This window comes from Enhydra lutris, unplaced genomic scaffold (genome assembly GCF_002288905.1).
Source record: "Enhydra lutris kenyoni isolate GAN:26980312 unplaced genomic scaffold, ASM228890v2 scaffoldscaffold17, whole genome shotgun sequence".
Lineage (NCBI taxonomy): Eukaryota > Metazoa > Chordata > Mammalia > Carnivora > Mustelidae > Enhydra > Enhydra lutris.
Window position 1 is genome coordinate 26,886,341 of NW_019154101.1, and position 144,179 is coordinate 27,030,519.

The window sequence follows — 144,179 nt, forward strand, 5'->3', positions numbered from 1 at the left end:
AAATCTGGGGAGATTTATAAACTGTATAAGAAGCCACCAAAATAAATTGCCAATAATCATACTTGAAAAACAAACAAAATTACATAAAGAAAAGTGAAATAAAACAAGCTGTTTTGTTGTCACTGTTTCAAACTGCTGAATAAAAAATATATCTGAATCTAGGAAGGAGACACTTAACTTAAAAGTTATTGCCATGAGGGAAAGAGACTCTTGTAATGGTGAGAACCCTCTGACAATAAGATCTGTAAATATCTCAGGAGTTAGGCTGTAGGATTTTTCTTTTATAGACAGAAGTCAGCAAGACTAGAAAGAATTGGGTGTGGCTATTTGGTCTGGACAGGAATGACAAGAGCAGAAAATGTTTTACCCTGAAGCCAGTCTCTTCTCCAGAGAGACTATTAAGGAGGGGCTGGTTCTGTGCTGCCCCAGGCTGAGTTTGGACCAAAGTTCAGACACCTGAAGAAGGAGAGAGTCCTTTTTTTTTTTTTTCAAAGATTTTATTTATTTGACACACAGAGAGAGAAATCACAAACAGGCAGAGAGGCGGGCAGAGAGAGACAGAGGAGGAAACAGGCTCCCTGCTCAGCAAAGAGCCCGATGTGGGGCTCGATCCCACGACCCTGAGATCATGACCTGAGCCGAAGGCAGAGGCTTTAACCCACTGAGCCACCCAGGCGCCCCCCCCCTTTTTTTTTTCAAAGATTTTATTTAGAAGGAGAAAGTCTTAAGCAAAGTTTGGTTAAAAAGCATTTTGTTCCAACTGATCTGTAGAGACCAGTAGTTCAGCAATCATTTATGAGGCAAAGAATGGGAATTTGACCTTTTATTCCTAGCCTTGTCTTATGTAAACAGGGGGAAATCTCGGAGCCTTATCTGTGTCATATGAGGATGGGTGGTTATTGCAATAAGTCATTTCCCAGAACACAAAAGCTGTGAGGGCGTTAGCCATCACTGTTTTTCAAGATCACAGAACTCAGGTCAAGTGCAAGCATTGTTAGACCAAATAGGCTGGCAATTTGAGAGAGAATGATAGTACACAGTGCTGACAGGTGTAGGTTATGGGGGGATGGACACTTTTACTAAGTGGTGGCTGTACAAAAGGACACGGCCATCCTGCAAACATTTAATTTCAGTGTACTAATTCTTCAGCCCATCAACCCCACCTCTAGAGATTACACAGAGGAAATGCTTGGATAACTATAATGAAATGAGATATATTACAATATCATTTAAGTTATCAAACATTTAGGAACGACATAAGTAACCTGTCAATGGGACTTGTGAAGGATATTCGCACACACGTAATGCATTAACAAAGAGAATGAAGAGGCAGAATGTAGTGTGGTGGTTAAAAGTCTCGTCTCTGGATTTAGGCTGCCTAGGCTCAAACCTCAGCGCCAACACTTACAGATGTGTAATCTTGGGCAATCACTCTGTGTCCCTCAGTTTTCTTAACTGGGAAATATGGGTGTATCTACCTTGTAGACTTATTGGAAAAACTAAATGACTTAATACATGATAGCATATTGTAATACAAATATATCTGTATAGTTAGTAGTACCAGATTGATGGTACTGACATCCAAGACGTTTGCCATGTATGAAAATCTAGTTAAAAATGAAATACGTGTTGGGGCCCCTGGGTGGCTCAGTGGGTTAAAGCCTCTGCCTTCGGCTCAGGTCATGATCCCAGCGTCCTGGGATTGAGCCCCGCATCGGGCTTTCTGCTCTACAGAGAACCTGCTTCCTCCTTTCTCTGCCTGCCCCCCTGCCTGCTTGTGATCTCTCTGCCTGCCCCCGTGCCTGCTTGTGATCTCTCTCTCTTTATTTATTTAATGATCTCTCTTTATTTATTCGTGATCTCTCTCTCTTTATTTATTTAAATAAAATCTTTTAAAAAAATGAAATATGTGTTATGAAGCCAGCTTTGAAATATATAGAGAAAGAAGAAGAGAGAGAGAGAAACAATAATATCTGGAAAAATACACATAGGCAGAGCTTAAGTTTTAATTTTTTACTTAGATATTTCTAAACCATTCAATTTTTTCTTTTAACAAAATCTATGGGAAAAAATAAAACCATATCCTCTTTGAAAATATATAAGAGTATGTGGATAGTCAGGGAATAGGGTAGGGTAGAGTGGGGATTCCATGGGTTAGGGTTATATTTGATCCTGGGGTAATAACTCTTTGGTCTTTGCAGTTGAAGAGAGAATGATTTCCATACATTCACGTTTGTGGTGAGATTACGCTAGAATATAGTCTTTGAAAGTTTAAACATCTAAGTATATTGCAGAACTCTCATAACCAGAACAGTATGGTATGGTCATAAAAACAGACATCTAGATCAATGGAACAGAATACAGAGCCCAGAAATAAACCCATGCATATATAATCAATAAATTGATGGCAAAGGATCCAAGAATATATAATAGGAAAAAATCGGTTCTTCGATAAATTGTGTTGGGTAAGCTGAGCAACCACATGTGGAAAGATTGAACATAAGACCCCAAACCATAAGGCTTCTAGAAGAAAACTTAAGGAGTAAGCTCTTTGGCATCAGTCTTGGCAAATGACTTTTTGAATTGGATACCAAAACAACAAAAGTAAAAATAAATGAGTGGGACCACATCAAACTAAAAAGCTTCTGGATAACGAATGATCCCATCAATAAAATGAAAGCCACCTGTGGAATGGAAGAAAGTATTTGCAAATCATATATTTGACAAGGGGTTGTTATCAAAATATGCAAAGAACTCATACGACAATAGTAAAAAGACAATCCAATTTCAAAATGTGCAGAGGATCTGAATATACATTTTCCCAAAGAAGGCCAAGAGGCAGGTACAGGAAGTGATGAATATTGCTAATCATCAGGGAACTGCAAATCAAAACCACAGTAACTGATCACCTCGCTCCCGTTACAATGGCCATTATCAAAATCAAGAAATAACAACTGTTGGTGAGGATGTGGAAAAAGGTAACCTTCATGCACTGGTGGTGAGAATGTAAGTTGGTGCAGCTACTATGAAAAATGGTATGGAGGTTCCTCAAAAAATTAAACAAAATCACTCTGTGATCCAGTGATTCTACTCGTGGGTATTTATCTGATGGAAACAAAATCGTTAGCCTGAAAAGATATCTGCACCCCCATGTTCACTGAAGCATTATTTACACTGGACAAGACATGGAAAGGACCTAATTGTTTGCTCATAGATGAATGCATAAAAAATTGTGGTATACATACAACGGAATATTATTTAACCATAAAAAGAAGGAAATTCTGCCATTTGCAACACTGATGGAACTTGAGGGCAATATGCTAAATGAAATAAATCATACGGAGAAAGATAAAAACTGTACGATGTCACTTATATGTAGAATTCAAAATGAACTCGTAGACACAGAGAACAGATTGGTGGTTGCCAGAGGCAGGGGGTAGGAGGTGGGCAAAATGGGTGAATGTAGTCAAAGTTACAAACTTCTAGTTTAAAAAAGGTAAGTCCAGGGAATCATGGTGACTATAGGTAGTAGTGCTGTATTGTATATTTATTTATAAATATTTATTTAGCTGAGAGTGCATGTTAAAAGTTTTCATCACCGTTATATTGTATACCTAAAGTCAATACTGTTATGTCCCCCCAAAAATGGGTCCGTGATTAAAGGAGCGAGACTGATATAAAGCGAAGGTCAAGCAAAGCTTTATTTTGCACCAAGCATCAAGAATCAAACTGACCAGCCAGGGCCGCGCCTCTTACAGAGAGGGCGACCTTTCTGTTTCCCAGACTAGCTTTTAAGGGGGAAGGCCAAGCGGTTGGGCCTGGCCACGCACAGGTGGCCAATGAAACTGTAACACACAGAGAAATGAATGAAACTGTGTAACACACAGAGAAAGCTGCACAGTCATGCTAGGTGACCAATTGAATTACAATTTACCCTAGTAGACATTTGAACCAGCCTATCACCTTGGTCAGAATTGGCGCCCAAAAGGTGCCCAAAGGGCGGCGCCCATACTCCTTGGTAACTGGGGAAACAGTATGCATCCCCCCACTGATCGGATGTCTCCACCTGGCCTGACCCACCCTTGTATTTGAGCTTTTTTACCTGGGGCTGGTTTCCCGGACTTGTTTTTAAGTAAGTCCCCTGGGGGAAGGGGAGCAGGGACAGTTTAATGGTTAAACAACAAGGTTATTGTTTAACCTTAATGGAAGCCTCTTGCTAAATAGGTCCTTACAAATACCATCTTAATGTCAATTATATCTCAATTTAAAAAAATATGGTGTTAAGGATCAGAATGAAAGATTATTGAAGATTATTTTAAAAAAAAGTGTACATGTAAAAAATAGTGAAGAACTTCCTGCAATAGTTAGTCGGCTTAGGTACGGTTTAGGAGTTAATCAGCTGAGCCTTGGCTTTGGATATTTCCAGTTACCAGCTCCAAAGACTCTTGTCCTCAAAACTTGCTAAACCACTTCCCCTCCAACTTCCTTTTTATTCTTCTTGAAGTCACCAATATAATTTTCATGCCTCAGTTTTCACAAGCCACTGAATTGAGGAAGATAGAGATAAAAGGGTTCTGAAAATCTTTGACTTCATGAGTTTACAGAAAGAGTAGAAATCAGGGGCTCCTGAGTGGCTCAGTCATTAAGTGTCTGCCCTCCGCTCAGGTCATGATCCCAGGATCCTGGGATCGAGCCCCGCATCAAGCCCCTCATCGAGCCCTGCATCCAGCCTGGAGCCCCACCTCAGACTGCCTGTTCAGTGGGAAGCCTGCTTCTCCCTCCCCAGCTCCCCTTGCTTGTGTTCCCTCTCTCTCTATGTCTTTCTGTCAAATAAATAAATAAAATCTTAAAAAAAAAATAAGAGTAGAAATCAAAGACAGAAGTTCATTCCAACCCTACTTCTGCCACTTACTCTCTCTGGATTCGGGGAAGTTACTCAAAGCCTGTTCCTCAGTTTTCCTATGTCAGGTAGAAATGATATTACCTCCTAGAGTTGTGCTGATGAAATGAGTGAACTACGTTACGCTGCCTTGGTGAGAGTGTCTCGCATAGTGTTAGTGCTCAGCAAGTGTTAGTTCTCATTATTGCCTGAGTTGTGGGCAAGTAAAAACACCGTGCATCGATGGTGACCTTGCTTGAGGAGGGACCTCAAGAGGAGATGGTGGCGGTGCTGGGCTGTGAAGGAGGAAGAATGACCATCCTTTCCTTTGTCTTCTTCTCCTTACCCCTTCACTCTATCTCTCATCCCATTTCATATCATCTCATACTGTCTCATCCTATTTTCCACTGGAACATTTCTTGGGTTTAATTGAAGTCCCATGATCAATGACAAGACTCAACAAAAATGCATTACAGCTTTCTGTTTCGTAGATTATTGTGAAGTTATTAAGCTAAGTCAGTGAATGGGGAGGGGTTTACCGATTTAAGTTGGAAGAACAACAAGCTGCTCTTCACAACGTGTCAGGATCCTATGTATAAATGGGACCATAAGAGACTGGGGGATCTTTGTGGAGTCAGTGAACGGCATCTTGGGTCCCTTTACCTTACCCATCACAAACACTGCCAACACTCTAAACTGTTAAGCATGCTGTCAAGAAAAAGTGAAAAATCACCAGAAACAGCCACGCAGTTACAAATACACAGGCATAAAACCTATATAACCTGTCCTTTTCTTATGCTAATGATGAACTGAAGCTCAGAGCATCTGTGAAGGGCCACAGAAGTGGGAAACTGAAGTGCCACTTGTCCTTATTAATTCAATTCAGACTCTCCACCTGGAGAGCTTTCTAGGGTAAATGCCATCAAGCAGGCTCTCCTCCCAGGTGCTCCGACCACCCCTCTCCCCCTCTCTTGGAGCACTCATCTTCCCTCTTTCCAGAGTTCTTATCTCAGAGCACTGTGTTTACTGGGCCTCTCCCAAACTAGACTCTGAACTTACTCCCGCTAGGGATTGTGGTTTTTATCTGCATTCTTAGCACTTAGCGTGGATAACTGGTACTAGAAGGTACTCAGCAAGTATGAGTGGAATGAAGAGACCTGAATTTTCTTTCCTTCTTTTTTTTTTTAATTTTAATATTATGTATTTATTTGTCAGAAAGCGAGCGAGAGAGCGAGAGCACAAACAGGGGGAGCAGCAGGCAGGAGAAGCAGGCTCCTCGCTGAACAAGGAGCCCAATGCAGAACTCAATCCCAGGACCTTGGGGTCATGACCTAAGCCAAAGGTAGACACTTAACCAACTGAGCCACCCAGGCCTCTCTGACCTGAATTTTCTGACCTAAGTTTAGAGATCTGTCCTTGATAACTGCGCTAAGTCCCTGGAGCAGTTTTTCCCAAAAAGAGCCTATAGAAGAATTGCAGAATCAAATGGGATGCTTGGCTAAAAAAGCATATTTCACGTTTTACTTCAGCGCTAGAGATGAGAAATTCTGGGTGGAGAGCCTGGAGTTCTTAAGAACCTCAGGTGAGGGCGCCTGGGTGGCTCAGTGGGTTAAGCTGCTGCCTTCGGCTCAGGTCATGATCTCAGGGTCCTGGGATCAAGTCCCGCATCGGGCTCTCTGCTCAGCAAGAAGCCTGCTTCCCTCTCTCTCTCTCTCTCTCTCTGCCTGCCTCTCTGTCTACTTGTGATCTCTCTCTGTCAAATAAATAAATAAAATCTTTAAAAAAAAAAAAAAAGAACCTCAGGTGATTCTAATGAAGACCAAAGTTCGAAAAAACTATCTGTTTCAGTGGAGGGGTGGCTTGGAAGGGAGAGCGTAGATAGCCACCTAACTGACATACTTCCAAAGTGTCTGGGGTTCATTTATGGGGGGATGGGGCTAATTTTGTGGGGAGAAGGAGCTCATTTTTAAATAGACACTTCCCTTCTGGACATTTACCTACTTAGCTTGTTTGGTCAGCCCCGTATGGTTCAGAGTGACCACTAAGGGGCAGCAGAGTTTGGGTAAAAATGAAAAGGTCATAGAACAGAATGGAAACCTTACCTTTGAAATAGTTCAGCAAGAAAGACAGGACTGGAGGGGATTAGGCTGAGTGAAACAATCAAGCAGAGAAAGACAATTATCATATGGTTTCACTTATATGTGGAACATAAGGAATAGCATGGAGGACATTAGGAGAAGGAAAGGAAGAATGAAGGGGGGGATATCAGAGGGGGAGAGAAACCATGAGAGAGACTATGGACTCCGAGAAACAAACTTTGAGGGTTTCAGGGGGAGGAGGATGGGCGGATGGGTGAGCTGGATGGTGGGTATTAAGGAGGGCATGTACTGCCACGAGCACTGGGTGTTAGTCACAAACAATGAATCATGGAACACTACATCAAAAACTAATGAAGTACTGTATGGAGACTAACATAGCATAACTTAAAAAAATAATAAAGTTATTCTTAAGTCATAACAAAAAAAAGAAATACATGCCAAGAGATAATGAGTTAATATGCCCCTTCCCTTTCATACTTTTACCTATTAATTTGGGGGATCTTATTTTCAAGCATTATTATATTATATTATATTCATTATATTATTGCTAAGTATATGATTTCTAGATTATAAGTTAAGTTCTCTCAGAACCAAGAAAATAGTGTTTAGAAACAGTTTTTTCTTAAAATCAAAGAAACTATCCCAACCGTAGGTATGTTCGACACTGATAAGTCAAGAAAGGGAAATTTCTTAAGTTGTTGAAAAAAACCTATAATATTATTTGAACAATGTGATGGGAAATATTGTATCAGTAAGATTCTGGTAAGAAAGAATCTGATTAATGGAAATTTCAGAACCATTGTTATACCTAATTTGTTTGATGCTCTATAAAATAAATCCAGCACCTTAAAAATTTTTCTTCAGGCCGTATGTGGAATTATAAAGTCATTCACAGACTTGCAGTTTTATTGTGTTATAGTGACAATTAGTAGATGCCTGACACACAGTCAATTCGTAATAAATAATCACTCCTTTATTTTTTTAAGATACTTTTCTTTTTTTTAAAGATTTTATTTATTTATTTGACAGAGAGAGATCACAAGTAGACAGAGAGGCAGGCAGAGAGAGAGACGGAAGCAGGCTCCCTGCCGAGCAGAGAGCCCAATGTGGGGCTCGATTCCAGGACCCTGAGATCATGACCTGAGCTGAAGGCAGCAGCTTAACCCACTGAGCCACCCAGGCACCCAGTAATCATTCCTTTAGTCCTGTTAGTTCCCTCAGTGACTGATTATGACATATGACAGTCCCCCAAAACACTTTCTAGTCTTTTGCTTCTACACAGATCTGTCCATCTGTCCACTGGCCAGTTCCAAGTTTGACTGTCCAGAGGCATCTCAGCTTCAACACATCCCACCTGAAAATGCTCTCCCTGCCCCACCCCCTACGCAACTGAGTCCTCTGCTGGGTAATGCAGGCTCAAAGCAAGTAAACATCCTGGAATTCTCATTCTTTTTCACTCATTACATTGAATCCATTTTTAAATGGTTTCATGCAGAAATTCAGCTCATTAGAATAGTTTAGGGTAGCAGCCCACCTCTCCAGGACAGCAGGAGAACCAGGTTCAGAGAGGAACCAAAGGAAGATTCCACCGCAAGAACTTTCATTCTCAGCTGACCTCTGCTGCCTCGAACCCAGGACAACATTCCCACCGCTCTTCTGACACCACTGCTGCTGCTGTGAAGACTGTCACCCAAGTTCTGAATGCAAACGTGTGTTCACACTTCAGCCGGTGCTGTAGGGAGAGGGTCTTAACACAGGTATTGATTTCTCCTTGCTTGGTATCTTCACAATAGGAAGAATATTTGAATACTGAGTATTCAAATTAATACATGGCCTCTACAGCCAACATTCTCCTTTCCCCATACTTAACATTTCAAAGTGCTCTTTTTTCTCTTCACATAATATTCCTTATATAACCCAACACACATTCACCTCTTACCCAAGTGGCAGCTCAGTCCTCCTAATTATTGCTTCCAGCTCCAAGTTCATGATTTCTGGATAACATACAATACTCTCTCAACAGTCAATAACTTACAGATTAAATTAGAAAGTTAAACACCACTAATATACCCTATATAAAGTAGTGAAATTAGATGGAGATAAAATAAATGAAAAAAGTAATCATAGGGGCCCCTGGGTGGCTCAGTCAGTTACATATCTGCCTCTGGCTCAGGCCATGATCCCAGCGTCTTGGGATTGAGCCCCATATCCCTTTTCCTACTCCTCAGGGAGCTTGCTTCTCCCTCTCCCTCTGCCTGCTACTCCGCCTGCTCGTGCGTGTATACTCTCAAGTGGGAATTCTCTCACTCTCTCTGTCAAAGAGATAAAGAAAATCTAAAAAAAAAAAAAAAGTAATTATACAATACACATTTTACAATTAAGAAGCTGGGAAAATCAGGTTAAGTGCAACAATCCCCTTTTCTATAATTGGTCATGGGGATGTTTGTATTCTCTTTCTTTCCTACCACAAATTCCATTTTCCTTTGCCTTCAGCCAGGACCTTAGCTGGTTAGGTTTCTCTACTCTGGTGGTGGTGCTCCATTTCTGAGAAAATGGAGCCTTTAGAAATCCTACCTTTATCGGACTAAGATAGTCCAATAACATTTGGTTTAACATTTGCCACTGGCTCAAGGTTTCTAGCTATAACCTCTACTGTGCTCACTGCCCAGCCAGCTTAGGGTGATTGCTGCAGCAGCAAATATCCCACCCTCTTTTTATGCCTGGTAGCATTAGGAGCCCAATACGAGGGGCATCTTGTGGGGGCTCAGTTGGTTAACTGTCTGCCTTCAACTCAGGTTATGATTCCAAGGCCCTGGGGTCAAGACCCACATTGGGGGGGCCCCTGCTCAGTGGGGAGTCTGCTTCTCTCTCTCCCTCTACCCCTCCTCCTGTGCTCTCTCTGTCTCTCAAATAAATAAATAAAATCCTTAAAAAAGTAAAAAATAAATAAAAAAGAGGATACCGAAGGTCCAAATTTTCAAAATTGCCTTTTGCCAAAGAAAGTTTTTATTTGGGAATCATTTTAAACCCACAGAAAAGCTGCATAAAGTTGTACGAACCACACTGGGTACTCTTTACCTGGGTTCACTGATTAAACGCTTGCTCTATTTGCTTTGACGTTTGTTCTTTTTCTCCAGCTCTATCAATGCGTGTGTGTAATTTTTTTTCCCGAACCATCTGAGAATAAGTTGTATACATTACAGCCCTTTAGCCCTTAATAGTTCAGTAATTTAATACCGATGCAATACTTTTACTATCTACCATTCATATTCCAGTTTTGTCAGCTGGCCCAGTAATACATTCCATTCTAAGTTCGCATATTTCTTTTGATTGTCTTGCCCTTCTGTCTCCTTTATTCTGGAAAGGTTCTGCAGTCTTCTGTTACATAAATATTTCTGAAGAATATAGCCTTCCCCCTTTCCACCTTTTAAAAAGAGAATGTTTCTCAGCTTGGGTTTGTCTGAAATTTCTTCATTATATTCTGCTAATGTATTCTTGGCTGGAATACTATTATACATTTTATTGCATGTTACTCGGGGCATCCCTCCAGAGTTATATGTGGCCCTGTCCTTTTCAAGATGATGTTAATTTGATACCCAGTCAAGGTCTGATTTCTCCACTGTATAGCTACTATGTATTTCTTTTGCAGCTAATAAGCAGTCTCTAGGAGATGACATTTTATACCATATAAATACCCGACTCTCATCAAAATTCCCCTCTCCTGTTACAATATTTAGCATCAACTGATGATTCTTGTTTTAATCAATACTAATGATTTCAAAATTATAATGTTCCAGCTGTAACACTTCTCTCCCTATAAAGTATCAGTTGTGCTTGGTATTCTTTTGTAAGGAAGAGCCCTCTTTTATCTATCTATCTATCTATCATCTATCTCTCCTCTACCTATCTATCTAGCTAGCTGTCTAGCTATTTGTCATCTATCATTAGTATGGCCTCATGGATTTCCCCCCACCCTGCTATATATAACCTTTTACTCTCTCACACTATTTTGTGCTCTCAGATTATCCCAGTTTGGCCAGTGGGAGTCTATTCAAGTTAGCAACAGTGTCCTTGTAAAATGTCAACATTTACAAAAAAACTCCTAGTTTCTGGTACAAAAATATATTCCAATTTCTTCCTGTACTTTTCTTGTCCCATTGCTTGGATGACACATTTCTTTAAGAAGCTCTAGTGCATTTTACTGGTGAAAAGTATTGAACACTAAGATGTGGGTCTTAGGAGTGTTCATTACTTTTCTTTTTTTTTAGATTTTTATTTATTTATTTAACAGAGAGAGAGAGATCACAAGTAGGCAGAGAGGCAGGCAGAGAGAGAGGAGGAAGCAAGCTCCCTGCTGAGCAGAGAGCCCCATGCGGGGCTCGATCCCAGGACCCTGAGATCATGACCTGAGCTGAAGGCAGAGGCCTAACCCACTGAGCCACCCAGGCACCCCTGTTCATTACTTTTCAAGTGTCTTTGCTTCTAGGGAAGGACACATTTTAAGATCTTTTGTAAGACTGAAGTGTGCTATGCTGAAGCCTGAGTATGAAGACCAGAGGAAGGGCTCAGGGTTTTTTGTACAATAGCAACATTACTTGGACACCAATGAAGTGAGGAGTTCTAAAGTTTGGGGAGAGAGTATCCTTTACATAGACACTCAGACTTTCAGGCTGGATGCTTTCTGTGGTGGCAGAGTGATGACATTCCTTAAGTCAGACTGAGAATAAAATAAGAAATTGGGAGACTTTACCAGGAGAGCTAAGGCCAAAGAAGAAAATATGGGGCTTATGGGGTGCCTGCGTGGCTCAGTCAGCTAAGCATCTCCCTTCAGCTCAGGTCATGATCCCTGGGTCCTGGGATCGAGTCCCACATTGCCCTCCCTGCTCAGCATAGAGCCTGCTTCTCCCTCTCCCTCTGTCTGCCACTGTGCCAAATAAATAAATAAAATCCTTTTTTAAAAAAAGGGGGGGGGGAAAGAAAATACAGGGCTTATCAAAGGGTCATTCTATTGGGTAGATGGACCTGTGAGCACAAGGATGCACCCATGTGGGGAATCCCAGGAGTAAACATGAGACATAGATTTATGCCATCAAACCTGTGAGGGCCTAAGTAAAGCATGAAACTGGGAAATCAAAGAAAAAATGAATCGATTTAAAACTCATGGAATAACAAAGCTAGAAAAGACCATGGGTGTGTATGCATTCACCATTTGCCCTCACACAAACATTTAAAACGTGCAGACTAGTGAAATCTACTAAGTTGGGAGTATCCACATCTATGTGTATGTATACAGCCCTCTCTAGGATTCTGCACTTTCAACAAAGGTCAGACCTATGGGATGGGATAAATGGCAATATAAGTACTCCAGTCTCTAGTTCAGAGATTATGATTAAGATTAGATGTAAGATTACAGGTTTTCATGGTTAAAGTAAAAATTAATTATTCAACTATTGTTTGGTGAGATCTGCAAACTGTTTTAAGATTGCGTGTCTCAGCACATGCCCCCCAATGTTTATAGCAGGAATGTGCACAATAGCCAAAGGATGGAAAGAGCCCAGATGTCCATCAACAGATAAATGGATAGAGAAGATGTGGTATCTATATACAATGGAATATTACGCAGGCATTAAAAAAAAGAAATCTTGCCATTTATAATGATATGGGTGGAACTAGAGGGTATTATGCTAAGCAAAATAAGTACATCAGAGAAAGCCAGTTATATGATCTCACTTATATGTCGAATTTAAGAAACAAAACACAGGATCATAGGGGAAAAGAGGAAAAAAATAAAAGAAGACAAAATCAGAGACGGACACAAACCATAAGAGACTCTTAATCATAGGAAACACACTGAGGGTTGCTGGAGGGAAGGGAAGTGGGGGGATGGGGTAACCGGGGGATGGACATTAATGAGGGCACGTGATATAATGAGCACTGGGTATTAAATAAGACTGATGAGTCACTGACCTCTACCTCTGAAATCAATAATACATTATATGTTAATTAATTGAATTTATTTTTTAAAAAATGGAAGAAAAAAAGATTGTGTGCTCCAGGTGAAAAAGAATAACCCTCAAATACTAGAGAAACAAACTTAAACTTATTTGAAATTTGGGTGATTTAGAATGAATCCATTTCTTTCATGACCAGTATAGAAATACCTCTCCAGTGTACCCAGAGGGTACCTACTACTCTGTGCTAAGTTTAAAACTATAGTATTTTTTAAGAACGGGAAGGTGAAGGCCTAGGGGTGTTATTGCTTATTTTAATCAATCTTATTAATTTTAGACATCTGAAAATGGCCATTATCCTGGAAAATACATGCGAATTATATTGTTATCACTTTGTAAGAGTAGTTCTCCAAGTCATCTCAAACTGTCCAAACCATAAGTAAATAAAAAAGATGAAAAAACCCCAAAACTCTAAAGATATAAGGAATAGAAGAACTGTATTACCCAAATAAGTTTAGCAAGCTACTAATGAGTAAATCTTTCCTTGGTCTTTCACATGCTATCCTATAGGGATTTCGAGGTCATATATTGAAGGGGATGTAATTTATTTTTTTCCTTCTTGAAAAAAAAAAGGAAGTATATTTACTACTGCTGAAGTAGCCACTCAGGGGAGATAACTTCATAAATAAAACTCAACCCTTGGTAGCCCAATTATTTTTCAACTCAGGTGATTACAGGTGAGATTTCCAAAGGTAAAGTAATACAAAAAAGGATTCTCTAGTGATGAGCCAATTACATTCTAATATATATTAATCTAATATTATCTAATATTAATCTAATATCTTATATGTACATATATCATTGGATGAAATGCATTGCCAGTTATTTATTTTGTACAAAATTTGACTATAATTTTAATGGCTTTCTGCAACAAGTTCTCATCTAAATATATTAAAAACTTGGGGATACTTTTTAGAAAGATCAAGAGGTTATAGTTAATATGCCAAAAAAAAAAATTGGTGGAAAAGTTATTAGTTTTCCTTTTAACTGGACTTTTTACCCTCCTCCCAGAGGCTCTTGAAACTAACGTCTCCTTGTTTTAAATTGCTGACATAGGGAATCTGACCATTTAAAAATACCACCACCAAGAGGGCAATGGTGAACAGTCTCTCCCCACCCGCCCCGGTGGAGCTCTGCTATGAGAACGTGAACGGATCCTGTGTTAAAACTGCGTACTCGCCGGGTCCCCGAGCCCTTCTGTACACAGTCCTCGGTTTGGGGGCTGTGCTGGCCATGTTTGGAAACTTACTGGTCATTATCGCTATCCTTCACTTCAAACAGCTGCACACCCCTACGAACTTTCTGATCGCGTCCCTGGCCTGCGCTGACTTCCTGGTGGGGGTGACCGTCATGCCCTTCAGCACCGTGAGGTCTGTGGAGAGCTGCTGGTACTTCGGGGACAGTTACTGTAAATTTCACACATGTTTCGATACTTCCTTCTGTTTCGCTTCTTTATTTCACTTATGCTGTATCTCTGTGGATAGATATATTGCGGTTACTGATCCTCTGACCTATCCCACCAAGTTTACTGTCTCGGTGTCAGTCCTATGCATTGCTCTCTCTTGGTTCTTTTCGGTCACATACAGTTTTTCCATCTTTTACACGGGGGCCAATGAGGAAGGAATCGAGGACTTAGTCGTTGCTCTCACCTGTGTGGGAGGCTGTCAGGCACCCCTGAATCAAAACTGGGTTCTACTTTGTTTCCTTCTATTCTTTGTACCCACTGTCGCCATGGTGTTTATATATGGTAAGATCTTTTTCGTGGCCAGACGCCAGGCTAGGAAGATAGAAAGTTCGGCTAGCCAAGCTCAGTCGTCTTCAGAGAGTTACAGGGAACGAGTAGCAAAGAGAGAGAGAAAGGCTGCGAAAACATTGGGCACTGCGGTGGCAGCGTTTCTGGTCTCCTGGCTACCGTACATTATTGATGCTGTGATTGACGCTTACATGAATTTTATAACTCCTCCTTATGTTTACGAGATTTTAGTGTGGTGTGTTTATTATAATTCAGCTATGAATCCCTTGATATATGCTTTCTTTTACCCATGGTTTCGGAAGGCAATAAAACTTATCCTAAGTGGTAAAGTCTTGGGGAGGGATTCATCAACAACTAATTTGTTTTCTGAGGAAGCAGATGTAGATTGATCAGGTGACTGCAGGGATTTCAAAACTAACATGGGAGTAAGGTCAAATGCGAAATGAAATGCTTGGATCTGGAGAGGCAAGTGCAATCATCTGCAAGTAGCAGGATATCATATTCTGAGTTGTTCTAAAGCCTTTGTTCTTTATGTATTTCAGCATTTTTTTAGAGTTTAGTGATAGACAAAAAAAATAAAAAATGCTGATTGCTTCCTAGTTACTATTCTTAAGTATTCTGTGGTTTTCTAATTTCTCTGGTAATTTCTAATAAGTTCTATGAATTTCCAAATTGTTTCTTCAAACAATTTGAAACTTTGTAGTTTCTCCCACATTCATTACCAGTGTTCGGTTGTCCAAAGTACAGGAGGGGAAAAAAAGGGTTTCTGCTTAATTTGTAAGTTATATTTTGGGGGGACAAAAGTATTTTTAAAAATATATTTTGTTTGGGAAGTAAATATAAGATAAAAATTCCTTACAGAGAATTGAAATGTGAAACTTCCTAGTAATTGAATATCATGCAAAAAACTGTGGAACTCTTGTGTTTTTTGAACCCTGACCACACTTCTCCATTTTACAGAAGCTGTGTTCACACACACGCACACAAAAACCATGTGTAACTATGATGTGATTACATACTACATTTTGCTTTTGGAGAGCATAATTTATTATAGTCAAAATAAGCATGTGAACAAAAAGATGGTTTATGTGCTTTTTTAGTAATCTCAAGTAAAATAATTTTTTTAAAAAACCACTTCAAATTAACATTTTGTTACTTTTGACTTCTTTCTTTGTACCAAACACTGTATTTGACATTGGAAATATAAAGCTGAAATATAGTCAAGGATTATTTTGAAAGAGCAAATACCTCAAATTGGCATTATGCATTTTAGGAATAACTTCAGTTTTTTCAACTGATATTATGTCTTAGCCACATGAATTTTAATTCATTTTAACTAAAAATGTATGTTGACTATTTTAAGATAAAGTAAGAATTTGAAAGAAACTAATAATAGGGTGATTTGCTTTCTCAAGTCTTTGACTCACTTAAGAGTTTCTGCTTAGGTAGTCAATTTTCATAGACCATTCTGTACAAATCTGTTTTATGAAATGAAAAGGAGAGATGCTAATTAAATAGAGGTTCATAAACATTACATGTTATATATTTTATAAATAAACCAGTTTGAAAATGCTTTATACAAAATTAAGCTATTTCACATTTGTGCCTTAATATTTTTCAGATAGAGCTCGGAGAATTTGGTTGGGGGTGGGGGTAGTTAAAGGTAAAAGAGTCTGACAGGAATATGAAGGTCTTTGATGAAGAATGCTTGTTTGTGATTGAGATGATAATGCCAAGGGACAGGTCGATTGACCCCTTTCAAAGGCTCATGGTTAAGGACCCACCCCCACAGTCACTCCTTAAGAAGAGCGCAAAGCTTGTGTCCCTTTAATGGTAAGTCATTAATGTTGCCTTCATAGAAACATGTGCCCTCTCAATTGCAAGCGTAAAATTACCCTGACACTCATAAATAATAAGGACAATCATTTGGGGAGACTTAAGAATATATACTAGACTTCTGTTTTTTTCAGACAAAATTGCAGAAATACTATCCAGTGATGTTTTGAAACTCTTGTACATATTGGTAGATGGAGAATACACTTCAAATTTATTCTTTCTTGTTTACCTACTCTCCTTATCACCCTTTATAAAGGAAGTCTTTTGATTAAAAAAAAAAAAAACTGGCTTATTTCCCCCCAAACTAACTAGACTATTACTATAGCATGGCTCCCCTCATCTATCTCTCAATTATTTACACAAGTAAGCTCCTAACTTCTTGGCTGGCTGCCTACCAAACTGTCACAGGGGCCTTAGAAACATTTGGAACAGGACAAACTGGTGATGGAAAGACGCTTTACTGCAAGACTGCAAAGCAAAACCTGCCCTTGAAACATGTTGCTGAGCCTTGTCTCTTAATTCTGGTGACCTTTGGTTCCCAAGTTGTCTGCTTCGGTCAAGGAGTGGCAGCAGAACTTTTGCAAGGAATTAAAGCACTTACCCCCCAGATCGTAGACAACATAAATACAGTGTCTCTCATGTATATGTATCCTTACTTAAAATACATGTTACATGTAAATACATGTAAAAACATCATTGAATTCATAATAGCTTTTGTCCACATGTATTTTTTTCTTTTTCTTTTCTTTTTTTTCTTTCTTTCTTTTTTTTTTTTTTTAGATTTTATTTATTTATTTGACAGACAGAGATCACCAGTAGGCAGAGAGGCAGGCAGAGAGAGCCGGGGAAACAGGCTCCCCACTGAGCAGAGAGCCCATGTGGGGCTCGATCCCAGGACCCCAGGATCATGACCTGAGCTGAAGGCAGAGGCTTTAACCCACTGAGTCACCCAGGCGCCCCTCACATGTATTTTCTTAATTTTAGTAGACATTGAATGTATAACTGCTACATTGTGTAGGGTTTTGTATAATTTTTTAAAAAGTTAAAATGGAGAGTTCAGCACAGAAAGTACCGAACAGGTGCTGTAGTTCAGGTAAGCATCAATTACGACATCAGTCATAGATGAAGAATTGCTGTTAGAGGGATACCCAATTATACTGGTAGCTCTCTGAAAGGATCTAGTTCGTGATGACAGTCTACTCTATCGTGCCACTAATTGATAAAGTTGCTCTAAACCCAATCGACATATTATTTTATGATTAGAAATCAGAGTTCAGAAGAGTGGCAGGGTTCTGTGGAAAGAGCCACTTAGTTGGTTCGGAAAATGACATAAGGTCAAAAGTAAATCCTTCATGGAGAATAATTCTAAGTCTGTTCGCAAGAATAAAGGAGGCTTTACTACTATTGGGAACAAGTCAGAAAAACCATTATTTCTCAGACATGAAAAGGCATAAACTACCTTCCCAGGCATTACATAGTAGCTGACATATTTTATTTTGTTCAAACACACACGCGCACACACACGACAAATATAAAGATAAGTCCTCAACTGTGTCTCATAACAAAGATCAAATTTCATCAGCCTCTAAGGTCAGTACTAAGGTAAACAGCATAGACCATTTCAAAGGTGAGAAAGGATAAGGTCCCTGTTATGACTCATCCTAGTTACATTTAAGAGGAAATAAAAATCTGCTTGAGTTCCCAACCTGCCTCTATTTTCTACCCTCTCCCCGGAGCTCCCTTGTATCGCTGGCTCCAATCAACTGATTTGTGCTGTGTCCTTTCCCACCAGTAATATGAGCTGCTAAACAATAACCATTGGCTAAATTAATAAAATTGTTCGTATTGCAGCAGTCACAATAAAACATACTATTCTCAGAGTTTCCCTTTTGAGTGGGTAGTGTACGAAGGCCCAAGAGATCACTTAGGGGACACTCAGGGAGAAGTACTTTAGAAGTATTTAGAAAAATCTAAATAATGATTTAGAAGTACTTTACTTTAGAAAAAGAATAAAATGCTAAGACTGAAGTTCCAGAAGGGATTTATTCAGGTGGAATAACTTTCTGGTGTCCCTCAATTGATACTATTAGTCAAACAAAAGTCTTCCTATTGAGAAGATTTTCCCTCTCCACTGTCATTCAAGGCCAGTGCAAGTCTGTAATTCAACTGCTGTCCCTTTTTGGTTTGCACCCCCATACAGAGACAATTTATCTGTAAACCAAGCTAGATCTTTTCCTCCTCTTCAGTTTGCTGAGACGTGAGATGGAGGGGTCCTGACACAACTGTGGTGGGGAACATGGGCTCTGGGCTCATGTTGTCTGGCCTTGCTCAGGCTTGGTTCCAGGTATATCATTTCCATTTCCCAAAGAATTTTCTGGACCCACCTGACTTTATGACTGAAGATTCAAGAGGACCTATGTCATAATGGGCAGTTAGAGACACATGATTACTTGGTATCACCTTGTCAAGAGTTCAATCACTATTTGGGCTCAGAGAGCCATCTTTCAAAAGGTGTTTTATCCAAAGCATGATCTTGCTTCAGAAGTCCAGAGGACTGCATTATATTTCTTCCATGGGAGCCTTCCATAAAATCTAAACTGCATTTTCCCTGCATTACCAACATCTCTAGCACCACCATGTCACAAAATTGCCTGGCAATGACACTGCAAGCCCCATACAAAGCTGACAGACTTCTTTGTTACTCAGTGTATGGACCAGAGCAGTATTCCTAAGTGTGGAGTCCATTGTTTTTGGATCCCGAAGAGGTCTGTCAACTATTGTGCTTCATTCTTTAGCTGAGAAGATTCAAGATGTAGTTAGTTGTCTTCTACTTGGGATGAGACATTCCTGACTGCTTTAATATAGAAGGCCCCTGACTCTTCATAGGGCTCATCTCCAAACTTCGAGGAGTACCTTACCAAGGCTAGGTACTAGGTATGTAGAGTGCTAGGTACTACCTGCTCCTCCTGCCAGATCAGTGTAATGCCACCAAGGTAATGAATCAGTGTCATCTTTTGTAAGATCCTCAGATTGTCCAGATTCTTTTTTTGAAGATATATCTGAGCAGGATCTCTCTGGGTTTACACAAAGACACAGTAAATAATAAGGATATTATTTTGAAAGTGTTAATAAATCATATCAAGGTAAACAACAGATTTTGGCTGGAAACACAGAAGACTTGTTATAAATGTTGTTCCAAACCTGATGGGCCATCAGACTGCTATATAAAGCAGAGCTTCCCAACCGGTTTCCTGTAACAGAGTGTTGCCAAGGGGTCATAAGCGTACCTAGAGATACTGATCCACTCAGCCTTCAAGGCGGTCAGATGGGCTCACAGTGGCCAGTAGGCTCAGGACACGAGCAGCTTCCCTCATTCTATTCTGGTGGTTGTCTCAACTTTCTGACAGGATGCTTGCCTTTCTATAGGTAGCAAGTACAATGAGCAACATCCAACACATGTTAAGTTTCCACATCTCACTGAGAAAGGCTTACTCCTTAATATTTTGTGTGGTTGATAGAATGTTTGAAACCCCTCCCTCATGCCCCTTGCTGTGTAACTTTGAAGTTCTTCCCTCAAGAGGCAAAGTGAGAGCAGAGGTGACAGGATGTCAGTTCTAAGCACGGGCCTTAAGAAGGCCTTCTTGGTTCTGCTTTCTCTCCTGAACTTCTGCCATCATCACAAGAACCTGCTCTGGTGGCCCACTTCTCCGAGGAAGGTGACAAGTGAACTTCCTCATATTTTCATGACAGGCTGTAGTTTTACACATTGGTGGCCTTTAGAATTAGGTTCCCACTCTTCCACAGAAACTGAGAGATAGGTGTGTCATTTTCCTCGATGACTGCATTTCAAAGGAATGGCTCTCAGCTACTTGGAGAAGACAAGTCCTGGGTTATAAAACTGACAAGAAGCCTTTAAAAAGATTTATATCTCAAGGAGGCAGAAAAAGAACTTACAATGGCAAGTTTTCTGAATCAAATCCTCTAAGAAAAGGGAGGGCAGAGGCTTAGAGTCATTAAGAAGCATGCCTACAGTTTATTAAGCCGAGGGGAACATTAAGGCCCTCTTGCTCAGTTATAATAATTACCTTTCATTGAGGTGCTCTACAGACATCCCAAATCATCTCAGTTTACCCTTTTGTGAAGTACATATGTGTCTTGGTCAGCTCAGGCTGCTATTAAAATGACCAGTCACTGGGTGTTCTATAAACTACAGGAATTTATTTCTCACAGTTCTGCAGGTTGGGAAGTCCAAGATCAAGATGCGTGCAGATTCAAGTCTGGTGGGGACATACTTCCTGGTTCACAAGGGACTTTTTCCTGCTGTGTGTTCACATGAAGGCAGGGACAAGGGACCTCAGGGACCTTTTCTTTTTTCTTTCTTTTTTTTTTTTTTTAAAGATTATTTATTTATTTGACAGAGAGAGATCACAAGTAGGCAGAGAAGCAGGCAGAGAGAGAGGAAGGGAAGCAGGCTCCCCGCCGAGCAGAGAGCCCGATGCAGGGCCCGATCCCAGGACCCTGGGATCACGACCTGAGCCGAAGGCAGAGGCTTAACCCACTGAGCCACCCAGGCGCCCCAGGGACCTTTTCTATAAGGGTGCCAGCCTTACTCATGAGGGCTCCACCCTCATGACAGAACCACCTCCTAAAAGCCCAACCTCTAAAGAGCACTACATTGGAGATGACATTTCAACCCATGAATTGTGAAGGGACACATATAGTCAGTCTATAACAATGCGTTACCATGTATGATCAAGTGAGAAAGATTAGGGAGTATAGACTCAAAGCCTAGACTTATTCCCATAGGTGGGAATAAATTCCCAGAAGGAAGCAGCAGGCTCGGGTTACAGCAGTGTCCACACATTCCACAGTGATTCAAGGCTTGCTCTCTTCATCATTTGAGGAGGTTGGCGGTAGACTTTATGCATCTCGTAGCAATCAGCACCATGGATTGAACTTTTCATAGGAGCAAACTGTCACTTACCTATTCACCAATCTCTGGCCATAATTTGCTGCAGGAACTGGAGTTAGGAAGTGATTTAGAAAGAAGATGGTACACAATAAGAGAAAAGGCAAATAAAGCAGAAGATCATCTACCAGATCCTACCTCGCTAAATGTTTATTAATAACCTATTATGCATTTTGCTTAGAATAGAATATTCTTTTTTTTTTAAAGATTTTATTTATTTATTTGACAGACAGAGATTAAAAGTAGGCAGAAAGGCAGGCAGGGGTGGAGGGGAAAGGAAGCAGGCTCCCTGCGGAGCGGAGAGCACCATGCAGGACTCGATGCGGGGCTCGATGCAGGGCTCCATCCCAGGACCCTGAGATCATGACCTGAGCTGAAGACAGAGGTTTAACCCACTGAGCCACCCAGGCATCCCTAGAATTGAATATTCTAATAGGAGACACAAAAGAGGGAAAGTGACTCTTCGCGTAGTGTCATCTGCTGTTACTAGCACCTGTGTCTCTTGCAGGCACTTGTTGGAAACGAGTTCCAAGCTTTCTTCCAAGAGCTCCCAATCACTGACTGTCAAGACACACGTATTTGAGCAAAAGATTTGAATAGAAACATCACTAAAGTTGTACTTGTCTTTCTTAAACAGCTCTATGAAATTAACTTCATCTGGAATATTTCATGTTTCAGTTGTTGATTTCTTTGGCTGTATTTTAGAATCATATCTTGTCACAGGCTTTGGATTTTTGTTGTGCTTTCTTATCTCAGATGAGTGGGTTGGTTTGGTTTCGTATTTCTTTCTCTTTTATTCTCCCCTAACCTAAACACACTTGAAGTGCTTGGTAATTGTGAAGGTGTCTCTATCTAGCCCTAAAGATCCTCAAACACAATCATGGTCTAGTGCTTTGGGTTCCTGCTTTTCTGTCATATTGGAAATGTGACTGACCCAGGGCAATCAGCTGCTGGGCGGCTCAGCTCAGTTTCTGGTTGTGAATCTATGTTTGTGCCCTTACTTCTCCCTACATTAGCAGCTTTCTAAAAATCAAGGTCCTAGGTGGAATTGGAGCAAAGTCACTTGTTTCAACATCCTTGCTCATGTATCCTGAAGTGAGAAGGCTCTTCCCAGCTCCAGGCTTCAAGGGGTGAGCTGTGCATTATCTCCTGCATGACGTGTGACACTTTTAGACCCTTTCACAGGAATCAAAATTCTGAATTCCCCAGCTGCTTCAGGACATGGGAACCACCAGGTTCTCATTGTCAGCCTTGCTCACATTTGGTCTTCGTGTTTCTTGAGCGCAGAGATGATGATTTCATTTATGGACATTCCTACAACTTCTCCCTGCCTTTTTATATGCCTGCCCTCTCCATGTTGATGGAGAAACAGAAGAGTTGATGAAGAAACTAATTCAGCCTTTTTGTCTGAACACACTCATGAAATCTTTATCTCATTGGGGAAGGAAAGGTGAAAGAGGAAAAACCTGTTTTATCTCACTCCTGTATTTTCTGATCTTTCTTTTTTCACTCGAACAAGGTTTTTGGCCTTAAGGGGTAAGAATTTAGAGGTTTTGTTTTCCAGCTTCTTTCTGAACAATGGCTGCTCTTCCTTCTAAAGTTTACAGATCCAACTGGGAGCGACAACCTAGAGATGGGCACCTTAGAGAGCGGGCAGGAGGAGCGGGTGCTGTCATCTAGGGCTCACACTTGACCTCAGCAGCAGAAATAGTTTGATGCTTGTGGTGGGCAGAATAGTGACCCCTTCCTTCACCTCCATGATGTCCATGTGCTAATCACCAGATCTGTAACTATGTTACCTTCCATGGCAAAGAGAGACTTTGCAGATGTGGTCAAATTAAGGATTGGCAATTTGAGATGAAGAGATTATTCTGGATTATCCAGGGGGCCCAATGTAATCACAGGGGTCATTAAAAGTGAAAGAGGAAAATGAGAGAGTCAATATCAGAGTCAGAGAAAGATTTCAAGATCCTGTGCTGTTTGTTGGTTATATGGATGGAGGAAAGGACTGCAAGCCAGAAATGCAAATGGTCGCTAGAAGTGGGAAAAGGCAGGAAGCTGATTCTCCTCTAGAGCCTCCAGAAGGAAAACAGCACCATTAACATTTTGATTGTAGTCCCTGAGAACTATTTCAAATGTCTAATCTCTAGAACCATAAAATAACAGATACGTATTGCTTTAAACCCCTAAACTTGTGCTAATTTCTTACAGTAGCAATAGGGAACTAATAGAATGGCATAATCCTGAGGCAGGCACCCCATGTATGTCTGTGGACACCCCCAGTCAGCCCATTGATTACCTGGAGAATGAATATAGATATCATCATCCAATCAGCAGCACTTGGAGACTTTGCTCTCCAGATATAAAGCAGCTCATGGCCCCCTGGCTATAGGAAACATTCCCTATTTCTACTCCCTTGAACTGACTCTCCCACAGCCCAGATGTGTGCTTTCTTGCTTTCCTGCTTGACAGTGAAACTTGTCCAAACAGAGCTCAGTCTCTGGTCTCACATCCCATTAGTCTTTCTTTATAAATAACAAAATCAAAACAAAACAAGAATAGCAACATGAACGTTCTCCACGTCCATATCTCTATACTGCTACTATCTGAACTCTCTGGCGCTTAGCTTCTACACCTTCCCATCTGACAGTTTTGCACTTGTTTTCATTGAGTTTTCTTTTCTTCATCATTTAATTGCTGTTGCAAAGAGATAATTTAATCTCTGAAATGAAATAAGGTGGAGCCCTTCTGTGGGCTCATGACCAGCCCAGCGGCACAGAGCCCTGCTCTTGGGCTTGATACCAGTTGTTGTGGTCTTGAAATTCTTAAAAATTGTATCTTTGAATTTGTGTTTTATATGTGAAGTCCTGAAGGACAATGGAGCATGTGTGGGGGGATGTGGAGCCTCAAGTTGCATTACATGTGATTGTCCTGCATTACAACACTTTGTCTTCTCCCTTAGACTAGTTCTCCGCCACTTCCACAACCGTGGCCACCCTACCCACCCCCTCTGAGCCCTCCTTTCTGCACCTTCAGCTCAGTCCCAGCTCCCACTCCTCACTCTGACCTACTAAGACTGCCATATTGGGGGACTGGATGCAGGGAAAGGAGGGTTGAGGCAAGGTAGACCTCTGTGGTCTCAGGGAAATCATGGCAGTTGTTACCCTATCCAGGCTGGTAGGGCCATAGCACATCCGAAGGGCAGCTTAGCGGGGCCAACCGTATTACCCACTCTCAATCCACACATTGAATGGGTCCTAATGTGGAGGTTGCAATCCTTAGGGTGTCAGCTATCTGCCTTTGGCTGAGGTGACATCCTAAGAGTAGGGCAGATGCCTTGCTCAGCTTCCTAGACCCCCAAAGTGGGCACGCATATGGCTTCAGCATCTGGGGGGAGGGGAAAACTGGCAGTGGGTGGGCCAGGCATGCTGAGTCTCCAGGCACCTGTGAGGATCTGCACTTGCCCACTTGCCCACAAACACTTCCATGCCCAATGAAATGGGACATTATAACTAAAGTCAAACACGATGGCCGGTCAGGAGAGACTGCAGCAAAAAAGGAAAAACTTTATACTCAAGGGTACTTTTTTACCTATTTTTGAAAAAAAGATCTCCATGTTTTTATTTTGCCCTGGGCTCTACAAATTATATAGCCAGTCTTGTACACAGGTAACATTACTGCCAAATACGGGATGAGACTATTCCAGGGCAGTCGAACTTAAAGACATCTCTTGGTTGGGAAAATCACAAGTCTTCCTGCAATGGAATAGAGCACTGAGCAATACATTTTGTAGAAAAACTTACTAATCATAATTATCCAAAGTTTCCTTTCCAGATTCGCACCTTACACTATAGGGATTCCTTGTGAGGAATTCATAATGGGTGAAATTAATTGGCCAGCTTCCTAAAACATTCCAGGGTGCTAACCTCTCAGACAATGTGGAGGTGGAAGTCTATTAAAAGGTGACTTTTCAAATATGTGATTATATTATATCTGACTCTTCTTTGCAATGAAGAACTTCAGGGGCATAAAGAACCAGGTGTTTAAATTACATTTCTTCAATTATTCAGATAATACGAATTCTGGCTTGATGACAATTCATAATAGGTTAGCTTGGAATTAACTATCTGAGAGGCTGAGACATAATTACAGAAATAATTGCATGCATTAAAGTCAGAAAGGATACATTTCTAACTTTCTGAAATTCTCTTAACTTCTTTTTGTGATTAAAATGGGAAAAAGGACAGAATCTAAGGCAATACTTAAAAGCAGTTGCTCAATTATGAAGTTTGATTTTTTTTTTTTTAATTCTCAGAATTGAAAAACTTCATTGTCCACCACAAGGAAGGGCAGAAAGACAGGAAGCACCAAACTCCAGAGCCATGAGCATCAATCTTTCCCACCCTGCTGTCCTGCAGCTTTGCTATGAGAGTGTGAATAGATCTTGCGTTAAAACTCCCTACTCACTCGGATCCAGGGTGATTTTGTACTCAGCGTTTGGCTTAGCCTCTTTGCTGGCTGTGTTTGGAAACCTCCTGGTGATGACTTCAGTTTTGCATTTCAAGGAGCTGCACTCTCCTGCCAATTTCTTGATCGCTTCTCTGGCTTGTGCTGACTTCCTGGTGGGGGTGACCGTCATGCCCTTCAGCATGGTCAGGTCCGTGGAGAGCTGCTGGTACTTTGGAGCCAGATTTTGTACCCTGCACAGTTGCTTTGATGTGGCATTTTGTTACTCTTCTCTTTTCCACTTGTGCTTCATCTCCATCGACAGGTACATTGCTGTTACTGAGCCTCTGGTCTATCCCAGCAAGTTCACGGTGTCTGTGTCGGGGATGTGCGTCAGCGTCTCTTGGATCCTGCCCATTGTATACAGCGGGGCCGTGTTCTACACAGGTGTCAATGACGATGGGATGGAGGAATTAGTAAGTGCTCTCAAGTGTGTAGGTGGTTGTCAAATTGTTGTAAATCAAGACTGGGTTTTGATAGATTTTCTGTTATTCTTCATACCCACCCTCGTAATGATAATTCTTTACTATAAGATTTTTCTAATAGCTAAACAACAAGCTATAAAAATTGAAAATACTGGTAGCAAAGCAGAGTCATCCTCAGACAGTTACAAATCCAGAGTGGCCAAGAGAGAGAGAAAAGCCGCTAAGACCCTGGGTATCACGGTGATAGCATTTATGATTTCATGGTTACCGTATACAATTGATACGCTAGTTGATGCCTATATGGGCTTCATAACGCCTGCCTATATTTATGAGATCTGCTGTTGGGGTGCTTATTATAACTCAGCCATGAACCCTTTGATTTATGCTTTATTTTATCCTTGGTTTAGAAAAGCCATAAAAATTATTTTAAGTGGAGAATTTTTAAAGGATAGTTCATCAACCATTAGATTATTTGCAGAATAAACATAAACACTAAGTTGAGAAATTTAAAAATATTTTACAAATTATAAATTCATGACAAAATTAGATATAAGAAATTAACAAAGCATTTCAAGAATGGAGAAATATGGGCGCCTGGGTGGCTCAGTTGGTTAAGCGACTGCCTTCAGCTCAGGTCATGATCCTGGAGTCCCGGGATCAAGTCCCGCATCAGGCTCCCAGCTCCACGGGGAGTCTGCTTCTCTCTCTGACCTTCTCCTCGCTCATGCTCTCTCTCACTGTCTCTCTCTTCTCTCAAATAAAAATAAATAAAATGTTAAAAAAAAAAAAAAAGAATGGAGAAATATGTTGTGTTTTTCAAATTAACCAGAAACCAAATCACAAGAAGTTGCCTCCATTAAATCAGTGCAAAAGATATTTACTGAACTAAATGGTAAATAATTAAGTGGTTTACACTGTAATCTGTCTGAGTGGTCTGTACACGTCCTTGCCATATGCACTTGTTTCTTCCACTTTCATGGAATCTGCAATCTCATTTTTGGTGTGATATCTCTAATCATTTTCTCGTTTATGGTCAACTCTCATTTATCTTCAAATGGTCTTTTTTTCCTTGTCTTTTGCAACATTCTACTAGTTTACTAAGGCTATCATAACAGAGTACCACAGACTAGGTAGCTTAAGCAACAAAAATTTATTTGGTTTCTTGTGATTTTGGAGGCTAAAATTCCAAAATCAAGGTGTCAGCAGGGTGGGTTTCTTCTGAAGACCCCCTTCTTCAGCTTACAGGCAGCCAGCTTCTCTCTGCGTCGTCACATGGCTTATGCCATGGGTATGTGTGTCTGTGTCCTAATCTCCTCTTCTTATAAGACCACCAAACATATCGGGTTGGGGATCACCCTTAAAAACTCACTTTAACTTAATTACCTTTCAAAAGGTTTTATCTCAATATATGGTTACATTCTAAAGTACTAGGAGTTAGGACTTCAAGGGAAGAATTTGGGGGACACCATTCAGCCCATAACAGGCACAAGACAAGGATTGGTGACACTCCCCAAGGGTCTGTTTGTTTGATGTGCATTTCTGATACTGCTGTACCTTCCAGCAGCTTTTGGGACAGCAGGTAAGAATTTCCTCTTTAATGGCTGGACAGAATCTTGGAATGTCCACCTGTCATATTGTGGAATCAGTCATTGAGCCTTGGAATCATGTATTCACTACAGACATTGCCCAGAAGTGGAAAATTGCAAGTGGAAAAAACGTGCCACAAAAAAGTTGGCACAATGATCATTTGTAAATGGGTATCTGCAAATGAAAGAATGATCAATTATCGGGGTGCCTGTGTGGCTCAGTCAGTTAAGTATCTGACTGCTGGTTTCGGCTCAAGTCATGATCCTATGGTCGTGAGATTGATCCTTGCATAGGGCTCTGTGTTCAGCACAGAGTCTGCTTCAGATCCTTGCCCCCACCTTATGCTCTCTTGCTCCAAATCAATCAATCAATCAATCAATAAAATCTCTAAAAAAATAGAATAGTCAATTATTACTAGCTGTGATACCAACTTTCCTCACCTGAATATACTGCGTGTTTCACTTCCCTGGAATGTTGTGGGGTCAAAAAGTGTATGCAGATACTGCAAAACTTGTATTAAAAAGAATATAAAAAAATGATGCTGTAGTTTTACATTTTGCTGTCTGGAATATTTGACATTGTTGATACAATAAAAGTTTTTTGGAATGTATATCCAGAGTATTTTGTACAATGAATCTAAATTGTAATAGGTTACGGATCTATAAACCTTATTTATTTTCTTTTTGGTTTGTCTATAGAGTCACTTGATTAAAATGATTGAAATGTTTTTTTCTCATTGGTTTTCACTGAGATTTTTTATTGTTTTCAAGCAAATATTGGACATAAATTATATGTAAGTACCTGTGTTAGGAAGAGCTGACAATAAAAAATGTGTTCTATATAGTATTCTCCTCAAGGAATGTAATTTTATAGATAATATAGGCAACACATTTTAAATTATATTATTGAGAACCAGAAAAGTGTCAGAGATGCTAAATCCTATGAGCAGAGGACCAATTGTCACTGATTGTCACAAGGCTGTTACTTGGCATTGGGCATTTCTAAAACATTGTCTTCTTACTGACATGTGGTCTCATGCCTGAAGGGTTAAAAAATTGTTAAAGACTTTATTTTTTTAGAAGGGGTTTTTGAGGAGTCTTCAAGCATTAGACGTGCATAGGCAGACAGGGGTACGAACTTTTTTTTGACAGGAGGGTTAATTTCCATAAGTGGAGGATTGGCTTGGCAAATTCACAGATAATGAGTAGACTGTAGCCTGATAACAACCAATTCATCCTATCAATGACTCTACTCAGCAGATCAGATTAACTATCAGATTTAAAAAAGGATATCACACTCCTTATTTTTAGAGTATAGAAGACAAACAGAAGAAAGTAAGTGAGAAAGTATAATAGTCCTATTTAATAAATGTCTCATAGAATGGCATTGTTGCCAAATTATAGATAATGAATAGGACAGAAATTCAAAAGTAAACTAAAGATTCTTAAAATTTATCCTACGGGCAAGAAAAATATATTGTTATAAATGCTACCAAAACCTCCAATGCAATTCTAAATATGGATGATATTTAGATGGAACTAAATCTAGTTGTGATGGAACTTCACAAAGGAGAGAAGAAAGAAATTAAATTGTTCCATATATTCCCTGATAGTCTTTCCTAAGAATGACTACCCAAGATACAGGTTTAAAAATTCAGCTATAAATTTCTTTCTTTTCTTTTTTTTAAATTTTATTTATTTATTTGACAGAGAGAGACACAGTTTGAGAGGGAACACAAGCAGGGGGAGTGGGAGGGAAAAGCAGGCTTCTGATGAGAAGGGAGCCAAATGTGGGGCTCCATATGGGGCTCAATCCCAGGACCCTGGGATCATGACCTGAGCTGAAGGCAGAGACTTAATGACTGAGTCACCCAGGCACCCCTCAGCTGTCAGTCTCTTGCTTTATTTTACCCTGGGTTTAGGAGTGATTAAAAAAATATAACTGGTCAAGAACTAAAGGACAATTTATCAACATAAATGTGTTTTCAGGATAAGACTAAATTAAAATCAAGGAAATTGTGAAATATTGTGAATTTTCCATGTATTATCACATCAAATATGATATAGAAATAGGATATCAAATTTGAAATAAGGTGTTCCTCAGATTTAATTAAACATTGTTTCAAGTGAGCTTCTCCAAGCATCTGCTACAGACAGATGTACTGCCCTGATGAAGCGAGGTTCGATTTCCTACTGCTGATTCTGCCCACTCCTCTGCTTTGTGACTTTTCCACTGCCCTGTCTCCCGGGGGGAATTTCTTGTTATTTTCACCTTTCATGCTCACAACCCTGTTACCTTTAGACTTTTAAAAGATTTATTTATTTGAGAAAGGGAGAGAGTACGAGCAGGGGAAGGGGCAGAGGAAGAGGGAAAAAACCAGATGCCCCCAATCCCCCTCTGTCCCATGTGGAGCAGTGAGCCTGCCAATGGCGCTCAATCCCAGGACCTGAGGTCATGACCTGAGCTGATATCAAGAGTTGGTTGCTTAACGGACTGAGCCACACTGGTGTCCCTGCCCTGTCACTTTCTTTTTTTTTTTTTTTTTTTAAGATTTTTATTTATTTATTTGACAGACAGAGATCACAAGTAGGCAGAGTAGCAGGCAGAGAAAGAGGAAGGGAAGCGGGCTCTCCACTGAGCAGAGGACCCTGGGATCATGACCTGAGCCAAAGGCAGAGGCTTTAACCCACTGAGCCACCCAGGTGCCCCTGCCCTGTTACTTTCAATGCTCATTTTCTTCTTCCTATTCTCTAACTATGCCATTTGTTCTTGGTCTTTCCCTAGGCTCTGGTTCTCTTGGCTGTCATTCTAATACCTGCTTTTGCTGGAATTATTTTCTTCAATCTTCTCAGATTCTCTGCTTCATGCTCTCGCAAGGAGTTTAGTTCCTCTTGTTCACCAGTGTTCTTCCAAAAGCAAAGGAATCAGAAGTCAAATTCAGATCTGGCATAAGATTAAGATTTAATGTTTAGAGGAAATTCTCTCTCTCTCTTTTTAAATTAACATATAATGTATTATTAGCCCCAGGGGTTCAGGTCTGTGAGTCATCAGGCTTACACACTTCACAGCACTCACCACAGCACATACCCTCCCCAATGTCCATAACCCAACCACCCTCTCCCTATCCCCCTTCCCCTGGCAACCCTCAGTTTGTTTTGTGAGATTAAGAGTCTCTTATGGAAAAAAAAAGGGGGGGGGCACCTGGGTGGCTCAATGGGTTAAAGCCTCTGCCTTCAGCTCAGGTCATGATCCCAGGAACCTGGGATCGAGCCCTGCATCAGGCTCTCTGCTCAGCAGGAAGTCTGCTTCTCTTCCTCTCTCTCTCTGCCTGCCTCTCTACCTACTTGTGATCTCTGTCTGTCAAATAAATAAATAAAATCTTAAAAAAAAAGAGTCTCATGGTTTGTCTCCCTCCCAAGCCCATCTTGTTTCATTTTTTCCTTCCCTACCCCTCAGACCCCCCACTTCACCTCTCAACTTCCTCTTATCAGGGAGATCATATAATTGTCTTTCTCTGATTGACTTATTTCGCTCAGCGTAATACCCTCTAGTTCCATCCATGTTGGTGCAAATAGCAAGATTTCATTTCTTTTGATGGCTGCATAATATTCCATTGTGTATATATACCACTTCTTCTTTATCCATTCATCTGCTGATGGACATCTAGGTTCTTTCCATAGTTTAGCTATTGTGGACGTTGATTCTATAAACATTTGGGTGCACATGCCCCTTCAGATCACTACATTTGTATCTTTAGGGTAAATACCCAGTAGTGTGATTGCTGGATCTTAGGGTAGCTCTATTTTCAACTTTTTGAGGAACCTCCATGCTGTTTTCCAGAGTGGCTGCACCAGGTTGCATTCCCACCAACAGTGTAGGAGGGTTCCCCTTCCTCTGCATCCCCCCAGCATCTGTTGTTTCCTGACTTGTTAATTTTAGCCATTCTGACTGGTGTGAGGTGGTATCTCATTGTGGTTTTGATTTGTATTTCCCTAATGCCGAGTGACATGGATCACTTTTCATGTGTCTGTTGGCCATCTGGATGTCTTCTTTGCAGAAATGTCTGTTCATGTTCTCTGCCCATTTCTTGATTGGATTATTTGTTCTTTGGGTGTTGAGTTTGATAAGTTCTTTATAGATCTTGGATACTAGCCCTTTATCTGGTATGTCATTTGCAAATATCTTCTCCCATTCTGTCAGTTGTCTTTTGGTTTTGTTGACTGTTTCCTTTGCTGTGCAAAAGCTTTTGATCTTGATGAAGTCCCAATAGTTCATTTTTGCCCTTGTTTCCCTTGCCTTTGGCGATGTTTCTAGGAAGACGTTGATGCGGCTGAGGTCGAAGAGGTTGCTGCCTGTGTTTTCCTCAAGGATTTTGATGGATTCCTTTCTCACATTGAGGTCTTTCATCCATTTGGAGTGTATTTTTGTGTTTGGTGTAAGAAAATGGTCCAGTTTCATTTTTCTGCATGCAGCTGTCCAATTTTCCTAACACCATTTGTTGAAGAGACTGTCTTTTTTCCATTGGACATTCTTTCCTGCTTTGTCAAAGATTAGTTGACCATAGAGTTGAGGGTCTATTTCTGGGCTCTCTATTCTGTTCCACTGATCTATGTCTCTGTTTTTGTGCCAGTACCATACTGTCTTGATGATGATAGCTTTGTAATAGAGCTTGGTCTATTACAGTCTGGAATTGTGATTCTACCAACTTTGGCTTTCTTTTTCAATATTTAGAGGACATTCTCTTATAGTGGGATTGACCACAACAAAGTGATACATCCACCACAATAATTATCTCTTCAACATAATTACTTTCATGTAGTATGTCCCTTCACTTCTTCAGCATGACGTGAGAATAATCAGTTGCCTGTCATGGCATGTTATAAATATCATCTAATACTGTCACTGTTGATTATAATGCAAAATTGGGATGTCACATATTCATGGGGGAAGATGATATATTCAACATATCATCTTTAAACATCTAGGTATCTATTTGGGGAAAAAATGTTCTGATTCTCACTCTTCCCCTACACACACATGTGCACTTACATACATATTGTTCAGGAGAGATCTTTTTTTTTTTTTCAGGCGAGATCTTAGTGTAAAATATAAAGCCATGAAGTTTTAGAAGAAAATATTGGAGAACATTTTCATAGTTTCTCATGGAAAATGTTGGCAAATTAACTATAAATTTAAATTTCTACATGATAAAAAATTAAAATCTAAAAAAGATAAACTTGAAAAAACTCTTTAGAATATTTATTCTCTTCTAATTGGTTTAGTTGAAAATGGAGAAGAAAAAGACATTTTTTTTTTAATTTTTGTTTTCTGCAGTACTTGAGTCTCAAAAGTCTTGGCCCTGTTAGAAAGGAAAAAGAACTTATAGTGAACAGATTTGAAGTGAGTGCAATAGAAAATCTTTCCTGCATCCCAGAACAAGAGTAAAAAAGATAACTTGAGTACAAAAATAAGTGAGAAAGCTGTGAAGGTCTATGAGGGAGGAGAACCCCATTTCTCCCCGGATACTGTCTGGTTTGAGGGAAGGACTAATAACTGATATGCCAATGCAGTTGGTTGAATAAAAGTCCCACAAACAGACCCATATCTAAACCTTAGAACCTATAAATATTAAAAATTATTTGGAGCACAATGGTCTTTGAAGATGATTAAGTTAAGACTCTTAAAAAGGTGGGATTATCTGGGATCATCCGGGTGGGCCCCAAATGCCATCCCGAGCGTTCTTACAGGAAAGAGGCACAGAGAGATGACACACACAGAGGAGAAGGCAATGTGATCACATAGGCAGAGATTGGAGGGATGGGGCCAGAAGCCAAAGCGTGCTGGCAGCCAGCAGAAGCAGGGGGAGGCTAGGATGAATTCTCTGAGACCCTTCTGAGGGAGTGAAGCCCTGCTAACACTTTGATTTTGGATTTCATACTTTTGGCCTCCAGAACTCTGCAGGAATCAATTTCTGTCATTTTAAGCCACCAAGTGAGTGCTGATTTGTTAACACAGCAACAGAAATTAATAAGAAGATCCAAGTGCAGGTGAAGCTCTTTCTCCTTTCCCTGGATAGAGCTCAGTGGGCATGAAGACCACAGGGCAGAGATGGCAGCATAGGTTTTCTGAGCCCATAGCCTAAGACAGCCTCACAGAGCAGCTCACTGCTCTGCATGGGACAAAGACAGTAAAAGATTCTTGAGCCCCTGAGGGTGCCATGGAGTCATGACGGTCCTAGAAACTCCGCCAAATATTCCATGGCCCCTGATGCCAGAGTATAGCTGAACTCTTAAAAGAAGCATGTTGGAATTGGCTGATAAGAGCTAAAAGAACCTTACCTGCAGGTACAAGAGATGACTGCTCTGTGACAGGACTGGACCAAAGTCCAGAGAACAGGCAGGACATCTCACTGAGGGTGAATGGTCACCCAGATCAGATCTCTAATCCACAGAGCCCAGTTAACTCAGAGGGGAAGGTAGAGAAAATCCAGATGGATGGAGAGGAATTTCCCATTATCTGTAGGTCAGGGGCATGACCCAGACATCAAGTTCATTAATAGCTGTAGAGCATAGAAGAACAGCACACAAAATCTGTAGCTAAATTTCTGGGATGCCAATTCCCAGTTCACCATTCACTACACCTTAACCCTGGGCAAGTGACTAACTTTCAGTGTTTCAGTAAAATAGGGATAATGATCATATGGGCTTCATGGGATTTTCTGTGTGTGACTATTTAAGAACTTCCTACATCTGAAACACCTAGATAATGCAGGTGTTCAAAAGCTGTTTGCTACCATTAAAATAGCAGTTGCCTTAACAATAAAGTAACATGTTTTGCACACCGGAATCTGTGCCTCGTGACTCATTGAAGATACCTGTGGGTCTTCCTAGAATTTCTACCACGTTTTAGGAAGCATTTCTGTATCATAGACTATTAAAAGCCATACGATAAGAGCTATGACCCAAATTCTGAGAAAGATGTAAAATAGTTATTGGGATGTACAAAGCTGTGTACAATTTCTGAAAGTTTTCCCTGTTCTTGACCTTAGTACCTTCCTTCATCCTTCTAAACCTGGCCCTAAATTTATATTCTCAGTGAATTCTATTTATTCATCTTACTTATATTATTTGTTGATATCATTTCTCACTTTACACTTTTTAATTGTGTTAATTTTAGCTTTAAGCACTGTGAATTATTATGTTGTTTTATGTCTGTCTCTCATATTAACATGGAAACTCCCCCTAAGGGAGGAAGATATTTTGTGTTTATTCTTGTATGTTGAAGACCTTGCACAAATAGGTGCTTAATAAACAAAAATATAAATAATGCATACACGAATGATTGGACTGCAGGCAGATCTATAGGCATCTTATGGCCCCTGAATCTTTTACTAAAGCATTTATGGCTTTTTACTTATTTTGAAGAGAATACTCTCAAATATCATTATTGAGTATAGCCTATCCATATATCCTTGTCTACATATACTGTGTAATAGGCCCTTTTGGTCTAGACCTCTCTAGGTACAAGAGATCTTATTTTTTTAGTTGGCTAAGAATTTTTCTTTTTAGTAATGAATAAATTTTGAAATTTATCAAATGCCTTTCTTCATTTCATCAGATTGTAAAATTTTAATCTTTTACAAAGGTGAGTTACAATAATTGATTTTCTAACTTTAAAGCAAACTTTCATTCTTGGTATAGACTCTAATCATGGTATATCATCCTTTTATATTTGGGTTTAGTTTGTAAAAGTTTGTTTACGGTTTTTGCATCTTTGTTTATGAATGAGGGTATTTTTACCTTTCTCCTTTTTGAAATCATCTATGTGGGTTTTGGTATAGAAGCTACATCAAAATACAAATCTCAAGTGGAGATAATTAAATATGTTTCTTGTCCTGTTCATACTGTACACTACAGAGATTCCATTTTAGATGATTTGGGGTATGGCATTTGCCGTGCTTCCTAGGGATTTTATCATTAGTCCTCAGACTGTCTAGGGGAGGTGTAATAAAAGGTAACTGATAAAGAACAAATCACACACATCTCACTCACTTCTACAAAGAGGAATAACCCTGTATCAAGACCAGGTGACGAAAGATTATTGATAATTTGTAAGGCAAGAAGACATCTTTGGCACTAGCGAATTTTCAAAAGATTTACTTGAAATTAAATGATTGGATTTAGAAAATTGTTTCCAGTGTATTCTAAAGTATAAGAAAAATAATGGTAATAATTAATTAGAGCTAAGATTTGTTAAGCATTTAAGTTTTTTTTTTTGTTTTTTTTTTTTTTAAATATTTTATTTATTTATTTGACAGAGATTACAGGTAGGCAGAGAGGCAGGCAGAGAGAGAGGAGGAAGCAGGCTCCCCGCTGAGCAGAGAGCCCGATGCGGGGCTCGATCCCAGGACCCTGGGATCATGACCTGAGCCGAAGGCAGAGGCCTAACCCACTGAGCCACCCAGGCGCCCCATGTTAAGCATTTAAATGGAATATATTACCTCCTATGTTCAGAGATTAAAATTAATATATGTAACAGGCCATGGAGATATAACTATAACAAAGGTAGGCAGTTGTAAATGACCTTTCCTCTGCCTTCAGGAAATAGGAAACTGCTCTATTTGGTGTGATAGAGTGAGGGCACAACTTCTCTATGTTTACCTGCTGTTTGGGGCAGCACAGTGAGCACCGACTTGCACTCCCCGCCCCCCCCAGCTGAACAGCTCTGCTACCAGAATGTGACCCCATCCTGCCTGAAAGCTTCCTGCTCTCCTGGATCCCGGCTGGTGCTCTACACACTGTTAGGCTCTGGGCTGTGCTGGCTGTGTTTGGAAACCTCCTGGTGCTGATTTCCATCCTGCATTTCAAACCAAGGTTCTCCTCACCTCTCTGGCTGGTGCTGACTTCCAGATGGGGGTGACCATCACGCCCTTAAGCACGGTCGGGTCCGTGCAGAGCTGCTGGTACTTCGGGCCAAGTTTCTGTCCCTTCCACACGTGCTGTGATGTGGCATTTGGTTACTCTGTGAGGAAACTAATAAGAAGATCCAAGTGCAGGTAAAGCTCTTTCTCCTTTTCCTGGATAGTACTCAGTGGGCATGAAGACCACAGGGCAGAGATGGCAGTATAGGTTTTCTGAGCCCATAGCCTGAGACAGCCTCACAGAGCATATTTGGTTATTCTTCTCTCTTCCACTTGTGCTTCCTCTCCATCGACAGGTACATTGCTATTACTGACCCTCTGGTCTATCCTAGCAAGTTCACGGTGTCTGGGTCAGAGATGTGCGTCAGCGTCTTCTGGACCCTGCCCCTCGTCTACAGCGGGGCTGTGTTCTACACAGGTGTCTATGATAATGGGCTAGAGGGACTCTCTAGTGCCCTCAACTGTGTAGGGAGTTGTTGGCTGTTATAAATCAATTTTGGATTCTGATAAATTTGCTATTGTTTTCCACACTTACGTTTGTTATGATGATTCTGTATAATAATATTTTTCTTGTGGCTAGAAATAGCTTATAAAGATTGAAAACATTAGTAGCCAAGTGGAAGCCTTAGGGACATACAAAACCAGGGTGAGTAAGAGAGAAAAGTTGCTAAAACCCTGGGTATCACAGCGTTTTTGATCTCATAGTTGCTGTGTATCATTGACTCATTCATTGGTTCCTTTGGGGGTTTTGTAACACCTTCATCCATGTAACACTTCTCATCCAGATGAGATATTTTGCTGGTTTGGTTATTATAACTTTGCTGTAAATACTTTGATTTATGCTTTATTTTACTCTCGATCTGGGAGAGCAATAAAATTCATTATGAGTGATAAGTACTAAAAGCTAGTTAATCAACTATACATTTATTTTCTAAAAAAACCTAAATTTCAAGTTGAAGAATTTGGAGATATATTGGGCATTTCTCAATGCGTGTGACATGAATCACAGTACATGGTAATGATCCATAAAACTGAGGAGGAAAAATGGTTCCTCAATTTCAGAGGCATGATTTTTATTCTCTTATTTTCTCAATGTGGTAAACATCTTTAAGCATTTGATAGAAATGTACTTACTACACAATGGTTGACACAAAGTTTACATTTTCTAGTTTCCCCAAATCTGCACACTTTCCTGCTGTGTCAGTTAATTATTTCTTGTCTCCAAGTATCCCTTTCAAGCTTATCTTTGTGTCACCTTCAAAGGCTTCCTGGTTCTGTATTCCCTGGGAAGTCTCATAGTCCCTGTCCTCTTGGGATGGGTGTACCTGGCTTCCATTTTAAGCAGCTGTTTCTCGGGGTCTGGTCTTCCTGGAGCTCCTAAGAGGTCTCTGAACTGTACGCAACAGCCACTTCAGGCTCAGAACCAGACCTCTATTTTATATCTTTGGAGATATTTCTGGAGTAATTATGAGGCAATGGTGTAATTTCCACACTAGTGCTTGTATTTTTATGCAATGATTTTGTCCTCCTATGAGGTGTGTTGTGTTACTTTCCAGCCTTTGTGGAGGGATATCTTCCGTCATTTTTTTTTTCTTTATTAACACTATCCAAAGTAGTGTATTGTTGGTGACTTTAAAAAGTGCATTATGGGTTTGTTTAAAGGATGGATTATTCAAGAAATAGTGATAGGTTATATAGCTCTTTGGAAGATGTTGTTAAACATCTTGTCTCATCTCATTCACAGAATCAAAACTTATTTCTTTCAGATGTTAGAAAACTCGAAGAAAATATTTTATAATTTTTCAGTGAAGAAATCATGAAGGAAAACCCCTGTAGATTTATGCACATAATTTAAATTTTAAAACTTCAAAAGTAAACAAAATCAAATGTAGGGAGGCGGGAAAGCCAATTTGGGAAAACTGTTGGCAGCACACATGGTGAAGGGAAGGTTAAGGATTTAAAAAATCAAGGCCTTGGGACGCCTGGGTGGCTCAGTTGGTTAAGCAGCTGCCTTTGGCTCAGGTCATGATCCCAGTGTCCTGGGATCGAGTCCCACATCGGGCTCCTTGCTCAGCAGGGAGCCTGCTTCTCCCTCTGCCTCTGCCTGCCATTCTGTCTGCCTGTGCTTGCTCTCTCTCCCTCTCTCTCTCTCTGACAAATAAATAAATAAAATCTTAAAAAAAAAAAAATCAAGGCCTTTTACAGAAGGTAAGGCATAGCCTAACACTTCCTTACACAAATAAACAGGCAATTTTATGGGGGAAAAAAGTGTGACTAACAAATACACTAAAATGCCAAATGTACAAAAAAACTCAAAAATGCTAATAAAAGTGTGGCAGTGTTTCATATAGCAAGTGGGCAAATATTAGAAGGATAAAAAATACCCAATAACAATTAGAGTATGAGAATGTTTTGAAGCCCTTAAAAAGCACTATTGAGTTCTGTTTAAATAGATATATGTCTTCATACATGGATATACTTCTATATGCTTTCACAAAATGTAACTTTATATATAATGGACAGCGTGTATGTGGTGTGGGGTGTGAGGAATTTGCTTTGTAATTTATTTTTATTGTTTTAATGTTTGAAAGGAAATAAATATGTTAAAGTAGATATTATAACAATAGATAAAAACATTTGGAAGTCAAGCCAACTGAAGCAATTCCGGCGAGGGTGTATGGGTAGGCACTGGTAGCTTATGTTACCCAAGGCAAGGGGACTAAGTAATCTAATGGACCATATTGAGATTCTGTCAACAAAAGGGGATGCAGAGCATGACAGTGCAGGGCACCAGAAGACAGAAAGGCAGAATTTCATGATGGCCCCCGGGGATGAGTATTGGAATTAGGGGCCTTGCAAATTCCTATCCTGTGGATCCATCAGGCTTCACTAGGTTTTCTACAAGCTAGCCTTCTAGAACCAATCTTTTCCCTTGTCTGGTTCTATTTTTAACAAGGAAGCTTCTTGTTAGTTTGCTTACCAGTTATTCTTTTTGTGGTCAGGAATATTTGAGGAAATATAAAGCAGAACTGTTGTGTTTGTCTATTTTCTCTTGTGGAAGGAGATGGGAGAGAAGGGCAAAGGGACATCTCTGTCTCACTATTAGTCCTCAGACACTGAGGCTGGAAAAAGAAGACAGTGACTCTCGGCTCAGAGTGAAGAGTGAAGTGTGGAAGAGATATGATCTGAACAGAACCATGACCTGATCTGTGTAGGACAGAGCGAAAAGAAAAGTTTGAAAGTGCTAGGCCCAATGCAGTAAACACACATTAAGGACTAGATTTAAACGGAAGGGATTAAGAGTAGGAAACCGTTTCAGTTTTAGGATCTCTGAAGGAACAGTATTATTAGGGCTATGGTATCTGGAAAACTTCCATATTTTAAGCCTTATTAAATGGAAATTATGGACAATGATCTGAAGACTTCAAAAAAACTATAGGTAAATGATACCACAATAAAATTAGGAATTAGGATGCTTCCTGGATTTTTTATTTCTTTAGTCAACTGATAGGATTGTTCTCAAATACAAAATGATGACTTTGACACCTAGAAGTTACCTTTACCTGGCCAATATTCATCAATGTTAGCTCTGAATTTAACATTTATTAGGAAATTGCACGCTTTTGGAAAAATGACAAGGAAGTGCACATCTTTTTTTTTTTTTTTTAAAGATTTTATTTATTTATTTGACACAGACAGAGATCACAAGTAGGCAGAGAGGCAGGCAGAGAGAGACGGGGAAGCAGGCACCTTGCTGAGCAGAGAGCCTGATAAGGGGCTTGATCCCAGGATCTTGAAATCATGACCTGAGCTGAAGGCAGAGGCTTAACCCACTGAGCCATCCAGGCGCCCCGGAAGCGCACATCTTAACATGACTGGAAACACGATGATCTACCCTTTTAAATTTGAAGAGTGATTTGTTTTCTCCTCATGAATAGTCCTATTTGATTTTTAAAATTCATTTCATTTGGAAATTGTAAAGATTTCTTTAACTTCTTCAGTCCAACTGCTTACATTTGTTCGGACAACACATTTATGGTGGCTGAACTGTCCTTGAAAACCCAACCACTCACAATAACTTTGGTGGCTTTCCTGAACCTGGGTAAAATAAAGCATAAATCAAAGGGTTCGTGGCTGAATGATAATAAGCACACCAACAGCAAATCTCATAAATACAGGCAGGGGTCATGAAGTCCATATAGGCATCAATTAATGAGTCAATACTATATGGTACCCATGAAATCATAAATGCTATCACCATGATACCCAGGGTTTTAGTGACTTACTCTCTCTTGTCCACTTGGGATTTGTAACCGTCTGTGGATGATTCTGTCTTGCCTCCAGTATGTTCAATCTTTTTAAGCCTGTCGTCTAGCCACAAGAAAAAGATAGCTAGAGAGAATTACCATAATAAGGGTAGGTATAAAGAAGGCTAGAAAGTCTATCAACACCCAGTTTTGGCATACAACTCTCTGACACCCTCCTACACAGTTGAGGGCACTAGAGAGTCCCTCCAGCCCATCATCACAGACACCCGTGTAGAATAGGGCCCCGCTGTAGACAAGGGGCAGGGTCCAGGAGACGGGGCGCACATCCCTGACCCAGACACCATGAACGTGCTAGGATAGACCAGAGGGTCAGTAACAACAATGCATCTGTCCATGGAGAGGAAGCCCAAGTGGAAGAGAGAAGAGTAACCAAATGCCACAACGCAGCACGTGTGGAAGGGACAGAAACTTGGCCCAAAGCACCAGCAGCTCTGCACGGACCTGACGGTGCTAAAGGGTGTGACGGTCACCCCCACCCGGAAGTCAGCACAGCCCAGAGAGGCGAGGAGAACCTTGGTTTGAAATGCAGGATGGAAATCAGCACCAGGAGGTTTCCAAACACAACCAGCACAGCCCAGAGCCTAACAGCGTGTAGAGCACCAGCTGGGATCCAGGCGAGCAGGAAGCTTTCAGGCAGGATGGGGTCACGTTCTGGTTGCGGAGCTGCTGGACGGCAGGGGGAGATGAGTTGGCGTTCACGGTGCATGTAGAGATTTCTGTCCTTCTTGATTTTCACAAAAGATGTAGGTTTCTACTTTTTAATACTCCTGAGGAGAAAAACATAAACACACTAGGATGCCTAAAGAAATGATCAAATATATTACTAATGTTTTTCAGTTTTCCATTTATTATTACAAATCTCAGATGTGTTCTATAACAAAATAAACTTGAACAAAAATTATATCGTATAAGATTACTGGGGGTTAATTTAAAATAACCAATGCATGGTTCCTTTAAAATTTGACAAAATTCCGTTTTAGTCATAAATAAGTGTTTTTATTTTTTACCTCTTGTGTTCCTCTTCACAACAGCCTCGGATATGGGATATAACTGTGGGGTTTAGGGATCACCTCTCCTTTATCTCTATGTTGTCTGACCTGTATTACTGACTAAGACATAAATAATGCCACTAATGGGAGAATCCCTGCACGGAATCCTGTAGTGCAAGGTGTGAACTTGGAATATTATTTTCAACAGTGATTATTAGGAAAAAGTATTTTACAAAACAACCCTTTACATTAAATTCGCTTAGCCATTATGTTTCTTGGGTCAAAGATTTCTTTTTTCTTAGACTTGAGTGTTTCCCCTGTTCTCAGTCCTGGTGAAAGCACCTCACTGGATTTTTGTACAGAAGTTCAATAGGGTGTAAACAGTGAAAGTTAATACTTGGCTTTCCCCTCTCTTGTTAGGTGTCATTTTTGCATCTGCACTGGCTACCAGCAAACAGAAACGGGAACATGCATTAAGGATGGTTTGAGATTGGTGAAATACATTGAGATTGGTGAAATACACAGGCACTAAAAGACAACATGCTATTTTGGACACTAGCATTTCTGAAGTGGTATGACTGTCAGTGCTGGTAGGAAGGAGATCAGTTCTCCTCTCAGCCATTATCTGGAAGGAGATCAGGGATGCCTCTCTGTCCACATAAGAAATGGGTTATGAACCCCCTGACTACACACGCTTGTGGGTCTAGCTGATAGAATTTCTGTTTGCAGTGCTAAAAGAATTCAGATAAGGAATAATGAACAGAAAGCTGGAAAACGGGAACACGATTCCTGAGTCATTTCCCAGCCCTGGAATGTTGAACGTTGCAGAGCAAGGAACAGCAAGGTTCAAACTTCTCGAAGGTTCAAGACTCTTGCCACTGCAGGGCTGTGACCTTGGAGGTATGGGTGAATTTGTGCTTCAAGTTTTAAAGTGCCATTAATCCATCCTGCCATCTGATTTCTCATAAAAAAATTAGATTCTTTTTAATATTATTTCTAATATTTTGTGAGAATCTGGTTTTGTTAAATAATAATAACTTCTTATATAGACAAAAGTCTAGGCCAGACATTCTCAGCTTCAGCACTGCTGACATTTGAGATCAGATAACCCCGATGTGGGGATCTGTTGTCTGCCTTGAAGGGTGTTTAACAGCTTCCCTACTACTAGATGCTGGTAGACGTCAGTAAAATTTCCCCAACTGTGTAAACCAAAAATGTCTCCAGACATTGACAAATGTCTTCTGGAGGAGAAACGCTCAATGACTTACCCATTGAGAACCAATTTTCTAGAGGGGGGAAAAGGTATCACATGATACTCGCCACCTAGGATAAAGAAATAACTTTATATCTCCCTCTATTACTCTGAGGTTAATTAATTAATTAATCCATTCATGTATTTATTGAGTGCCAGGAGCTGGGTACAAAGAAATGAACAAAAAACCTGGGTACACAAGATCCCTATCATCAGGAAATTTGCAGTCTTGAGAGGGAAACAAACCTTAAGCAAGTAAACAAGTAGGTACATGAATACAAATGAAAAGTATTAAAAAAAAAAAAAGACAGTAACTTATGATGCAGAGAGCACCTAGGCAGGCAGGTGTAGACAAAGGTGTTCCTTCAAACAGGGTAAGACAAAAACGCTTCAAATATTTGTAGAATTTTAATATGATATATACGAGGAAAAAGAAAGTGAGAATGGGGTGGAACAATAGCTGGGGTTTTTAGACTTAAATAGTCTGAGGGCAACTTAATGAGAGAGAAATATTATGCCCAAAAAACAAAGGCAGAGAGGAGAAAGAGAGAGAGAGAGAAAGAGCGATGAAAACCTGCTGTGGTCTGGAAAGAGGAATGGGTGGGAGACCTGGAGTTTGTTCTACAAAGAACTTGGACACAATCCACTTCTTTATAAATTAGCTTTTATTTTTTTTTAATTTTTTTTTTATTTTTATTTTTTATTATTTTTTTTTTTTAAAGATTTTATTTATTTATTTGACAGAGAGATCACAAGCAGGCAGAGAGGCAGGCAGAGAGAGAGGAGGAAGCAGGCTCCCCTAGAGAGCAGAGAGCCCGATGCGGGGCTCGATCCCAGAACTCTGAGATCATGACCCGAGCCGAAGGCAGCGGCTTAACCCACTGAGCCACCCAGGCGCCCCTATAAATTAGCTTTTAAAACAAAGATCTAGACATCTTCCATTTTTCTACCAGCTCTAATTTCTAATTATTCTATCTTAGCTAATTCTTAGGATATTCAGTTAGGATTTATATTCTTCCCCCTTTTCATGTGTCCCCTACAACTTTCAGGGCCCAATATATAAAGATAAGTTTAGAAAATGCTTCCAAAACCCACAGGATCAAAACAAATTGAGAGTGATACGTTTTTTGAGCCAAGGAATAACAGAGGAAGATCTTAAACTAGGTGCCCAACCCCACCCTCCAGTTCTATTAGGTGGACCCAACAATCTCTAAAATATACTCAAGGGACCAAAGAACATCCCAAATTGATTCAAGTAATTAGAATTTATCTTTGGGAAAAAATAAGCCTTCTAAACAATTGCATTACAAACTATCAGACTGAGGATTTCATATATTAATTGCAAAGAGTTTAATTAATTAGAGGTAGAGAAAAGAGGACAACAAAGCAGAATTTGCACAGCTAGGGATTCCACTGCTCAGGCTCAACCAAAAAATGAACACAATGTAGCAAAATATTCCATAGAAAAGAGGCAGGTAGAAAGGAATAGAAAGGAAATTGAAAATAGTACCTTGTTTCAAAGGCTAATCCCAATGGAGGAATGAGAAGGAACAATGAATATCATGGTCTAAGAATCCTAAATCTTGGATATGACACCCAGGATCTGTGACCTTGGGCAAGTTGTTTATATTCTCTGGATTTACTGTCAATGAGTAATATACAAATATGCCTAGAGTAGATTATCAGCAAATGGTCAACTATAGTTGACGCTTGAACAACATAAGTTTGAACTATACAGGTCTATTTATATGCAAATTTTTACAGTACAGTAATATAAATGTATTTTCCTTTTTCTTAGTGTTTTCTTAATAACATTTTCTTTTTTCTAACTTACGTTATTATAAGAATATAGTATATAATACATATACAAAACATGTTTTAGTTGACTTTATGTTATTGGTGGGGCTTCCAGTCAACAGTAGGCTATAAGTACTTAAGTTTTGGAGATCAAAAGTTATACATGAGTTTTCAACTGTGCAAATGGTTGGCATCCCAAACCCCCGTGTTGTTCAAAGGTCAACTGTCTTTGAGTAGAAAAATCAACAGATATCTGTTGGTTTTCATGGAATTCAAAGTGTCCCCTTTATCAAAATTTCTGGGACAAGATCCCCTGCAATCTTAGTTTGGAAACCTAAACTAACAATGGGTTTGTGCTTTCTTTATTGAGACTGTAATCAGTGAATTTTTTAAAAAGATTTTATTTATTTATTTATTTGACAATAAATAAATACAAGCAGGTAGAGAGACAGGCAGAGAGAGAGAGGGGGAAGCAGGCTCCCTGCTCTGCAGATAGCCCAATGTGGGGCTTGATCCCAGGACCCTGAGATCATGACCTGAGCCGAAGGCAGAGGCTTCATCCACTGAGCCACCCAGGTGCCACTGTAATCAGTGAATTTAAAGACACTATTCTTTTTGTGTTGGCTGTTAAAAATGAGTGGCCAAATTTCTTGCTCCCATTAGCAAGCGTGTGTGTGTGTGTGTGTATGTGTGTGTGTGTGTGTGTGTGTGTGTGTGTGTATTTGTGATTGACGTATATATTTTAGGTCCATTTATGCCTCCATTGGTCACCACCCACCCCCCCGATTTCTGTGCTTCTTTCTTCTATTGCTTACAGTTTTAGTGTACACTGTTTGCTTGAATTTTACATTTCTCTGTAAGTTGCTTTAAATTTATTCTGGATCAAGGCATATAAATTCATAAACTAGAAACAACTATATTTCAAAACAAAATAATTTTTTTTCTTTCTTTCTTTCTTCCTTTATAAGAGAGTGAGCACACAAGCAGGGAGAGCAGAAGGAAGAGGGCAGATGCTTGAATGACTGTGCCACCCAGGCATCCCATAAATTATTTTTAACAATACTCATTTGGTGTTAAAGAAAGCTACTTCCATTTATTCTATATCCACTTAAACTGAAAGTTTTTCTATATTTTGGTCTTTTGTGTAGAAGATACTCTTTAATCAAATTACTGAATTAGATTATATAAAATTGCAGGATATCCTAATGCTATAAATTATTGAATAAACGTGACAGTTAACAAATAAGGTTTTTATGACATCAGTTAGTGTTAATCAGTCATTCAGGATGTAGATAAAATTTCTCTGCCTGAAAACTGATCATCCAGGCCCTCAACCATCACCACCCAGCTGCTTATCTTTGAGAACCTCACAACAAAAGAGCTCTCATTCCCTTCTGTAATATGTTGAATTGTAACCCTCCAGCCCCACACACATACACACAAAAAGCTATGTCCTCATTCTAGCCTCCAGAACCAGACCTTATTTGGAAAGAGTCCTTACAGACTTAGCTAAGACGAGTTCATCCTGTGATGTTCTCATTACCTGAATGAGCCCTAAATCCAAGACCAGGGTCTTTTTTTTTTTTTTTTAAGATTTTTTAAAAAATTTATTTGACAGACAGATCACAAGTAGGCAGAGAGGCAGGCAGAGAGAGACAGGAGGAGGAGGCAGGCTCCCTGCTGAGCAGAGAGCCAGATGCGGGACTGGATCCCAGGACCCTGAGATCATGACCTGAGCTGAAGTTGAAGGCAGAGGATTTAACCAATGAGCCACCCAGGCGCCCCCAAGACCAGGGTCTTATATGAGACACCAGAGGAGAGGGGTGCCTGGGTGGCTCAGTTGGTTAAGCATCTGCCTTCAACTCAGGTCATGATCCTGGAGTACCAGAATCGAGTCCCGCATCGGGCTCTCTGCTCAGCTGGGAGTCTGCTTCTCCCTCTGACATTTCCACTCTCACCCTCTCTCTCTCTTTCTCAAATAAATAAAATAAAATAGACACCAGAGGAGAAACAGAGAAAGAAGAAAAGATCATGTGAAGATTGAGGCAGAGATTTGAGTATGCTGTCACAAGCCAGGAACACCCAGAGTCACCAGAGGCTGAAAAAGGCAGAGAAAGACTCTATCTTGGAGTTTTGGGAGGGAGCATAGTCATGTCAACACTTTCATTTCAGATTTCTGGCATCCAGGATTGTGAGAGAATACATTTCTGTCAGAAAATAAAACCGACAGTTTTGTGGGAATTTGTGATGGCAGTCCAAGGAAATTAAAACACTCTTCCATTCAGTGACAAAATGGTTGACAAAGAAGAAATTGGGGCAAAGGGCTGAAGAAAGAAAAATCAACATAACTTTTCAAAAAACCTGATTTTCTTTGAAAGAAAATTGCAAGGAACGAGAACTATTATTCTCAGACATCTAATAGGCACTAACCTTATACATTAGGTGTGATTAAACCCATTTAAGAAAAGTAGACTTTATTTCTTAGAGAAGTTTTGGGTATACAGAAACATTGACAGAGAGGTACAGAGATTTCCTATGGACTCCCTGTTCCTACAGCCTCTCCCACATCCAGCTTATTTTGAGGCTAGACAAAAGACAGGGAGTTTCAGTCATAGAGATGAGAGAGAAGTTCAGGCCTGATTCCATACCTAACGCTCTTTTCACTCTCCTCATTGTACTGCTGAGTGCCCAGGTACACCCACCAAAAAGCCCACTGAGGCCAGACAGGTGATGAGAAAATTAGTTGGGGAGTACAGCTGCTTGAAATGAGACCAGTAGGGAGGCCAGCACTGTGGAGAGCTTGAATTATCAATTTCACTATTACTTTGATGAGATCTTTTGTTATTCTTCTAAGGGCCATTTGGGTTTTATTTCTGTTCTTCATGTCATTTCTTGAAAAGAGATAGCAACGACAGTGAATGTGTTGGGCATAAGCCAAAGAGAGCCTATTTTCTATGACAGGAAAGCAGAGTCCTAGAGAATCATTGCACAGGGCTGTGAAACAGAAATCTCAGAGAACAAATCCTGGCCATTGATCTTGGAAAACTTACCTAACCTCTTCCAGCTTCAGATCACTCCTCTCTAAATATGGAAGCAATATTACCCACCATATGGAGCTGTAAGTAAAGATAAGGAAGGAAAAGAACTAATTTATGGTTAGAACTCAGTAGCATATAATAACCAATAATAAAAAATGACAGATAGATGGGTAGAGTAACCATTAACAAAAATAATAAGAACAAGTGCATGATTTTTCTTCCAACTTCAACTTCATGTCTAAGAAGTGATTAGAATCATCGGTGCCGGCATTTAAGCTGGGTGAGGAGGACTGTGAAGAATCCCAGCGTGGGAGAAGTGAGAAACTACTTGCAGTTGGTTTTCTAGAACAAGTGACCCTGAAAGGCAGGAGTCAGTGATCAGATATATCCAAGATTTTAGTACAAGTCCAGATTCTGACGTTCCAAAAACTAGAACCCTGGAGGTTTGTGTCTAATTAATCTCGTGACAAACACTGACATGAGGTCATCATTTCATGTCTATTTCTTACCACTCTGTCTGAATATTCATGCTTTGGTGCAGAGAAGGATTGTGTTGATCACAAGTGCTTCACATGTCTATTCCAAATTTATAATGGATCTGCCTTTTCAAATTAAAAAAATCTGATTCCCAAGGGTTTCAGATAAGAGACTGGCCCGATAGATGACAAGTCCTAGGCTAAAACCCCGTGAGTGAGAGACTGAGTTGGGGTGGAGAGGATTCCCAGGACCCGGGAGTTAGCTCGGCTCATGGTCCAGGGCATGGACTCTGGGTCCAGTCTGTCTCAGCTAGAATCCAACTCTCCTGAACTTCTCAGCCTCCTGAAGCCTCAGTATTCTCTGCTGTGAAATGGGGACACTAATATTACCTTCTTCATGGAGTTACTCTGATGATGGTAGGAATGAATATTTCTAAAGCATTTAATAGAGCAAGTGTTTATGTTTTATGTACTGTGTATCTGGAGAGTAGTCCTGGCGAGTGTGACGGAGTGCTGGGGAGTAAAATTCACATGAAAGAAGGGAGGAGACCCCTGGAGTCTGTGTTTAGCAGTACTGAGGAGGGCAGGGCTTATGCAATCCGACAGCCTTAGGGTTTTAAGGAGGGTGGAGGGAGAATGCTATCATATCACGAGGGAGAATAAGGAAGATGCCTACCTCATTCTCTGCCCAGTCACCAGGTAAAGGCCAGGTTTTAAAAGGTACAGGGAATCCACACAGAAGGAAACATGTGTCTAATGTTATTTCTCAATATTTATGCATTTTGGTATTATCTTGTTTGGAGACAGTCTGACTGTCTGGCACTAGATTGTGGCAAACCTCTCACTGGTCAGAAAAAAATGAGAAAAATAAGAAAAGTGGGACACATGTCTCATGATGGAAAGTTTATTCAATTTACAGGACTGTCCTTTTATTGTTAGATTATATTCTTCTTCAACTTTTGATATTAAAACACACTCATATGAAATTATGGCAAAGTACCTAAAGGTTGCCCCTGGTGCTGTTGCTGCTTTTTTAATCATGTCCTTGGTTGGCGGAGTTAAAATTTATCCATTAAATTGTTTAGTTCTGGGGCACCTGGGTAACTCAGTGAGTTAAGCATCTGCCTTCAGCTCAGGTCATGATCTCAGGGTCCTGGGATTGAGCCCTACAACAGGGTCTCTACTCAGCGGGGAGTCTGCCCCCACCCAGCCCTGCCTGCCTCTCTGCCTACTTCAGATCTCTGTCTGTCAAATAAATAAATAAAATCTTAAAGGAAAAAAATTGTTTAGTTCCCCCAATTTTTAAGCTAATTTTATGATTTCTGATCCAAATTTCTAGAAACCATTATCTTGATCCATTAGTATTTTTAATAGCAAGGGTGGTATTTTCAGCAAGTAAGACTTTTATTATACCCTCAAAAACAAACCTGGGCAGCATCTGGTCAACTCTAAGCTTATTAGAGAAGTGAAGTAATAATGACTGATAATAAACCTAACATGAGCCAATGGAAACACATGCCCAAGGAATCAACCTTCTAGAGAAAGCAATATGAAATGTCTACTAAGAAAAAGAATTATTTTGTTATTTTGCAATTTTTCTTTTCTTTCTTTCTTTTTTTTTTTTTGCTGGATCTTTGAATGCTATTAGCAGAATCTAGGTTATTTTATACATTCATATTTGGGGTTAGTCTAGAAAAAAACAACTAGCCCGGAGCTGAGATGCCATGTAAACGTGACACTCTTCCTAAAGCCTCCAGAATTCTTGCACATGTATAAGTCTTCCTATCTTGCTCACAAGGATATCTTGAGTAAAGGTATTTGCATCAGATAAAGATCATGGTTAAGCAGCAATCATGTTTTTCAGGAGTTATGTTTTCTAACACCAAGGGCAGGACTTGGAGGCAAACTTTTGATTGTCTTACATCATCCAAAAGTTTTCAGTCTCTTATCTGCACTTGACAATCAGTTTGCAAGTTTTGAACTTCTCAGACATTCCTAAAAATAAAAGTTCATTAAGTAAACCATCTCTCCAGTGACTCAAAGTGTGAGATATTTCTCATTATCAGGGAAAAAGATGTGTTAATGATCCCTGTGTCCTTCCAGTGCCCAAACTCAGACATTTGTTAATGAGAGGAAAGGGAGAAAAATGTTTTGTTCTCTTGTCTCTGCAATTAGAGGCTAAAGCTAATCAAACACAAATCAGAGTATTAAACTGTAAATGAACAGCAGTTGGCATTGATAATACAATCAATATATGTAACTGACAGTCCAAGCAATGCATGAAGTTACTTATAACTGAATCAGTTCTCATTTTGATTCACTGCCTAATTAATTTGTATTTAACAAGTATCTCTTAGAAATGTGCATTAACTGCTTATGGAAAACTTTGGGGTGAGAAACAACATGAAATTAATTTTTCCCCAATCACAGCCTCTAAATGTGCTCCAGCAAATCTTCCTTCTTCATTCTTCCATTAGATCTGAGACATACCTATACAATCACTCTTGAGTGTTAAAAGTTCAATTTTATTGAATTCAGTCTTAAAAATTAAATAATTCTGTTTTTAAACTCATGTTTAAAACTACAAGCTACATCTAACTGAGTATCCCTGACCTCATTATTTCTAGTGCTAACCAAGTCTGGACTTAAAAAGCTTGTATTTAGAGATGGGGCATATCTGATTTTTCATTCTTTATCCCATCTTCCTTTTCTGCTCTATGCCATAGGGAGCAGTAGAGAACAGAAGAAAGGAGCGCAATAGTTTTCTACTGAATTTAGTCTCCTCATAACCTTTGCTTAACCCTTTGATGACCCCTGTGTTGCCATCAAATACTGTCTCTCTCCTGCAGTGCGTATGTGGGTCCTTTGGGCATCCCTGCAGGAGACATTCCCATCCCCAGTTCCCTGGTCTTGTGGTCAGTGCCCAGTGGACTTTTCCCAACATCCTCCTCCTGTGGATGTGTCCCCAACTCTCAGTGTGCCTTGAAATGGGAGACCCACAGGAGAGGTCATACCTGACTGGCTTCCACAAGTCCTCTAGGCCACACAGAACTAATGCGTTGGTGTCTCCTGAATAGGTGATAGGACAGGCTTCTCTTCACTCTGGTCTGTTTCTCCTCCCAGCCATCTTACTCCAACTCTGCTTTCTTTTGCTCATGATGGAGACAGGGAAGGTCAGCAGGACTCCTGAATAAACAGATCTAAACAGGGAATCAGTTTGAAGCATCTTGCCAGCACCTTCTTCAATGGAGAGGTTCCCCAGATGAAGGAACCCCAGAACAAAGGTCTATAAGGTTTCCCTTCATGGACAGACTCTAAGGAAGAGTTGGAAGGTCAACTAGAATGGCTCACCTCTATCAGGGGACCAGACAGTGGGGAGGCTCCCCCACAAAAGGAGTCATGCATGTACCTCATCACAGAGCCTCCACTAGGGTACTTGGTGCCTTCAGGGCATTGTCCATCAAGACTCTGACACTACCAAATCTGAGGACAATTTTGTCTCATTAGTAATATTCTCTTTATTCCTTTGCTGCTCCACTCTGGAGGCCGGCTGGACCCCGTAGGCAGGAAAGGAGAATGGAAGAAATAGTGAAGAGCATATTTCTACTCCTCCCCGCTCTAGGGCCCGGGGGCTTGGGCCTGGACACCACAGAAAGACAAGAGTGCTGAACTGGGTGTGATTGCAAAGCTTTAATATGAATTAGGAAGAATTCATTATGGGCTTAAACAATCATTCAGCAATTCTGAATACATTCTTCAATTTCCCCTATTTAAGCTTTTATGAATGAAATAAATTTATCATTGGTAAAATTTGCTTCAGAATGTGACCACTTGATTTCTAGCTCAATACTCAGGGTTGATATTTTAAAACACTAAAAATAGCAGGATGGAGGCCATGATGGGTCAGAATGCATGCTATTCTGAGAGGCAGAGCCAGCCCTGGAGATGTCCTCCTTTGCCTTGTATTGATCTTTTATCTGCTGCATCATGAGGAGACTTTGGAGTCTGGGGAGGAGTTTCTAGGGAAAGTAAACAGGGGATTGTGGGGCTTCAGGGAAATAGATATTTACCAACCAGTATAAAACATTTCAGTGTTTTCACAATTGGGGTGGTTGAGCTGGCACGTGCCATCAGAAGATCAGCCCTACCAAGATAGTTGAGCACTGTACCTTAATCCTAAAGTCCCAGTGAAATATCCCAAAAAACATTTTTGAAAGATGAAAATCAGATGGGATTAAATTGATTGAAAAACAACCCCAAAATACACAGAGTAAAACGCTGCCTGAGGAGTAAGGGCTGTTCTTTCCAACAGAGCCTGGGAGAAATTCTAAGTCCCAGGAAGAGCAATCTTGAAGAGTGAATGGAAGGAAATCTTAAAAGCCATTGTAGGAGAAGCTTCTTCTGGGTGGAAGAAAAGTCTGAGGCTTCAAACTGGAAGTACGAAGAGGACAACTGAACAACAACAACAACAAAAAACAGGCAACAAATTCAGACAAGTAGAAAAATAAAATCTTAATAACTCCTAAACAGGGACCACAAGGAATTAGTAGCTTCAATTAAGGAATGGCCATATACTGGCCAAACACTGCTCCTCAGTGTACTTGTCCTAGAAGGCAATGGAGAAATTCATTTAAAGTGCTCATGGATTTTTGTTCTTGAACCAGAATTCTAATTCTAGTTCATATTATGATTGTAATTGGAGTCCTATAGAGTTCTTCAAAGATAATAGAGAAACTTGAATGTGTATGTGTGTGTATATATAGGAGCAGACCATGGTCCAAGGCGGGGGAGAGTTGAGGCAACCTTCAAAAAGGAGGGGTTGTGCTGGGACCACGGGTTGGAGGAGAGGAGAAGCATCAGTTCGGGCCCTGGGCAGAGCTGGCTGGTGCTGGAGTGCGGCCAGCCCTCTACAGGGATTCACGAGATGCCAGCTGTCTGACCTTGAGCAGGTTACCTAAGTCGCAGCCTGCATGTAATAAAGGATGGCTTAATTTAGATTATTTTAAAGGTAACTTTCAGTTCTTCACAGTCTAAGTTCTAGGTGGTAAGGGGAATATGGAAAAATACATTTCTGGTTTGGGAATTTTTCTTTCCCTTGAATTCCACGACCAATGCCCTAGAGTTAGAGAATGAGATCCTTTTCAGGGGACAGTTCAAATAAAATTATTTTTCATGACAGGTCACACTCTGTGCCAAATTAACACATGTGCATCCTCAGCATTGATAATGATAACCACTATGAGATCCATATGGAATCTGGAATAAAAATTAGATACGATCAAATTGACTGAAAAAATCAGAGTCGAGAAAAACACAACCCAAAATGCACTTAATATAAGATTGCTAAAGAGACAAGAGCCATTCTTACCAACAGAGCTTAAGAGAAACTCTAAGACTATTTTTTTCTTAATAGGACCATGCACATTCCATATAAACTCATTAAAATATTTCTATATTTAAAGGAATACATATTATTTTTTCAATAAAGATTTATTGATGATCCATTCTTCCCAAGTATAGTGTAAGGCCCAGTTGGAGACATAAAGATGAATGAGAGGGACATTCTCCTTAGTAACATAGGCTTTTTTTTTTTTTTTGAATGAACAAATATGCACAACAGATCATTAGAAAGCAGAAAGTAATGTCATAGACAGATTGAACATAGTGCTTCCTAAGAAAGCAGGACATATAGAAATGTTTGTATGATCTCTATTTTTTTAATCTTTGCACATGGAAAAACAAAGAGAAACTTTACAAGGTACTGTTAAATACATGAGCTATTAAAGGTGCATAAAATTGGCAAACATAATCATATTGTTATTCATAATAATGAACGAATGACAACTGTAGAAAAAAGAAGATGAAATTTCCAACCTCAATGATGTTTACGTGAGATGGAGTGATTTGTGTGGCGAAAAGATGCAAAGGGATCAAATGAAGTCATAGTATAAAACAAGATTGTGATTGTGCATGGTATGTAGGTCAATCCTGCCTTAGTAGTTAAGATAGGGTATATCTGAATAACCCTCCGTTCAGCCTCAGGGGGAAAAAACCTTGTACAGCAAAATACTATTTCCACAATGAAGAAGTATAGAGGGTTCCTGGGTGGCTCAGTGGGTTAAGTGTCTGCCTTCGGCTCAGGTCATGATCCCAGGGTCCTGGGATCGATTCCCGCATCAGGTGCTCTGCTCAGCTGGGAGCCTGCTTCTCCCATTTCTACTCTCCCTACTTGTGTCTCCTCTCTCTCTCTCTGTCAAATAAATACATAAAATCTTAAAAAAAAAAAAAAAAAGAAGAAGAAGTGTCTGCCTTCAGCTCAGGTCATGATCTCAGGGTGCAGGAATCAAGTCCCGTGCCAGTCTCCCTGCTCAGTGGGGAATCTGCTTCTCCCTTTCCTGCTGCTGCTCCTCTCTCCACACATGTTCTCTCTCTCTCAAATAAATAAATAAAATCTTAAAATGTTACATCATAGCAGATCAATTACTTCCTCCAATGTCCCCATCTCCCCAAAGAACTTGACCCTTTTCTTTATGATGCTCCTATTTTCCTTTGGTAGAAATTGGTATAAAAAACTTGTGTTCCGGGGCGCCTGGGTGGCTCAGTGGGTTAAGCCGCTGCCTTCGGCTCAGGTCATGATCTCAGAGTCCTGGGATCGAGTCCCGCATCGGGCTCTCTGCTCTCTAGGGGAGCCTGCTTCCTCCTCTCTCTCTCTGCCTGCCTCTCTGCCTGCTTGTGATCTCTCTGTCAAATAAATAAATAAAATCTTTAAAAAAAAAAAACAAAAACTTGTGTTCCAAATTGCTCCCAAGGACTTGGATGCAGAGAGGCTGGGCCACATTCTCCTCTGTGAGGGAGGAATAGTTGGGGGACAGCTGTGCTTACCCTCTGACTGCCTGGCTATGGGTCATGTTCTACTGTTTAACAAATATGCCACCTTGGCATGTGACTCACCTTCTTATGCTTCAGGCTCCTCAGTTACGAAACAGGAGTCATAATATTCTTCGTTGCAGAGATGAAGGGAGGTAGGGCAGGGAAGGGGTCTCATGCACAGAATGAGGGTGCCCTGACCTAGATGAATCATTATTAGGTTGAAATGGGCTTTCTCATTACATCCTCCCAGTTCCAGAGCTCACGTATTGCATACCAGAAGCACTCAGTATGTGTTCATGGAAACAAGGGCCGATAGCAGAGGCCCCACACAACCAGAATAAGGTCACAGAAAAGAATAATGGGGGAAGGAACTAGTTTCTTTAAGGTGGAAGTTTCACACACATATAAAAGTACAATAGTTTGTTGGTCTAGGGAGTTAATGGTAAACATTAAATGGTTTGTCTACTTTTGAAAGGCTACTTAAAAAAGAAAAGACAGGGTGCCTGGGTGGCTCAGTTGGTTAAGCGACTGCCTTCGGCTCAGGTCATGATCCTGGAGTCCCAGGATTGAGTCCTGCATTGAGCTCCCTGCTCAGTGGGGTATCTGCTTCTCCCTCTCCTACTGTCTCCCCGCCCTGCCCACCCCCCACTTATGCTCTGTCTCTCTCAAATAAATAAAATCTTTTAAAAAATTAATTAATTAAATGAAGCAGTGTAATGATTCTATGGCTTGCAGAACAGGATCAGAGCCAGTTGCTATATTGAAACCATTGGAATCAAAAGAAATTGATGGTATATAGTGTTGGTACTAAAGAGTTGTAGGTAAAACAATACTGAACATTCTAGGATGCCTTTAATCATCCATAAAATCCAATAAAGACAAGAGAGTGTCTCGCAAGCACAGTATAATCAGAAATAATACACTATTTCAAGAAAGGTTTACCACATCATACCATTTGTGTATTAATAGAAACGATGTGCTAGAGGACAACGTTGATTGACATCGAGCTAGAAATTTGAAAAAATAGTGCAAGATTATTGTGATAGACATTCACTCCTGATCCAAAGATTTGACACCTGATTTTAAAATCTCGGTGTGTGATTGCAATAAAACTGGGGCTAGAGCAGAATCAGTGATTATTCACATCGTGCATGAGACATTCAGCCCTCCTTCAGTGTTAGAAGCAAGAAAAGACTGAACTGGCTGGGGTTGCTTGATCCACTGTGAATTGCATAACTAGCTCAGTTTCCCTTTTTCACCTTTGAACCAAGTTTGTGGGTCATATGAAGTGCATTTTGCAGGTTCTGTCTTAGCTTTTTATGCCTTACATTTCAGTTTTCTTTCTTCTTTTGAACACGTTTTTAACTTACATTTTCACATATATCCTTGAAAGCCCCTATAAGTAATTTGTGGAACAAAGCTCAATTATGTGACTAAAAAAAGAAATGAATTTTAAAATAAAGTAGCATGATAAATGACAATCTTAAAATCCTTTCTTAAAACATATGGTAACTGGTAAAATTTCTGAACCCTAATGTAATTCTATAAGCAGACTTAACAGGGAGAAGCTTACTGAATAAATGTTTTTCTATGGTGCCAACTATCATTCCCATTGCAAATAATGATATTGAGTTAGGAGATATGTCTCTTGATTGATTTTTTCTGACTCTGAAGTCACATTTTTGGACTCACAGATCTGAACGCCAGACAGTGCAGACTCGTTCCTTTACCCTGTCAGAGCAAAGAGTTACCACCTCTGAAAGTATTTCTTAGCTGTATTTGCACTTTATTAAAAAAATATTGCAGAAGGACAAAGAGAATATATAGTCAGGAATTGATCATATAAAGTAACAAAAGGCAGGATTTAGAATAACAAAACTATATAGGCTCTTTATATATATTGTCCTAATCTTTCTGAAAAATACCACAGGGAGTGATTATTAAGCAGAGAAATACAGTAGAGCTCATTGTAAACTAAGCTGCTTTAAATGGCAAAGTTGGTACTGTAGTCTGGGTATTTCTGGCTCCAAGGCCATGCCATTTCCTTCACAAATGGGTTTTAATGTTGCATTTATCAAAGAACTATGAACCTGAATTTAAGTGTCTGGATCAAAAGCATAATTCAATTATTCTACATTAGAAGATCTTGCACAAGGGGCTGCTGAGTGGCTCAGTGGGTTAAGGGTCGGCCTTTGCCTCAGGTCATGATCTCAGTGTTTTGGGATTGAGTCCTGCATCGGGCTCCCTGCTCAGCGTTGAGTCTGCTTCTTTCTCTTCCCTCTATCATCTCACTTTCACTCTCTCTCAAATAAATACAAATCTTAAAAAAAAGTCTTGCACAATTATGATTAATTTTTTTCTTCCCAATGCCATGCTCATTGTGAGTCTATTTTCAATCTAAAACCTACGCTTACTCAAAAAATAAATTGATCGTTGAGGAATTCTCTCTCAAGACCTTGCCAGTGACAATTAGTCTGATGGCTTTTCAAAACCAAGGATAAAAGAAAGCATAAATCAAGGGGTTCATTGCTTAGTTATAGTAAGCAATCCAAACCAATATTTCATAGATATATGTGGGTGTGATGAAACCCAGGAAGGCATCAATGATTGAATCAAGGAAGTAGGGCAACCATGAAATCAGGAAGGCTAGCACTGCGATTCCCAGGGTTTTTGCTGCTTTCCTCTCACTCTTGGCCACTCTGTCTCTGTAGCTATCTGCCGATCTCACGGTCTTACTGCTCATACTCTCAATTCTTCTAGCCTGTTTTTGAGCGATGAGGAAAATCTTGGAGTAGACAATTATCATCACAAGCATGGGTATGAAAAATAATAGAAAATTCACCAATACCCACCTTTGATTCACTGCAATTTGGCAACCTCCCACACAAGTGAGAGCACTTACCAGATCTTCCAGCCCAGCTTCACTGGCACCCGTGCCAATAAGGGAAAGTCTATAAATAATAGAAAGGAGCCAGGAGAAGGCAATACATAGGCCAGACAGAGACGCTGTGAACCTGGTTGGATAGACCAGAGGGTCAGTGACAGCAATGTATCTATCGAGGGAAATAAAACCCAAGTGGTAGATAGAAGCATAGCAGAAGGACCCTTCGAAACAAGAGTGAAATTTACAGTAACTGTCCCCGAAGTACCAGCAGCTCTCCACAGACCTCACGGTGCTGAAGGGCATGACGGTCACCCACACCAGGAAGTCAGTGCAGGCCAGGGACGCGATCAGAAAGTTCATAGGGGTGTGCAGCTGTTGGAAATGAAGGATTGAAATCATCACCAAGAGGTTTCCAAATACAGTCAGCACAACTCCGAAGCCAAACACTGCATAGAGAATCACGCGGGGGCCTGGTGAGTAGGGAGTTTTGACGCAGGATCCATTCAGGTTCTCAAAGCACATTTGTGCAGTCACAGGAGGGAGAAAATCACTGCTCATGATAATCGGTTTTGAGACCCAGAAAAATGGTCGTCTTCCCTGGCTAAGACGTCATTCCAGTCTTCAAAGATTCTTTAAAAAAAAAAAAAAAGGATATGTAAAAAGGATATGTACAATATGTAATTGTCAGTACATTCTTCCCCTATTTCTTTGTAAATACAAATCCTTATTTTCATGTTTAAAAAGTGATTCATATCCCCATCTCATAAGATATTTCACTTCGTAATGAATAAGCAGTTAATTTTCATCATCACATAAGATGCTATTTGAATTAAAAACATAGTTTCTCTGTATCACCTACTAGTTCATATCTGAGATACGTTGGTGAACAAAGAGCTGTTCCATGATGCACACATGAATACAGCTTTCCCCCCAGCTTACCAGAGCTATATTAATGTTCAAATGACTCTGTCCCCTCAGGAAAGTAGCCAAATAATTCCAAATACCTAGAGCCCTTAAGATTGAATCCCCATAGTGCAAAGTGTGGAAAGAAAAAAATCTAAATAATGATCCTCTTTATGCTAAATATAAATTTATATCCTCCTAATTTCCAGGTGACATCTGACTTTTTCATGAAAAAGGAATGGAAATAGTGCCTGTCCTTAAAAAGCCTTGTTTAGAATTTGAAACCATATCGTTCATTCTCACTGATTATTGGAGATTACATTTTCATTTTTGTAAGAACCATTTATTTATAATTCTTGTTTGTCCCTAAAGCTTTCATATAAGCTCTTTATTCTTTCCATTACTGGTTTGTGTTACAGAAATTAAATGCAGAATCATTTATTAAAGTCTAGGATGTCTCAGGTTGAGTTTTAATAATTCTAATTTGAGAAAATAGGGGTGTGGAAATACAGTGTTTTCCTTGTGAAAATACACAAAGGAAGTGTATGGACACCTAAAAAGCATGTTCCTGCTAAGGTTTTTTTGGTTTTGTTTGTTCGGTAGTTTGTTTGTTTCTAAATGGAACTGTTGGGAAGATATTAAAGAAATACTATGAAAAAAATTTTTGGAACATGGCTATTCCTATCTTATACTTTAGATTTTACCATTGACAAATTTCTTTTTCCTCTTAGCTCTCTAGAACAGATCTCAGCTTAGGCTTTGAAAGAGATTTTTCTAATAAATGAATTCTGGTCACTTTTTAAAATCAGTCTTTATATTGAGGTATAATTGATGAATCTGTTCATGTTATTATTGGTTATTAATGTATCCACTTTGGTGAATTCTTCATTAACATTTTTGCCCATTTTTAACTGAGTTTTAAGTTTTCTAATTACTTAGTTGACTGGGTACAAGTTCTTTCTAAAGATATATTATGAACATTGGACTTTTCAATTTCTTGAGAGTTTTTTTTTATGAAAAAAAGATTTTAATTTTTATGAAATTCAACTTTTTTTATTGTTGGCAACTTTGTTTCTTGTCTAAGAAGCTGTTGCCTACCTCAGTGTCACAAGTATTTTCTTCTATGTTCCTTCCAAAATTCTTACAATTTTACTCCTAATGTTTACTTTTTTAATATGTTGTGAGGAATTTTATTATTATTATCATTTGAGGTTCAGTAGCGATGGTAGGAGTATATGGATATTTAGCAATTCCAACTGCATTTCTTGAAGTGACTATTCTTTTCCCAGTGAATGATGTTTGTTCTTTTGTCAAAAACCAATTAACCAGGGTGCCTGGGTGGGCCCATCGGTTAAGTGACTGCCTTTGGCTCAGGTCATGATCCCAGTGTCCTGGGATCGAGTTCCTCATCTCCCTCTGCCTACCCCTCCCTCTCTCCTGGCCTGTGCTTGAGCTCTCTCTCTCTGTCAAATAAATAAATAAAATCTTTTAAAAAACCAAACAAACCAATTAACCTTGTACACGTGGACCTATTTCTGGACTCTATTATAGTTTTTCGATCTGTATTTCCTGTATTGTTCTAAGTTGAGGTCAATACTTTATTGTCTTAACTGAAACATGATAGTAAGTATTTTTTTTTTAAGATTTTATTTATTTGAGAGAGAGAGAAAGCAGGAGCAGGGGGGAGAGGCCAAGAGAGGGACAGAAGCAGGCTCCCAGCTTGGTGGGGTTTGATCCCAGGACCCTGAGATCATGAACTGAGCCAAAGACAGCTGGGTATATGACTGAGGCAACCCAGGCACTGTATAGTGAGTATTAAAGTCAGGTTATGTTGTGTGTTCCACTCTGCTGTTCTTTCCAAAGTTGCTTTGGTTATTCTGTTTGTCTAAATTTGAGATTCACCTTGTCAGTTTCTAGGGAAAAAAACAAAAACAAAACCCTGTGGGTTTTTACTGGTGTAAAGTTGAATCTATAAAAGTTAGAGAGAGAGGTACTGAAATGCCTGATCAGGACAGTAAAGTAGCTTATTTCCCCTTTTAGTTTTGTCATTTGTGGTTTATGGGTGTAGATGCTTTCTCATTAACTCTATACATATTTAGGATTGCTATATTTTCCTAGTAACGTTTAAGAATTGGACATCCTAATAGTATTGAATATTATATCTCTCTATAAAAGCCAATATAAGAAAATAATGGTAACTAAATGTGTCATTTTAGCAAAAACTAAAGCAATAAAGGAGTAACAGAGAAACAAAATATAAAAGGAACAAATGAGAAACAAATATCAAGATAATAGAATTAAGTATGTAAAATTTACACGGCATGTCAGTGGATTTAACTCTCCAATTAATAGACAGAAATTGTCAGTCTGCATGGAAAAAAGCAAATCTCAACTATTTCTGCCTACAGGAGACACACTGTAAGTATAAAGACACAGTCTGAAGGAAAAAGGGATAGAAAAATAGATACTATTCAAATAATAAGCATAAGAATGCTGTTGTGGCTATATGAATATCAGACAACGTAAAACTGACAACAAATAGTACTTTCAGAAATAAAGACAGATTCCATATAATGATAAAAGAACTATGTTCCAGAGGCATTGAGTCTTAAGATGAGTTCTCTGAATAGGTTGTGGGTTTCCTGGAATTGCTTCTTAGATATAACTCTGTGTGGTGCATTCATGACCCCATTTCCTGTGGTAAAGGGGGAGTTGATAGCCCACAGCCTGCAGTGGCGATACATTTACTCCGATTATTATCTGTAGATACTGTATTCAAATTCTGACAGAAGACAAGGCTCTAGTGATGAAGGATTTGCTGCCATACTGTATTTTAGTTAAAATACAAAAATGATGAGCTTGAGAGCCTTTAAATTCCTGCTCAAGGGGCACCTGGGTGGCTCAGTTGGTGAGGCGACTGCCTTTGGCTCAGGTCATGATCCCGGAGTCCTGGGATCGAGTCCCACATCAGGCTTCCAGCTCCATGGGGAGTCTGCTTCTACCTCTGACCTTCCCTCTCATGCTCTCTCACTCTGTCTCTCTCTCTCTCTCTAAAAAATAAATAAAATCTTTAAAAAAAAATTCCTGCTCAAGACCCATATGAAGGACCTGAAAGCTTCCATGAATGCCTTGAAAGAATCCCCTATCTGCCACAGCCACAGGGTTGAGTTTCTGAGAACCAAACCCAAACCAAATTAGAATGTTGACCTATAGCAGGTCCTGATGAAACTGATTACCTCTAATCTCTAATTCTCTCAAACTTACTCCTAGAGGAGGTACCAGGTCTACTCCTGCCTGAGGTCAGTTTCCCTTTTTTTAAAGAAGTCTACAATGGCCTTCCCTGGAGTTGTTGCCTTACAAAACACCTCCCCTAACACCTTTTCTTGCCTCCAGACCTGTAATTACACTCAAATCCAGGAGGGCCCAAGGAACAAGGTACAAAGGGTGACCTATGAGGTTGTACAACTCAAAACCTTATGTAAAATATTTTAATGACATTAATATGTAATTCTTAAGATACTTTAACTACTTTTAAGAGGTAGTTCCTAAAACAAACCAATGCAGCTACAATTTAGTTTCCTTAGGTAAGGCAAAATATACTAGGGATATATACTTAAAGAATATCCTCATTAAATTAAAACAACCAAACAGACAAACCTAACTCTGTACCCAAGTAAAACAGAGATTGTGAAATACTAATGTCAATTATGGTACACTAATTTCATCACAACACTAAAATGATAAAGATGAATGACAAAATAAACCCCCATATATACACACATTGTCCATTATATAAAAAGCTAGACTTTGTAAAAGCATGTAGAAATATACACAGATGGGGGCCAGATTTCATATACTGTTGTATAATTTCAGTCTGGGTTTTGGGGTTTTGTTTCAATTTTAATAAAAAAATAGTATTGTGATTGTCTTTCCATGTCAATTTATATAGAACTCATTTGCGCTTTTTAATGACTTCATAACCCTGCACTACATAGGTGGGACATAATTTATTTAATATATCCTGTATGGATCTAGGCTTTTTCCAGTTGATAATTAAAAATTAATTATACAGTGGGGCACCTGGGTGGCTCAGTGGGTTAAGCCTCTGCCTTCGGCTCGGGTCACAATCTCAGGGTCCTGGGATCGAGCCTCGCATCGGACTCTTTGCTCAGCGAGGAGCCTGCTTCCCCCTCTCTCTCTGCCTGCCTCTCTGCCTACTTGTGATCTCTCTCTCTCTCTCTGTAAAATAAATAAATAAAATCTTAAAAAAAAATTAATTATACAGTGAATGTTATTGTCATCTTTGCTTCCTTGGCTGACTCTAATCCCGGGATTACTTACTAGAAATAAGAGCTGCAGAGCCAAGTGACAAGTGTGTTTTAAATTTTCAGTTCCTCTCGAAAAAGAGATAATAAATTCTGTTCTCCCAAGTTGTAATGTGAGCATGTTCTATTTGTACAGGTGTCCAATTTCCTACGCTCTAATGCTGGATATTATTGAAACTTCTAATATTTGCCAATTTGATATATGATACTCTATCACATTCTCATTAGCATTTAAAAATTATATTTAAATTTACATTTTCATGTATTTATTAGGCATTGTGTATTTTTCTCTGTGAAATCCTATTCATATGTCTAGTCAGGTGTTAATCTTTGTTTTACTATTTTGTAAGAGGCCTTTCTATTTTTAAATCTACTAACCCTCCTTTCACCATGTATGTTGCCAATACTTTTCCAAATTAACATTTTTGTTTTTCCTTAACTAGGCTTTGTTTCCTTTGAATTTAGAAAAAAAATTAAATTGAGTGCATGAATTTATAATAGATTTTTGGTCATAATTCTTCCACTGAAAAATTCTGAAGTTATTGGTTTTTTAACATGTAGATATATGAGTTTTGTTTTCGCTTATGATATGAGGAATGCTTAACAATACTTTTCCAGAAAGCTGTATGCCACACCAACACTTTTTGAGTGAGCCATCCTTTCTCCATAACTTGCAATGCATTGTTATTTTTGTCATCAGCAATGTACACACTTTGAATAGTGTTTATAGAAAAGAAAATAACAGAAAATTGCCCTCCATAATGGCTGGAAGGTGAAACCACACACTTGGGAGGATGAAAAAACAATCACATAGAAGGATAATCACTGGCGTGGAAATTGTACCATCTGCTCATAGTTATTCAACAAAATATCCCCCAAAATATAAAATATGAATCCAGTTCTGAGCCTGAAATCAGCCTTAGAGAACTTCAAGAGCTGCAGAAAGATTGGACTCCAAGGAACAAGCTGCTTAAAATGGAAGTCAAGTACACAGAGTCCAGAAAGACAGGAGCCATGAAACTTCACAGATCCACACAACCTTTGAAGGTGACCCAGAGAAAAGCCTAAAGGGAGGCCTGAAAAAGGAAAATAATTAACAAAGTCAGGAAGCACACGGATTTGAGGAAACTAGAAAATATGACTTATGTCAGCCATTTCTTAATAAACATATTCCCTTCAAGTGCTTAGAGATGTTCACTTCACCTAAAAACATAAAGGTTGTACTACTGAAGTTGAGGTCCCATTTCTCATCCCCAAGTGAATGGATCATTTTCATGCCTGTGGTTCATGCCACAGTTATTAGGAAATTCTTAATATAGCAATAAATTCCTCAACTTGAAATTTTGCTTCATTAAGAAAACAAACTTATGGTTGATGAACTGTCTATTAATACTTGGCCACTTATAATGAGTTTTATTGCTCTCCTAAACCAAGGGTAAGGTGAAGCTTAAATCAAAAGATTTACAGCAGAGTGATAATAACCGAAGCAGCAAAGTATCTCATAAACGTATGAAGGTGTTATGACTCCCCCAAGAGAATCAATAAATGAGTCAATGATACACGGTAACTACGAGATCAAAAAGGCTATCACTGTGATACCCAGGGTTTTAGTGGCTTTTTTCTCTCTCTCTCTTACTCACTCAAGCTTTGTATGTCCCTGAGGCTTCCGCTTTGCTACTAATGTTTTCAATCTTTATAGCCTGTTTTCTGGCCCCAAGAAAAATACTACTGTACAGAATCATCATAACAAACGTAGGTGTGAAAAAAAAAAAGCAAATATATCAGAATCCAAAATTGACTTACAACTGTCTGACACCCTCCTACACAGTTGAGGGCACTAGAGAGTCCGTCCAGCTCATCATCGCAGACACCTGTGTAGAACACGGCCCCACTGTAGACAAGGGGCAGGGTCCAGGACGCTGACGCACATCCCTGACCCAGACACCGTGAACTTGCTAGGATTGACCAGACAGCTATGCACCTGTTGATGGAGAGGAGACACAAGTGGAAGAGAGAAGAGTAACCAAATGCCACAACGCAGCACGTGTGGAAGGGACAGAAACTTGGCCCGAAGTAACAGCAGCTCTTGCACGGACCTGACCGTGCTGAAGGTGTGACGGTCACCCCCACCCGGAAGTCAGCACCAGCCAGAGAGGTGAGGAGAACCTTGGTTTGAAATGCAGGATGGAAATCAGCACCAGGAGGTTTCCAAACACAACCAGCACAGCCCAGAGCCAAACAGTGTGTAGAGCACCAGCCGGGATCCAGGCGAGCAGGAAGCTTTCAGGCAGGATGGGGTCACGTTCTGGTAGCGGAGCTGCTCGGCTGCAGCGGGGACGAGTCTGTGCCCACACTGCCGCCGCGAACAGCAGGTAAACATAGAGAGGTTGTGCCCTCGGTCAATCACATCAAATAGAGCAGTTTCCTATTTCTGAAGGCAGAGGAAAGGTCGTTTACAACTGCCTACCTTTGTTACAGTTACCAGATAATATCTCCATGGCCTGTCACATATTCATATTATCTCTGAACATATGAAGTAATATATTTGATTTAAATGCTCAAGAAATCCTAGCTGTTATTAATCATTATCATTTTTATTTTTACTCTTTAGCGTGTAATTGAACCAATTTTTCTAAATCCAGTAAGAATCTTACTTCAAGTAAGTCTGTAGCAGATTTGCTTTTGCCACAGAAGACTTTCTGGCTTGCAACTTATCAAACATCTTTTATTACCTGGTCTTGATACACGGGATATGCCTCTTTGCCAGTTAGTCCTAAGTGCCAAGACTGTTTGTGATGTTAATGGTGAAACTCCCAAGAAGCAGAGCCAGATCCCTTCTCTCAAGTCATCCTAAATCAAGTGTGGTCCCTGTAGTGCCAGGTGTGAACAGAGAGAAGAAATTTATATTTCATAATCTCCACTTAAAATTCATATTTTGACTTAGAGTAGCCACGATTCTAAAACCTAACAGTGACCATGTGGAAAACATGAAGGAAAGGACACCTCACTTATATTAAAAAAATGCAAAAATTCTAAACAAAAGGTCAACAAACCAAACCTAGAAATATATAAAAAGATAATATATCATGATTGGAGTCTATGCAAAAAATGTACTTTTGCTTTAACATAAGAAAGTAAAATAACATAACTCACCATTTTAACGTATCTGAGGAATGCAAAAAAAATTACATAAAATTCAGCAACTATACACTACTAAAAAATTTTTAACAAAATAAAAATCAAGAAATGTTCTGTATGTATAAAGGTCTCTGCAGAAACAGTCGTATTCACATATGCCTTATTTATGTTTATTTATTAAGCATTAATTTGTATCAGGGTCTTGAAGATACAAAAATAAACAAGAAATATCTCCTGCCTTTAAGGGCGTATCCATGTTAATATGACAGACAGACATAAAACGGTAATAATTCATTGTGCTCCAAGTTAAAATTAACACAGGTAAAAAGTGCTAAGTGAAAAATGACATCAATCCTAATATAACTGGGATGAATAAATAGAATTCACTGAGGATATAAATTTAGGGCCAGGTTTAGAAGGATGAATGTAAGGTATTAAGGTCAAGAACAGGGAGAATTTCAAAAATTGTACACAGTTTCGGACAGCCCAATAATTATTGTAGATTTTATGCTATGACTCGTGCATGGAGATAGAGGAAACATACTTATTAGCAGGTAAAGATCTCAACTACCACAGAAGGCAGTTTTCTTGCTCTTTCTGTAACTGACCATTAAATCTCCCATGAGCCCCCTGTCATGGGGTACAATAGACATAAGTTCAGTCAGTGTGGGGTTCCCACTCTTCTCTCCCAGGGTTGCATCTAAATTCCAAGGGACTATGTAGTCTGCCTCACTTCCACAAGAATAGATTGGGATTGTCTTCGTGAGTGTCTTCTAGAATGAAATGGCCATCTATCTCATCAGAGAAAAAAAGGCTTTTCACAGGACCCTAAACTCTGAATGACATGTTTACCAATCCCCCATCTAATCCACGCACCTGGCAGTCACTCACAGGTGCTCCAACTCATTCCCATGGGGCTCAGTAGGGGGCATGCTGCTCTGCCCTCTTCAGATTCACAGCCAGTGCACCCTTGTCAGTCTCTCCTATACCTCCAAGAAAATGTTCCATTTTTATTGAAATTAGGAGAGTGTCTGGGGGTCTTAGTTCTATGTATCAATCCCCTTCTTCTCCAGTGTCTTCAGCTAAGACACAGAGATTTGAGTCCTGTCAGAGTAGGCTCTCATGTTCTCCTAGTTTTCTTTTCCTCCCTCCATTCCTTCCTTCCCTTTAGCCTCAGCTGATTACCCTGTGTCTGCCCAGGAAACTGGAAGCATTCTGAAGTGTCCTCTCACACTCTGTCTCATCAGAGTCACCAGTTAATTCTCAACTAGTGAACCTCGGAACCCCTACCGGATATTTTTAATGCAAATTTTCTTAGAATTTGGGTCATAGCTTTATGTTATGGGTTTTTTTTTTTTTTAATGCTATGGCTTTTAATAGTTTGTTTTGTAGAAATGCTTCCTAAAACATTAGAGAAATTTCAGAAAACCCCACTATCTTCTGTGAGTTACGGGGCATGGATTCAGTTGCCTTATCGTTAAGGCAACTATCATTTTAACAGTAGCAAACAACTTTTGAGCACCTGCTCTATCTAGGTGTTTTATATATATTAAATCATTAAATCATCACAGGCAAGAAAAACCCACAAAGTCAGCATGATTATTATCCCTATTTTACTAACACATTAGAAGTTAATCACTTGGCTAGGATTATTTAACATCTAGTAAAGGATGAACTGGGGGTTTGCATCCCAGCAATTTAGCTCCAGATCTTGTGTGCTATTCCTCTATGTTCTCCAGATATAAATGAACTTGATGTCTGGGTCATGCCCTTTACCTCCAGTGATAGAAACTTCCTCTCCGTTTATCTGGGTTTTCTCGACCTTCCCCCTCTGAGTTAACCAGGCATCAACAGTGACTCTATGGAGTGGTGGTCTGGTCTGGGTGACCAGCCTCCCTCACTGATGTCCAGTGAGATGGCCTGCTGGGTCTCTGGACCCTGGAAGAACGACTGAACAGTCATCTCTCGTACCTGCCAGTAAGGCTCCTTTGGCTCTTACTTTTTTTTTTTTTTTTTTTTTTTAAAGATTTTATTCGTAAGTAAACTCTACACAGGGCTCAAACTCACAACCCCAGGATCAAGAGTTACATGCTCCCCCAACTGTAGCTCTTACTTTTATCAGTCAGTTCCAGTGGGCTTCTCAGAAGAATCTAGCTATACTGTGGCATCACAGGCCGTGGAACATTTGGTGGGGTTCAGCAACCTATGGCGCCTCTCTGCCCTGTGAGTTCTGCACAGGGGAAGGAGAATGTATTTCCCTTACAGGTCCCTTGAAGGTCCCCTTCAACCTATCTGACTATATTAGAATCTTATGGCCACAGTAACAAATTACCACAGACTTGATGGGTTAACACAACACAGATTTATTCCCTTAGAATTCTGGAGGCCAGAAATACAGAATCCATTCTCCTGAACCAAAATCAAGGTGCCTACATGGTCTCACTCCCTCTGGAGGTCTAGGGGAGAATGCATCTTAGCCTCTTCTAGTTTCTGGTCCCATTGTTCCAACCTCTGCCTGTGTGATCCCACTGCCTTCTCCTTTGCATGTGTGTGTCATCTCCCTGTGCCTCTTTCTTTTTTTTTTTTTTTTTTTTTTTTCCCTGTGCCTCTTTCTTATAAGGATACTTGGCCCAGCATTTAGAGCCCATCCAGATAATCCTGGATAATTCCTTAATCTCAAGAGTCTTAATTTAATCACATCTGCAAAGACGTATTTTTCCAAAGAGGATTAACAGTGATAGGTTCCGAGTATTAGGATGTGGATCTCTTTCAAGCGGCCATTATTCAACCAACCACACTGGCGTATCAGTTACTTTTCTTCCTTCAACCCAGAGCAGAGAGAGGAAGAGAAGGTGTGCTCCTGCCTCAGAGATCCTCACTATTTTCTCAATTATTTTGGTCTTTTCTACCTTTATTCTGGAAAAAGGGAAGTTTTGATACTGCCCATAACTTTCTCAAATCTAGTGACTATTGGCTCTTTCTTTTCTGAATAAGGCCTGGGCTTTGGAGGCTCAAGCACTTGGGGAAAAAGAAAAAAAGAAAATCCTTTTCGTCCTCATTTCACCTAAATCAATAACACACTAGATGTTTTAAAGAGTTTTTTTTTTTCAAGTTTACCTTTTCTGAACTTTTTTATTATAGGGAAATTAAAAATTTATAGTTAGTCTACCAATATTTTCTATGAGAAACAATGAAAATATTGAATGGTTTCTTTTAAATTTTTATGGTTTTATTTTACACTCAGATCTGTCCCAGAGGAATATGTATATCCAGTCACATGTGTTTGCAGAAGAAGAATACAACACTTTTTTTTCCCTAAATAGATAGCTAAGGGTCCAAACACAACTTTTTGAATATATCATCTTCCCCCATAAATATGTGACATTGTAAGTTTGCATTATAATCGACAGTGATAATATTTATATGTCATGGCAGGCAACTGTTCTCACTTCTTCACTTGAAGAAGTGAAGTGACATAGCACATGAAAGGAATCACGTTGAAAAGATAGTTACTGTTATAAATATATCATTTTGTCATGATCAGTCCCACAGTGGAGAAATGCCCAAAGGAGACTATCCCCTAAACATCAGACTCGAGGCTTGGGCCAGATCTGAATTTAACATCTGATTCCCTTGCTGTTGGAAGAGCCAGGGTGAACAAGAGGAAATGATCTCCTTGCGAGAGCATGAAGCAGAGGGCATGAGGAGCCTGAAGAAAGTAACTCCAGCAAAAGGAGATGTTGGAATGAAAGTGAAGAAAACAGGGATCTAGGGGAAGATCAATAGCACGTGACATTATGAGAGAATAGGAAGAAGAAAATGAGCAATGAAAGTAACAGAGAGGTGAGCATGAAAGGTGAAAACACCAAGAAATTCCTCTCAGAAGATGGAACAATAGAAAAGTAACAAAGCAGAGAAGTGGGCAGAATCAGCAGTAGAAATGGGATCTCGCTTTACCATGTCAGTAAGTGTTTGTAGCAGAAGCTTGGAGAAGCTCCCTCTAAGCAATGTTTAATTGAATCTGAGCAATGCCTTTTTTCAAATTTGATGTATTCACACACCCCATTCCACATCTTAATACATGGAAAACTCCCAGTGTCTCACAAATACCTTAATTTTAAGTTGAGGCTTATCCTGAAAATACATTTATGTTAATAAACTGTCCTTTAGTTCTTGACCAGTTGTATTGTTTGAAGTCTCTCCAAAAGAGAGAGGGTAAAATTAAGCAAGGATTTTATAGCTGAATTTTAAAATCCAGTCCAATAAGTTTATTACCAACTTGAATGAGTATTCTTACATATTTGATACAATTGTTGATGCATTTGGGTTTAAATCAACTATCTTAGTATTTTTTTCATTTTTTTATATTAACATGTAATGTTTTATTTTCCCCAGGGGTACAGGTGTGTGAATCATCAGGCTTATACACTTTCTAGCACTCACCATAGCACATACCCTCCCCAGTGTCCATAACCCCACCACCTTCTCCCTACCTGCCCCCACCCCTCGCAACCCTCAGTTTGTTTTGTGAGATTAAGAGTCTCTTATGGTTTGTCTCTCTCCTGATCCCATCTTTTTTTTTTATTCTTTACATTTGCTCTTTTACCTCTTTGGACTAATTTTAGATTTTTTTTTTATTATTCACTTTTTCTCCCATGAAATTATAAATTGGACTTAATTACATTATTCTGTTGGAATCCTAGAGTTTTAATATGTATCCCTCATTCATTAAATTCTCCAATAAATTAAGAATTTTACCAATTCAAGGCAATGAAAAAGTTTACATGGAATTTTATACTCCATCTACCTTTGCCAACTTTTTTGATACCGCTATCACTTATTTTAATTCTGCATACAATTTAAGTAAAAAAGATGTTCATTTTTACATTTAGCCTTCCTTTTATTTTTCCGATATTGACACTGTGGCACACCACATTACTTCCCACACTGCCGTGTTTCCTCTGGGATTAGATTTTTCTGCCTTGAGAACTCCCCGAAGTTTTTCTTTTGGTGTGGCTATGCTGGCAATGAAGATTCTAAGTTTTTGTTTATCTAAAGATATTTTCGTTTCACTTTTCAATTTTGAAAGGCATTTTTGTTGACTTCAGAATTCAAGGTTGTCAGTTATTTGTTTTAAAGGTGTTAATGATAATGATATTGAGTTTTATCCAAGTGTGTTTGGGGTATATTCACCAAGGAGATGGACTTAAAATGCATCAAGTAGGTTAAGGAGAGAAACTTACTATAAAAACAGAATATCCAGGCAGAGAGTGCTAAGGTGTGGAGACGGGGAGGGCAGGGAGCCGGTAGGGATCTGGAGCGTGGTTGTGGGACAGGTGCTGTGTGGGGAGCAGCATGAGATATGGGAGAAATGGACACAAGGTTAAGATGATTTTGCCACGTGGTATGGATTTGTGCAGAGGTCAGTGTGTGGGAGGGGAGAGGACATAATATATATATATATATATATATACGGTGACGAGCAAAAATTTTAGCTACCGCTTACTCAGGCATGCTACAATGCAATTTATTTTCCTGCAGTATTCTTAAATCTTGCTTAGAGGCTCATATCCCACCAGGAATAAGACATAGATCTCAGTAAATTTAGGGATTCTGCTCCTTTTCCTCCAGGGTGGCATCCAAACTCCAGCAACTTCCACAACAGCATCTGTGGGTGTTCTTGGAAGTCTATGTTTCCCTTCCTCTAAGGTGCAGACTTCACACCATCCCCCTCCAGGAAGGAAAGTGCTCCTTCCATCCCTGCTGGGAAGTTCAGTCTTTCAAAACAGGTGCCCCAGCCAGAGGTCTCTGTGTGCCCTGGTTGGTGCTTAGGTGCCCAACTCAGCCTTCTTTTTCTTGCTAAGGAAACATTAAATTTAAAAAAAAAAAAAAAATCCAACCCGAGATTGGGGATGTTTAAAATCACCTTCCTTGCTTCTCCTCTTTCTAAGTCATCTCCTGGCCGTCAACACAATCTAAAAGCCCATTTTGGTTTTTGTTTGTTTGTTTCTTTTGTTTTCCTGCTGATCACTCTGCATTGCCCATTTATTTATTTAAAGATTTTATTTATTTATTTGATAGAGAGTGGCACAAACAGGGGGAGTGGCATTCAGAGGGAGAGGGAGAAGCAGGCTTCCCGCTGAGTAGCACCCTGGGATCATGACCTGACCTGAAGGCAGATGCTTAACTGACTGGGCCACCCAGGCATTCCTTTAGCTGCCTACTTAATGAAAAATATTATGTAGAACTTTTCTGAACACATTTCATCACAGTCTTTTGGTATTTCTGAAATCAACAGTGACTTCTGAGACTCCGTTTCAACTCTTTAATCAACACTCTTACAGGGTCATGGTCATGACTCTAAATACCATGTTGTTTTTTAATACTTTCTTGTAATATATTTCATCAATCTCAAAATGTCCTCAAGGTATGTGACATTTTCTACCTGTTGGTAGCCAGGGCAGATGCAAAAATAATTCTTGACGGGACAAAAAAAAAAGCTGCACTCTTTTGTGTCTCTGTAACAGAAACCTAATAAGGTTTCTCAACCCAAATCAGGATTGAGAATAGGGGAAGATTTAAGTCTATACACCGAGAAATCTTTGGCCCCAAAACCATAATGGCTAAGGTAATTTAATATAAAGAATTGTTTTGTAGAATGACTTTCCTAAAAACCACTGCTAAAAATAATCTTACAAGTTCACACCTTACTATAGAGATTCCAAAGGAATTTTCCCATTGATGGCATTTATTTTTCTGGAAGGACTGCATGTCTTAGTGAGCAATGTAGGTCAGACAATATAGAGATAAAGATGAGAAAAAGTGATCCTTGAACCCCACAGTTATATCCCATATTGGAGTCTTTGTGAAGAGAAATGTTAAAGACAAAAAATAAAGGTATTTATGATTAAAGGGAAATTTTTTTATTAAAAGGAAATTTTATCAAATTAAGGGAGCCAACTCTTTGTTAACTGAAATCAACCCCTCAGTAATCTTGCATTATATAATTTTAATTTTGCTATAGAAATCATTGAAGATTTATAATAAAAATGGAAAATTGAAAAATATAATAGAGATTTTCTCTGATAATTTTCTTAGACATCCTTATAGATCTTTTTCTCAGATGTATTGAAAAGTAGAATCCTACATCTTTGTGAAAATCAAGGACAGAATTTTCTATGTGCACCGTGAGCACCAACTCATCCCTCTCTGCAGCCGAGCAGCTCGAGACCAGAACGTGACCCCATCCTGCCTGAAAGCTTCCTGCTCGCCTGGATCCCGGCTGGTGCTCTACACACTGTTAGGCTCTGGGGCTGTGCTGGCTGTGTTTGGAAACCTCCTGGTGCTGATTTCCATCCTGCATATAAAACCAAGGTTCTCCTTGCCTCTCTGGCCTGTGCCAACTTCCGGGTGGGGGTGACCATCACACCCTTCAGCGTGGTCAGGTCCTTGCAGAGCTGCTGGTGCTTTGGGCCAAGTTTCTGTCCCTTCCACACGTGCTGCCTTGTGGCATTTGGTTACTCTTCTCTCTTCCACTTGGGCTTCCTCTCCATGGACAGATGCATTGTTGTTACTGACCCTCTGGTCTATCCTAGCACATTCATGGTGTCTGGGTCAGGGATGTGCGTCCCCGTCTCCTGGACCCTGCCCCTTGTCTACAGCGGGGCCGTGTTCTACACGGGTGTCTGTGATGATGGGCTGGAGGGACTCTCTAGTGCCCTCAAGTGTGTAGGAGGGTGTCAGACAGTTATAAATAAAAACTGGGTGTTGATTTTCTAGCCTTCTTCATACCTACCCTTATTATGGCAATTCTTTCTAGCAATCTTTTTCTTGGGGCTAGATGACAGGCTAAAAAGATTGAACATACTTGGAGGCAAGACAACAGTTATAAATCCAGAGTGGCTAAGAGAGAGAGAAAAGCTGCTATAACCCTCCGTATCATGGTGATAGTATTTATGATTTCATGGTTACCATATAGTATTGACTCATTAATTGATGCCTATATGGGCTTCATGACCCCTGCCTGTATTTATGAGATTTGCTGTTGGTGTGCTTATTATCATTCAGCCACGAACCCTTTGATTTATGCTTTATTTTACCCATGGTTCAGGAAAGCCATCAAAGTTATTGTGAGTGGTTGGGTTTTCAAGGACAGTTCAGCCACCATAAATGTGTTGTCCGAACAAATGTAAGCAGTTGGACTGAAGAAGTTAAAGAAATCTTTACAATTTCCAAATGAAATGAATTTTAAAAATCAAATAGGACTATTCATGAGGAGAAAACAAATTACTCTTCAAATTTAAAAGGGTAGATCAATGTATTTCCAGTCATGTTAAGATGTGCACTTCCTTGTCATTTTTCCAAAAGTGTGCAATTTCCTAATAAATGTTAAATTTTTATTTGCTAATTATTTCAGAGCTCAGCATATCCCACTTCCTAAAAATACTTTCCTCCCTCATTTCTTTTAATTCATGGACTCTTGCCTTTGTTATGGAATGTTACCTGAAAACATCTTTGTTCTTTGGTTCTCTTTCCTCTTGTCTTACAAAGTTTTTCATGCTCTCAAAACCTTGCCTTCAGAAGGTTCTTGCTTTCTTTTGCTTTGGTTAATTTCCTAAGGGAGACTTTTGGAGAACAAAAGGCTTTTTTGGGGGGGGAGCAGTTAAATGTATTGTGTTTAATGTTGGAGGAGAGAGATCTGAAGTATTTATCTATAAATTACGTGTAGAGTAACACAGACACCTTGTCTGATTCAGAATCAGGAGAGATCTCTTGGGGGTTGGAGGGCATCCACAAACATAGACTCCATCCTGACGGGGCTGCTGTGATTGCCAAATGAATTACTCTTATTCTGTGTAATTATTTCCTCCCGCAGTGCAGGAAGCAGAAGCCATTGTACTTCCCCAAATGATGCTAGGGTGATTATTTGTCTGCTCTTTTTGCTGCTGCTATTACCACGCAAACTGTGTAAATGGTTGGTATGCAGGGCACTCTGTGCTATGCTATTCTGTTCAAACATATTAAATACAACTTTTCATGGGGGGAGACTCTCTTCTGAAAGCAATCTCTTGTTCTTTTTTCTGTAGCAAAACTTAATTTCAACAAAAAGTTTGCTAGTTTTAGGAGATAAGTGAAATATACATCAATAAAAACATTCACATACTCATCTTTTTTTTTTCATGTATGAATTATGCAATGCCCACATTGCACCAAATCAGTGCTGGATTACACAGAAACAGGCAATGGGATCCTACCTTTATCTTTAAGAATCTGGAACTCTGGCAAGAAGCAATGTTGTTAACTGCAGAAAATTTTAGGACAAACACTAGCTCAGCTAGTTTAAGGTCAGCATCAACACTGACAAGTCATGTTGATAGCAGAGTGTCCTTGTCATGATGTGATGAGAATGGCATGTTATTTCTATGGTCTTTTTCCCAAAGAAAACCCCTATAACCCCTATGTAATTAGGAGAAAGATATCACACAAATCCTCACTGAGGACTGTCCTACAAAATATCTGACCAGGTCTCCTCAAAACCATCAAGGTCATCAAAGAGAGGGGGAGTAAAAGAAACTGTCAGGGTCTAGAGGAGCCCAAAGAGACATAACAACTAAATGTAGAGTCATAAATGGGAAGCTGGAACAGAGGAAGGACAGCAGGGAAACCTGAAGAAATCTGAATTATGTATGGAATTTTTATTGATACATTAAAAATAACACAACAATGTTGGTTCATTAATTGTAAGACATGTATGATACTAATTTAAAATGTTAATAATGAGAAATGGGGTACAGGATATAGGAACTATCTGTACTATCTCTGCAACTTTCTTATGAATTTAAAACTATTCTAAAATAATAAAAAGTTTATTTTTAAAATATAGGGTAAACAGTTATGTGAGGACAATGGGCATTAATCCTTATACTGACTCATTCACTGATCCATTTCACTAATATCTTTGAAGACCTAGTGTTCTGGGTTCAGTTTTTCAGGAATACTGAACAAAAACCTTAGAAAATCTTGTAAAGAAAAAACTGATCTACTGACAATTATGACTTGGAATTCATAAAGGTTTAAATGATAAAAGATGTGTTTGAGGGGTGCCTGGGTGGCTCAGATGGTTAAGTGTCTGCCTTCATCTCAGGGTCCTGGGATCAAGCCCCACATTGGCCTCCCTGGTCAGCCAGGAGTCTGCTTCTCTCTCCCAACTCCTGCTCTCTCTTTCTCAATCTCACTCTCTCTCTTTCAAATAAATAAATAAAAATCTAAAAAAAAAAAATAAAAGATGTATTCGAGGAACGTAGAAGAAAGGAGAGTTGACATCTCGCTGGAAGAACAGGGAGACGTATTAAAAAAGTAGCATTTAAGCTGGGCCTTAAGAGATTAAGAAGAGTTTTTGCAGGGGCACCTGGGTGTCTCAGTGGATTAAGCCGCTGCCTTCAGCTCAGGTCATGATCTCAGGGTCCTGGGATCAAGTCCCACATCGGGCTCTCTGCTCAGCAGGGTGCCTGCTTCCCTTTCTCTCTCTCTCTGCCTACCTCTCCATCTACTTGTGATCTCTCTCTGTCAAATAAATAAATAAAATCTTAAAAAAAAAAAAAGAAGAGTTTTTGCAGGAGGCAAATAATGGAAAAGGATTTTCAGGCTGAAGGAATAGCATGACCAAAGAAACTGAGAAGGTACAGAGTGTTCAGGAAATATGGAGATAAAACAACTAAACAACTACCAAGGGAATAGTCACCCTTTTGACCTTCCTGAGGTTGGCATTCAAGATCTTCCACCTTTCCCTCTGCTGTCATCCCCACAGACACCTTTCATTTAAATGTGGAGACATTCTTACCCCTCTGCTCAGGGTTTGACTCTAATTCTCACTGTCTTCTGAGCCAACATTTCCCAAATGAGGCTTTATCAGACAGTCATCTTATAAAGTTCTCCAGGGAAAAAAATTTTCTGCATCAAGAATGTTTTGGAGTTACTGCATACTGTATCCTGCTCTTGGAGAATAACATAAGGCATGACATATTAAAGACTCTGAGAGGTCCTGTTTCAACAAAAACCTGTCTACCATTGTTTAAATCTGCATTTAAAAAATTTATGTGCAGGGCTCCTGGATGGCTCAGTGAGTTAAGCCTCTGCCTTTGGCTCAGGTCATGATCTCAGGGTCCTGGGGTCGAGCCCTGCATCAGGATCTCTACTCAGCAGAAAGCCTGCTTCTCTTCCTCTCTCTCTCTACTTGCCTCTCTGCCAACTTATGATCTCTGTCAAATAAATAAATAAAACCTTAAAAAAATTTATGTGGAGTTGCACCCTACGATATAGCTGAGTGTTCTTCTAGGACATACAGTGCCATGTTCAGTGGATTGGGAAGAAGTGTGGATTTATTTCTAGGCAGAGGAAACTATGTTTTTAAAAGTAATGACTGATTTATCCTTTTCAATTATATTTATTCCTATATCTAAGACACTGTGTTCCTTAATGTCTCAAAATTATGTATATTACGATGAGTTTTAATTTAGATTTCTGTTTTCATTTAGCTATGTGATAATACTTTAGTTAATTGGAAAGGAAAGAATAATTACTTCCAAAGAAAAATTAGGCTTTAAAAATATGTTTACAATAAATAATTTTTGATTATAAAGACAATAAAGCCAATAGAAGTTATCTTTTTTTCCAGAAAGAAAGAAATGAAGTAAAATAAACTCATTTCAGCTAACTTCAAGGACAAACTAAAACATTACTTCTTTATTTATGGAGATTGATTGGCTTATGTTTATATCTATGTTACATCTATCCATATTATTTGTACTTCAGAGACCTCAAATTAATTTACAAATAAGTTTTCCAAACAAGCAATTATTAATTTGAAAAACATTCAGTAAGAAGTGTGGGAATTACTAGAGACCTGTTGGAAAAGATTTAGGAAGAAGACAGAAGCAAAATGTACATAAAAGATGTCAGTGCCTTTACTAGTAACAGCTTGTAAGAAACACTTGGTTCAATGCTGAACAAGCATGTGGGATAGGTACTTCTTTTTCCAAAGAAAATCATATACTGGTGTCCCTGGAAAGATAGTAGGTCTAACTTACATGATTTTTAAAAAGGAAGAAATATTACAATGGCGAGATGTGGATAATTATCACTTTACAAAATAGTCCACTATTTCCAAGTTTCAATTATTAAAGGAAAAGGAGGAGATTTCCATTTAAGAATATAATACATTTACTCAGTAATCATTGAAATGGACGAATCCGGCTTACAATCCTGTTTAGTGGTGGGGTTCCACAAAGACAGGGATTCTAAGGGAACATTATGAAAAAGAAACAGTCCAAACACTTAACTATGACTATGAAAAGTGATGTGAAATTAGGATGCAAATAACATTGCTGAAAATTAAATTACACAATATTTGAGCTTCAGGAGACATTAGAGCACAAACAGTATGAAACCCTAATTTTCTATCTGAAACTCTGTGAGATACAAAGGAATTCAAAGATTGCCAAAATAGTCTCACCCGGCACTGGCAGATGGCAGGACCAGGAGAGGATTCAGAAATCCCAGCTTCTGTGCTCTTTTCCTTCACCTCTGTATCTCCTCTGTCTCAATGAAGTAACAAACAAGGAGCCTAATATTTTCACAGAATTTTAACTTATCCAAGGAATATTTGGTTGACTTCATTCTCTCCTTTCCTACACTCTCCTATAGAAACACTGAATAAAGAAGGACTTTATTTCTTTTTGAATTAAGAAGGATTTTGTTTTCCCCACCCTCAAACTGTGGTGCCCTAAAAAGCATGTCCACAATCTCATGACACCACACAGCCCACTGTCACAGCACCATTCATCCTTCCTACCCCTTGCCTGCATTCAGCTAAAGAAGTCATTCTTGGTACAAATCAATAGTGTGTGTCCGAGATGAGAAGATCTCCCGACTCAGGCAGAGTTTCAGTGCCTTTCTGAACCATCGGTAGGAAAAAACATAGATGATAGGGTTGCAGGCTGAGTTGAAGTAAGCAAACCAGATAAAGATGTCAAAGATCAGTGGTGGTGTGATGAAGTTAAGAAGGCTGTCAACCAGTGTGTCAATGGTGAAGGGAAGCCAACACAAGAGGAATATCCCCACAGCGATGCCCAGAGTCTTGGCAGCTTTTCTTTCACGTTTGGAAGCCCCAGCCAGGTTTTTGTTCAAGGTGTCGATCTGTTGGGCCTGCCTTGTGGCAACCACAAAAATCTTCACATACAAGCTGATCATGATGAGGCAGGGGAAAAAGAACATAGGAAAGTTTAGCCAGCCCCAAAACTTATTGAATAGCAGTTGGCAACTGCCAACACAAGGCATCTCTTCCAGCCACTGACTGAGTGCATTCTCTACCACATCTGTGTAGAGGAAGAAGGCAGTGTAAACTGCTGGGATCCCCCACCCTGCCAGGATGTACCTGATGGCCACCCTGACCGTGAACTTGGAGGGATAGATCAGGGGCTCGCAGATGGCACAGTGGCGGTCAATGGAAATGAAACAGAGATGGAAGATGGAGGTGAGGCAGAAGAGGGTGTCCAAGTAGGTATGCAGGTGGCAGAGGAAGTCTCCAAAGTACCAGCAGCTCTCTACTGAGCGAACGATGCTGAGGGGCATCACTAGTAGACCCAGAAACATGTCAGCCAGGGCCAGGGAAAGCAGCAAGAAGTTGGTGGGAGAGTGAAGCACTTTGAAGTAGGACACAGCAAACACCACAAACAAATTTCCTAGGACCGTAATCACCATGCCTAATGCACAAGCCAGGTAGATGGCCAGCTGAATGTCCAGAGGATGGATTGTCCTGGGGCAAGACCCGTTCACCTGGTAGCAGAATGTTGTGGAATGTTCTTCAGCACCTTGGATGAGGACAGAGCTCATTTATGATTTCTTCTTTTCCTCTCTCTCTGGGAACTGGCCACCTGTCCCACCCCCCAAAAAAAGACATAGAGGAGAAACTGAAGAGTGGTTTGGAACCTAGTACAATTTCCTCAGGTACTGAATAAAATGTGCTCCAAAAATCAAAGCAACATGGGATTTAAGATCTCTCAAGAGTCACTTCTCTGCTAACTCTGTTTTGTCTGACTGGGCACTTTTGAAATTAGTGTAGACTATATCTTTAAGGAAAAAGAAGAAGAATGTAAGTTAAATGTTCCCACAAAGACAAAACAGGCAATTTCACAGTAGGCATTATACAATTATTGAGAGGGTGCCTCTGCCATTTTGATAATTTCACCCATTGTCAAGTGTAAAGTGAGACTTCAAGTTATAAGTCTGAACCAAAGGAAGAATTCATTCTTTGTAACAAATCATCACTTGGGGAAGGAGTAACTTCTGGCTCCTCCCTTCAAGACTTAAATAAAATGAGAGTAATCAGCAGCTTAAGATTTTTAATTACATGTCACCTTTCCCAAGAAAATAATTCAAAATGCAAATAATTAAAAGAATAGAGAATGACCTGATTTCAGTTCTGCTGCTGCACAATTCTTAAAGAGAACACACATTGTTTATACATCTCTAAAGAGCTATGTGGTTTGAAAAAGTATTTCTTCTATCTTAACACTAACCTGTGAAATTTTAAACAAGTTTTAATAAAATGAATTCAACATTTCTAAGCTGCTTACATAGGTAAGAATCAGAATCACTTCATCAGAAGAAGCCCTTCTTATAGCAGGTGAACATAGGTATGTAGATTTCTCTCCCAGCAGCAAAGATGACAGATGTGCAATCAGGATATGATTTTATACTCCAAATAGAAACTAGTCCTCAGTGTGTATGTCACACAAATGAGGGCTAGAGGAGCACCAAGGGACCTAGTTTGCACTATTCACAAGTCTCAGTAGTTTGAGGCTCCTACTTGGGACAGGATCACTTATCCTGCCAATTAATTAGAGATCATTGAAGACACTGGTTTTATATGTTCTTTAGTTTTATTTTTGGTAAGTTTCATATATCCCTTCTGCTTTAGGATTATTCATGTACACTTTTTTCAACAAAATAGTTGAGAATAATTGATCATAATCCCTTTGGTTTTTGACCTCCACATTGGATTCATCATGATTTTTTTTTTTTTACTCTTATGTTTTATCTTCGTTAAAGAAATCACAGTAGATGAAAAAGTGCCCTGAACACAGCAGTTAGATTCTGGTTCTGTTACTGCCTAAGTCATGATTTATACCCTTCATCCCTCTGTCTCCTAATTGGTAAGAATACCTATAATTAGACTTACATGTCCCTACTTCACATCGATATGGAAAATAATATATTCAACCATATTCTGCACTCTCTGATTCTTGGTACCAAACCTCCAGAGGATGAAATGCCTCTTTATGGCCTTAGAGAGATCATTACACAATATAAGTCAAAATGACGTTGCAAAAATGACATAATGCTAAAGGTGACAAGAGATTACATCTGCCAGCAGAGCCTTTCATAGAAGGTGTAGAGGTCAAAAAGAATGAAGGAAAGAAAATGGAGAAAAAAAAAGAAGGAAGTTGGCAGGCATCTCTACCTTCTCTACAAAGCCTGGGATAACCTCAGTAGTGATTGCTGGAAATTTGCCTCGTACCAAGTCCCTGTGCACGGAAACAGATTTCTGACTCCAGAACTTGATAATCAGACAAGGAAGGATCCTGTGTTACCACAAACCATGACACCCTTCAGTTTATAAGACATAGTCCATCTGCGATCAGCCAGGAAGTCCTACAGTTCTAAGTTTAATGTGACCAAGAGTGTGTGAAAAATAGGAACAAATCCCTTACAAATAAAATAAGGCCTGAAGGAGGAAATTCTCTCTTTACAAAAATGTTTTGTGTTTTTTTTATTTGGGGGGATATATTACATCAAACCTGAAATGCAATATGGAATCACAAGTCTATTTGGAGATACAGAATTTAAAAAGACTATTTCTAGTTTTGTGATCCCTAGATCAGAGATTACCTAATTCTCTGCACCCAGTATTCTCATCCATTGATTGAGTATAATACACTACCTATACCACAATTTTATCATGACGATGAATAAATGTTAAGAACAGTTCCTGTCACAGAGTAAGCAGAATTGGACAGACAATAGTGTGAGTGACAATATTATTTCAGACCCTGTGTCAACCCTCCCAAGTTAGGGCTCTCGTCCCCTCTTCCACTCACTTTCAGAAATACATTCCAGTTACATAACAGCTAGGAGCAAAAGTCATTGGCGTCTAGAGCCTCTAGGTTTTCTTGCTTATCTCAGGACTCAGTGATGTTCCTTTCCACCAGCTTTCCCCAAAGGGCTATTTATTTTAAGAAATAGGAAATAAGGGTAAGTGAAATGTTTATGAGATAGTCAAAGTGTTGTTTAGATTTAGGATTTTAACAATTAGTCTTGCTATTTTAATATCGCTAAAGCCACTATTCTAGGCCACAAGACAGGAATATTAGTGTTTTCCCGCCTAAGCAATGTCAGACTCCCTTGAAATAAACTATGAATTTTGGTCCAGTAGAGAGAAAGGTGACTAGGCAATATTCTTAAAAAAAAAAAAAAAAAAAAAAAAAATCTAACCAATGATCTCCAAGGAACGTGTAAATCTTCAGCAATGTTAGGGACAAGCAGTTAGTAAGTGTTTAAGAATTGCCTCTGCTCGTTTTTGTAGTCTAAAACAGCAATCACTGTTGATGACTAAGGTCTGAGGAAGTGAGGGCTTTCTTTTCTTTTATTTCCTTTTCCTTTCCTTTCTTTTCTTTTTTTTTAACAGAAAGAATTGTAAAAAAAAAATTCCCTTGAAGATAAATAAATATATAAGCAATTATTTTAAGGAGTATAAATTTTCCAGTTTTTAGTAGCCCCTCTGTAATCCATAGACCAATTAAATGCATATGAAAGGAAAAACTTAGGTAGCAGTAGATGAGGTAAAAACCATGAGATTTATCAAGAGATAGACCTGGCTTTGAATCTTATAATATTGGAGAAGTTGCATAATCTCTTAAAGGAACTGGGGTTTGAGCTAGAGGTTATAGGGAATGCTAAGATTAGATATTTCAGTGGTTGGAAATGGCTCCCTTGTTCAATCTGATGACACATTGCTTTGACAGTTTTCCCTATACCCCAAGCTGGGCAAAAATTTCCTCCTCCATATTTCCTTAGCTTATTGTGCCTGGCTCTATCACAGAACATATTACCATGTTGTGTAATTAAGTGGCTATGTCTCTCCTATTAGACCGTAACTCCCTTGAAGCCAGGATTTCAGTTTTATTCATCTCTGAACCACAAACACTCAAAGTAGCCCCTGGCACATAGTAGATGCTCAGTACATGTTTATTGAACTGAGTGGTTTTCAATACAGAGAGCACGGTGTCCATGGCAGCCATCGTCCTCCTGAGATAATGGCTGCTCTAGTCAACCTAGAGCAGAAGAAGAACATTGGATTTAGAATAATAGAAGAACACTGGATTTGGAATAATAATGGAATGATTCACTTTTCCTAGGACTAGACACCTCCCACTTGGGAAGAGCTTGTGGTAGTGTTTTGAGTAATAATTGAGCTGATGTTCACGGGCATCATTTTACATGACAAAAGTTCTTTATGAAGGTAAAGAGTGATTATGATTGCAACAGAAGCTTCCACTTGCTCTTTCATTTCTCCTCTGTTTAGCTATGCTTTTAGTGGGCAAAAGAAAATGCTGGCCTGCAAAAAGGACCTGTGGCCTCATTTCCGAGTTCCTTGATATTGTCACATGTTTTATGCTGTTCTGAGATCAAACGACAAAATGAGTTATGTACTGAGTGAAGGGCTGCCCTTCCTGTTCAGTCCCTAGGTTCTAGCAGTTCAACCACCTTGTTGAATCTCTAAAGAGGAAGGAAGACTCATCATGGAAAGCCGATGGTAAAACATTCCTGCCATCCTGCAGTGCTCTATTACCCCATCAGATGCAGGAAGGAGGTCTCGCTCAGCCTAAAGCCTGAGGAACTCCTCCTGCTGCTTTGATTCTTCAAACAGAAGGAGTACCCTAGCCTCTGGCATGTTGCCTTCAGGATTAGGGGCAGAGGATATAGTCTCCTGCAGGACTGTATTCCTGCAACCATTAAAGAATAAACCAATACTCCACTAAGCATCTCAAAACCCAATTTTGATTTCAAATCCTGTCCTTTGATAATAATAATAATTTGCTGAAACATCTCAAGACCTAAATATGCTATATTCAAATGACCAAATAATAAATACAGTCCTCAGGAGACATTTTTAAAAAATATATCTATTTATTTGAGAGAGAGTGAGAAAGAGAGCACACAAGCAGGGAGAAGGGCAGAGATAGGGGGAAGCAGACTTCCCGCTGAGCAGGGAACCTGATGTGGGGCTCCATCCCAGGATCCAGGGACCATGACCCAAGCCCAAGGCAGATGCCCAGTCAACTGAACCACCCAGGTGCCCCACTGGAGCTTCTTAATATTCAACAGAACATGTAGATCCAGAGAGTATTGGAAATTCTCAACCTGATAGAGATATTATTAAATGTGTTTTGGAGTAATGAGTCACTCCCAATAAATAGTTTACAGTGAGGATAGAGTCAAAAAAGCAAAAACGTTCACAATAGCATTTAAGATTTACATATTTGTGTGTATATATATGTATATATATTACATATATTCATTATGTATTATATGATTATATTAATATATTTATATAATTTATGCATAATTATACAAAATTATATAAACAATTTTATACATAATTATATAAAGTATATAAATTATATAATTACATATAATTATATGATTATATGTATTATATGATAATATTATGTATAATTATATTAAAATTTATATAAATATATATATAAACATTAGAAACCTCTAGGGTTAAGATGTCCTGCCTGGATGTGTGACGTCATTTGGCCAGATCATAGAATGGAAGGGTTTGCTTAACCAAATATTCTGATATTACTATAAGAATTATTGTAATAAAATGCACTTAACATTAAAACCTCTGCTAATGGTAACAAGTTTTCTCTTTTCAACTTATCAGTGTCTGAAGGTTATCATTCTGAAAAGCAACCTTCCTTCCTGCAAAAGTAGGCCAAGTTATAAATAAAATGCATCAGCTACATATAAACAGTTCTAAGTTTGCAGATATATTCTACTTGGCTGGAAGAGTCCTTCTATTGAATATCTGCATTTGAGAAATTTCCCAATCTGCCATTACAAGATAGTGAGCAATATTTCTATATGACCAAATCGTTCTATGAAGCACTTCCACTAGTGAGTCACTAGGAAAGGGAAGGGAAGATCTTATTTCTTTTTTTTTTTTTTTTTAAAGATTTTATTTATTTATTTGACAGAGATCACAAGCAGGCAGAGAGGCAGGCAGAGAGAGAGGAGGAAGCAGGCTCCCTGCTGAGCAGAAAGCCCGATGTGGGGCTCGAACCCAGGACCCGGGATCATGACCTGAGCCGAAGGCAGCGGCTTAAACCACTGAGCCACCCAGGCGCCCCGAAGATCTTATTTCTATTCTCAGGAAGCTCACTCTATGAGCATGAAAGCTTCATTTTAAAGGTTGCAAATGTTTCTGAGTCAGTAAGTCATTTTCCTCTAAGCACCTCTGTTGGCCCTGTCCCCACGTTCCCTAATAGAATATTGTACACATATGACCAAAGAGAACAGGAATTAAATTCAGATCCATTTCTTCTTTATAAATAGGCTCTTTTTTCCATCTTCTCTCCCAAGAGAAGGAGCCCCCACTTGTCTAACCTTATAATTATTTATTTCTGTGAATTTGAGTAATTCTCATTTTCTTCAGAGTTTCTATGTTTCTGTTATCCAGTGAACATGTTCAAAGATTTTTATGGAAATGGAACCATACCAGACACTGTGGGATACAAAAATAGAAAATAGAAAGGTACAGCATCATACAAAAGAAGCTTCTAGTCCAGTGAGGAACCAACACACCTGTGTACTTTCAACTCTGTTACAAAGCTGGAATCAGAGAAACAGGTTTGGGGTGTGGTAGGGTGCCCATAGAGAGAGGATGCTGGATACGTTTAGTTTGAGATCTTGATGGAGCATTTGGAAAGATACTTCATTGGTAATAAGAAATGAGGGACTCAAGTTTGGAAGAAATGATATAGCTGGAAATAAATATATTTGAAAGAAGTCTACATAGATGTGAATATTGAGGCTGTGCGCTTAGCTAAGGTTAAAGCGGGACTTCTCAACCATGGAACTGTTGAAGTTTGGGGCCAGATAACCTTTTTTTGTGGGGGCTGCTCTGTGCATTGTAGACAGCTGAGCCGTATTCCTCAGCTCTACCTTCTAGATGTCAGTAACACTTCCTCCCTGACTGTGAAAACCAAAAATGTCTCCTGACATTGCCAAAGGTCCACAAGGGGCAAATCTGTCCCTGGTGGAGAAGAACCACCAAATTAGAGAGACAGGGTGATGGTGTGAAGGGTGAAAAGAAGATCGTAAAGGACAAAATAAGTTTATGGGGTAGAAAGAAGAGAAAGACAGAAAGAGACGTGAAGAGACATTTGAGGCAGTAAGTATTATCCTAGAACTCTGGGGTAGGGCAGGAACTTTAGTTTGTGAATGAAAATCAAGCTTGGTGAAGAATTAGTATGTACACACAGACACTCAAAGAGGTGGAAATACCACCTGTATGTTTATACCCATGTTTTCTCTCCACATATATGAGTATATATTTACATTATATATTGGGAGAATGAAAAAAAATATATTCCTAAACTCTTTCTTTATTCATTCTTCTTATTCAAAAAGACTTTAATCAAAATATCACAAAACTCACATCAATCCTTTTTGAAAGAGGTTTAAGTCAGAACCACCACCAACAACCACCAAAAAAAAAAAAAAAAAAAAAAAAAAAAAAAGTAGCTGCGCCTGTCTGCTTCCTTCTCCCCTTCACATTCACATCACGCACATGCTCAATAATCTAGGTTCCCAGTGTACTCAAGCTCACTCTCCCACTCCTCTAAGATATAACAATAATCTTAAGAAAGACTTAGATTAACCCAGCGTGGCTGCCAGTGAGTGTGAAGATCAAATAACTGTGTCTCCTCCTCTGATGTTTAAAAGAAAAAAAGAGGATTTAAAACAAAGGGATGATATTCCAAATCCTTTGTAAATTCAGGAATCAGCAAACCATGGGACAGAGTTTCTTTTTATTGGAGATGCCTTCCCCAGAACCCCAGAAATGGACCAATTTGGTAGCTCTAGTACAGAAAGCTAGATCTATTCCTCCTGTTTAGGTGTCCAACACCAACACGAAGACTATCTTTATCCAGCAAGTCCATGGCCCTACATTTGGGGGAAAGAGCATCCAAGATTCCCTGACCAAAAAATAATCCTGGAGAATGGAGAACATTGACTAAGCATCTGCAGGAAATAGGTTTAGGGTGGAAGAGTCAGGCTGGAAGATGGTTCCCGTGACAATCATCCTCAAAGCCTTGCGAAACCAGGGATAAAACATACCGTATATAATGGGATTGAAAGTGGAATTGAAATAACCCAGCCAGAGGAAGGCATTGTATAAATCTTCAGGAGTTGTAAAATTAATGAAAGGGTCTGTGATCGTCAAGACAAAAAAGGGCAGCCAGCACAGCACAAACACTCCCATGACTATGCTTAAAGTCTTGGTGGCCTTGCTTTCTTTCTTGGATGATACTTTCATTTTGCTTTCTGACCCTTCCTGTTTCCTGGTAGGACCCATGCCAATTTGCCTAGCATGCTTCCTAGCTACTGTGAAAATGTGTACGTAAATCCCCACCATTACAGTCCCAGGAAGAAAAAAGGCTATAAAGGAGGCCAGCACCCCCCAGAGCTTGTTAAATATCAATACACACAAACCTGTACAGTCAATGGCTGCAACAAAGTCTTCTGCACCAATTATGTTGAACTCTGAGAATACCAGGCCAAAGGCAAAAAAGATGGGAATGGACCAACTGATGAACAGAAAGACCTCTATTACAGGGATGGTAATTTTGGTGACATAATGCAAAGGGTCACAGACAGCATAGTAGCGGTCCACAGAGATGAAGCAGAGGTGAAAAATAGACGTGGTACAGAGCATGATGTCACAGCAGCTGTGGACTTTGCAAAAGAGGTCTCCAAAATACCAGCAGGACTCGATGGACCTGACCATACTGAAAGGCATGACCACACAGCTCAACAAAAAGTCCGTGGTGGCCATGGAGAGGATCAGGAAGTTGGTTGGGGACTGGAGCTGCTTGAAGTGGGCGATGGAAATGATCACAGCCAGGTTGCCCATCATGGTCATCACTATAGCACCAATCATGACAATGTACATGGTACACACACTCAACACAGACCTCACATTTCTAGGGCATGAGTTGTTGACCAAAGCAAAGCAAAATTGCACTTCTGGAGGCTTCCAAAGATCAGGTGAATTCATCGTCTTTGTCCTGTGGATACTATTAGTCTTTTCCAAAAATACTATGTTTCTCTCCAGTCTATAAAAGAAAGAGGAAAAATAATGAAAATTGTTGGTGGACAAATTTTCTGAAAGGCCCAGCTAGCTGCAATTCTAATCCCCAGTTGAACTCCCTATCTACCAGGAGCATTGCTTCCTAAATTTTAATGTACACAGGAATCCCCTAGGGATCGTTTTAAAACATAGATTCTGATTCTGGGATGGAGGTTGAGAGTCTGCATTTCTCACTGGCTCTCTGGAGATGCCTCTACTATTAGTCTAAAAACTGTCCCTTAACTCGGAAGGAACTAAAGACAACGAAATGAATATTGTCACCCAACGTCTAAGTAACCCAGTTATAACCACCTAAGCAACCTAGGTAAATGCCCATGTTCTGGTTGCACTACTATGCAGCCCTTACTCGGGATTCTAAATCTAGAGACAGATCAAGAATCCCCTCAGGAGTAACCAGGACCTATGGAACTATTATTCAGTGTTTAGCTCAAACAATAATTACAGTCTAAAGATTGTGCTTTTTTTCATTCCTTAATTTCTCTTGTGGGTACTTGCATATGCTTTGGATCCTGTTGCTTGTTATGTCCTATTCAATTTAAGAAACATTTCTCTTTCCAATGTGAACAATATGGTTTTTTGCATTTAGGGCAATTAATGATAAACTGAAAATGTGCTAAAACCTACAAAATTATATGCATGAGTAATCTCAGAAAAAAGGAGGAGGAAATACTGAAATGAAAGATTCTGTGAATCTCATGGGTTATCTCCTTTCATATAGCAACTGCATCCATGAATTCAAATTTAAGTTGAGGTCTCCCGTCCACAGATTGCAAGGCTTCTATTGGTAACAAATTTGACACACAAGGGTGCTCATGGTTTAAACTGACACTTTACATAATTTATGCTGTTGCCCTGAAAATGGAGAATAATGAGACTGACTTACTCAGAGTAGGACTGAGGTTTGATTTGTTTTTCCAGGGACAAGACTGGATGTATGACTCTGATGACCAACGACAAGCATTACTGAGATCTAAAGCCAGGTTGGAGAAATGGACTTTGGCCTGAGAAGAATACATTAAATGAGAATATAAGTACCTTTGAAAATAATTTACCATATTTGCAACTATAGCTCAGCAATTTTTTCTATTGTGTATTATTTGACATTTTAACATTATGGCACATTTTATTTGGATATAATAATTTAACTTCTCAGATTAGCATTTTTCTTCACATGGGTTTTAATTGTGCCAATCAAATATTATGCAATGGAGTTGAACTTGAGAAACCAAAACACAGAGAAGTAAGAGGTAAAAAGGATGAAGACTTATTCCAGTCTTTTTTAGACTAGATTATCAACTTTGGAACAAACAGTACAAATTATCTGATCACTTATCACTTAAGCCATAAAATACTAAATATTTTGAAGTCTTTTTTTTTTATTAAGATGGCGTCTTTTTTTTTTAACAAATTTATTTACTTATTTGACAGAGATCACAAGTAGGCAGAGAGTCAGGCGGGGGGGTGGTGCGGGAAGCAGGCTCTCCGCTGAGCAAAGAGCCCATGGTAGGGCTCAATTCCAGGACCCTGAGATCATGACCTGAGCCAAAGGCAGAGGCTTAGCCCACTGAGCCACCCAGCTGTCCCTGAATATATTGAAGTCTTAAATACCAAATTAGCTTCTTTAATAAATTAACTTTATTCTGCTTCTTATTTTCTTTGTTTTTGTGAATTTAAATTTTTTTCTTTAATTCTTTTTTTTTAAAGATTTTATTTATTTATTTGACAGGCAGAGATCACAAGTAAGCAGAGAGGCAGGCAGAGAGGGGGGGGGGGAAGCAGGCTCCCTGCTGAGCGGTGAGCCCAATGCAGGGCTGGATCCCAGGACCCTGGGATCATGACCAAGCTGAAGGCAGAGGCTTTAACCCACTGAGCCACCCAGGCACCCCATTTTCTTTAATGCTTTTAAAAATTATCTTTAAAGGTAGCTAACAAGTACCACAAAATTAATCATTTGTCACTGTCTTTCCATAAACACGGCATTCCTTGTACAAAATGTATACTCTTCATTAGTTCATGGTATAATTTGGGGATTTTGAAGTTTTATTTTTGAAATCTTAATGCTTGAAAGAATTGCTATAACTTAAACTCTTGGGTTTGTAAAGTGAATGTCGTTTATTTCCTCTTACTTATTTTGTATGGGAGGAAAGAAGGTATGAAACAGCTTCCTGAACTTAATCTCAAGTTTCTTACACAAGGTTATCTCTATCAGGGAAGCCTTTAAACATTTAAGTGTTAGAGCAAGACAAAAAGAGTAAGACATACACATTTACTTAAAATGTTATTACATGAGGGCTGCCTGGGTGGCTCAGTGGGTTAAGCCTCTGCCTTCAGCTCAGGTCATGATCTCAGGGTCCTGGGATCGAGTCCCACATCGGGCTCTCTGCTGCGCAGGGAGCCTGCTTCCTCCTCTCTCTCTCTCTCTACTTGTGATCTCTCTGTCAAATAAATAAAATCTTCAAAAAAAATGTTATTACATGAATGAATTGTGAAGGTAATGTCAAAGGAAATAATACTTTAAGCCTCTACCTGTAAGTTCTTGGCCCCAAATTACAAAAGCAAATGTGGCTGCTGGTCTCCTGCTTCCTTAAACAAGGAAAGTGTCATGAAATCAAGCACAATGAGGGTTTTGTTTTTTATTTAAGAACATAGCAGAATAGGTTCCTTTACTTTGAAGATGCACTTCCAAAAAAGATACAATAATTTTAATAAAGTAATTTTAAACAAAGTTAAACCCACTATGACATCTCACTTTTATCCGAGAATATTATTGTTATACCTTTTATTTTTTTATTATTATTTTTTAACCAATAACATTTCCAGGGACCAAATGAACGACAACATTGTAAACAATCACAGGAGGCAAGCATAGGAAATTATTAGTCATTTTTGCTGGTAGGTAATAAGGAACACTTGCAAAGAACTCTGGAGAGGAGGAAGAATTGTATGGTCTTTAATTTCAAACTTAATTCTTAAAGGGAAAAGATAACATAAACAGACATAAAGGACTGTGAAAGAATGATTTCCTTAGAATTGCAAAGGAAAAATGAAAAAGGACTCACGTAATAATTTCTGTTAAACATCAAATACCTAAAATTCTATTAATATATATGTGTTTCCCCCAAATAAGGACAATATCCATCAAGCTCAATAATGTATTATAAATAAAGTGGAAATTTTAGCAAAGGACTTATCATACCTGCTTCATCAGGCATGATTTTTCTTCCCTTTGTTGGTGACAAGCTCAGCCGTTTTACCTCTGAGACTATTTCTGTGGGGGAAAAAGATATTATCTTCTTTTGATGTATCTCACTCATAAAATAGTTTCTTAGGTAAGGGAACTTCTTTGTGAAGTAGATTTCAGAAAGAACTGCTATGGGTCCTCCTATCATTGCCTCTTTAGAATTTCCATGGTTTAATAAAAATGATCTAGATTTATTTTTTAGATCAGTATTTTACAGTTGGTTCCTTTCAACATGCAAAAAACAAAAACAAAAACAAGGATAAATGTGTCTGATCTTTTTCTTCTTTAATATATTCTTCTCTGGCTTACCAGAATTTGTCTAAAGAGATAATTTGGAGCTGAAATCTTAGAGAGATGAATGGTCTGTTGTGCTAAGGTTTCTTACCGTGCAACTGGGCATTGCGCTTCACCGGCTCTCCTCTTTGCTGATATTCGACCAGAAAAGACACGAAGGCCCAAGCTCTTACAAACAGACTCTTGGCAGATTAGCTGTCGTCAGTACATATACACAGAGTCGTCAGTACATATACACAGAATATGCCTCCTGAGGCTGCATTTCCTACTTGGTCCTACATTGGACAGGTGTGTCCTGTAACAACATTCAGTGTGCTGCCCAAGAAGTGATTACAGCAGGTCACCAGAGAATTGGCTCTGGGAGGGTGAATCCGTTCGTGTGACTATTTCTTTGACCTCACAGAAGGCCAAAGTGGAGAAAAATGAAAGGAAGGGAGGAAAGGGGCAAGTGAGGATAAGGAAAGAAGGAAGAGTAAGGGAGGAGAAAACTTAGTTATAATTCAAAAAGTGCTCACTCCACTTTTTACCAAATGATAGACATTTTAAAACACTTTAATCCCAGGGCACCTGGGTGGCAGTCGGTTAAGCCCCCGACTCATGGTTTCAGCTAAGGTCATGATCTTAGGGTCCTGGGATTGAGCCCTGCTTGGGCTCTGTGCTCAGCGGGAAGCCTGCTTGAGAGTCTCTCTCTCTCTCTCTCTCTCTCTCTCTCTCTCTTTCTCCCTGCCCCTCCCACTCATGCTCGCCGCTCTCTCTCTAAAATAAATCAACAAAATCTTTAGAAAAATAAATAAGTAAAATAAAATGCACAACGGACCACATCACTTAAAAGGAAAATAAAAATTAAATACTTTAATCCCTAGTGAAAATTTGATTTATTTGTATCTTTTCCTTTTGCTGCCCTGCACAGTTCAGTGATATTCACACTGCAGTAAAGTCCATCATTTTCCAAATGAAGGTCTCAGCCAGACAAAAAGCACTAAGAACCATGTTTCAAACCATCCAAATGGAAAGTGAAAACTGCTGTCACCACGTGGGTGTTTTCATGAACCCTGAGGGAAAGTGTTTCTATTAGTGTACTACAGTTCTAAACAGCAAGCTTCAAGTTGTTTACATTGATAACTTTGTCATCCATCAAGGACACAAACCTGTTATATTTCAATACTCAATGCTTTAGACAACATCAGAGATTCAGTATTTATAAAAAAAAATAGAATCAAATTATTTGTATTTAAGCTAACTAGTAAAATCCAACTTTATTTTGTCCTCTGAGGATTTTTCTTTATACAATGAAAAGCCTCAGTGAATGGGGATGGTTAGAAGATGTTGAGTTTTCTTTTTATGCTTATCTGGGTTTACAAAACTTTTCCTTCCAAACTGCTTCCTAGACAGAGCACTAGTAACATCATAGTATATTTTTATGAATTTTCGTGGCATCAGGCAGGGTCTAGTCAGAAAAGTAAAAAGGGAAATTATTATTTTAACTGAAAGAAATTCGTTATGAAACTGTTTTAAGAGAGACTGGAGGACTTACGACCCATTAATGGCTTTGTTTGTCCAGGCCCAAGCTGAGGCTCAAATGTATGAAAATAACTCCTCAGGGAGCTTCTGAGATGATAGCACAGAGAGAGACTTGGCTGGTGCAGTCAGATTCTGAGCTGTCTGACCCATCATCACAGCTCTCCGGGGGCTCCGCTGGGGCCAAGAAGACGACTGGAACACCAGGACTTGGTTTTACGGAGAGAACTTAGTTGGCCAAAGGAAAAACAATGGCATCCTTTTGATCTTAGGAAGATCTTTTCTGTCCTTGGCATTCATTTACCAGAGAACCCCTCTCAGCCGCTCATCCCCAAGATGAGTGAAGTAGTATAGGATAAAGTATAAATAAGAATAAAGTCAAAGAAATAAGAGTAAAGTGATATAGAGTAAAATAAAGACCACACAATAAGTAAAAAAGAAAGGACGAGAGGAGAGAAGGAAGGAAGAAAGGAGAGAAGGAAGGAAGGAGAAACAAACCAGCTTAATAGGTACTTGAAACTGCACATTTGAATTTTCAATAGGATTTTCTTCGTTCACCAAAGAACTAATAGATCTAAATTAAACGAAAAATAGTTTCAGGTTAGGTATATTATACTTGAAAAGCTTTGCAAAATATCTGGTCATCTCTTCTTATGTTTCCTTTTCCCCACTAGGGTTCAAATTTCTAGAGGACAGGGTTTAATTCCAGTTTATCACTGTCTTCTGTTCTGTACCTCTCCGGGTAGGCATGGGTCACTATGCTCCGTACTCAATTACAGAAGGAGAAGTGAAGGGATACAACGGAATCACTGTGATGCAGTAAAATGAATATCAAAAACTAAACAACTGAAGTATTTACTGATATATGGCAATGAATGTACATGTGCTTGCATGGATATTTAAGTTATGATATTTCCAAATAATGTGTATTTTACAGACTTTTTGAAAAATTGTGCAAAACTTTTTCCTGATATAGAATGAACCCGTAAGAGGTGTATTAAGTGAAATAACCAAGAGGCAGAACAACATTAATAGGTATTTTGCCATTTTTTTTAAAGTGTGAGAGAACAGAATGTGCATATATGATTGTTTGTGTATGTCTAGAAAGACATGTAGGAAAGTGGTTGCCTCTAAAATGGACGTGTATAAGACAAAAGAATGAAGACTAGAGGGAAATTTTTTTTATAGTCTATAGACCTTGATTCCTTTTCCTTTTTTATATATGCATGCACTCCTTTAAAAAAAATTAGAAATATTCTTAAATAAGTTTTCTTTATCTTATTTTTCTTTATGCTATCCAAATATATTAATTAAAAATTTAGCTAGCTTTAGCAGAATTTAAAAACCATTATAACTCAGGCTCATGAAGGCTCTGAATTAGAGAAATACAGTCGTTCAAATCCATAGTATTAACATAGTTTATGTTCAGTTTAAAGGAATCTTTGTATATTTGTCATTTTCAGTATTTGTAGTATTTAAGTGATTAGCAAATTAAGGCACTTATCACCATAGCTTTCTGATTCCCACTTAAAATATGTTATTAATTTTCTTTCTGTTTTACAATTCTTAATAAATCTTTTATTGTGGTACAACACACACCCAGTAAGTACACAAATATCAAGCATATAGCTTATGAGATTTTAAATACGTATAGATCTGTACAGCCATAATCCAGAAGAGACATAGACTATTTCCAGGATGCAGATGATTCCTTCTTGCCCCTTTCCAGTTATACCTCTCCCCAAGGACAAACCAAGTGGAAGGGGAGGGTGAGTTGCCCCCAGATAGGGCAAACAGAGGAATGAGTTACTGGGGGCCAGTGATGCCTTCAGAGAAGTGGGAACCCCAGGAGAATGACTAAATGTGAAAATACAAGGTAAGGCCAACTTGGACGTGGACAGACTTGATGCCTTTGGTGAGAATTTCAAAACCTTATCTCAGAACAATGAAAAGCTACATTCACCACGTGTCTAGCAGGAAACAGATGGTATGGTCAGCCTGGGTGACTGAGGAGAGTTTAATAAAGGGCTTATATACAAAGACGTGGGCAGCATTAAGAAAACCAGCAAGAAACAGCCTAGCACCCTGGGACAGCAATAACACAGAGTCACCACCCTGCAGGGCCCGAAGTGCCTGGGGAAGGGCACTGGTTATGGGAATTTGAAGGGATGGCTGTATAGAGAGAGGGATTCCACCTGACCTTTCCTGAAGGAAGTCCACCAACCCCAGGGCAATGTGGTAGAGAGGTTGTCTGGGTTAAATACCTTCATTTCAACTTCCTTATATCCTGCAACTGCTTCTCATTGGTAAAATGCCCATGGACACCAGGGGGCAAGAAAATCCCTTAATTCTTTTTTTTAAATTTTTTAATTTATTATTATTTTTTAATAAATATATAATGTATTTTTATCCCCAGTGGTACAGGTCTGTGAATCGTCAGGTTTACACACTTCACAGCACTCACCATAGCACATACCCTCCCCAATGTCCATAACCCCACCCCCCTCTCCCAACCTCCCTCCCCCCAGCAACCCTCAGTTTGTTTTGTGACATTAAGAGTCACTTATGGTTTGTCTCCTCCTGATCCCATCTTGTTTCATTTTTTCTTCTCCTACCTGCCTAACCCCCCATGTTACATCTCCACTTCCTCATATCAGGGAGATCATATGATAGTTGTCTTTCTCTGATTGACTTATTTCACTAAGCATGATACCCTCTAGTTTCATCCATGTCATTTTAATGGCAGATTTCATTTCTTTTGATCGCTGCATAGTATTCCATTATGTATATATACCACATCTTCTTTATCCATTCATCTGTTGATGGACATCTAGGTTCTTTCCATAGTTTGGCTATTGTAGACATTGCTGCTATAAACATTCGGGTGCACATGCCCCTTCGGATCACTACGTTTGTATCTTTAGGGTAAATACCCAGTAGTGCGATTGCTGGGTCATAGGGTAGTTCTATTTTCAACTTTTTGAGGAACCTCCATGCTGTTTTCCAGAGTGGTTGCACCAGCTTGCATTCCCACCAACAGTGTAGGAGGGTTCCCCTTTCTCCGCATCCTCACCAGCATCTGTCATTTCCTGACTTGTTAATTTTAGCCATTCTGACTGGTGTGAGGTGATATCTCATTGTGGTTTTGATTTGTATTTCTCTGATGCCGAGTGATGTGGAGCACTTTTTCATGTGTCTGTTGGCCATCTGGATGTCTTCTTTACAGAAGTGTCTGTTCATGTTCTCTGCCCATTTCTTGATTGGATTATTTGTTCTTTGGGTGTTGAGCTTGCTAAGTTCTTTATAGATTTTGGACACTAGCCCTTTATCTGATATGTTGTTTGCAAATATCTTCTCCCATTCTGTCAGTTGTCTTTTGGTTTTATTGACTATTTCCTTTGCTGTGCAAAAGCTTTTGATCTTGATGAAGTCCCAATAGTTCATTTTTGCCCTTGCTTCCCTTGTCTTTGGCAATGTTCCTAGGAAGACGTTGCTGTGGCTGAGGTTGAAGAGGTTGCTGTCTGTGTTCTCCGCAAGGATTTTGATGGATTCCTTTCTCACATTGAGGTATTTCATCCATTTTGAGTCTATTTTCGTGTGTGGTGTAAAGAAATGGTCCAATTTCATTTTTCTGCATGTGGACGTCCAATTTTCCCAACACCATTTATCGAAGAGGCTGTCTTTTTTCCATTGGACATTCTTTCCTGCTTTGTCGAAAATTAGTTGACCATAGAGTTGAGGGTCTATTTCTGGGCTCTCTATTCTGTTCCATTGATCTATGTGTCTTGTTTTTTTGCTAGTACCATGCTGTCTTGATGATGACAGTTTTGTAATAGAGCTTGAAGTCTGGAATTGTGATGCCATCAACTTTGGCTTTCTTTTTCAGTATTCCTTTGGCTATTCGAGGTCTTTTCTGGTTCCATATAAATTTTAGGATTATTTGTTCCATTTCTTTGAAAAAAATGGGTGGGATTTTGATAGGGATTGCATTAAATGTGTAGATTGCTTTAGGTAGCATAGACATTTTCACAATATTTGTTCTTCCAATCCATGAGCATGGAACATTTTTCCATTTCTTTGTGTCTTCTCAATTTCTTCATGAGTACTTTATAGTTTTGAGTATAGATTTTTAGCCTCTTTGTAGGTTTATTCCTAGGTATCTTATGGTTTTGGGTGCAATTGTAAATGGGATTGACTCCTTAATTTCTCTTTTTTCTGTCTTGTTGGTGTAGAGAAATGCAACTGATTTCTGTGCATTCATTTTATATCCTGACACTTTGCTGAATTCCTATATAAGTTCTAGCAGTTTTGGAGTGGAGTCTTTTGGGTTTTCCACATATAGTATCATATCATCTGTGAAGAGTGATAGTTTGACTTCTTATTTGCCAATTTGGATGCCTTTAATTTCTTTTTGTTGTCTGATTGCTGAGGCTAGGACTTCTAGTACTATGTTGAATAGCAGTAGTGATAATGGACATCCCTGCCGTGTTCCTGACCTTAGCGGAAAAGCTTTCAGTTTTTCTCCATTGAGAATGTTATTTGCAGTGGGTTTTTCATGGATGGCTTTGATAATATTGAGGTATGTGCCCTCTATCCCTACACTTTGAAGAGTTTTGATCAGGAAAGGATGCTGTACTTTGTCAAATGCTTTTTCAGCATCTATTGAGAGTATATATGGTTCTTGTTCTTTCTTTTATTAATGTGTTGTATCACATTGATTGATTTGTGGATGTTGAACCAACCTTGCAGCCCTGGAATAAATCCCACTTGGTTGTGGTGAATAATGTGCTGTTGAGTCCTATTGGCTAGAATTTGGTAAGAATTTTCGCATCTGTGTTCATCAAGGATATTGGTCTGTAATTCTCTTTTTTGATGGGATCCTTGTCTAGTTTTGGGATCAAGGTGATGCTGGCCTCATAAAATGAGTTTGGAAGTTTTCCTTCCATTTCTATTTTTTGGAACAGTTTCAGGAGAATAGGAATTAGTTCTTTAAATGTTTGGTAGAATTCCCCTGGGAAGCTGTCTGGCCCTGGGCTTTTGTTTGTTTGGAGATTTTTGATGACTGTTTCAATCTCCTTACTGGTTATGGGTCTGTTCAGGTTTTCTATATCTTCCTGGTTCAGTTGTGGTAGTTTTTATATGTCTCTAGGAATGCATCCATTTCTTCCAGATTGTCAAATTTGTTGGCGTAGAGTTGCTCATAGTATGTTCTTATAATTGTTTGTATTTCTTAGCTGTTAGATGTGATCTCTCCTCTTTCATTCATGATTTTATTTATTTGGGTCCTTTCTCTTTTCTTTTTGATAAGTCTAGACAGGGGTTTGTCAATCTTATTAATTCTTTCAAAGAACCAGCTCCTAGTTTCATTGATTTGGTCTATTGTTTTTTGGTTTCTATTTCATTGATTTCTGCTCTGATCTTTATGATTTCTCTTCTTCTGCTGGGTTTAGGGTTTCTTTCTTGTTCTTTCTCCAGCTCCTTTAGTTGTAGGGTTAGGTTGTGTATTTGAAACCTTTCTTGTTTCTTGAGAAATGCTTGTAACACTATATATTTTCCTCTCAGGACTGCCTTTGCTGTGTCCCACAGATTTTGAACCATTGTGTTTTCATTATCATTTGTTTCCATTAATTTTTTCAATTCTTCTTTAATTTCCTGGTTGACCCATTCATTCTTTAGAAGGATGCTGTTTAGTCTCCATGCATTTGTGTTCTTTCCAAATTTCCTCTTGTGATTGAGTTCTAGCTTCAGGGCATTTTGTTATGAAAATATGCAGGGAATGATCCCAATCTTTTGATACCGGTTGAGACCTGATTTATGACCCAGGATGTGATCTATTCTGGGGAATGTTCCATGTGCACTAGAGAAGAATGTGTATTCTGTTGCTTTGGAATGAAATGTTCTGAATATATCTGTGATGTCCATCTGGTCCAGTGTGTCATTTAAGGCCTTTATTTCCTTGTTGATCTTTTGCTTGGATGATCTGTCCATTTCAGTGAGGGGAGTGTTAAAGTCCCCTACGATTATTGTATTATTGTTGATATGTTTCTTTGATTTTGTTATTAATTGGTTTATATAGTTGGCTGCTCCCATGTTAGGGGCATAGATATTTAAAATTGTTAGATCTTCTTGTTGGACAGACCTTTTGAGTATGATATAGTGTCCTTCCTCATCTCTTATTATAGTCTTTGGCTTAAAATCTAATTGATCTGATACAAGGATTGCCACCCCAGCTTTCTTCTGATGTCCATTAGCATGGTACATTGTTTTCCACCCCCTCACTTTAAATCTGGAGGTGACTTCGGGCCTAAAATGAGTTTCTTGTAGGCAACATATTGATGAGTTTTGTTTTTTTATCCATTCTGATACCCTGTGTCTTTTGATTGGGGCATTTAGCCCATTAACATTCAGGGTAACTATTGAGAGATATGAAGTTAGTGCCATTATATTGCCTGTAAGGTGACTGTTACTGTATATTGTCTCTGTTCCTTTTTGATCTACTACTTTTAGGCTCTCTCTTTGCTTAGAGGACCCCTTTCAATGTTTCCTGTAGAGCTGGTTTGGTGTTTGCAAATTCTTTCAGTTTCTGTTTGTCCTGGAAGCTTTTTATCTCTCCTTCTATTTTCAGTGATAACCTAGCTGGATATAGTATTCTTGGCTGCATGTTTTTCTCGTTTAGTGCTCTGAATATATCATGCCAGTTCTTCTGGCCTGCCAGGTCTCTGTGGATAAGTCTGCTGCCAATCTAATATTTTTACCGTTGTATCTTACAAACTTCTTTTCCCGGGCTGCTTTCAGGATTTTCTCTTTGTCACTAAGACTTGTAAATTTTACTATTAGGTGATGGGGTGTGGACCTATTCTTGTTGATTTTGAGGGGGGTTCTCTGCACCTCTTGGATTTTGATGCTCGTTCCCTTTGCCATATTAGGAAAATTCTCTCCAATAAGTCTCTCCAATATACCTTCTGCTCCCCTCTTTCTTTCTTCTTCTTCTGGAATCCCAATTATTCTAATGTTGTTTCATCTTATAGTGTCACTTATCTCTTGAATTCTCCCCTTGTGATCCAGTAGCTGTTCTGCTCAGCTTCTTTATTCTCTGTCATTTGGTCTTCTATACCACTAATTCTTTCTTCTGCCTCATTTATCCTAGCAGTAAGAGCCTCCATTTTTTATTGCACCTCATTAATAGCTTTTTTGATTTCAATGTGGTTAGATTTTTGTACTTTTATTTCTCCAGAAAGGGTTTTTTATCTCTCCAGAGAGGGTTTCTCTAATATCTTCCATGCCTTTTTTGAGCCTGGCTAGAACGTTAAAAAAGAAAAGGGTAAAAGTTAAAAAAAATTTAGCAGAAGAAAAAAAATTAAATAAAAAAAATTAAATTAACTGCAAGATTTAAGAATCATGGGGAGAAAGCCATGAGTTCCATGCTTTGCTTTCTCTTCCTCTGGAATTTTTGCTTTGCTTTCTCCTCCTCTGGAATTCTGCTTGCTCTCCTCTGCTGAACTTGGTCTTGGCTGGATTTCTTGTTGATCTTCTGGGGGAGGGGCCTGTTGTAGTGTGTCTCAAGTGTCTTTGCCTGAGGTGGAATTGCACTGCCCTTATCAGGGGCTGGTCTAAGTAATCCGCTCTGGTTCGCTTTCGGGAGCTTTTGTTCCCTGAATGCTTTCCGTAGAGTTCCGGAGGATGGGAATGAAAATGGCGGCCTCCCAGTCTCTGGCCTGGAGGAGCCGAGAGCTCAGGGCCCCACTCCTCAGTGCGCCCTCAGAGAAAAGAGCCCAATCACTCCCATCTCCCTGGCCTCTGGCCGTGCTCCGAGCTCACCCAGCCTGCGACCAGTTCAAGGTAACCCCCAGCTGAGAGCTCACTCCTTGGCTCTCTCTCTGTAGCCGGCTTCCCCGGTCTAATACCTGCAAGCTCTGCGACACTCAGACACCCCCGATCCTTCTGTGATCCTGCGGGGCCTGGGGCCATGCTGACCCTGCATGGGCTTCACCCCAGTTTAGCCTCTGGAGCGATGTCCCTCAGTGGAGCAGACTTTTAAAAGTCCTGATTTAATGCTCCGTTGCTCCGCCACTTGCCAGGAGCCGGCCCCTCCCCCTGCAATCTATCTTCCCGTCGCTTTGGATTCACCTCTCTGCCGGTCTTACCTTTCAGAAAGCGGTCGATTTTCTGTATCTAGAATTGCTGTTCTTCTTCTCTTCGACCTCCCATTGGATTTGTAGGTGTTTGCAGTGGTTTGATAAGCTATCTAGCTGATCTCCTGCTACCTGATGTAGTCTCAGCCTGCTACTTCTCCGCTGTCTTGACTCCATTCCCCGAAATCCCTTAATTCTAATCCTAATCTGTTCTCCCTTCTAGGGAAAACAGAGGGAATCTAGTATAGAAACCATGGGAGATATTCGAGAGGACAATCATTAACTTAAGATTAACTGCAGAGTGGATTGGAAAGCTGTGAAACCTCTAGCAAGAACACAAATTAACATGGATGGGAGGGGAGGCCTATTTACAGATGACTATGTATGTCCTTCATTGAGTAAATTAATGTCTATATCAATAAATAGAGACAATTTGCCCATAGCCTAATAGCTATATATTTCATGCAGCCAGCTAGCTAAATCTATCCAAATAGATGATTCCATTTCTATTCAGATAGATTTATATCTACAGACAGTCCTAGTCTAACAACCACATGCCATTGTCCCACATACTAAAGCTGGCCATCCCTCTAGTGATGAACCTTCCCTCCTTGGGAAACGCTGATGCTGTATCCATGATAAGCATACAGAGGTGGGGAAGGACACATAACCAAGGCTCTCTCCTTTGACCAAATTTTAATCAGGCTCCTTTAATCCCTGTACTTAGCTAGACCAGATCCTGGGCTTCCCTCTCTGCCTTTGTAAAATCCAGTTTGAGCAAGAATCCTGCTCAGTCAGTTCTGCAAAAATCTCCCACCCTTGGTATTTAACCAGCTTCAACCTCTTATCATTCTGGCCCACCTTCAGCAAAAATTCTGATGAGTCAGTCTAGCAAGAAGTTCCTTTAACCCTGGTGTTTCCTCTTAGTAATTTTCCACCCACTGTCCCACACCCTGTTCTTTGGGTGTAGATCCCCACTGGAGTTTGTGGGAGTCAGAGTTGAGTCCAATCTCCCCTACAATACAAACCATGCTGTAGTAGCCTCCCTTGAATAAAGTCTGTCTCGCTATCTTTAATGAGGGAATGAATATTTATTCTTTAGCACACACACCATGCAGTGATTTTTTTAAAAGATTTTATTTTATTTATTTGACAGACAGAGATTACAAGTAGGCAGAGAGGCAGGCAGAGAGAGAGAGAGGGGGAAGCAGGCTCCCTTCTGAGCAGAGAGCCCATCTCTGAGATCCCTGAGAGCAGAGAGCCTGATCTCAGGGTCAATCCCAGGACCCTGAGATCATGACCCAAGCTGAAGGCAGAAGCCCAACCCACTGAGCCACCCAGGTGCCCCCGTGATGTTTTTAAAATAGAGAAATAGTTCAGAAGTAGAGAAACAAATGAGACCTTTTAAAAAGATTTTATCTATTTATTTGTGAGAGAGAGAGCAAGAAGATGGGTAGATGGGGAGGGAGAGAAAAGGAGAGAATCCCAAGCAGACTTTTGAGCATAGAGCCCGGAATGGGGCCCAATCTCACAACTCTGGGTTCATGACCCGAGCTGAAACTAAGAGTCTGACACTTAATTTCCTGAGCCACCCAGGCACCCCCAAATGAGACTTTTAAAAGCAAGAACTGAGAGGAAGTCAAAAGTGGTACAACTATCACTGATAGGAAATATCTGTCACTACTGAAGAGGGGCAAGTCAGTTTTAAGGTCTTCATCTGTGGTAATCATTTTTTTTAAATAGTCTTTGCACTCAATGTGGGCTCGAACTCAGGACCCCAAGATCAAAAGTCACATGTTCTATCAACCGAATCAGCTGGGCACACTGGTCCTCAACTGTGGGTCCACATGGCAGTATCCATCATCTTTTAGGATTCTCAGGAAAAAGGACCTGGGCAGTTCTACTCACACCTAATATCTCTCCCTGGAGACAGCCTAAAATGTTTTCTCAAGACCAGCAGTTATACTGCATTAGTAAATATCCTTTGGTAGACATGAGAGTACTTCAATTATGCATTTATTATGCACCTTTGCTTTTCTACCAACAATTACAGGGAATGAAAACTGTAATGATGGTGAAGAGGAGTCATCTTTATGGAATCATATTGTCCTTCAAGGCCACATGTTGAGTCTGGCTAATTGTGTACAGTTGGATCTAGGACATGGTGTGTCAGGGAATGTGGAGAGAAGAACTTAGAAGAAAGTCAGAAAAAGCCAAAACTAAATTTTCCTATTCTAAATTATCTAAATAACTAAATTATCCTGTTCCTGTTCTCAGGAACAATCTGCCCTCTTTCTGCTCCTCTTCTTTTCCCTCCTACAATATAATCCCATGTAGGAGAGGAAGAGGATATGGTTGTTACATGTATTCATGTATTTTCCAATCTGTCAGGTAAAGCAAAGTTTCTGTTTGTTTCTTAATGTTTTACAGAAGAATCACTAGAAGGATTTTCACTAAACATTAATGATCCAACTTAAATCATAGACATTGTAGTGTGGATGAAATTTATTTGGCAGGACTCTAGGGAAACTTTTAGAAAAAGTGATTAAAACAAGTACAGGGAGAAGCCCTGTGATTGCTGGCTGTTAGTGTAGACACATTGTGTAGAGGAAGAGAGTAGAGACAAGGAAACAGGAAATAATTTCAAATATAAACCACAGAGTGAAAAATCACAAGAATAAAAGCACAAATTGCATATGATGATTTGTAATCAATGGCTTCTCCTATGGTTAGCTCTTTATAATAAGCTTCAGGGTGTCAGGAAATGACTAAGTAATTTATATAATGATGGTTAATAATTCTTCCAAGCCAAATGATAAAGTGGACTTCTAGTTCATAGTAAAGTCCAACCTTCTGTCCCACTTCTCCCATGGGTCCATAGCCCACAACAATCTTCTCTTGTCTGAATTTTAGAGTGGAATCAACAGCCAAAACCATTAAAACTTGATTTTTGTTATTTCTTATATTGGTTTATAATTGTCTTGTGTGTGTAAATAGAGGTCAACCTATTCTGAAATGTTTTATATTTCTTTTGTATATTTCCCCCCAGTCAAATGGGAGTGTTGATTGACAAGAGTTCACAATTAATAAGTGATTGATTGATTGGTCAAAGATACTGAATGTAATTCTTGTGCAGATTACAAAACACTTATCTAGATTACTGAAATTTAATAAAATAATTAATGTGAAGTATGAGGCCAAAATAATAAGTCTCATTTTCAATACTCTCTTCACTTTTATAATAGTTTTTTTTTTTTATTATTATTAATGTGCTTCAGGAAACAGATTTGCAGTTTCTGGGTGAGAGTTAAATATTTTGCCTGACAATATGTACTTAAGAGCATTCCGAAACCATGGATAAAAAAAACCATGAATAAGGGGATTGCAGGTAGAGTTGAAGTATCCAAGCCACACTAAAAGATCAAGTACTATTATGGGAGTGGAATAGTCTAAATATGGGTCTATCAAAACAGCAAGAAAGCAAGGCAGCCAGCAAGCTAGAAAGACCCCCATTACTATACCTAAGGTCTTAGCTGCTTTCCTGTCCTTTTTCTTAGATATGTTTTTTTTCACTTCCCCCTTTGCGTTTTCAGGCATGTTGCTGATAACTCGAGCATGTCGTTTGGAAACAATAAAGATTTTGCCATAAATACCAACCATGATGGAGCCTGGAGTAAAGAAACAAGTAGTGAACAATATTGTCCCCCAAAATTTGTTGAAAGTAAGTGCACAGAAATGGAAACAAGCAACAAGAATCTCATAACTCTGCATACCAGCAACGTTGGCCTCAGACAGAACTAAACTGAAAGAGAAAAGAGCAGGGGCTGACCAGCAAAATGCCAACAGTCGCTTTATCATAGAGGTTGTCATGGTGGCCGAGTAGTGCAAAGGGTAACACACGGCATAAAATCGATCAATAGCAATGGAACACAGGTGGAAAATGGAGGTTAGGCTTAGCATCATGTCAAAGCTTGCATGGAATTTACAAAAGCCATCCCCAAAATACCAGCAGCTCTCCACTGATCGTACCATGCTATACGGCATAATGACAAAACCCAGCAGGAAGTCAGTGGTTGCCATGGAGAGGATCAGAAAATTTGTGGGAGAGTGAAGCTGCTTGAAATGTGATATGGAGATCATTATAACCAAGTTTCCAAAGATAGTGATAAACATGGCTGCGGTCATAATAGAATACATTATCACTCGGACATGCAAAGAACGGCTGATGGGAGGGCAAGATTTATTTCCAAATTTTGGACAACTGGATAAGTCTTCAGGAATATAAGTTAGATCCATGGTGCTTTATCATTTCTAATTCCGTTCTCTGGAAAGATGATTCAATGTTTCTTCTCTTCTTAAAATGATTACAGAAATTTCAGCTCCTAAAAGTGCAATAAGGTTCAAAGTCATCTGTTATTAATTCATTTCCATATTTATTTATTTAAATATTTAAAATTATACAATTATGGTGGTTTTCTGAGTTATTTGTTGCAGTAGGAAAGGAAAAGTTTCAACTGCTTGTTCTTTCCTTTTCTGTTTTATTCTATTCCACCCATCTGTTTGTTTATCCAACATGAGTTTATCTATTGCGTGCTCTGTTCTTTTTAATGTATTGGAAGCTTCTCAAGAGTTTATTCCACTTCTGTAGGTATCTATAAATAGTCAAACTCATGAAGCAGAGAATACAATACTGGTTACCAGAATGGGGAGGGAGAAATTATTGTGCCATGGGCATAAACTTTCAGTTATGCTGGATGAATAAACTTCTAGAGATCTGCTATACAACATAGTCCCTCTGGTTAATAATATGGTATTGTGTACTTTAAAATATGTTAAGATGGTAAATCTCATGTAAGTGTTCCTAACAGACACATATACAAACAACTAAAACTAAAAAAGAAAACAAAAAGGCAGGGGGACAGAAGGTTTTGGCTATGTCTATTGTCTTGATTACGGTGATGGTATCACAGGTTTTGTATATGTCCAAACTAATGAAATTGTCCAGCTTGTATATCAATTTTACCTCAATAAAGCTGTTTTAAAAAAAAAAGAATTTATGGTTAACTTTTACCTTGAGCAATGACATTTCTAGAGACTCTTTTGAACTATAACAAGTTAACATCCCTCATCATAAAAATACTTAATTCATGAAAGCTAAGTGAAATCACAATGTTTTTCTTTACACATTCTTTCAATAATTTCACATTTTCTCTTTCAAGAGTCTGCAGGTGTTGTAAGAGTTATAAATGGCATATGGCAGTTGAAATATAAGGAAAATCAGGTACCTATGGGTCAAACCTGGGTCAATTCTTCATAGTTTCTCTACTCTCTACTCTCTTCACCCCCTCCTCTCTGTCCTTTACTGCCCTCTCCTCTTTGTTCCCCTTCCCTATGTTTCTTGAGTTTTGTCACTCTTCTGAAATTCTAACTACTGGAACCATGTCATAAGTGCCATCCCTGAGTGATCCATAAGGTTCACAAATTTCATGTTCATAGACTTAGGCCAGTCAAATCTCATGTGATTCTTACTGGTTACAGTGGGCTGAATAAGAGATAATGGATAAATGGGCATAAATCCAAACTCTTAGTGAGTTATTGCACCTTCTTTGCTATTTACTTTGGGATATAGGCTATCATGAAAAGTCATTTCAAGGGCTGGTTCTGGAGGTGTTTGATACTGTGCGGAGTTGGGGATTTTCTTCCAGCTGAAATTCACATAATCATAAATTTAATACTGTATGGAAAGCACAGACTCACAAAATTGTACAGTATGTAAGTTCATGATGATATATATACTTAAAGTATATTATTGCCCAAGAAACTCCCTGTCATGCCTCAATTACACATATGAACTTACTGATGACAGCCAGGACATTGAAACATCGTATGAGTGTTGCATATAAGTCACCACTCCGTTTTCTTTTTAAGGATCGAGAGGATTCTAGGAGGTGTTTCGACACGAGATCAAATTTTCCACCATGCACATTACTACTTATATAAGGGGAACTAAACATACTTTCAGAACTGGAGAAGACCTCAAATGGAGTGTTTACATAAGACATATTATGGGATGCAGTTTCCAGCCTCCTAGCTCTTTTACATCCTACAGTATGGCTTTGAAATCAGACCAACCTAGTTTGATGATTGGCTCAACCACTTATTAACCATATTACTTTATTTATTTATTTATTTATTTTTTATTTAAAGATTTTATTTATTTATTTGACAGACAGAGATCACAAGTAGGCAGAGAGGCAGGCAGAGAGAGAGGAAGGGAAGCAGGCTCCCTGCCGAGCAGAGAGCCCGATGCGGGACTCGATCCCAGGACCCTGAGATCATGACCTGAGCCGAAAGCAGCGGCTTAACCCACTGAGCCACCCAGGTGCCCTAACCATATTACTTTAGACAAGTTTCTCAATGTCCCTGAGCCTCAGTTTCCTCTAAAATGGGGACTCTGTCTCTGAAGGTATTTTAGACCATTCACATTATTTTTACCTTCCTCCCTGATTTTCCTCCCAAGAATTACAGCATCTCTTCCAAGTTCGCTTTATTTTGAATCTTCCATGTAATCTATTATGTTGAATCACATGCCTCTATGAAATTGCCATTTTTGTAAGTTAGAAATGTTCAAATATTAATAAGTTCAAAGAATTTACTATTGGGAACTTTTTCTTTTTCCCTCTTAAGTTTCAGATGGAAGAATGAACTGATAAAAAGGTTGGCATATCCTCAGTCACATACATGTGCTAGAAGTCAGATTTTCAATGCAAGCTTATATTATGGAGGTAAAGTTTATTGAAAAGAATCTTCAGTGAGCACATTGATTTTAGTAGGAGGAAAAGGTGGCCCAAGCAAATTATAGGTTCAGAATCTAATTTTCATAACTTTAAAGTACAAATATCGGATAAGATTTAGTAGAAAATTGGAAATTTACAATCCACAGTTCTAACAGAAAGAGGCAAGTATTTCTATATGCTACCTGTAATGTACCAACTAATATTAATATCACTATTGCTAGAAAACATTACCTTGTTCTGGAACCTGTGTGGTAAAGAACTTAAAATTGCCATTACTATTCTATGTATGTATGTACAGATATATAAATTAATCTAAATTAAGATTTTCCTCATTTTTTTTAAAGTAGGCTCCATGCCCAGTGTGGAGCCCATGACCTTGAGATCAAGACCTGAGCCAAGATCAAGAGTCAGACACCTAATTGACTGAGCCACCCAGGCATCCTAAGATTTTTCTCATTTTTAATTGTTGAGAAAATATCAGTGATGAAGGATCAACAAAAGAAGATATGAGTAATTGGTATTGTTGTTCTTTAATACACTTATTCAAATTAAATGTAATAAGGACATTTTAAAGTTTTTTTTATTTGAACACAAATTTGGATAATGTTTATAAATAATGTGCTTTCTTTCTTTTTCTCCTTTAAATTCTGATTGCCCTGCAATTTAAGGCCAAAGTATAAAGTGTCTAAAGTATTTCGGCTGATTGCTCAACTGCTTAAGAGAACCACATAAAATTTCAAACTAACCTCTTAAACCATACACTCTGAATGTCTGCTCATGGTGTACCAGTAAGACAGTCTCTTATCAAAACCCATACCAATTTAAAGACCTAAAACTAATATTAACAATGACTGTTATTCCTCTTACCACAGGTCAGAAAATGTCAATTTTAACATAATCTTCTAAGAAGTCGATCTTAAGCTGCAAAGTCTCAAATTTGAATTCTGTTTTTCATGCTTCAAAATTATTCTTAGCCTAAAAGCAAATTCCACCCAGAGAGCAGATTTGTGTGAATTTCTGATTGAAATTGTCAAATCAAGACAGCTGGGTGACAGTACAAGTGTATATAGTATAATAGAAAAAGTAAGCCAAGGTTTGAAATTTATGAAAAGTCATGATATTGGATCTTTTCTGGTTAATTCCTTAACATCTAATATGAACTATAATGAATATTGAAAGCCTGCAATCACAAAGACTCTGGAAGATGTTTCAGGGATGATAAGTAGGCCGTATTCAAATGTAACACTGAAAACTAAAACAAACAGAAGAAAAAGAGTTCTTTCTGTTAAGTCCACTTTATAACTTTCTATAGCAGTTTATACCTCATGACATCAAAAAGTACAAGTAGTATCTGGCACGTGAATGACTGATTTATTCCAAATGTCTCACAGTTCATAAGTCAGCCTTATAAAACCACATGGCACAGGCCACGGGCAGAGATGACCTCTTGAAATGTTGTCTTCTCAAAAGCAGCTGGGATCAGGAAACACATTTCAAGTGACAATAAATGCACATGGGGAACAGGCAGAATAAACTTCATTTCAGAGAGCAGGGGCAGAAAGAAGAGTGAAAATGAAAAGCACAGCAAACATCTTTCTTATAATTAGCTATCAATGATGGCATCTTGAGGGGCTCCTGGGTGGCTCAGTGGGTTAAGCCTCTGCCTTCGGCTCAGGTCATGATCCCAGGTTCCTGGGATCGAGCCCCACATCGGGCTCTCTGCTCACCGGGGAGCCTGCTTCCCCTTTTCTCTCTCTGCCTGCCTCTCTGCCTACTTGTGATATCTGTGTCGAATAAATAAATAAAATATTTAAAAAAAATGATGGCATCTTGAACGCCTGCAGAACAGACGAATCTTTACTAAACCTAGGCAGCAGAGAATGTGTTCAAAGTAGAGGCTCCAAGAGGAATTGAGCTGAATAAATCTTTTATCAAGATGACAGATACAAGGGAAAGAGTGAGAAAACACACCTTGGCTAGAGCCATGTCACTTCAGGGATCTGTCTTACCAACACGACACAACTGCTGGTGCTAACTCAATCACCTGGCTGAGGTAGTGTTTGTCAGGATTTTCCGCCATGGAATTGCTCTCCCCCTGCCTTTTCACGCCGTACCCTTTAGAAGGAAGTCAAAACACAAAGCCCACACTTAAGGAATGAAGAGTTACACTGTATCCTATTGAGGGATACATAACATTGTCCTGAAATCTGCTACCAAGGAGACTGTCTATTCTCCTCTATCTAAGTCTATTTATCTATCTATCTATCTATCTACCTATCTATCTATCTATTTATCTATCATCTATGGATCAATCAAAGAAGAAAAAAAATTAAAAAAAAACCCACATGATTTTGCAGGCTGTAAATTTATGTTTTCAGCATCTGTTGCCTTTCCTGCCTTCAGTCTCAATAGCACAGCCACTTCTGCCCACAGTCGTCTCCATGTTGCCCTGTGAATGCCCACCGCGTGGCTTGGCCAGCCCCCCTTTCCTGTGTCTGATTGCCTTTCTTTTCATCTCTGAGCACTTCAAGGCTCAACAAAACTACCATTTCTTTCCAGAAACCTTTTTTGGCTCTACCACTGGGAGTTAACCTCATGAAATTATAGACTGTTGGGGTGGCCAAATGTGGTAGAGCTAGGTGATTCTGTTTCCTCATTTTACAGCTGACTTTGCTTTCAAATACCTTTCTTTCCTTCTTCTGGTACAATTCTTTTTTAAAAACAGCCTTATCTTAATGATAAATTAATTTCTTTCTCTTTTTTTCTTTCAAGATTTTATTTATTTATTTGAGAGAAAGAGTGAAAGAGCACAAGGCCAGGGAGGTGCAGAGGGTGAGGGAGAAGCAGGCCCTCCGCTGAGCAGGGAGCCCAAAGTGAGGCTCAATCCCAGGACCCTAGGATCATGACCTGAGCTGAAGGCAGGCAATTAACCTGCTGAGGCCCTTTAGGTGCCCCTTAACCGTAAGTTTCTTGAAAAATTTCTCTATCTATCCCCATTAATCTTCCAACTCTTGCAACACTTTATACAGAGCTGTGTACATGGCAGGTATGTAGGAACCCCTTATTGAGTTAAATGCAAGGACACAAATCCCAACACATCATGAAACCTGGTTAATGAGCATCTCCATTCATGATATTAAGAGACATCTGGCTTAAGAAAGATTAAAATATTAGGAAAACAGTAAATCTTGTTCAGAAAGTAGCTAATAAACTTCCTCCCAAAACAAACAGTATTTTGTTGAATGAAACGCAGCCCACAATGAAAATTTTGTGTGTCTTAAAGTTTCTGAATTACTTGACAACACATTCCCACTATACCCAAGTCCTTGAAGGAACTATTGCCATTATAGGCTGTAATCAACATTAAAACATAGGTCTTTCAGCTCCTATCCGGTGACTCTCCCACCACATCTTACTTTCTCTAATTATGGTAACATTTTACTCCTCATCTATTTGGACAGCATGAAAGTTTATGGCTTCATCTGCTTATCATTTTTCCCTCTTAGCCTTACTAATCAAAGTATCATCCATGAACCAGCCACATCATCATCTCCTGGGAATATTTTGGGAAATTAAAAGATCTTAAGCCATTCTAAAGTGTACATCTTAGCAAGATACCTATATTATTTTTATGCCCAATGAATTCCATAATAACAATTCTAGACAAAAGAGAAACTGCATTTTTAGTTTGGACACTCTCAGTATCCAAAATGACTGAATGATTTTGAGCAGCAAAGAGCAACTGAATACCTTTAATCAATGTTGGTGGCAAGAGAAAAATACAAAAAATGAAATAGGTAGTGAATTAAGTAGTATATTACAGGAATTGTTTATCAAATTCTAATATTAAAAAGAAGAGTACATTTTAGCATTTGAGACACATAAATACCTTTCATTTATTAAATCATATTTGGCATGGTTTTTGAATTTTACAAGAACATTTTTTATATGTCACCACATAGAAATTTACAAACCTTGCCAAACAAAACTTAATGAAAAATTTAAGAAGTTTCTTTCACTTAAATATCATAAGAATCATTTTCCAGTCAGGAAAAAACCCCTACCTCCTCTACTGCAACAATTTCTGGTTCTCTATAAAATTTAATTATCTCTGTTCAATTATTTTGAAAAAGAGAATAAGTTAGCACTTAAAAAAAAAAAAGGATAGTACATTTCCAATTCTTAGTATTCACCCAGTACCTTCCCTCTCCTGAAAAGTTAGTTGTGAACAATGAGTCTCTTCTGGTGGCTTTGCAGGTATAAGATCAGGAAATTCTAGAAAGTGTAGTGTTGAGGACTGAGATATCTGATTCATATAACTTTGCCTTTGCTCTCAAGAGACCTGAAATGGAGAACTCAGATCCAGGAGCTCCAAGAGAGGAGCTAAGTGCAGAGCCCCAGTGGGATTGCTCTTCTAACTCTCTTTCTTGGAGGATATTGAAATTGTGTGTGTGTGTATGTGTGTGTGCGTGTGTGTGTGTGTGTGTGTGTGTGTGTGTATGTGTGTGTGTTTTAAAGATTTTATTTATTTATTTGACAGAGAGAGACACAGCAAGAAAGGGAACACAAGCAGAGAGAGTGGGAGAGGGAGAAGCAGGCTTCCCACTGAGCAGGGAGCTTGATGCGGGGCTCAATCCCAGGACCCTTGGATCATGACCTGAGCTGAAGGCAGACACTTAATGACTGAGCCACCCAGGTGCCCCTGTGTGTGTTTTTATTCTGTTATGTTAGTTACCATACAGTACATCATTAGTCTTTGATGTAGTGTTCCATGACTCATTGTTTGCATATAACACCCAGTGCTCCATGCAATACACACCCTCCTTAATGCCCATTACCAGGCTAACCCATTCCCCTACCTCCCTCCCCTTTAAAATCCTCAGTTTGTTTCTTGGAGTCCATAGTCTTTCATGGTTTGTCTCCCGCTCCGATCCCCCCTCTTCATTTTTCCCTTCCTTCTCCTAATGTTTTCCATGCTATTCCTTATATTCCACAAATAAGTGAAACCATATGATAATTGACTTTCTCTGTCTGACTTATTTCACTTAGCATAATCTTCTCCAGAACCATCCATGTTCATGTAAAATTCCTCCTTTCTGATGGCTGAGTAATAGTCCATTGTATATATGGACCACATCTTCTTTTTATAAAGGTACTCTTTTTAAAGATTTTATTTATTTACTTGACAGAGATCACAAGTATGCAGAGAGGCAGGCAGACAGAGAGAGGAGGAAGCAGGCTCCCCGCTGAGAAGAGAGCCCAATGTGGGGCTCGATCCCAGGACCCTGCAATTATGACCTGAGCTGAAGGCAGAGGCTTTAACCCACTGAGCCACTCAGGTGCCCAGACCACATCTTCTTTATCCATTCACCTATTGAAGGGCATCTCAGCTCTTTCCACCATTTGGCTATTGTGGACATTTCTGCTATGTACTTTGTGGTACATATGGCCCTTCTTTTTTTTTTTTTTTTTTTTTTATAATTTTTTTTTTTTTTAAACATATAATATCTTTTTATCCCCAGGGGTACAGGTCTGTGAATCGCCAGGTTTACACACTTCACAGCACTCACCATAGCACATACCCTCCCCAATGTCCATAATCCCACCCCCCCAACTCCCTCCCCCCATTAACCCTCAGTTTGTTTTGTGAGATTAAGAGTCACTTATGGTTTGTCTCCCTCCCAATCCCATCTTGTTTCATTTATTCTTCTCCTACACCCTTAACGCCCCATGTTGCATCTCCTCTCCCTCATATCAGGGAGATCATATGATAGTTGTCTTTCTCCGATTGACTTATTTCGCTAAGCATGATACCCTCTAGTTCCATCCACGTCGTTGCAAATGGCAAGATTTCATTTCTTTTGATGGCTGCATAGTATTCCATTGTGTATATATACCACATCTTCTTTATCCATTCGTCTGTTGATGGACATCTAGGTTCTTTCCATAGTTTGGCTATTGTAGACATTGCTGCTATAAACATTCGGGTGCACGTGCCCCTTCGGATCACTACGTTTGTATCTTTAGGGTATATACCCAGCAGTGCAATTGCTGGGTCATAGGGGAGTTCTATTTTCAGCATTTTGAGGAACCTCCATGCTGTTTTCCAGAGTGGTTGCACCAGCTTGCATTCCCACCAACAGTGTAGGAGGGTTCCCCTTTCTCCGCATCCTCGCCAGCATCTGTCATTTCCTGACTTGTTAATTTTAGCCATTCTGACTGGTGTGAGGTGGTATCTCATTGTGGTTTTGATTTGTATTTCCCTGATGTATATGGCCCTTCTTTTCACTACATCTTTATCTTTGGGGTAAATACCCAATAGTGCAATTGCAGGGTTATAGGGTAGCTCTATTTAATTTTTTGAGGAAACTCTGCACTGTTTTCCAAAGTGGCTGTACCAACTTGCATTCCCACCAATAGTATAAAAGGGTTCCCCTTTCTCCACAACCTCTCTAACATTTGTTGTTTCTTGCTTTGTCAATTTTTGCCATTCTAACTGGTGTAAGGTGGTATCTCAAAGTGGTTTTGATTTGAATTTTCCTGGTGGCTAATGATGATGAACATTTTTTCTTGGGTCTATTAGTCATTTATCTTTTTTTGAGAAGTGTCTGTTAATGTATTCTGCACATTTTTTTGACTTGATTACTTGTTTTTTGGGTGTTGAGTTTGAGAAGTTCTTTATAGATCTTGAATATCAACCCTTTGTCCATGGTATCATTTGCAAATATCTTCTCCCATCCCATGGGTTGCCTCTTAGTTTTGTTGACTGTTTCTTTTGATGTGCAGAAGCTTTTTATCTTGGTGAAGTCCCAAAAGTTCATTTTTGCTTTTGCTTCCCTTGTCTTTGGAGACGTATTTTTTTTTTTTTTTTAAAGTTGCTGTGGCCGAAGTTGAAGAGGTTACTACCTATGTTCCCCTTTAGGATTTTGATGGACTCCTGTTTCACATTGAGGTCTTTCATACATTTTGAGTTTATCTTTCTCTGTGGTGTAAGAGAATGATTGAGTTTCATTCTTCTGTATAGAGCTGTCCAATTTTCCCAGCACCATTTATTGAAGAAACTTTTTTCCCCTTAGGTATCTTTTCCTGCTTTATTGAGGATTATTTGACCAGAGTTGAGGGTCCATATCTGGGCTCTCTATTCTGTTCCATCTGTCTATGCATCTGTTTTTGTGCCAATACTATGCTGTCTTGGTGATCACAGCTTTGTAAATTAGCTTGAAATCAGGTGACACGGTGCCCCCAGCTTTGTTTTTCTTTTTCACAATTTCCTTGGTGATTTAGGGTCTTTTCTGATTCCATACAAATTTTAGGATTGTTTGTTCCAGCACTTTGAAAAATGCCATTAGTATTTTTTTTTAATTTCTTTTCAGTGTAACAGTTTTCATTGTTTTTGCACCATGCCCAGTGCTCCATGCAATGCGTGCCCTCCCTAAGACCCACCACCTTGTTCCCCCAACCTCCCACACCCCCGCCCCTTCAAGATCCTCAGGCTGTTTTTCAGAGTCCATAGTCTCTCATTGTTTACCTCCCCTTCCAATTTCCCTCAACTCCCTTCTCCTCTCCATCTCCCCATATCCTCCATGTTATTTGTTATGCTCCACAAATAAGTGAAACCATATGATACTTGACTCTCTCTGCTTGAATTATTTCACTCAGCATAATCTCTTCCAGTCCCGTCCATGTTGCTACAAAAGTTGGGTATTCATCCTTTCTGATAGAGGCATAATACTCCATAGTGTATATGGACCACATCTCCCTTATCCATTCTTCTGTTGAAGGGTATTTTGGCTCTTTCCACAATTTGGTGACCGTGGCCATTGCTGCTATAAACATTGGGGTACAGATGGCCCTTCTTTTCACTACATCTGTATCTTTGGGATAAATACCCAGTAGTGCAATCGCAGGGTCATAGGGAAGCTCTATTTTTAATTTCTTGAGGAATCTCCATACTGTTCTCCAAAGTGGCTGCACCAACTTGCATTCCCACCAACAGTGTAAGAGGGTTCCCCTTTCTCCACATCCTCTCCAACACATGTTGTTTCCTGTCTTGCTAATTTTGGCCATTCTAACTGGTGTAAGGTGGTATCTCAATGTGGTTTTAATTTGAATCTCCCTGATGGCTAGTGATGAGCATTTTTTCATGTGTCTGATAGCCATTTGTATGTCTTCATTGGAGAAGTGTCTGTTCATATCTTCTGCCCATTTTTTGATATGATTATCTGTTTTGTGTGTGTTGAGTTTGAGGAGTTCTTTATAGATCCTGGATATCAACCTTTTGTCTGTACTGTCATTTGCAAATATCTTCTCCCATTCTGTGGGTGCCTCTTTGTTTTCTTGACTGTTTCCTTTGCTGAGCAGAAGCTTTTGATCTTGATGAAGTCCCAAAAGTTCATTTTCACTTTTGTTTCCTTTGCCTTTGGAGACATATCTTGAAAGAAGTTGCTGTGGCTGATATCAAAGAGATTACTGCCTATGTTCTCCTCTAAGATTCTGATGAATTCCTGTCTCATGTTGAGGTCTTTTATCCAGAGATAAAGTAGAACGTATCAATGAAACTAGAAGCTGGTTTTTTGAAAGAATCAATAAGATCAATAAACCATTGGCCATACTAATCCAAAAGAAAAGAGAGAAATCCCAAATTAATAAAATTATGAATGAAAAGGGAGAGATCACAACTAACAAAAGGAAGTAGAAACAATCATCAGAAGTTATTATCAACAGTTATATGCCAATAAGCTAAGCAACCTAGATGAAATGGATGCATTCCTGGAAAACTATAAACTCCCAAAATTGAACCAGGAAGAAATTGACAAGCTGAATAGACCGATATCTAGTAACAAGATTGAAGCAGTGATCAAAAACCTCCCAAAAAACAAGAGCCCAGGACCTGATGGATTCCCTGGTGAATTCTATCAAACTTTCAAAGAAGAAATAACACCTATTCTCCTGAAGCTGTTTCAAAAAATTGAAGCAGAAGGAAAACTTCCAGATTCTTTTTACAAAGCCAGCATTACCCTGATCCTCAAACCAGGCAAAGACCCTACCAAAAAGGAGAATTTCAGACCAATATCACTGATGAATATGGATGCTAAGATTCTCAACAAGATCCTAGCAAACAGGATCCAACAGTACCTTAAAAAGATTATCCACCATGACCAGGGGGGATTCATCCCTGGGTTACAAGGATGGTTCAACATTCATAAATCAATCAATGTGATAGAACAAATCAATAAGAGAAGAGAGAAAAACCACATGGTCCTCTCAATTGATGCAGAAAAAGTATTTGACAAAATCCAGCATCCGTTCCTGATTAAAACGCTTCAAAGTATAGGGATAGAGGGAACATTCCTGAACTTCATAAAATCTATCTATGAGAGACCCACAGCAAATATCATCCTCAATGGGAAAAAGCTTGCAGCCTTCCCATTGAGATCAGGAACACGACAAGGATGCCCACTCTCACCACTCTTGTTCAACATAGTATTAGAAGTCCTAGCAACAGCAACCAGACAACAAAGAGAAATAAAAGATATCCGAATTGGCAATGAAGAAGTCAAACTCTCTCTCTTTGCAGATGACATGATTCTTTATATGGAAAACCCAAAAGACTCCACCCCCAAACTACTAGAACTCATACAGCAATTCAGTAATGTGGCAGGATACAAAGTCAATGTACAGAAATCAGTGGCTTTCTTATACACTAACAATGAAAATACAGAATGGGAAATTAGAGAATCGCTTCCATTTACTATAGCACCAAGAACCATAAGATACCTGGGAATAAACCTAACCAAAGAGGTAAAGGATCTGTACTCGAGGAACTACAGAACACTCATGAAAGAAATTGAAGAAGACACAAAAAGATGGAAGACCATTCCATGCTCTTGGATCAGAAGAATAAACATTGTTAAAATGTCTACACTGCCTAGAGCAATCTATACTTTTAATGCCATTCTGATCAAAATTCCACCAGTATTTTTCAAAGAGCTGGAGCATATAATCCAGAAATTTTTATGGAATCAGAAGAGACCCCGAATTGCTAAGGAAATGTTGAGAAAGAAAAACAAAACTGGGGGCATCACGTTACCTGATTTCAAGCTTTTACAAAGCTGTGATCACCAAGACAGCATGGTACTGGCATAAAAACAGACACATAGACCAGTGGAACAGAGTAGAGAGCCCAGATATAGACCCTCAACTCTATGGTCAAATAATCTTCGACAAAACAGGAAAAAATATACAGTGGAAAAAAGACAGTCTCTTCAATAAATGGTGCTGGGACAACTGGACAGCTATATGTAGAAGAATGAAACTCGACCATTCTCTTACACCGTGCCATTAATATTTTGATCAGGATGGCATTGAAAGTCTAGATTGCTCTGGGCAGCATAGACACTTTAACAATGTTTATTATTCTGATCCATGAGCTTGGGATATTTTTCCATCTCTTTGTGTCTTCTTTGATTTCTTTCATGAGTGCTCTGTAGTTTCTAGAGTATAGATCCTTTACCACTTTGGTTAGGTTTATTCCAAGGTATCTTATAGCTTTTGGTGCTGTTGTAAATGGAATTGATTCCCTAGTTTCTCTTTCTACAGTTACATTGTTAGTGTATAAAAAAGCAACTGATTTCTGTGCATTGATTTTGTATCCTGCCACATTACTGAATTATTATATGAGTTCTATTAATTTGGGGGCAGAGTCTTTTGGGTTTTCCACATAAAGCATCATGTCATCTGTGAAGAGAGTGTGTTTGACTTTTTCTTTGCCAATCTGAATACATTTTATTCTTTTTGTTGTCTGATTGCTGTTGCTAGGACTTCTAGTATTATGTTGAACAATAGTGGTGAGAGTGAACATCCTTGTCATGTTCCTGATCTTAAGGGAAAAGTTCTCAGGTTTTCCCCATTGAGAATGATATTCCATGTGGGTTTTTCATAGATGGATTTTATGAAATTGAGGAATGTTCCCTTTATCTCTGTACTCTGAAGAGTTTTAATCAGGAAAGGACGCTGTATTTAATCAAATGCTTTTTCTGCATCAATTGAGAGGATCATGTGGTTCTTCTCTGTCCTCTTAATGTGTTCTATCACATTGATTGACTTGGGAATGTTGAGCCACCCTTGCATTGCAAGGATAAATTCCACCTGGTCATGGTGGATAATCCTTTTAAGGTACTGTTAGATCCTGTTAGCTAAGATATTGCTGAGAATTTGGCATCCATATTCACCAGAGATATTAGTCTGAAATTCTCCTTTTTGATGGAGTCTTTGCCTGGTTTGGGCATCAAGGTAATGCTGGTTTTATAGAAAGAGTCTGGAAGTTTTCCTTCCGTTTCTATTTTCTGAAACAACTTCGGGAGAATAGGTATTATTTTTTCTTTGAATGTTTGGTAGAATTCCCCATCCATCAGGGAATCCATCAGGTCCTATACTCTTGTTTTTGGGAAGGTTTTTGATCCCTGCTTCAATCTTATTACTGGTTATTGGTCTATTCAGGTTGTCAATTTCTTTCTGCTTCAGTCTTGGTAGCTTATAGGTTTCCAGGAATGCATCCATTTCTTCTAGGTTGCTTAACTTATTGGCATATAACTGTTGATAATATTATCTGATGATTGTTTCAATTTCCTTTGTGTTAGTCATGATATATACCCTTTCATTCTTGTTATTAATATGGGTCTTTTCTCTTTCCTTTTGGATAAGTCTGGTCAGTAGTTTATCGATCTTACTAATTATTTCAAAAAACCAGCTTCTAGTTTCATCGATGTGTTCTACTGTATTTCTGGTTTTTAATTCCTTGGTCTCTGCTCTAATCTTAATCATTTCCCTCCTCGTGCATAGGTTAGGCTTAATTTGTTGTTGATTCTCTAGTTCTTTAAGGTGTAAATATAGTGTGTGTTAGGGATTTTTCTATTTTTTTGAGTGAGGCTTGGACGGCTATGTATTTCCCCTTTAGGACCACCTTTGTGGTATCCCATAGGTTTTGGACTGAAGTGTTTTCATTCTTGTTGGTTTCCATGAATTGTTTAAGTTCTTCTTTGATTTCCTGGTTGACCCAAACATTCTTGAACAGGATGGTTTTTAGCTTCCAAGTGTTTGAATTTCTTCCCAACTTTTTCTTGTGATTGAGTTCTAGTTTCAAAGCACTGTGATCTGAGAATTTGCAGGGAATAATCTCAATCTTTTGGATCAGTTGAGCCCTGATTTGTGGACCCAATATATGGTCTTTTCTGGAGAAAATTCCATGTGCACTCAAGAAGAATGAGTATTCTGTTGTTTTAGGGTGGAATGTTCTGTATATATCTATGAGGTCTATTTGGTCCAGTGTGTCATTCAAAACTCTTGTTTTTTTGTTTTGTTTTTGTTGTTGTTGATTCTCTGCTTAAATGATCTGTCTATTGCTGAAACTGGGGTATCCTCCAATTAATCTGTTATTATCAATATGTCTCTTTATTTTGGTTAACAGGTGGCTTATGTAGTTGGCTGCTCCCATGTTGGAGGCATAGATATTTACAACCGTTAGAACTTCTTGTTGGATAGATCCTTTAAGAATGATATAGTGTCTTTCTGTATCTCTAACTACAGTCTTCAGCTTAAAATTCAGTTTGTCTGATATGAGAATTGCCACCCCAGCTTTCTTTTGTGGTCTATTGGCATGAAAGATGGTCCTGAATCCCTTTACTTTCAGTCTGGATGTATCTTTACGTTCAAAATTAGTCTCTTGTAGACAGCATATGGATGGGTCCTGTCTTTTTATCCAATCTGTAACCCTGTGCCATTTCATGGGAGAATTTAGGCCATTCACATTGAGAGTGATTATTGAAAGATACGGTTTTACTGTCATCCTGTTGCCTGTAGAGGTCTTTGTTTCTATAGATTATCTCTGTTAATTTCTGTTCTATATCATTCTTGGTGTCTTTCTCCTTTCATAGACCCCCCCCCCCTTAATATTTCTTGCAGAGCCAGCTTCGTGGTCACATATTCTTTCAGTTTTTGCTGGTTTTGGAAGTTCTTTATCTCTCCATCCATTCTAAATGACAGCCTTGCAAGATAAAATATTCTTGGCTGCATGTTCTTCTCATTTAGGAAGTTGAAAATATCTTGCCAGCCCTTTCTGGCTTGCCAGGACTCTGTGGACAAGTCTGATGTTATTCTGATGTTCCTCCCTCTGTATGTAAGGAATTTCTTCCCTCTAACCGTCCTTAAGATGGTTTCCTTGGTTTTAGGATTTATGAGTTTCACTATTACATGCCTGGGCATTAATCTGTTCTCTTTGATCTTGGGAAAGGACCTCTCTGCCTCTAGGACATGAATGCTTATTTCATTACCCAGGTTAGGGAAGTTCTCAGCTACAGTTTGCTCAAATATATCTTCTGGTCCTTTCTCTCTCTCCACCCTCTCAGGGATCCCAATAATTCTGACATTGGAACATTTTATGGAGTCATTTTTTCTCTAATTCTGTTTTTATGGGTTTTAAAGTATTTGTTCCAGGCCTCCTCCTGTTCCTTCTTTCCTTCTTTTCTATCAGTTTGTCTTCTAGATCACTAATTCATTCTTCTGTCTCATTTACCCTAGCTATTTGAGTATCTAGATTAGATTGGATATCATTGATAGCATTTTTAAGTTCTGCCCCATCAGGTCTCATTTCTGCCCTTAGAGAATCTATGTTACCATTAATGGTTTTCTCCATCCTAGCTATTTTCTGCATAACTGTTACCCTGAGGTCTATCTTCAACATCTTGTTTATATCTTTATCTATTAGTTCTGTGGCGGAGATCATAGTCTGTGAATTTTTCCTGTATTTGGGGTTCCTCCTCTTAGTCATTCTGTTGAGGGGTGGTTGAGGGAATATATAGATTCCAGATTATTGACCACAACTGAAACAAGATTCACTTGTTCTATAGGGACCTTTGAGTTTTTGGCCTCTTGTTCTTCCAGTCTGTCTTCTGGGGGAGGGGTCTGTCCTGCTGTTATTCAGGCAACCCTGTTTGAGCAGAGTTGCCCTGCCCCCTATGGTGGGGATGGGCTTTGTAAAAACAGTTTTGGGGGGGCTTTTGTTCTCTGGGTGCTTTCCCTGATGACTTCTGCTTCTCTTCTAAGAGTCAGAGCAGAAGTGACCATATCCAAACCTGTCTCAGAACAGAGAGATTGCAGTCTGATTTCCAGAGAGCCCTCCAGGGCACACTGACTCCGTTTTTGTTTTTTTTTTAAGATTTATTTATTTATTTACTTGACAGAGAGAGATCACAAGTAGGCAGAGAGGCAGGCAGAGAGAGAGGAAGGGAAGCAGGCTCCCCACTGAGCAGAGAGCCCGATGCGGGGCTCGATCCCAGGACCCCAGGATCATGACTTGAGCCGAAGGCAGAGGCTTTAACCCACTGAGCCACCCAGGTGCCCCCACTGACTCCGTTTTTGTCTGTGCTGCCAGAAACCGCAGCATCCTGGGTTGTGTGCCCCACAGCTGCACTCCCAGTTCTTGCTGGCTCCACAGCTCCACAGTCCCACAGCTCCAGGTTTCAGTCTGGAAGGGTTCCCTAAAGTCCTTTCCCCACCACTACCAGTCTGTGAGTGGGTGCCCAGTTCAGCGCAGGAGACTTTTACACGCCAGTGGCCAAAGATCCCAGAGACTCCCTCCTCCCTCCATTTATCTTCCAATATCTGCCTGCAGAATCATGGCTCTCTGCTTCATACCTCAAAACTAACCACTGGGGATATTCTGTTTGTAGAGATCTGGACATATCTTCTTTCATCTCAGGCTGATTTCATGGGTGTGCAGACTGGCCTGGTAGATATCCAGCTCAATTCAGGGGACTGGATGAAATAGGGTCCCTTACTCCCCACCATTTTTGTCCCCTATTCTGTGTGTTTTTAATGTCCCAAGTAGTTTTCAGTTTCTTTCTTTCTTTTTTTTTTTTCCCAAATGAAAGACAATTTTATATCCATTTTATGGGGATTTGGGTTTCATTCTGGGAAGAGAAGTTACCAAAGATAAGATATCTTTCTGTATATTAAGAATATACAGGGGCTCCTGGGTGGCTCAGTGGGTTAAAGCCTCTGCCTTCGGCTTGGGTCATGATCCCAGGGTCCTGGGATCCAGCCCTGCATCAGGCTCTCTGCTCAGCAGGGAGCCTGCTTCCTCCTCTCTCTCTCTGCCTGCTTCTCTGCCTACTAGTGATCTCTGTCTGTCAAATAAATAAATAAAATCTTTAAAAAAAAAAAGAATATACAGATATGTGTAGGCTAAATTAAACATTGGCTGATATCCAAAGGAGGGACAATTGTCTGACCCATAAAAGATGACTATTTACACTTTGACTCCTGAATGTAATAAGATATTAGAGTAAGAGAGGAGTATTTATTTTTGCCTTAGAGATTTATAGTAGTTTGACTAAAATACTAAGAACAGTCAATTAAAGTGTCACAAACCAAGGTGCCTGGGTAGCTCAGTCAGTTAAGTAGTTGCCTTTGGCTCAAGTCATGATCCCAGGGTCCTGGGATCGAATCCCCCATCTGGCTCCTTGCTCAGCAGGGAGTCTGCTTCTCCCTCTCCCTCTGCCTGCTGCTCTGCCTACTTGTGCTCTCTGTCTCTCTCTGTCAAATAAATAAATATAATCTTACATAAATAAATAAATAAATAAAATGTCAAAAATCTTGAAAAAATCTGTTCAGTAAACAAAGAACACTGAATAAGAAGTCTAGAGAACCAGTTTCTATTTCTGCTTTTATAATTAGCTATATATTCTAGGGAAAATCATTTAATATCTCTGGGTTCTGTTTTCTCATTTGCAACTTCCTACAAAATTGTGGGTGCGGAGGGGAGAATACTTTATTAACTATGGGATGCTGATGAAAGGCAGACACTGCATAGGAGGCTGGATCACTTTCTTCATCAGGAAATCAGTCAGGATGACTACATTCTGAAACCAAAAAGTGTCATGAAAACCTACAGAAAAAATTATCTGTTTTAGTGAAAGGGGAATTAATGAGCAGAACTTTACAAAGGGGCTATTAAATGTTTTTAAATATGAATAGGATCTAGGAGAAAGAGAAAGAAGCATTATAAGAAACTTTACAGTGCACACAGGGCTGTCAAATTTTAATTGCATCTGTAAGCATCAGCATAAATAGTAACAACCATCACAAACAGTATCTTTCTGTTAAAAAAGAAAAAGAAAAAGAAAAAAAGAAAGAAAGAAAGGAATGTCTCAAGCTTTCCAACAAATGTCAACAGACAAACTTACACCAAGATATTTACTTTGATTTTCTAAAGTCATATTTTAAAGAATTGGGAGAAAATTTAATAAATATTAATTCAAAATTTTTCTACCTTACAGTTAAACTAAAATCTACTTTACTCATTTTTTAAAATAAAGGCAAAAATAAAATAAAATAAAATAAATAAAGACAGGAACATCTGTGTGCATATGTATGTGTTTGAATACCAAAACAGTACAAACATCAGTATTTCATTAAAAAGAATTACCAAATAGACTCAATAGCAGCCAACACACCATATTAGCTCTCCTAACTGCACCTGGATTTATTTAATCTCTTCTTGGAAAATTATTGTTTCTATTTATTTTGTACTTGCAATCTCTTTCACCATCTCAAAGCATCTCCACCATCTCTCCTCTACTCTAAGGCTATAGGGAGGGACCAACCTATCAGCAGTCTGGCAAGGAAAAAAGGTCTAGACCACATGTGGCTGGGCCATCTTTGGGCAGGTATGAAAATTAATATTTCAGCTGACCACTGAATGGTCACTGTTTAATTGTGATTTGTGCAATTAGCTAAGATCAAAGCAAATTTATGGGCAGTTATGTAAACTTTTCCACAAAGAGAAAAAATTGCTAATTTTTTCATTACTGTAATGTAAATAAAGAAATTAACCAAAAAAATTTTAGCAGAATGCAGTTCACACACACACACACAACTAAATTTAAACCTTATAAGGCAATATTTATCCTTAATACAAGTGATGTATTATCTATCTTCTCCTGTTATATTTTGTTTTTCATGAAAAATGTTTGCAGTCAGGGTTTGGTGGCACCACTCAAATCCACTGACAAGAAGAGATTAATTTTTCAGGAATTCTGAGAGCCAGGTGACATCACATTTATAGCTTATAAATCAGCAAATGAAGATATGTATATATATGTATATATATATATATAAATATATATGCATACATATAAGCTAGAATCATTTTCATGGAATACCATAAAGGGCAATCTATATCTATATATATCTATTTATCTCAAGGAAATAGTCAAATTCTACAAATAGTGGCTCTTTCCTTCTTTCTTTTCTTTTCTTCCTCCTTCCTTCCTTCCTTCCATTCTTTTCAGAGCCAGGTGTTAAATACTTAGCAGCACACCACAGTTTGCAGATGACTAGCTTCATTTCAGGAGTTATTTATGGGTCTCAGCTTACAGTTAAAAGGACACTGAATAACAAATATATGGTTTCCAGTACTAAACCCTCCCCACCCCCCGTAAATACTGGTTTTCTTAGCTTCCTCCTCTCACCACTCTATGATTTAAACATGTATGTATAAATATATTAAACAAACAAAAAATCACAAGTTTTTGGTATATATTTACATTTATTAAAAATCAGAACATAGGGATGCCTGGGTGGTTCAGTCCATTTAGTGGCTGACTCTTGGTTTCAGCTCACATCATAATCTCAGGGCAGTGAAGTCCAGCTACCAGTAAAGTTCCACACGGGGCATGGGGTCTGCCTAAGATTCTCTCGCTCTCCCTCTGCTCCTACCCCCACTTGAGCATACACTGTCTCTCTTAAAAGAAAAAGAAATAAGAACACCAATTAGCAATACAAAATGTGAATGAGTCTCAGGAAGGAAGGAAGCACTGAGCAGAGTTCTCCTGCAAATAAACGGAAACTTGTCAGTGGCTGTGATTAAGGTGAAACATGAGTGAAAATATGAACGAAATCTGTTGCCTCTGATGTGCAGTTGCCCTTTTTTTTTAAAGAAACGTTTAGCCTCACCACAGTAAAATCTAGTAAAGTGTAACTTCCTGCTAACCAATGACTGGTTCCTGACAGAATATGTATTTTTGAAATTATTGCCATATTTATTTATCTATAATTATTAGTTGTTAATGTTTCAAAATACATCTGTTCAGATGCTGAGGAACAAAAAGTGAATGGAAATACGACACAAAATATTGGTGGTGGTAAGAGGGAGCAGCACCCTCAAGGTCTGTTTGTGCCGGGATCCCTTCCAAATGGGGTAAAAGTCCTGTGTGTTCTCCTCACACCATTCCTGACTTTTCCTCTTCTCCTTTGTTTGTTTGTTTCTTTCTTTCTTTCTTTCTCTCTTTCCCTTCTTCTTCTTCTTCTTCTTCTTCTTCTTCTTCTTCTTCTTCTTCTTCTTCCTCTCCTCCTCCTCCTCCTCCTTCTTTTTCTTCTTCTTCTTCTTCTTCCTACCTACCTAGAAGTAGTGGATATATCCAGTATCCTGAAAAAGATTCCTTTTTTCCCCTCAAGTCTTAGAAATGAAAAGCTTGCCATCATAGCCAAAAGTGTGCACACATTTGTGCACATGGCCATGCATACACACACACACACACACATTTTAAGTGACTTTATTCTTCTAAGTTCCAGTCCTTTTGCTTCAATTCACTCCTACAGAAGAAGTCCATTCTTTTTGAGTAAACAAATTAGTATTATGGAAATGCGAGCTGCAAATTTTCCCTAGTAAAATGTACTTCAGTGCTCTGCGAAACCAGGGATAGAAGAAACCATATATTAAGGGATTACACGTGGAGTTAAAATAACCAAACCATGTCAAAGCATCAAACAAAACCACAGGAGTAGAGAAATCCAAAAAGGGATCCAATAAAATAGTGAAGAAGCAGGGAAACCAACATAATAAGAAAACACCCATCACTATTCCTAAAGTTTTGGCAGCTTTTTTGTCTTTCCTCATTTGGTTATTTTGATTTTCTGGCAAATTATTTATTGCACGAGCATGTTTTCTCGACACTGCAAAAATCTTGCCATAAATCCCCACCATCACAGACCCTGGAGTGAAAAAACCCGCCATAAACAAGGTGGTCCCCCATAGCTTATTGAACATCACTGGACAGGAACTGGAACAAGCCACCAAGATGTCATAGCCTTCTATCCCATCAGCATAGGCCTCAGAGAAGACCACCCCGAAAGCAAATGCTCCAGGGACAGACCAACAGAGAAGTAGCAACCGCTTAATGAGGGGAATCGTTATTTTTGTGGAATAACATAAAGGGTAACAGATAGCATAAAATCTATCAATGGCCACTGAGCAAAGATGGAAAATGGACGTTATGCTAAGCATTAGGTCAAAACTATAATGAATCTTGCAAAATGTAAGCCCAAAATACCAGCAAGTCTCCACTGATCTGACCATACTGTAAGGCATGATGGTGAGCCCCAGGAGGAAATCAGTGACTGCCATGGAGAGAATGAGGAAGTTGGTTGGTGTGTGAAGTTGCTTGAAGTAGGAAATGGAAATGATCATGGCGAGGTTGCCAAACACCGTGATGAATATGGCTCCTGCCATAAATGAATACATAGCTGCTCGGACACCCAGTGATCTTTGATTTTCTGGGCAAGATCCATTTCCATATCCAGAGCAATCCAATATTTCCTTCAGAAAAATCAAGAACACATGAAATTTTGTCAGCAATACATAAAACATTCTATAATTTAGGTAAGTTTTCATAGAACAACTCAAGAAAAATATCGAAGACTCAAGGAAGATACTTAATTTATGCTGAAGTATTAGTTATGATCTTTCTCATTTATTTATCCTAACCTTTATTTGGAACTTCATAGAATTTTAAATCTGAGCTTAAATGATCATTATTTACTTTATATGTTCCCAGATACAAATTATACCACCAACATTTAGTAAGCTCTTACTTTATGCCAGGACCAGAAATTTTAAAAAAAGAAAAAGAAGAGGAAAAGAAAGAGAAGACTGGAAGGAGATGAAGGGGAAGAGAAGAAGCAACAAGTTCATTATCTAATTCATTATAACCGATGTTCTTTATGTTCATAGAAAGATTAGATATGTATCAGACAATACATTCACTTCTTCCTCAAATAAGTATTGAACAAATAATTAGATTTTATTTGATTCAGGTCTACTGCCTTGTGTGACCAGGAGTTTATTATCATTTGAAAATTGTTTTATTCATGTGTTGTGTTATTTTCATGGTGTTTTGATTTTGTTCATGCCAAGGTTGCTTAGAAGGGAAAGAGTCATTTAAAGATATCTAATAATCTAGTAGAACATCTTCAGCCAGTCATGGAGACTTGGCAAGCATCTCACCAGCCAGAGAAGCTCAATCAGATATGGACAGAGACCAAAGTTGGACCACCTTCAGTTCTTTATGAAGAGAAAGCACTCCTCCATGGTGCTTCCCCTCAGAGCCTTGGGCATTGCATAGCAGGCAAAAATAAAAGCCCGGTGTTTCAGTGTGTGGGTCACGGAGAGAGCTAGGAGCAGATGATAAGTGAACATTAGGACAACAAGCCATCTCCACTCCCTTCTTGTGTTGGTCTAGTATCTTCATTCTGCATATAAAAATCTGCATGATGCAATTTTACATGTATATTTGAAAGGAAATGTGTTCAATAATTAGGATGACTTTACTTTCTTAAAGTACATTGAGGGAAAAAAAACACTATTTAATACAAAGGATTAGCTATTAATACTGTAGTGTCTTTGGTTATCAAGGACTTCATAAATATCAGACATGACTACTTATTAACAGACAAACCAGTAGATTCTCAGCCCCTGTGAGCACCATCACACACTGATCAATACCTGTTTATTGAGTGCCCACAACACACAAGACACAATGAAAGAATAGGAAAGCATTAGACCACTAGTCCCTGGCTTCAGAGAGTCTACAAAACAGGTGATGAGCAAAATACATCAACACTTAAAACATAAATGATTCTGCACTATAGATTAAAAAAAAAAAAACAACTATTGAGATTAACTGACCTAAGAGGGGTGGAGGCAAAATGTGCAAAGATAAAAAGTGGACATGAGAATTTCAGGCTGGGGTAGACAATAATGATCCAGTGATGGTGAGACTTTCCATCTGGTTCTACATAGGTGAGTGGGATTTAAAACAGAAGAGAGAAAGCCTGTTCCAAGCAGAAGGAAACGTGACAAAGAGACATGAGGTTGTTCAGAGACCTTCATTCTAAGGGTATCTGAAACAACACAGAGAAAATAGGGGGTTGAGGAGAGGATAGAGTGGGAGGAGGGTGGGTTTCTAGTTTCACTGTTGCCCCTCAAGCCAGTGGTCTTAGCCATCATGTAACCAAGGAACTTTCCCATTTTGTTCTCAAATTTAAGTAGTGATTTAAAAGAGAGAAAAATAAATAAAGCACTTAGGATAGCTGCAGGAGAATGAGTGCAGACTTGAAATTAAAACCTTTTTCCAACTGATTCTTCTTTTTGTTCAATAATTGGTGTTCAAGATTGTATTCATTTCAGGTGTTCAGCATAGTGATTTGATATTTATATGCATTACAAAATGGTCACTACAATAAGTCTAGTTATCATCTGTCACCAAGCAAAGTTGTTACAATATTGTTGACTATATTTCCTATGCTGTCCATTATTATATACCCAAGTCTTACTTATTTTTTGACAGGAAGATGGTACTTCTTAATTCTATTCACCTATTTTGTCCATCCCCACCCTTCTGCCTTCTGGTAACCATCAGGTTATTCTCTGCATCTATGAGTCTATTTCTGTTTTGTTCATATGTTCTGTTTTGTTTTGAGTTTTTTATTCATTTGTTTTGTTTTTTACATTCCACATATAAATGAAACCATATGGTACTTGTCTTGCTCTGTCTGACTCATTTCACTTAGCATAATACCCTCAGGGTCTAGCCATTTTGTTACAAATGGCAAGATTCACTCTTTTTTATGGATGAATAATATTTCAATATAGATATATATATACCACATCTTCTTTACCTATTCATCTATCGATGGACATTTAGATTGCTTTCACCTCTTAGCTATTGTAAATAATGTTGCAATGAACATAGGAACTCATATGTCTTTACAAATTAGAAAATGCAGTACAGTTGACCCTTTAAATTATATGTGGATTTAATTGCAAACTTCTTTGTGATCCTGGCTTAGTGACTTTGATATAATAATCATCCTACAGTCCATGTTTGGAAATTCATACTCAATCCTTCTAAGCTTCAAATCATAGAGCACAGAACTGACCTCCCTTCCATGTAGCAAACTTAATTAGCCAATCAACTCTAAGAACTATAATAAAGTTCTTTGAAACACATAGCATGATGCATACATTAGAATATGTCTGCCTCAAACCCCTGCCATAGAGCAGGAAGGGACACAGGAGATGACTATTTGGTGACTTCACCAAACAAGACTTTTAAGTAACCTCCCTGTAAGCATCATTGTCCTCTCTTGGGTAATGTGACATCCATTATCAATTTAAACCTTTCGATGGCCATATCTTTCACATCTTCCACAGTGATTATCTGTGAATGCTAAGACATAAAAGAGTACTTTCAAAGCCATATTCTTCTAGTGACACTAAATTTTTTTTTTAAACTACTAATATAAGCACATATAGATACATGGATGGCGAGAGAATTAAAGTCTGGTCTTTTCTTCATTATTGCTGTATCTATAAGAAGCACAAAATTTAATGATCCAGAACATAAAGAATTGCTTGCCCATTCATGAATAATAAATAAATACCATATCTAAACTGTATTCTACTAAATTGTTAAAAATAAAAATATTTTCTACATTCCCCAGGAAAGTGATTAAATTGCAGGGCCATGACCACAATAATAAGGAATTTTCTGATTTTTCTAATGCAATTTCATTTCTCTCTTTTTCTTTTTAAAGATTTTGTTTATTTATTCATGAGAGACCCAGAGAGAGAGAGGCAGAGGGAAAGTGGACTCCCTGAGGAGCAGGGAACCCTATGCAGGATTCAATCTCAGGACCCTATGATCATGACCTGAGCCGAAGGCAGATGCTTAACTGACTGAGCCACCCAAGCACCCTCAATCTCGTTTGTCTGTACCTTATTAAACTTGGTAAATATAGCAAATAGTAAAAATCCCTTTGCTTTACCAACCATTTTTTAAACTTTCAACAGAATACAAAGTTCTTCTTCCTGCTAATCATTCTTTATACCTTTCTGGAATTATTCTGCCCTTACCCAAGCTTTTAGTTTCCTTCAGTTTTTCAATTTCTCTCAAATATTCCATGTTAATGAATCATAACATATTAAATCACACATATGAACAGCCTTAGCACAATGCCTGATATGCAAAGAACACTATCAATGTGATTTTCTTCTCATCTTTCTTCCTTGTTGGGATGAACACCACTCAAGAATACATTTGACTAGAAAATACTGTTCCTAAGAAAGTAAAGGAATGGGATTATGTGTAAAATCCTAGCTCTGTCTTAACTCTCTCTACACTTAGGTGAACACCAGTGATAATTTACTCAGCCACTTGTGAAGAGGTAATCCTTTCTAGGATTCCATATCTTCTTTCCAAGAAACTTGCTGCACTTCCAAAAGGCAACACATTATCCTATTCACATAATAGACTGACTCAGCCTTTTATTACAAATTTGTATTAAATCCTGCACCCACCATCTTTCACATTCCTTACATACTCTTTGCACATGACAAAAATGCAAAACAGAAGAATCAAGTCATGCGTAATGCTATAACACAATTAGAGTGACAATTTACTTCTTAACAAAACCTCAAGAAAGAGAAAACCCAGGTCCATCCTTAATCCCCTTTCCACATACCTGTTGTACAGCAGAAGATGCCATTGTTAATGAAATTCCTTCCAGAAGGAATTTTATTGCCTTGTTTCTTTTATATGGAACTAGAAGACCTGAACTATGTGACTTATGCTCTTATAGAACTTTCAATTAGTCTTGAGGGAACTGGGGCTGAAAATTTTAAGGTGGGGAGGGGAAGCAAAAAACAAACCCTTGATGCTCTAAAGTTGAACAGTTTAATAAGCTTAAAACACTCTCCCATCCTCTCAGGAGTGTCTGCTTACCTAAGTTGTCATCACCTGACCTGAGGTCTCGAAATCTGCTATCCCATAATGACTGTAAAAGCAAATCTGAACTGTTGTGTTCATTACAAGTGGTGTCAAGGAATCTGATCCCAACTGCACAGGGATGGGACCAGTGTCTCCAGTAGAAAAAGGACATGTGTCTTGCATTTCTTTAGGAAAATCCAAGATTATCATAGTCCACATTTGTCTCACATTCCAGTCACTGAGAAGGGGCTATACCATCCATTGTTCTTTTTTTTCTTTTTCTTTTTTTTTTCCACATAAAAGTGACTAAAAGAACAAATCTCATCAACCCTCTTAGATCTGGAAGAATGGGGCAACTTGCTGAATTCTCTTATTATTTGAAAAATTTCCTTGTAGATTCTTTTGGATTTTCTATGTGGTTAATCATACTATATATAAATAATTATAGTTTTGTTTCCTCCTTTTCAATACTTTAGGCTTTTAATTTCTTATTCTTAGTGTATTGTGCTAAGACCTCTAGAACAATGTTGATGAAGGTACCATTAGAAAATGATGAAGCTGATTTTAAAACAAAATTCACATGTCTTATGACACTGAAAAAGTCTTACGGAGATGATATGGCTCAAAACCTTTTAGGAACTCCTTTCTTCTAGTATTTAATTCAGACACAAAACACTAGACATTTTAGGACAGTACATGTTCCCTTCTAGAAAATAAATACCACAGTTTATTACCCAATCAAATCACTGAGACTATGCTTAAAGTGTTTCTTACTGTTTCTGAAAATGTAATTCACATTAAAGATTTTTTAAAAATATATCTTAGCTCTTTTAATCTGCAAAAAATAGAATTATGTTTAGTTTAGTCTGATAATGACATCTTCTCTGGATTACTAAAGCACTCATTTATCGTGGCAACTTTCCTTGTCACTCAAATACTTCATATTGAGATTTTCAGTTGATCCTATGCTACTATATTCTGTTTCCACTTTATCTTTACCTTTATCCTTTCCCACCACAAATACATACTAACAGAGAAGATTTTAAACAAAGAATTTTTGTACTACAAAAAAAGAGAAGGAAGCCAGCAAAGAAAGAAGGAATGGAGGAAGGGAAGGAGGGGAAAGAAATGAGAAAGGCATGAAAGGAGAAATGTGTGATATGATCATGCTCAATACTCTCCAATGGCTTCCCTTCTTGAAATAACATTCAAAGCTCTAATGTTAGCCATTCCAGCTACCTATTTGATCTTGTCTTCTATAACTCTCCTTCTTAAAAGAGAGAATCAGATTTGATAGAAAAAAACTCAACTATAAGCTGTTTTAAAGAATCGAAAACCAGGATGAAAAAAATTCCAAACAAATATAATCAAAAGAAAACTTGTATAGTCATGTTAATATCAGACAATATCTATGTTAAGGCAAAAAACATTACTAGTGAAAAGGATACAAAATGAAAGAAGTTCAATTTGCCAAGATGATGTAATGTGTCTAAACTTAATCATAGTCTACTATATAGAATCTATAAAGAGAAAAACTGACCAAACTACACAGAAAATTAGACAAAGTTCACAACACTTGTGGCAGATTTTAACACATATCTATCAATAATTGAAAGAATAAGTACCAAATATCAGTAAGATTTTTAGATAAGCTAGACCTAATGAAAATGGGTAAGGCACAACAAAACAACTGCAGAACATACAGTCTTCTAGGGTATACACAAAACATTCACAAAAACAGATAAAATATTGGGATATAAAGTAAAGTCTCAACTAATTTCAAGGGACTGACATGATGTACATCAGGGTTGTCTAAGCACAGAGGAATTAAGCTAGAAGTAAATAAAAAGGTAACTAGAAAAAAATCCCTTACCTTGGGATATTAAAAACACACTTTGAAATTACTCAATGACTAAAAAAAAGAATTACACATTAAAATTGGAACTTATTTTGAACTAGGCAATTAAAAAATGTATTAAGGCTTGAAAGAGTCATCTAAAAATAAAACTGAAAAGGATAATTTCTTCCTTAAATGCTTATATTAGAAAAGAAGAAAGACTGAAAATGAGCTAAATAATCATCCAAATTAAGAAGTTAGAAAAAGAGCAATGGAATACCCAAAGAAAAGAAGGAAAAAATAATAAAATAAGAGCAATAATTGACTCAGGAAACCAACATAAATAGAAAGGTTAAATAAAGCCTAGATATTTTAGAGAAAAAGAGAAAGAAAAAAATAAACAATATTAGAAATTAAAAAGCATATGAATATGTGTAACTACATACTCAGCAAATATTAAAAACGTAATAAGACACTATGAACAACTTTATACCAAAACAATGGAAAACCCTAGAAATTCCTAGAAAAATACAGTTCATAGAAACTGACTCAAGGAGAAATGGGAGACAGTCTGTTGGACAATGTGTGCTTCCATACTATAAATTAGCTCATCTCCAATTGATCCATTGTAGGATGATGTCAGTATACTTCAGAATTATATGTTGATTCTCCTGTGATCTTTCCCAACACATATGACAGGCTTCCTTACAATTGAAAAAGGAACCCTAGCAGTAGATATATATATATATATATGTATATATATATATATATACACACACACACATATATATATATAGAGAGAGAGAGAGAGAATATACATATATCCTCTCTCTATATAAAAATAGGTCTTAAGGATCTTGCTGAAGCAGAAGTAGTAGCTTCTTTGGTGGTTTTGAAAATGGTGGCATCAGGAATCTCTCTGGGGAAGTCAAGAGTACATATGAAAAGACGGTAGAGTGTTTCCTCCAATGCTAATTTTTTTGGTTTTGTTTTTTGTTTTTGTGGGTTTTTTTAATTAATGATCAATGGCATGCATTTTCAGAGGTTAGATTTTTAATATTTATTTTGTCATTAAACTATTCTCTATTGGAAGCAAATGCATTCACACATCCAGAATTCATAGGCACAAGCAGAAGCCCATCAAAGAAATTCACTGAGAAGCTGAGTGCAAATTCCAGTGGAAATTTACTCTATTCATGTTTTTGTTAGGATTATTATTGCTTTTTAGGTCCCAGGTACAGTGCTATATGGGGCTTGGGTGGTCTGCCAGTAATCCTATTTCCTCCATTAGCTTTATTATTCATTCATAGAGCACTGTTTTAATAACATTCGTTTCTCTGGTACCCACACATTACATTAAAGCAGAAACATCTGTGCTTAGTCTGGGGACATTAAAATGAATAATTTGAAATGTTCTCATAAAGAAAGCTTCATGTCCAGATGGTTTTAATAGCAAGCCCTACTGAGCATTCCAGAACCAAATAATTCCTGTCTTACACAAACCTCTAGAATACAGAAAATGGCCAGTCTGCCAGTAAATTTTTATGAGGTTAGCATAAACTTCATATGAGCTTATGAAATCCTTACAAGGATATATAGTATAGGAAAATTAAAGTTTGTTCTTACTCATAAACATAAAGGTAACAGTATATACACTACTGATTGATTTTTTTAAAAGAAAGGATAAATTCTGCCTACATTTTTACCCAGGTATATAAGCACAGTTTGACATTTTGACATTAGGACATGACTTATAGTCATTCACAATGTCGGAATAAGAGAGGGTAATCATTCAATTATCTCAGTTGACACATGATAAAATTCAAACCCATTTATTATTTTAAAAAATAACTTGCGGCAAACTAGGGGGGAAAATGATTTCTATAAACCCAATTAGGAGTATCTCTGCAAAAACTGAAAAGTTTTCAACAGACAGCTTATCTTAATGATGAAACATTATTCCCTTGAGGATGATAAAAACCCTCTGAAACCCTCTAAAACCACTTCATTTCCTTCTTTTGATGAAGGCTTTGGCCAGTAAAGAAAAACAGAAGAAAACGTATAAGGATTAGAAATGGGAAAAATTATTATTGACAAATGATACAAACATCTATATAAAATATTCAAAATATATGTTACATTTTTAGAATTAATAAGAGAGATTAACAAGGTTGTTATAAAAAATCAGTATACAGAAATATATCACTTATAACGATAAAAGATTAGAAATCATAACTTTTTAAAAGTCTATCTTTGCAACATAATAAAAAATACATAAAATACCTTTAAAAATAGATGTGAAAGTTCTTTATGGAAAAGGTTTAAAATTTTATTTAAAGACGTAAATGAAGCCCTAAATAAGTGAAGAAATATACCATATTCTGGGATTGGAAGAATCATTTTGGTAAAGGTGATAATTTTCCTCAAAATGATTTATATCTTTAATATAGCCTCTATCAAAATTTCAGAGGATATGAGTGTGCATATGTGTGTGCATGTGTGTGTGTATTATTTGACAAGTCATCTCAATAATTTATAAGGAATTACAAAGGGCCACATAAACCTAAATTCTCCAGATGAAGAAAAAGAAAAAAGAAGAAGAGGAGGAGGATGAAAATGGGATGAAGGGAATTTTCTTTTACCTCATTTAAAGACTTAATATAAATTTATAGTAGTTAAGACATTATGGTGTTGATACAAGTAAGGGAAGCTTCAAAGAGCCTAAAATTGCATATTTTCCTTTATACATATGGAAATATGATTTATGAAATTGCTCACAACAGATTAATGGAGAATGGTTAAGGGGGTTAGGACAATTATATAGAAAAGATAAATGAAATTGGACCCTATCTCACACCACATGCACCAATCAATTCCAGAATTAAGGTGAATTAAAAACCTGGGTGTGAAAAGCCAAGCTATAAAACTCAAAGAAGACATTTGGGAAAATTTCTTTATGATCTCATCATAGTAAAGGATTACTGCTATCACAAAAGGAACAAAAAATAAAGCTTGATAAATTTGACTACATGAGAATAAAGAATTTATGTTTAACAGTAGTTACCATAAGAAACTGAAAAAATAAACTACTAATTGGGGGAAAGTATTTGTCACACATGTAACTGACAAAGGGTTAGCATAAGGAATATGCAATGAAATACAAAATTAATAAAAAATTTTTAAAATAATGTTATTTTTTCTAATCATGGATGTTCGTAGTAGTGGTTTTTATGCCTAACATTTGTACCTTACATATATTGTGTTAAATATTCTATTCAATATTTGTTAAAAAGATCATCACGCTGCACTGAATTATGTGCAGTAATAGAACTATGTCTGAGTTGCCTCTGGAGATCAGAGAAGAAAGTACCATCAGGGGCAGAGTGGCTCTCTAGCAGGCAAGCTTTGGGAAAGAGGCTATGGCAAGGCTTTGAGAATGAAGATGTAAACAATTTGATAAAAGAAATTAGTTTTTCTAATGGGGGGAGGGGGGTTGGGGGGGTGGGATTATGGACATTGGGGAGGGTATGTGCTATGGTGAGTGCTGTGAAGTGTGTAAACCTGGCGATTCACAGACCTGTACCCCTGGGGATAAAAATATATGTTTATAAAAAATAAAATTAAAAAAAAAAAAGAAAAGAAAAAAAAAGAAATTAGTTTTTCTTTTAAATATTTGTTTGTTTGTTTGTTTGTTTGAGAGAGAAAGAGAGAGAGAATGGTTAGGGGCAGAGGGAGAAGGAGTGAGAGAATCAAGCACAGTCCCAGCTGAGCACAGAGCCTGAGGCAGAATGGAGCTTAATCCCAGGACCCTGCAATCATGACCTAAGCCAAAACCAAGCGTTGACCGCTCAACTGACTGAATCACCCACACACCATGATGAAGGACATTCTGAACAGCAGAAATAGAGTGTTGAAAGTCCACATTTTGAAAAACCTGCTTCTGAAAAGACAGAATTCTCAGGAAATTTAGGTAACTTGATGTGGCTGAAATATAATATGCTTGTAGGAAATGGGTTGAACATACAGATAGAAAAGTAGGTAGGACAGACCACAGTCTTTTACGTTAGCCAGGGATTTTGGACATTGTGATGTAAGTAATACAAAAAGTACTACAAAAGACATAAAGATGTTCAACAGCAAAAAGATACTTGGACAAGGGGCCAAATATGGGTTTTACATGAATCAATGGTTACTGTGTGGAGACTGGACTAGAATGGTTAAGAGTTGAGGAATGAAACCCATTTTAGGATTTATCCGGAGTTCATGGAGGGAAAGTTGGGTCCTGAATTAGGATACATACCCCATATTTGACAGGATGTGAGGAGTAAGGAAGAGGAGGAACCAAGAACTCCTCTCAGACTCAGCTTGAGCCATTGCAAGGATAGTGGTGTCTTTCAACATTGAACATGGGTGGAGAAGGTGGGACAATGGGATAAATCAGTTTAATTAGTACATACAGAATTTTGATTCCTGCTGAAATGGAGATGTCCAATAGACAGAAAAAGACACCCATGTGTTTTATGTAAGTTGGCCAAAAAAGAATAGAAACAGAGTAGGAGGCAGTGACTGTACCATCATAGCAATGACCTTGAGGATTTGACATATCAGCTAAACGGAAAGAGATCTGAGCTCAAGATGGGTATCAGGGATATATCTTTAAATTCTCTCTGCCTCTGGAATAGTTCAATTGGTTAAGCATCTGCCTTTGGCTCAGGTCATTGGGCCCTGCCTCTGGCTCCCTGGTCAGTGGGGAATCTGCCTCTCCCTCTTCCTCTGCCAGGTGCTCCGTCCTGCTTGTGTGTTTGTACATTCTCTCTCTCTCTGTCAAATAAATCAAATCTTTAAAAAAAATTCTCTGTGGTACGGACTAAGTCGGCAATACCTAAATGAATTGTAAATCATAATCATAACCATAGCTAATTTGTTGACCATGTGCTATGAACTTTGTACTGTACATCATGCAAACATGTGATAAACTATAATCTCATTTCATTTCCAAAAGCTTAGTTTTCTTTCCATGAAAATTTCAGAGGGACCAGGAACATGTTGGTCTCATTCCTGTCTGTACCCTTAGCATGTAGCTCACACAATGGGCTATAACAGGTGCTCAATAAATACTTGCTATATGAATGAATAAGTGATTTAATGAATGAATAAATCTTCACAACACACTGGAAGTTATGTATTACCCACTTTACAAGTGAAAAAACTGAAATTTAAAGAGGTTTAAAAAATTACTTTCTGCTACTGAACATGGTTAAAGAGCTAATAATCACCAGTGTTTGAAAGTAAAATCAGGGCAATATGCTTCTAGTGTACATCACAAGCAATGATTCTGGTCTCTTTTGGTTGTGGTTTTATTTGATGGTGGCAACAGGAATCGTGAGGAAGAGTTTAGATGATGCACCCAGGTAATGACCATGTTTTTCACTTCCCTTTTTATATAGATCTAACCTGTCACCTAGTTGTACATAAATCAAATTTAGCTTGGTAGTAATTCCACATCTAGTCTACTGCATGGTAGAAAACAGGTGTTATTGCAGTGTTTGTTCTCTTGAGTTTTACTTTACTGTTCCTTGTAATTTGAACCATGGAAGGAAAACCAATGGTTGGATCTATGTGGTTTTCCTTATTCTTCAAACTTTTAAAATTTTCCATCCTTAGGACAATATACAGATAAGATGAAAATCCTAAGCCATTTAAAAATAAAGCTAAAATATTTCAAGCATATGATATCACTGTTTGCAAACTCTTTTGTTTGTTCAAAGTCTTGTGAGAATTGCTAAGAACAGTAATTAAATGTGTTGATTGGATATTTGCCAATGCCCACCGCAATTCATTTACAGTTTGACACTCTGAAGAGGCAATTTGAGTCCACAGCCAAAGAGACAAGTGTAAGCAGCATCTCTTTTGCTTTGCTCTCATTTGCCAAACTTCCAAGTAAATAGAGGCCAGAGGGCATCATTAACACATCTGCTGTTTGTTTGTCTTGGTCATGATGGGAAATAATTTCACACTCTAAGTCATTAGGGAAGCAATTGTGCTTAGTAGAGATAGGAAAACATTTATCACAGAACTTTATTTGAGGAATCAAATGTTTGGGGAATTCTCAGACTACTAAGCAAAGACAAAGTGGAAATCTGAGGACGAAAACTTCAGCTGATGCAAGAGAAGCAAAATAGTGACTTCTACCTTAGTCTACTTTTCTTATCTGATGTAAATATGTTTACAGAGTTGGCATCATGAGCAACAAAAGAAAGAATCAGCTATCTGGAAGATTTCAGAAGTCTCAGCAAAACCATTCAAATAATATCACACCTTAGCCCTGGTTGCCTGAAACAAGAGAACTCTTAACTAGATACTTATTTTCTTTGTCCCTTAATGGGTAATTTTAGATTTTAAATTTATCAGTGAGTTAGACAGGTGGAATAATTTAAGATCCTATGGTGAAAGGAGGAATAAAACAAAGAAAGGCTAATTTTGTTTTTGTAGCAAGAATTATTCTGTGTTTGGTTGTTGCCTTTGTCATCTGGTACTACTGACTGTGATTGTGGATTGTTAGCAGTCCTTATGACATTAATTTCTTCAGTGATTGGAGCTGACCAGTTGCCTCCTTGATATGTTTCAGGCCTACCATAAGATCTTGTTGCCCAAAACACGTTTCTTGCCATTGGGATTAGTTAGTAATAGGGTGGAATAGTGGATATTTCATAAATAAAAATTTTAAAAACATGGGTGGTAAATGTAGGTTTGTCAAATAGTCATTTAAAAAACCTTCCAGGGGTTCCTGGGTGGCTCAGTGGGTTAAAGCCTCTGCCTTCAGCTCAGGTCACGATCCCAGGCCCTGGGATCGAGCCCCGCATTGGGCTCTCTGCTCAGCAGGGAGCCTGCTTCCTCCTCTCTCTCTCTCTGCCTGCCTCTCTGCCTACTCGTGTTCTCTGTCAAATAAATAAAATCTTAAAAAAAATTTAAAAAATAAAAAACCTTCCATCTATTATCACCATATTTTCATAAAAGAAAAGAACATCTTAACCCTGAACATTTAGCAAGGTCATGATCTTAAATAAAAGAAAATTTATTAGGGACACCTGAGTGTCTCACTTGATTGATTGAGCGTTCAACTCTTGATCTCAGCTCAGGTCTTGATCTCAGGATACTTACTGAGTTCAAGCCCCATGTTGGGTTCCATGCTGGAACTTGTATATTTGCTAAGTGTTTTTTTCTTTTATGTGCAAGTCTCCATGCTAGATGGTTTCTCTCATCTAATAATCAACAGTCCAGTGAGACGGGTAATATTATTGTTCTCATTTGTAAGTGAGTGAACTAAGACTTAGAGTTTTTAAGTAACTTTGTCGAAACATTATTAGATAAATATGGCGCCAGAATTCAAACCCATGGTGTCTGGCTGCTAAGCTTTCCCTCTTCACACAGATCATTTTCTTGACATAGGACCCGAGTATCCACATAATTTATATTTATATTATTGCTCCCCAGCAGCAGCCAGGGTTGAGAGACACTACTTTCTAACATAACACATTGTGAAAACACTGACCAATAAACAAATCTTAGAGTTTATCCTCTATCTCAATTATTTTTATCTGACTTGTATATTTATGGAGAGGAAGGTTTGCCATTGATAAACCATCATGAGTGGCTTCACTTTAAGCTTCTAAGTCACTTAAGTTGATAAATATGCTAAGAACTTTCCATTTGTATGAGTCAAAGATTTCTCTCTCCCAGGAAAAATCAAAGACAGAAACAAATTAGATGCCGATGATGATATGACTTCACAGGAGAACCAGCCTCAACCAAGTTAAAATGTTGGAGTAGTGTAAATTCACTGGGAGCTTAAAGACTTGGCAAAGGGGTTTTAGGAGGAGAAGGAATATGGAAAAGAAGGTCAGGACTTGTCAAAAATAAATTTATTTTCTTTGAATACTTTTTACTGCTGGCCATATACTCAATAACCTGTATTGAAACACTTTGGAAAATGCATATATACCTTATCTGAAAAAATACTTCAATCTGATTCTTACATCATCTAGATTATTTCAATGCAGCATACAAAATATCTCTCTGGAGAGTTGTTTTGTTAGTACATTTTATAGTCTGTTAGACTTAAAAACAAATCATTCTTCATATATCTACACATTGAAGTTAAAGTACAAGCTCTTGTTGACAATGTACAACTAAACAGAAACTGTGACTCACCAGAATCTACAATGGATCAGAGTTCATATGGTTTGCCTTATGCTTTTGACAAGAATTTATGACTCTTTAAAGACTGGATTATTGAGTTCAAGAGCGCAGTTAAAAATGGGGATGGACCTTCCAGTTTACTGATGTCTTAAGATGGCTTTATAATTATTATTAATAAGTCAGTTCCAACAAACTTCTTTGCTAATGCATCTATTTTTATCTCTTCCTGAGTGGTATTTTATACAAATCTGTCTCTTTGAGAGGGAGCAAGTGGAAAATGAGACTGTTTTGATTGGAAATTGTCTGGATTTGGTAAAGAATGTCATGTCATTGCAATCACTTTCTTGGCATTTACCATAATACAGTGTATTAAGTTAAGGTCATTTCCATGGATTCAACTAAAAATTATTCTCAAAGAGAATTTATTAGAATACTATCTAGGGGGATGCCTGGCTGGCTCAGTGGGTTAAGCTGCTGCCTTCGGCTCAGGTCATGATCCCAGGGTCCTGGGATCAAGTCCCGCATCAGGGTCCTTGCTCGGCAGGGAACCTGCTTCTCTCACTACCTC

At 38.7% G+C, this 144,179-nt stretch overlaps 7 protein-coding genes and 4 pseudogenes across 7 annotated transcripts; 4 read left to right on the forward strand and 7 right to left on the reverse strand.

Moving 5' to 3' along the window:
* Positions 1-14,084: 14,084 nt before the first annotated feature.
* LOC111147810 (trace amine associated receptor 9) lies at positions 14,085-15,131 on the forward strand. The gene has a single exon (XM_022504054.1). It carries the CDS (start codon positions 14,085-14,087, stop codon positions 15,129-15,131), a length of 1,047 nt encoding a protein of 348 aa, XP_022359762.1.
* Positions 15,132-25,929: 10,798 nt separating this feature from the next.
* On the forward strand, positions 25,930-26,961 carry LOC111147808 (trace amine associated receptor 8). The gene has a single exon (XM_022504052.1). It carries the CDS (start codon positions 25,930-25,932, stop codon positions 26,959-26,961), a length of 1,032 nt encoding a protein of 343 aa, XP_022359760.1.
* Positions 26,962-34,290: 7,329 nt separating this feature from the next.
* LOC111147772 lies at positions 34,291-37,886 on the forward strand (annotated as a pseudogene).
* A 3,109-nt stretch (positions 37,887-40,995) lies between these two features.
* On the reverse strand, positions 40,996-48,211 carry LOC111147773 (annotated as a pseudogene).
* A 9,934-nt stretch (positions 48,212-58,145) lies between these two features.
* LOC111147809 (trace amine-associated receptor 7a-like) lies at positions 58,146-59,177 on the reverse strand. Its single transcript, XM_022504053.1, is given in 1 exon segment — positions 58,146-59,177. A coding segment is annotated over 1 exon segment (1,032 nt).
* A 6,021-nt stretch (positions 59,178-65,198) lies between these two features.
* On the reverse strand, positions 65,199-66,227 carry LOC111147775 (annotated as a pseudogene).
* Positions 66,228-74,163: 7,936 nt separating this feature from the next.
* Positions 74,164-75,177, forward strand: LOC111147776 (annotated as a pseudogene).
* A 4,684-nt stretch (positions 75,178-79,861) lies between these two features.
* On the reverse strand, positions 79,862-80,875 carry LOC111147471 (trace amine associated receptor 5). Its single transcript, XM_022503500.1, has one exon. The coding sequence runs from the start codon at positions 80,873-80,875 to the stop codon at positions 79,862-79,864; it is 1,014 nt and encodes a 337-aa protein (XP_022359208.1).
* A 7,477-nt stretch (positions 80,876-88,352) lies between these two features.
* On the reverse strand, positions 88,353-89,396 carry LOC111147466 (trace amine-associated receptor 4). Its single transcript, XM_022503497.1, has one exon. The coding sequence runs from the start codon at positions 89,394-89,396 to the stop codon at positions 88,353-88,355; it is 1,044 nt and encodes a 347-aa protein (XP_022359205.1).
* A 16,542-nt stretch (positions 89,397-105,938) lies between these two features.
* LOC111147843 (trace amine-associated receptor 3) lies at positions 105,939-106,970 on the reverse strand. Its single transcript, XM_022504095.1, has one exon. The coding sequence runs from the start codon at positions 106,968-106,970 to the stop codon at positions 105,939-105,941; it is 1,032 nt and encodes a 343-aa protein (XP_022359803.1).
* Positions 106,971-128,111: 21,141 nt separating this feature from the next.
* On the reverse strand, positions 128,112-129,110 carry LOC111147777 (trace amine-associated receptor 2). Its single transcript, XM_022504000.1, has one exon. The coding sequence runs from the start codon at positions 129,048-129,050 to the stop codon at positions 128,112-128,114; it is 939 nt and encodes a 312-aa protein (XP_022359708.1). The 5' UTR covers positions 129,051-129,110.
* Between the last annotated feature and the right edge of the window lie 15,069 nt (positions 129,111-144,179).

Coding starts and splice junctions, on each gene's coding strand:
- LOC111147810 (XM_022504054.1), top strand. CDS start 14,085: ATGGTGAACAGTCTCTCCCCACCCGCCCCGGTGGAGCTCTGCTATGAG.
- LOC111147808 (XM_022504052.1), top strand. CDS start 25,930: ATGAGCATCAATCTTTCCCACCCTGCTGTCCTGCAGCTTTGCTATGAG.
- LOC111147471 (XM_022503500.1), bottom strand. CDS start 80,875: ATGAGCTCTGTCCTCATCCAAGGTGCTGAAGAACATTCCACAACATTC.
- LOC111147466 (XM_022503497.1), bottom strand. CDS start 89,396: ATGAATTCACCTGATCTTTGGAAGCCTCCAGAAGTGCAATTTTGCTTT.
- LOC111147843 (XM_022504095.1), bottom strand. CDS start 106,970: ATGGATCTAACTTATATTCCTGAAGACTTATCCAGTTGTCCAAAATTT.
- LOC111147777 (XM_022504000.1), bottom strand. CDS start 129,050: ATGTATTCATTTATGGCAGGAGCCATATTCATCACGGTGTTTGGCAAC.